At 39.3% G+C, this 120,000-nt stretch overlaps 4 protein-coding genes across 14 annotated transcripts in view; 2 read left to right on the forward strand and 2 right to left on the reverse strand.

Annotated features, from left to right (window-relative positions):
- The window catches only part of rassf3 (Ras association domain family member 3), a 78,685-nt gene extending 59,720 nt beyond the window's left edge, over positions 1-18,965 (forward strand). For 4 of the 5 annotated variants that reach the window (XM_078243179.1, XM_078243180.1, XM_078243181.1 and 1 more), the window contains 5 exons: positions 9,736-9,843; positions 12,863-13,036; positions 13,482-13,569; positions 15,041-15,156; positions 15,421-18,965. In XM_078243179.1, the coding sequence (XP_078099305.1) occupies positions 9,736-9,843; positions 12,863-13,036; positions 13,482-13,569; positions 15,041-15,156; positions 15,421-15,570 (636 nt within the window). In that variant the 3' untranslated portion in view covers positions 15,571-18,965. Of the gene's footprint in view, positions 1-1,545; positions 1,719-9,735; positions 9,844-12,862; positions 13,037-13,481; positions 13,570-15,040; positions 15,157-15,420 lie in introns of those variants that run through there. The other variant, XM_078243183.1, reaches the window with a different exon arrangement.
- Positions 18,966-28,467: 9,502 nt separating this feature from the next.
- gnsa (glucosamine (N-acetyl)-6-sulfatase a) lies at positions 28,468-43,905 on the reverse strand. Its single transcript, XM_078281688.1, has 14 exons — positions 43,574-43,905; positions 42,595-42,654; positions 41,858-42,064; positions 39,557-39,622; positions 36,814-36,912; positions 35,684-35,851; positions 35,472-35,554; positions 34,557-34,675; positions 33,650-33,753; positions 33,446-33,547; positions 32,493-32,603; positions 32,291-32,401; positions 31,014-31,174; positions 28,468-30,428 (listed from the first exon to the last, which is right to left on the reverse strand). The coding sequence occupies exons 1-14, from the start codon at positions 43,739-43,741 to the stop codon at positions 30,362-30,364; spliced, it is 1,626 nt and encodes a 541-aa protein (XP_078137814.1). The 5' UTR covers positions 43,742-43,905; the 3' UTR covers positions 28,468-30,361.
- A 947-nt stretch (positions 43,906-44,852) lies between these two features.
- Positions 44,853-72,704, forward strand: tbc1d30 (TBC1 domain family, member 30). 6 transcript variants are annotated; one of them, XM_078242752.1, is made up of 16 exons: positions 44,853-45,584; positions 48,418-48,582; positions 56,542-56,603; positions 56,896-56,961; positions 57,789-57,914; positions 59,642-59,827; positions 60,466-60,535; positions 61,325-61,423; positions 62,214-62,382; positions 63,194-63,299; positions 63,388-63,494; positions 65,101-65,240; positions 66,452-66,673; positions 67,245-67,331; positions 69,194-69,259; positions 70,694-72,704. In XM_078242752.1, the coding sequence occupies exons 1-16, from the start codon at positions 45,083-45,085 to the stop codon at positions 71,923-71,925; spliced, it is 3,405 nt and encodes a 1,134-aa protein (XP_078098878.1). In that variant the 5' UTR covers positions 44,853-45,082; the 3' UTR covers positions 71,926-72,704. The 6 variants fall into 6 exon arrangements, with proteins under 6 accessions (XP_078098878.1, XP_078098879.1, XP_078098880.1 ...); XM_078242753.1 differs by lacking the exon at positions 69,194-69,259; XM_078242755.1 differs by lacking the exons at positions 44,853-45,584; positions 48,418-48,582 and adding an exon at positions 52,777-53,142.
- A 4,770-nt stretch (positions 72,705-77,474) lies between these two features.
- Positions 77,475-103,023, reverse strand: prkcq (protein kinase C, theta). Of its 2 annotated transcripts, none has more exons than XM_078242473.1 (18): positions 102,936-103,023; positions 95,746-96,117; positions 91,267-91,466; positions 89,848-89,908; positions 88,281-88,461; positions 88,157-88,188; positions 87,973-88,058; positions 87,382-87,511; positions 83,221-83,330; positions 82,764-82,893; positions 82,497-82,663; positions 81,863-82,036; positions 81,681-81,772; positions 81,439-81,501; positions 81,192-81,330; positions 80,444-80,632; positions 79,569-79,697; positions 77,475-78,175 (listed from the first exon to the last, which is right to left on the reverse strand). In XM_078242473.1, exons 2-18 carry the CDS (start codon positions 95,861-95,863, stop codon positions 78,017-78,019), a joined length of 2,160 nt encoding a protein of 719 aa, XP_078098599.1. In that variant the 5' UTR covers positions 95,864-96,117; positions 102,936-103,023; the 3' UTR covers positions 77,475-78,016. The 2 variants fall into 2 exon arrangements, with proteins under 2 accessions (XP_078098599.1, XP_078098598.1); XM_078242472.1 differs by having other exon boundaries at positions 82,764-82,920.
- Positions 103,024-120,000: the final 16,977 nt, after the last annotated feature.

Raw genomic sequence — 120,000 nt, forward strand, 5'->3', positions numbered from 1 at the left:
AAGGTCTTGACAGAGGACCACCCAGCCCTCCGAACAGCCTCCTTGTGGTCTCCTCACAGACTCCTCCTAGAGAGTTGAACCAGAACTGTGTATCCTATCCTGTACTCTGCTGTCCATGCTGTACTTACTGAACCACTGTGGAAACAGACAGACAGAAGTACTGCAGGGGGATGTCTGTAGTCCACTTTGGTTCACATCATTGTGTCGAGCCCGGCTTCTTGTCTCTATGTGGTCCAGCTGGTTTGCAGATTTCACTTCTCTGTTTGCAAAGACAACAGCACCATTTTGACCTTCTCTTCTCTTCTGAAGAAACATCTGGCAGTTTTACTGTGCTTATGAGTACAATTTTGAGGTAGTTGCACTTTACTTGAGTACTTTCGTTTTCTGCTTCTTTACTACGACAATTCAGATGTAAATATTGTACTTTATACTCCACTACATTTATTGCAAATCTTTAGTTACTTTGCAGATTCAGATTGGTAATTGATTTTAGTGTTTTAACTGCAGTTTCATATCGAAAACACTTATAAAGATTATTTCTTTTTTGGGCATGTTAGGCCTTTATTTTATAGGACAGCTGAAGAAATGAAAGGGGAGAGAGAGGGGGAATGACATGCAGCAAAGGGCCGCAGGTCGGAATTGAACCTGGGCCGGCTGTTTCGTAGAGTAAACCTCTATATATGGGCGCCTGCTCTACCAACTGAGCTATCCGGGCGCCCATCGAAAACACTTATTCCAAGACGGTATATGCGAGACAGGGACAGCTTCAAACCAAAAACACAGGTATCTGTTTCAGCCTTGAGGCTCTGGAAGTCACCCAGGTGTAAACGAATAGTGGTTATAGAAAAAAAGATTGGGCATCGAGAACCGATTCCTACTTGGAATCGTTTCAAAAATTACGATTCCTGTGGAATGGTTTCTTTATTGGAATGGTTTGGAATCGTTTAGAGGATTTGGTTTCAAATCCGATCATCGCTTCCCAATTTAACATGCGCAAGTTTTGGTTTCCGAAGCGGCCAGGTGCTTGTGTTGCAGCCATGGAGCGCAGTAAGCAGCGCTCTAGTGTGGCTTTATTTTACACTGAAAAAGCAGTAAAACCGCAAACCACCACTGAATCAAAAATAAAACTTTCCCCCCTAAAACTTCACCCCTCAAAGAATCGGAATCGAGAATCGATAAGAACCGGAATCGAAAGGAAGAATCGCAATTGGAATCAGAATTGTTAAAATCCAAACGATGCCCAACCCTATGCATAACACAGATGGAGAGAGCTACAAAAGGCTCTAACAAGGCTGCATTGTATCTACTGTTTGAGGGTCCATTAACTCGGGAATGTCCACTTAAGTAGAAGAGAGTTTGTTTCTGTCCATTAGCTGACGATTGTCTTGTTATAGAGGAAAGGTGTGAGCACTTCCACTTGTACAGCACATTAACGTGGCGCTGTACGTGCTTGCATGTGTACCCATTAGTGCAGGAATGCTGGGAGGAAAGGTGTGGCCGATCTCGACTTCCCCCCGTGGACTCAGCAGGAAGTAACATAGAGAGGGAGGCTAAGGGTGAGGAGGGTAGAAAAATGGACATTAGATAGACAAACAGACCAAACATTGATTAAGTGTCACCAGAGATTTTATGAAAGGTGCTTATGTTTGAGGATTTTGCAGAAAGACTCTATTGGAACATTTTTGAAGGTTTTACTGAAGGAACACTTTATTTTACAGGTCCGTACATTTCAATCATTTCCAAGTTTTCTAGTATGTAGCTGGAGGAGACCGTGTTTAGTTAATAACTTACAATTTCATGCCAAACTAGAGAAACCTAGACAATGTTTGAATCAGTGCTCAGTGCTATCAGTTAACTTATTATATTTCACTATTTTCTGATATTTTAATGACCACACAGTGAATGATTGTCAGAATAACCGATACAGAAAGCAACTGATAAATAGAGTTATAAAAAAAGCAATCTCAGAAATGTATCTCTATTTTCTTTATAATTACTGCCAAAGTAGATTAAAGGAAACCTTGAAAAACTTTTTAGGGAAGTATCAGGAACTAATTATTAAATAAAGATGTTGTCAAAATAGTAAAAAGGTTGGTTGAATAATTGGAGGAACACGTCAGACTGGCAGCAGGACCAGTATGATATAACCAGTATAAACTCCCTTTGGTCATTTCAAACACGCATAGCTTAGAGGAAGTATGTAAACACAGGGACAGAAATAAAATGTCTTTCTTGTCCTTTTAAAATGTAGGTTAGATTTAGTTAGCACAGCCAAACCACTGTTTAGTCTGCTTATAACACGCACACAAACACTCCACTGCTTTAGACGCTATTTAGCTGAGCTAAGCGTGTTATTTCTGCACGCACACACACACACACACACACACACACACACACACACACACACACACACACACACACACACACACACACACACACACACACACACACTCACTCACTTACATGGTGATGTCATCTATTTACAGACAGTGGATGTAGACGAGTGTGACAGTGTTTAACAAAGGCAGCAGTGCTGCAGGTGTGTATGTGTGATCAAAGTTTGAAGAAGAGAAAAAAAAAAAAGAGCCATATCTGTCTCATACATACACATACACATGCAGACTAAACTTTAACCACCTGGGCTATTGTTAAACAGCAGTCAGGGAACAGGGAGACTCTGACATGGAGATAAAGATAAACCTTTATTGATCTGTTTCCCCTTAGCTCTTCTTTTTCTGCCTTGCCACTTTTTAATTTCTCTATCTCTTCTGCTTGTACCGGTGTTTCCTGGTAGCTCTGGTGCCAAAGTAGAGTCTGTTCTGCTTTTCAATGCTCTTCTCTTTGCAACAGGTGTAGTACGTAGACATGACATTTAATTATTCCCTAAATATTGAATCAAATGTTTTTCTCTAGTAGTCTATTCTAGAGCTGGGTGATGAAGAATACATCTGCTGTCATAACAGGAGTTTTTGGCTGATTTAAATAACCAAATTAAGTGTCTTATATATTTCTGTCTAATCAGCATTCACAGCTTCAGTGTTAGTCTTAAAACTTAAAGATCTGGATATAAAGCAGTGTTTTCCCTACCATTATAAGGCTTAGGCGCAGCACCCAAGCTTTTTTGGGCAGCACCTAAGCTGAATGGATGTAAAATCAATGGGAGCATCAAAACTAACTAAATGACTTTTCTCAGCTCTAATGATCTATTGGTCCCCAGTGGACTAAGTTTTGTCTTTAAGCTTTTTGAGTGTTATTTATGATCTCCTCCAGCTTTTCCAACATTTGAGACACGGATATGGTGATAATAATAGTCCAAAATGGAGTTAAATTGCATGTTTTTTTTAATTGGAAAAACGTCACGTTTTTCTTTAAGGAGGACCCCTAAACCCAATGCCAAATATGTGCACTGAAGTCTTCCACAAACCTAGGGAAAACACTGTTAAGTGAGATGATTATCTGTTTCTGGTGCAAATCATCTTCTTTATTCTTCTTTGTTATTGAAACACAGCTACCGTCTGTCTTTGTCTTCTCCCTCTGTCCTCCTTCCTCCCCTCCGTCCACTGTTGATCTTCCAGCTTCAGTGGGAGGATTCGCTGTGCTCTTAAATAAGACCATGACCTCATTGTGTTGTAGCTCTGCTGTGCTCTGCTTCTCTTGTTTGTTTGGATTTGGTCGCTAACACCCTCCCAGTTCCTCTTAACCCTCTCTATGCGGAACTGGACACACTTGGTATGCACACTCACGAGGGCTAGAATGATATTTATATTGGCCAATAACATCACCATGGGTCTGTATCAGAAGCTCTCATATAATGGAGCAAGTTAATTTTTTTTTGTTTAGTTTTTCTTTCTGTGGATGGTAAGATGGCAGATAATCTCATTACCTGTCACTTCCTGGTAATAGTAAGCTTTGACTCATTTGACCTGGCAGGTGCTTAAAGTGAAGACTGAATCTGAGGAATCTGATACCCTCAGATTCATGGCGTTGTGACGTTATTTGTGTCTTTGTGCATGCGGTGGAGCAGATTTGTTTAGGTCCACGGTCCCTGTGTGTCCACGGTCCCTCCTTTTTAATCCTGATGAGTTGGTGTCTGTTTCTTGACAGACACATGCACACAGACGGGTCACCGCCACTAAGGAGTTTGCTTTATGCACCAATATAGGGTTTAAATATGAGAGATTTTTTGAAAACGGATTCAATTTTCATTAGGGCTGGGCGATATGGAGAAAATCAAATATCACAATATTTTTAACCAAATACCTCTATCGATACCGCAGCGATATTGTAGTGTTGACTATTGGTGCTTTCACAAAATATTTACACAGTGAGATTTTTGATAAATAATCATCAGTAATGTGGATATAATGACTAAGTTGGTAAAGGTAAATGATAGAACAGTTACAACAGTCTGGTAAGTTCAGAAAATGACATCACTTTACTGTAATGCAGCCTTTAAAACCAGGAAAAGACAGCACTTTTGCAATATTACGATATAACAATATTCAAAATATAAGACGGTATCTAGTCTCATATCACGATATATCGATATAATATTGATATATTGCCCAGCTCTAATTTTCATTGAATGTGTCTGTAGTTGTTGTTTTGCACCAAATTTTAGTACCTCCATAATCTATTAAAGTATTTATTTCAACTTAATTGTAAATGAGAAGAGCCTCTATGAGACTACTATTAGGGCTGGGTAGCGTTAAAAAATGTTCGATACCAGTACCGATACCAATACCCTGACTTGGATAACATCCATTTGAACAAAAAAGGAATTCCAACAGTACACATTACAGCACAAATCTTTTTATTTATTTTGCACCTCCTACTAAGTGAGCCCTTTCTCTGTGTGTAACATAGTTTTTCCTGCCTGCCTCAATGACGTGTAAGGTTAAACAGCCAATCACAAACACTATTAGATCTTGGTAGAAGCATGCTTCATGCTTATTGGCTCTCTGACGCTGATGAGATTTACTCCTTGGGTATTGAAATTTGATATTGAATGAGGTGGAATTTTTTGATACTAGATACTAAAGCAATTTGGTCGGTGCCTAAAAAGTATTGAATTCGGTACCCAGCCAGTTATATTATTCTACAATAATTATTCATCACATCTCGGGCTGATTTAACTGTTGTTACATGTAGTGAAAAATTCCCCAGAGCCCAAATTGATGTCTTTAAATTAGGGATCGACGGATACTGTTTTTTCAAGGCCGATACCAACACAGATTATTAGTAGTTAATGAAACCGATAATCCGATATTTGGAACCAATATATGCATTTACAGTGAAAATGAAAATGTTCAAGTCAAAATTAAGATTTTGGAATGTTACAAACTCCAACACAAAGCTTTGTTTAGATGCTTTAAGCAATTATTTGATAAATTAGAAACTTTCAACATAATACCCAGTAACAGATAGTCAGTGTTGTGGGCGGGACATTAAAGGACATCTTGGAAAACAGTCATGAGCAATCTAATCACGAACGCTGTGTTTGAGCTATGTTACTGGTTACTGGTTGCACAGCATTCGTCGTTCGACTGCTCATGACTGTTTTCCAAGATGGCGCCGGCATGTAAACATGAACGCTACTGTCTTTTTAATAAACTGTCTGTACACTTACAAAGTTCTCAATGCTTCGGTTTACATGTAGGGACCCTCATTATGCTACCGTTGAAGTGTGGTGCTATTTTGAGCCCTGTTAGTGGTATAACATAGCAATTTACCATCTGCCCCGAAAGCTAGCCTTAGCAGCTAACCACCGGGTTTGCTGTAGCTCGTTTAAAGCTAGAGACGCATTTGATTAGCATGAAAACCTATCCCAGGGAATGTTCGACTTGGTACACATTTGTTATTAACCCCTAGGTTCATTTTGTGCTGGAATTGTCCTTTAAGTCAGACTCAGTGTTGAGTGAATCCGAAGCAGAGGGACAGACACAGAGCTGTAGCCGAGCCAAAGTAGCGCACTGGTTATCAGGCAAATAAAACGCTGATACAGATAATCTGCAAACTGCCAAAAACGACCCGATAATCGGTCTATCCCTACTTTAAAATGCTTGTTTTGTCCGAACGACCAACCAAAACCCAAAGACTTTCGGTTAACGTTCATATAAAAGCAAATGCTGACTTTTGAGAGGCTGAAACCAGCAAACATTTGGCATTTTTCCACAATAAATTACTTTTAAATTATTAAAAATGTGATTTTTCTGTTAATCAGCATTTACTTACTGAATTATTAGTTTGTTTGTGTACTAACTTAACAATGAGACACTAAAACAGTCCCAATTTCTACATAACAACGTATTTATGGATGCTGAATGCAGTCTAATGATCCTATTGGAATCTTCCAATAGTATAAAAACCGGAATAGAAAGAAGATACTTTTCTTGTAATCTACAATAAACATCCAGTTTCAACGCCACATATCAACAGTTCTGTAGTTTTACCTGTCTTCACCTGCCCTTCAGGCGTTGCATATTGCAAACTTGTTATCTTCTGCACACACGCTGAAGAATTTCCAAACAGCTGACATGTTGCAGGTTAATTCACGAGGTTCCCTACATGTGCGAGAATAGCGCCGACGTGCTTCACACCGCGAGCGGGTATGTGCGACACACGGCGGAAAAGTTGAGAGAAAGGAAAAAGAGACTGTGCTGTCGCGTCCGTGTGTGCGTGCGTCCTTGAAAACTGTAACACGTATAACTTATGTTGTCAGTTAATTGTAGCATTGACCGCCATGAAATCGGCATATGTCAGACTGACCTGCCGGTCGCCGGTCATGGCCAAGCACGTGAAAACCGGCCAATTCCGGTCACTGGCCGGTCTATCGGTGCATCTCTATTATGATCTTGATTTTAAGATTTGTAATTATTTATTTACTGTGTAAACAAAAGAAAAATGTGTGAATCTGTCATTATTGCACAATTCCTCCAAGTACCTAACTAAAAAACTAAAAATCCCTATCCTTACCAGAGTCAATATAGTGTTTAGTAACTCTAAAATAATGATTGATTACTCACTGACGTCCAGTGATCACCGGTTAATGAGACAGCGTTTGCAGCACCTTGCAGCAGTTCCACTGTGGCTGCTTTCTCCGTGTCATACAGGCTGTGTGTGGGGATGCTGTCCCCCTCGACGGCAACGAGACGGGTCAGAACATGCCAACCGTAGTACATCTTTAAGACCCGAGTCCTCTACGATGCTGACAGGTCTGCAGTTAATTGCCACCCGTTTCGCAAGAGCTGTAGTAATTTTTTGGGATTTGGTTTTATCCACAGGTTGGCAAGTAGCACTCTCCAAAATACTGCTTTGCCTGAGTGGGTAGCATGCTAGCGGGTAGCATCACGTTAACTGTACTACTATGCTTAGCTCCGTAGGTGGAAGCTCAAGCTTGACGTGCTTCGGTGATATTTTAATTCGGCTTTACACAACGTGCATATTGCTTTCGACTTGTCTACGAGCTTTCCTGGAGTTTTGGAAAATAAAAAGCTCCATACAGAGTTATTGCTGCTGTGTTTCTCCATCATGCCTGCAGCCTGCAGCAGCAGGATGTGTTACGAGGAAGTGGCAGCTTGATGATAAGTAACGGTGCTGAAAAGGGTCAAAATAGTAGCCTGTTAGGCACGACGCAAAGCCGAGTGAAGTGTAAAATAAATTAATAAATGCCGGCATGCAATTAAAAAAAAAAAAAAATTAACGCTCGGCCCTTAATCGCATTGCGATTAACGCGTTAATGCTGACAGCCCTAGTTGTGAGTAATTCCCTTTAGCTCGCAGACAGACTGGCATTACATTGTTAGTAACTCTGCAGCTGGACTGTGTGTGTGTGTGTGTGTGTGTGTGTGTGTGTGTGTGTGTGTGTGCGTGCGTGTGTGCGTGTGCGCACATGCTGCATTGGCACCTTGTCTTTCCAGCAGTGTGTGTTTGCCATATAAGGGGGTGTGTGCCTTCAAAGCCTCCCTGGATTGTTGTGTGTGTGTGTGTGTGTGTGTGGTTTTTAATAGACATAGAGGAGGTCTGTACTATGCCCATGTAAGCACACACTACACTGGAGATTTGAATTCAGTCTGAAGACTCTGCATTGGCACTCACATACTGTACACATACAGACAGAAGATGTAAAGCATCAGGACAGACTTTAGAGCTGTTGCATCCCGTTTTATACATGTAGATCATCACTTGTTTTAAGGCTTAAAATTAAATAACTTTAAGAGGATGTAGCTTTCTAGCTTCATGGCCTGTGTTTTGTTGACACACAACAAAATCTGGGTTAGTCGAAAGAAGAGCTCACTAGTAAACAGATGAAGACAAATGCTTTAGTCATCATACTGTATGTAAATGTGGCTGCAACTGATGTTTTTTTTGTTTTTTTTATCAGTTCATTATTTTATTTTTAAATTTACACGATATGTGAAAAAAGGCAAGTCTCCAGAGGCCAACATAATGTTTCCTTATTTTGTCGCAAAATGGTTTAATTAATAATGATAGAGAAAATGCGGGCATTGGGTCAACAGTGCCTGCTCTGGACAAGCCTCCGTGCCCGAACTCGAACTAGCTAAATGTAATTGATATTACACGCACACACAGTGCTGCCAACTTGGCGGCTTTCTTGCTTAGCGTCTTTTCAGACTCTTTTTGCGTCTTGCTGAGAGAAATAGAGGCTATAAGATCAGTGGACGGGCTCTTTACAACTGATTGTGTAACATTTTGGGCTTTGTCGTGTGACCTAAATTATAGTTTTACATAATATATAATAAATAAACAATCGTGTAAACGTGCTTGGAAGTGTTGATTTTTGGTTGTTAAAGCTCACATGCAGATGTTTGTCTCTCTGTGCTGTACATGTGTTTGTCTATTGTCTGTATCTAGAACTTTCTCTATCAGCTAACCTCTGTTTATGACCTTCCCCACCCTCTACAGTTATTCATGCATCAACGCAGTGTCGACTGCTGAGTCCTCACATACAGTAAAGCCTCTTGTGCAGCTGACTTGACAAACACATGTGTGCATAGCCTACATATCGCACACATCACAAGCTGTTTGAATCAGTTGTTCCCACTATTCAAGTCCACATGGCCTCCACTCAGTTGAACAAATCATTGTTTTAGCCTTTTCTTTCTTGCATTTGTGAGTTTCCTGCAGGAGATTTCCATGTTTTGTCTAAAGTTAGAAGTCAGTCACACAGCATGGGAACCATGCTGATTAGAAAAGTGTTTTTGTCATGTGCTGACCCTCCAGCAGTGAGGGCCTTTTTTACACTTTGAGTCCAAGTCTGAGATGATTTTTGGGGAAAAGGAGGCATTATACTGGTTGCTAATACAGTCTTGCCGCAATGCTTTGATAAAGGGTATATTTTCCAATAAGAAGCCACCAGAAAAAGTGAGAATTGTACAGTATGTTGTGCTTGATTCTCAGTGCATGTATTAAGTCATCTTCTCACTCCTTATTATCAGATAAGTAGGCTGGGTCACATGAAAGAACACCACAACACTCTATTTTTCCCTAAAGCCCGGTTAAACAACATAAAAATAAGCTATATATATATATATATATATATATATGAAAAAACTGATTGATTTGGGAAAGGAAGAACTCTACTTGTGCACTCGTCCATGTGTCCTGCTCCTATTGTCTAAACAGAGATTGTATTGTTTTAATGATCTTAGTTGACTTGTTACTTATCGTGTCATGTTTCATCCCTCTCTCTCTCTCTCTCCCTCTTATTTGTCAGGATGTGGAGAAGGAGAGAGAATTGCGGACGGAGTTCAGCAGGGAGGAAATCAGGCAGAAGATCGAGCAGTACAACATGCTGACCAAAGACCACCTTAAAATGACACTTGTGAGTCACACACACACACACACACACACACACACACACTGGCTGAGTCAGTGAGTTGTATGTATTTGGGTTGGAGCTTGCTTCTCCTTTAAAAACAGATGAACTGTTGTACAAGGCACTCTTTTACTGACACTGGATCCTGTAGATATTCTGTATGCAGCTGCCACTACCATTAGACTGCAATATGACATTTACCACAGTGCCGACGCAGCCGTTTCACTCACTCAATTCAGGATGTTTTCATTGCTCTGATATAACAACATGTATGTTGCTTTATAATATTTGTTTACGTTCGTCTTGTGTCGGACCCATGGAAGAATGGTCTTCACTACGGTGATGACTAATGGGGATCCGTAATAAACAAAAAACAACATTGTGACTTATATAAAAAAAGTTGCATGGTCATCAAGGATATTCAACGCACAATTATACCTGTGTTTTAATTTAAAAAGCCTTGCTATCCAGTGGTGGATGAAGTAATTGATCCTTTCCTTAAATAAAAGTAGAAATACTGCAGTCCAACTTAAAGTCCTGAATTCAAAATGTTACTTAAGTAAAAGTATTATCAGCAAAATGAACTTAAAGTATCCAAAGTAAAAGTACTCGTAATGCAGAATGGTGTTTTATAATTATAGAACATTATATTGTTCTGTTTTTATCACAGAGCCAATTTTAGATACTTAGTTTACTACTGAATATATTATTAGTACAGTACTGCATCATATCATAGATCATATGTTTTTTTATGTAAAAAGTAACTATAGGTATCAAATAAATGTAAGGGAGTCAAAGTATTAAGTATGTTAAAATTGAACTTAATTACAGTACTTGGTACGTAAATCTATTTAGTTACTGCCACCACTGCTGATATGTTATATTATCTATATTAGATATAGAGTCGCCAAAGAAAGGAGTTTATACACCAGAAACACACACATAACAATAGATGGAGCATAGATTCTGTCTTTGCAGCCAAAGTTACAGATTATGTACCAATTTAGCGTCAGCTACAGTAATGGGAAATAAACCAGCTCATACCATGACACCAGATGACAACAGGAGTTACTTTCTTTTTTTTTAAGATTATTTTTTTGGCCATTTTTAGGCCTTTTATTGACAGGACAGCTGAAGAAATGAAAGGGGAGAGAGAGGGGGGTATGACATGCAGCAAAGGGCCGCAGGACGGAGTCGAACCCGGGCCCGCTGCGTCGAGGAGTAAACGTCCTCTATATATGGGCGCCCACTCTACCAACTGAGCTATCCGGGCGCCCAGGAGTTACTTTTTAAACACTAAACTGGACCTGCTGGAATAAATTGTCCATGTTGCCTCCAAAAAAAAAAAACGAGATTGAAAGTTCATTCTTGACCCTGGAAACTGAAAATCTCACTACAAAGTCCATTAGTAACTGGAAACTTAATTGAGCCCTTAAAATGTTTAGAAAAATGTAAATTTGAATATCTGCAAGCCCATGCAATTGGGCAAACTTGATCTGCTGAGAATTGTGTGATATGATCGAAAAATCTACAGAACAGCTGCTTGTTAAATGATTTTTCAAGTCACAAACTTTTCATCTCAAGTCTTTGATGTAATCTTGTGTGTTCCTGAATAAATACGCCTAATGCCTTACTGTAATTAACTACCTATTCTTAAAAAAAAAAAAAAAAAACCTGTTAATATAAATTGCAGCTGTGATGTCCAAACCCTTAAAGTCCTGCTGGCTTTTAATCTCAACATTTAAAGGTGTGCTGCTGTTTCAACATCCGCGCTGCCGTCCGCCAGCTCCCCAGCATTCCTCAGCAGTCACATCAGGGTGATGTGATGTTATTCCTGCTATTGTTCTCCCCCACACTGTTTCCCTTGGCAAAGGTGTCTATAGTTGTATTCAAAACCATGACGCACCATAACCATGTTGAATCTAGTAAAAATGAAGTATTTGGGGCGAAGCAGAGGATTTGTATTGTGGGATATCTACCAGATAACAAAATTTAGATATTTTGAAAATGATAGTACACGATACAATAATCATATGGATTGCATGCATTTTGTATACAGGGAAAGTTGGGGGATTCGAATTGTTCCTGGGGAAGTCAGTAAAAACCAGAGAAATAAATTCACGACAAGAAGATATTTTGCAGCTTGTTTCAAACTTGAATTAGCTCAGGTGTGGGGGAAAATAGATGAATCGAGTCAGCAGGTAGTTGGGTTAAAAAAAGGAAGAGGAAAGAGCAGTGATAAGTCTGAAACCTGCTGCTCAACACCTGTTAGACCTGATAGTATCACTATGTAAAGTATGCAGACAGTCTTTTCCCACACCTTTCTTTCTTATTGTCTTTCCTTCTTTCTCATCACTTCATCTGTGATGCAGATGCTCTCCCTTTGTCACCCTGTCCAGTTTCAGCTTGTGTCTTTTGACTTCTATTCATTGTGATCTCGTTTGTCGGCTTAAGACCGTCACACGCTTACAGTACATACTTTTGCACGCACAGTCCTCCAGGCCCCATATGGAGTAATGAGATTAAGATGCTCTTCCTCTGGGACCATCTGTCCTGCAGGACACACTGGGTGAACTGGTCTCTTCTGGAAAGATCATATAGCACATAGCACTGTGTATGAATACACCATGATTTTGTGTTTTTAGTTCACTTCAGTTTGCCTGATTTGATTGTGATTGTTTTTACGTGCCACTCTGGTTTGAATGCATTTTACTTACATTTACTAACAACTACTTTTATAATCAGTTAATTAAGTCAGAAGTAATTTTTTTTTCAAGAAACTTTCACTGTTTACTGTTTTTTGTCAGGTTATGAAGATGAACATCATTACCTTTTCAACAAGTTTATAACCCAATTTTTTCACTATTTTCTGTCAGTGTATAGACAAAACGAGTAACCTACTGATCGAGAAATTAATATAATTTTTTTAAATAAACAAGTGTTTTTTATTATAGTAACATAACTTTCTCTCTCTCTCTCTCTCTCTCTCTCTCTCTCTCTCTCTCTCTCTCTCTCTCTCTCTCAGAATCCTACTGGTGTGTATACTGGTTTCATCAAGGTCCAGATGGATCTGAGGAGGCCGGTGACGGTGCGGGGAGGTCAGAGAGGAGCGGGAGGAGCACGGGGGGAGGAGGCCTTCTATCTGCCCAGAGGAGTCACCAACACCCTCCACATCAGCTCCAATAACACAGTCAGACAGGTGGCTAACACACGCACAGACGCGGACACGCACGCACGCACGCACGCACGCACATGCGTCAACACAACTTAATTAGGATCTGATGACATACGGGTTGAAGTCAGGGTTCAACAGATGCCGGCTGATGTTAGACTACTAGAGCCAGTCCCACAATGAGCTTTCCTTAGAAATCTCTGACTTTGGCAGAAAGTAGTGTGTTCATGTCAGACCTTATCGCTCAGATCAAGAAGTCGATTGAGGAAAAAAAGGAAATTCAAAATTGGTACAGCTTGTTCAACCAGATTCAGGTTTTAACTGTCAGCTAACTATGTTTGTTCTTCTTCCTCTTCGTGTGTGTGTGTGTGTGTGTGTGTGTGTGTGTGTGTGTGTGTGTGTGTGTGTGTGTGTGTGTGTGTGTGTGTGTGTGTGTGTGTGTGTGTGTGTGTGTGTGTGTGTGTGTGTGTAGGTGATCGTCGCCCTGCTGGGCAAGTTCACAGTCGCGGACAACCCGGCCAAATATGCCTTGTACAAACGCTATCGCAGGGAGGAGCAGGGTAAGACTGAAGCCTACTGTGTGTGTGTGTGTGTGAGAGATAGTCAAAGCGACAGGGCTGGAGTTTCATGCCACTCATGCCCCAAGCTCAGTATCAGATGCTTTGGCACTTACATGGTGTCGAGTCAGGCTTCAGTGTGTATTTCTGAATGCCTTGCCCTTATGTTGGGCTCTCCCCACTATCAACAGCTCACCAGGAAAACACACACACACACACACGCACGCATGCTCTATGAATTAACAGCTGTTGGAGGGTCGCTGGGTTTCAAATATTATCTTTAGTGTCTCCAAGAAAAGAAAAGAGTTTATGGGCCCTATACTTTAAAACAAGACCTTGTACACTTATTCAATGTGTGTGACTTGTTTTTATATCTTGTTTGAAGTCTGTGAAACATTTTGCCCCCAAACTTCTATAGAGTTTTTTTTTTTTTTTTCTGTTTACTGCTGTCATACTGTATAAGCTTCTGGTCTGGGTTTTTTACCTCATTACTGGAGACATACAGAAAGACTGCTAATAAATGACAGTGTCTAGACAGGCGTCTGACAACAAATGTACTGTATGTGTAGACTTTGTGTGTAAATGAGCTTATATATAAACTTCCCAGACAAAAGCTTTCATTTGAGTAATAAAAAACAAGTTGTTGGGTTCTGGTGCTGCTCTTTCATTAGAAGTGTTGGCTGAACTTTGCTGTAGAAATGGCCTTCAGTTTCAGGACAAAAGAAACTGACTGACTCCAGTTAAGGTCGGATATCTGCCTGAAGGGAAAAAGAAAATATACACTCTGTTTGTTCTAAGACCTGTTTGAGATAAGAGTTGCCTGGATCAGTGGCTTTGGTCTCTTAAAGGAATAGATGTTTAATTTATAAAAAATCCAAAATGTAAAAACTAGGGATTATGGGCTGGACTATTTCTTGGATCAGGTGTAGTGATTTCCTGGAGTTTACCATGTTATTTACTGAGCTTTAAAAGGTGCATAAAACAGAGCCAGGCTAGCTGTTTCGCTCTGTTTCCAGTGTTTATGCTAAGCTAAGCTACACTTGCTTTAACTTCATATTTAACAGTGTGGTATTGATCTTCTTATCTTAAAATGCGCTTACTTGTTTTCTTGCTGAGAGTTAGATGAGACGACTGACACCACTCTTATATCTGCTCTCATATCGCTATAAAACTTTTGTTCAATTATCAATATCGGGAGCGGCCCTAAAAGTCCAGTGTTGGTTTCTGTTTGCTGTTTACGCCGGTTCAACAACATGGTTCCCTCTCTGTTTTTGTAAATGACCGTTGTCGTAAAGTGCTGCACCCATCCTTTCATCCTCTGCCATGCCTGTTTATATGCACACACAGTGCAAAATGCAACTGCAGCAACCGCGGTGGTGCCTGCATGCATGTGGCTTAAAGGACCGCACATAATGTACTGCCTAAATTAATCTGTGTGTGTGTGTGTGTGTGTGTGTGTGTGTGTGTCCTGTAGTGTATGTGTGTAAGCTGGCGGATGGCGAGCAGCCGTTGTTTCTCCGTCTGGTGGCAGGACCCGAAGACAACACACTCAGCTTCGTACTGAGAGAACAGCAGACTGGAGAAGTCATGGTAACACTACACCTCTATCTGCTTCTTCAGTATCTCTCCGTCTTCTGAAATGCAATTTACAGCTAAATATGTACTCCTATTATTTCTCTTTCTTCTGTCTCCTCTTCAACCTCCTTTTCTTTTTCTCTTCCTCCCAACTTTTTCTTCCTTTGCTTCATCTACATATACAGTAACAACTAAACAGTCAAGTACCATCCATAAAAATATACTTCAGTCATCCAAAAGAAACAAACTAAATGCAGTTTTTCTGCTCCTCCTTTTCAGTGGGATGCATTCTCCATCCCCGAGTTGCGGAACTTCCTGCGGATCCTCGACAAGGAGGAGGATGAGCAGAAGGAGGCGGTGATTCGCCGCTACCAGGCCTACCGCCAGAGACTGCTGGAGGCGCAGAGGGAGGTCAGAGGGCCCTCTTAGAGGATGAACCTCCATGAAACAGGACTACTGCCCCCTAGAGGATGGAGGAGGTGGATTTCTTTTTTTTACCTCCTCAGAGGGGAGAAAAATAGTTTAAGTTTTGATGGAGAGAGGGATGTGAACGTAAAATGAGAAGAGAGGATCCAACGCCTGGAAGAAGTGATGATACAGACAGAAAGAGGGATGATATAAAGAAGACAAAAAATAAACTGACAGACGGCAAGCAAAGGATGAACGGACAAAATCCGGATGCTGGAGTTTGATCCAGCCCGGATTAAAGAATTCAAACTGCTGCCTGCTCACACCAAAGAGTCACTTAATTGTGCCATATTCATTCATCCTCTCTCCCTCTCTCCGTCCATCCCTCTCCTCTTCTTTTTTCTCTCACTCTGTCCTGCTGTCACATAATTTATCTGATTCCTCTACCTTTCCCCTCTTTATCCTTTTTAAACTTGTGAAAGACTCAAAGCCATATGTTGAGTCAGAGTTTTATTTAATTTTGTTTGTTTTAAAGGTCTGTACATATTATTATTTTTTTTTTATTTTTTTTTTTTATTTATATGGGTGAAGCTTTTTATTGTTTTGTTATCTTGAAACAAAAAAAGTCTTATTTTAGTTTTTTGTACAGAGGCGGAGCACCAATCTGGTTGTTGACACAGACACGGAGAATAGTTAATCCAGACTGCTACTACAAGTAAATACACGACGTGAGCATCAGCTGTGGCTACATGACAGGAATACCAGATCATTTAGAGAAGACCCTGGAGGTAATGAATCATCTTTGCGTTTTGCTTTAGAACCCTGAAAGTTGATAAATATTTCCGACGTGAGAAAGGAACAAGTAGTCTGAATACAGGTATGGAGTCTCAAGTGTGCCAAATTGTGTTTAATTATACTTTTTTTATTTTTTTTTATTGTTTTGCTTTATTTATTATTGCTTTTAATAGAACATAAAGCTGGCAAAATAAACAATAAAATAACAGAACAGACAAGGTCACCAGGGACAACACGACTTTTAAAATAGATTTAGCAAGTCCATTATAAATAAAGAATCAAATAGTTTTGAAGGAACCCTTCATTATAATTTTTCAGGATGCATATATGCCATCATCCATTACATATCTTCGAAGCAAATAAGCACCAAAATGTGACAATCATTGTCCTGCTTTTATCATCTTTTACGTATACAATATAGAAACTAAAATAAAGTGTATATATATTTACTTCCATTTTTCCATCCGGTTTTAAATATTCAATTAATAATTGCTATATTTTATTTTTATTTTTATTAATATTGGCACATTTCAGACTCCATAGTAGTTGGCCTGAAACTGAATGTTGTAGACAGAGGTACAGAGAAATAAAGAGGTTAGGTTTCAACAGACGGACACAAACTCTACTGACACATAATCGAAGAGGAGCGGTTTCTACGGAAAGACTAAAACGATAGTGTCAAATAGAAACTTGTGAGCGCAGGGAGAAATTTAGTTTTGGTTGATTGTTTGTTTTGGTGAGTGAAGATGAGTGAGGATGATGAAGATTAACTGGTTGGATTTGAAGCCTTTGGTTGCGTTTTCACACCACCAGCAGAGTTTGGATGGACCCCTGACCTTTGTACGGTCAGAGGAGTTAGAAGTGAGATTGACCGGTTTCTGGAAGTTGACCGAGTAGTTTAGAGGAAGTAGACGAGAAAACAATAGATGGAGGAAGGAAGGAAAAAATACAGAAGACATGAGAGAGCCTGCCATAAAAGCAGTGTGACCATAACCTTGGAGAGTGACCGGATTATCCTAGAACAAGTCACTGTGATTAACTGCTTGTTCGCTTTTTTGCATTAATGAAAGCTCCTGTAATCCACAGCTGAGAGAAAAGGAGGCCTGGAAGTGCTGATAGCTGCAGAAAACAGAGGAGGATAGAAAAACTGGCTGTATTGTGTCTCCTGTCTATCTGTCTGCAGGCATTCATTTAAAAACGCCTGTGTTTTTGTGCTCTTATCTGAAGTTTAAACGTGCAGCCTTGACTTCCTTGTCAACCTGCTGTTTCAGCTTTTTTTTCTGGTTGATAAAATATTAAAGAGGGAAACAAGGAAAGAAAGAAAGGATGGTAGTATTAAGGATATGAATGAAAGATATGCATCAGCAAGTGTAAAAGAAAGTATAAAAGTGTAGGCGTTTTTGTGCAGTAAGGGTTCATGAAAGTAAGTAAATAGCTGCCTTAAATATATATATGCTATGTTGTCTTAAATATATGCAGCGTATCATTTATGGCTTAGAGACCAAAGAGGCTTTTTTTTCTCAATGTAGTTTTGTAGAAAAATCTGTTTTTTGCTTTTTGAATCAGCAGTAATTCAGATATTTGAGGAAACAACAGTAGTAGAGATAAATCACAAAGACAATAATTTGGACAAACTACAGATCAGATTAAAATGTATCATTAGTCATTGTTTGAGCTGCAGGTACTGAATGAAGTACAATACCACCAACTAGTGGACAAATACTGCTACTATTCTCTCATTTCTGTGTCAAACTATCTTATAGATTTATTTTTTTGTTATAACCAAAGGTATTTTTGTGGTGTTGCCTGGAGCAAAAAATATTAGAGCCCTCTTCCTACTGAAGGGAAAACGCATATATAGTTTAGAGTTTTATTTAAAGGGTTTTAACCTTCGTTTATGCTACTATCAAACACTGGGTTCATGCTATGGAAGCAAATAAAAGAAGGTCCGAAAAATTTGAATCTTACAAGCAGCTGAATGCCTAATGTGGTTTTAATTCCCCTTTTTTACATTCCCAGCAAGTCATTTCAAGTTGTGCTATACTGTATAAACTTAATTTTAGGGTTCACAAATTCAGATGAAAATGTAAGTGTATAAAAAAAAAACTATTTAAAAAAAAAAAAAACAAAAACAACCAAAGTCATAAAATCAAGTCGCTTAAACTGGTCTATATCAGACATCAAAATTTAAACTAAAACATTTGGGCGACCAAGAATTAGCAAAACTTGAATTTAACAACTGGATATTTCAAACAACTCCCATAAATTAGCCGTTCAGTCGCTTATAAAGCTCAAACTATTTTGGCCTTTTTTTGCTTCCCTATAATATAATTAAAAATGATACGAAAGTCTGCATGAAAACAGTCTATTAATCTTAAAGCCGTGTTGTTGTTTGTGTGTCTGATAAACAACGTTAGCTGTTAAAACACATCAAAGACTGGTCGTATCAAAATATTTCGGGCACTTTAACTTTGAATTCAGGGAAGACGGGTTTTTTTGATTTTTCTTTTTTCTCCTGTTTAAACTACCGCCATGACATTCTGACTTAATCTTAACATCATATAAACTATAATCTATTTTGAAAGATCTTGTTAAGCTCCACTCATAATTGTTTTTTTTTTTGTTTTTTTTTAACAAATGGAAGTACAGTGTGACAGAAGTTAGGTATTTTAAGCTCTTTTGTTTTTTTTTGTCACAACGAGCTTCCGTATACTTTGAGTTTAGCTGTAGACTGTGAAACGTTTTGTTGAATCCCGCATGTGTTCCCGTGTGTCTCTTTGTATACATACATGCTTACTGTACACACTACTGGGCATGCTCCACATTAAAGCATGCGTTGTCGTAGATAAAACGGGGTCAGGCGGCATTTGGAAATACATTTTTGGAGTGACAATGATTGAAAACATAATGTTTTTCAAATGCTGTCAGATCTGCTCGGAATATAAATTAGGCTTTATTATGAAAAGCTTTTGGGCCAGTAGTGTTAATGAATGAAGAGTTGATATATGACACCTGGTATGTATTCAGATATCTTGTTTTAAGGCTCTTGAATCGTGACAAAATATTCAGATGGTTTATCGTATCGTTTCTCCTCCAATTGTCATGTTACACCACATAATGCTGATTGTTTAATTGCTGATGAGATGTGGTTAAAAGTTTTGGAAAAACATGTTTAGTAGTTTGTTTCCTAGAACTTCTTTTATACATTCAGTTTTGTCTCAAGCTTCAACAATTAGGCGAGATAAAGCAATTAGTCGATCATAAGACAGATATTCTGAAAACTATTTTGATCGTTTATCAAGCAAAAATACATGCCAAACATGCTTCTATTCCAGCTTCTCAAATGTGAGGACTCACTTCTTTCTTTTGTTGTACATGTTGATAAACTGAATATGGTTGAGTTTGAGACTGTCTGCACAAAACAACCAGTTTTTAATATGTTGTCGTTGGCTCTGGAGAGTAATTATCTGCATTTTCTGCGGTTTTCTTTCATTCACATTTCATAGGCATACATTTATGGGTTCCAGCCTCTCAAATGTGAGTATTTCCTGGTTTTCTTACACTTTTATGATAGTAAACTGTCAAGGTCTACTTACTTAATTTTTCCGGTGCTTTCAGTGCACTTGTGATATGATTTCTTTGACAGATTGGCTGAACTGTATAACAACAAAACAGCCTACCATATCTATAAAATATATTGCAGATAAAGATATAAAGATAACACTATTTATTTTTTTAGTCTATCAGTCTGGTTTTATGGAGTCCCAAGAGTGCCCCAAAACTTTTAATTAAAGATATTTAATAAGATTATCTTTTTAACAAAACCAGTTTTGTGCATCCCAAAATATTTAGATGTCAGTGAATATAAATTTGACATATCAGCATTAAGTGGTGTAAAAGGACAATTGGAATTATACTCGATACAAGAATATTTATTTACTTTTGTTGTGGTTTTATAAATTGCACATTTAGATGGCAGCTGTTCTGGAGCTTTTGATCATTTTACATGATCTTCATCAGCAAATGGAACTTTAGAAAATCTAGTTTCCAATTTTTTTTCTGAGCACTTGAACTGTAAGTTCTTTGCATCCAAAGCTGAGGTTCAAAGTTCATTCTTGTTCTTGGAAACTTAAGAAAACAAACTTATGTCGTGATCATTTGATATGATCGAAAGCTCCAGAACGGCCACTACTAAATGGGCCTTGTGGTGAGTTTTCTCAGCAGCTCCTAAATTATATATCTGACCTATCCGCTTAAAGTTCCGAGCAGTTTCTAGGCTCTCAAGAACTTCTGTTTTGTGCGATCTGTGTCTAGTTTGAACATCCAGAAACTGTAATGTCAAATGCCAAAGATCTGTGTATAGCTCTTCTGCCATTTATTGATATTGTTTCCAATTATGCTGTTTTTTTTTTGACTATATAGAGAACAGATCAGGTTTATCTCACATGATGAGGTCCTTGTAAGCATCCGAGCTCAGAAACACAAAGTTCACGGTTTGTTTTACACACAAAAAAAAAGGTCACGGGTTTTAATTTCAGACCTGAGCTGCATAATCCAAAATGATTGTCGTGTTTAGAATCGAAAGAAAGGATGAAAAGAAGATGGTTCATAATGATGACACATTCTTTTTTCAATTCACCAATCTGTCTACTCACGATTAAAGTCAATGGAAGCTATATTTTAGTGCAAGATTTAGTTGAAGTTTGGCCTTTGAGCTCAGGTCTGAAAGCTCTGACCGCCGCAGTGCCTTTCTTTAAAGTTTGAAAGAAAAACAAAGCCGTAGGAACAGAGGGTTTCATCACATCTTGCTTTTTGTTGCAGTTATCTCTGCAGGTGAAAGCAGTTAACTTGAGACAGGTTTATTTTTGTCGGTATCTTGTGGTTTCTCTTTAAATCGTTACCAAATGTGGCCTTTCTTTAACACAAGGCAGGCTGCAGCTATTAAAGGTGAAATTAAAACAAAAAAGACTTGTTTTCATGTGGTTTTTTTGTGTGCAGATTTTGCAACTTTTGTTTTCTTCCTATTTTGATTTATTCAGGTTTTTGTGATGTCGCTGCACCTCAGTCTTTTCCTCCTCCAACACTTTTTGTAGTTGAATTAATATACTGTAAACGGAATATTTTATTATATTTGAAAAGAGCTGGAAGATTAGTCTATTTATTTATTAGATATTTGATGACCTAACCTTTCGCTCTGGGAAACTGTGATCTATTTTCTGATATTATATAGACCAAAAACCAATCAGCAGATTAGAGTCTAAAGCTAGAGTCAACGCTGCCTTCAAAGTAAAAGCTCAGACTGACGCTTATGTTTATCCTTTCATGTTTGTGGAGGAGGTTTTGAGGGGGAAAAAAACATACAAATTTGAATTGTAGTCTCAAAAAAAAAAAAAAAAACAGACTTAGTACATTAATTGCAATTTGTTTTGGGAATATGCACCACTAAAGTACATTATCCACTAAGGTTAGTTCTGCATTATCACAAAATATTATGACCCTGTCTCCCCAGTTTAACATATAATTGTAACACCACGGTTTCCTGCAGGGCTTTATAGCTAACCTTTAAAAATTAAATACACTTTAATACAATGAAAAATAGCAGAGGTGCTCTCCCACACAGCAAATGCAATATGAAGCCATGGACCAGAAACACTTTTATTTTGAAGGTCCTCGCCGGATGTTTTGGTATATTCTCTGGTTGTTTTACTCTCTGCTTTCCCTCTCACGGTCATTCACTCAGTCAGTTCTTTTTATCCAGCAGGAGAAAGGAAAAACTCAAGATTAAGAATGTAAGTTTGACACTTAAAATAATTTGAAATGTACGAAGGTTCTTTCTGCGTCGCAAAACTGCGTTCAGAACTCTGTCTATATATATATATGTTGTTATAAACGCAGCGACGTGGTCATATAAATCAATTAAAAATTTGACCAAAACAGATTCCTGCTTCCTTGTCATCGATTTAGCTAGCTCGGGATTTGTCAATGTTGTTATGATGTAATATATGCAGGTTCTAAGGAAAGAAAGTACACATTTTGGAATAATGTTTGGCTGACAGCAAGGTGCCAGGTCGTATCTTTAAACTGGTGCAAAGTAGCCTTAACGTACTTAACTGTTCCTCACTCGTTCCCCACACACATTTTGGGACTAATCTTATTTCCTGTGAACAATGCTACATTTTGTCCACTCTGAGTGACTTTTCAAATGTCATGTTTGTACCTCTGGCTGCTTATTGTCCTCAGTTTATTTTCTGATAGAAGGAAACAAAGAACCAATCTCCAGAGGAATTCATATTTATTTACATGCACATTGTCCTGTATGTTAATGGGTTCACCTTTTGTGTCACCTAACATGCAGTGTTACATATTATAGAGCCTGTGTGAAAACATCTTAAACATGTCAAAGTTCACTTCACCATGTGTGACACAACACTGTTGACTTTTAACTGATTAACGGCAGGCTGTGAACTGCAAAGACATTTTGCATTTTTAAACACTCTTAACGTTTTTTCTATTTAAATTCAGGTAAAATGTGCATGAAATAAGTAGGCCTTATCTCATATATCTAAGTTTTCTTTATTTTGCAAAGTTGAGGTTTAAAGTGAATTGTTTCAGGTACCATGAGTTTATCATAAAGGCTATGTGTTTAGAGTTCAAAGAATGTTAAATACACTTATTTTATTTTTTGTATACTATAGCCTACATTCTTAAATATTTGGGAGTTTATTGGCTTATTTTTGGCCCTTAAAAAAGTATGACGTGTTCCTTAGAGAAGTTCAATCCATTTAAAACAGTAGCTAGCCTAGAAATCTAGACGCCCCCTAGCGGCAGCAAATGTAATTTGCAGCCAGGGTCAGTCTAGCAACTCTCTGTTGGCTTACGAGCTGGAAAAACCAAACTCTAGTCAGGCCAATCACATCGTGTATAGAGTAGGTGGGCGGGCTTATGGCTGCTGCTGCTGGGAACAGCGGTCTTCTGGAAGACTTGGAGTTAAGCTTTTCTTTGAGAAAAGAACAAAGAACGGCACTGAAGTCATTCTTAAAAATGGAAGATGTGTTCAGAGTTTTGCCGACCGGATACGGCAAAAGTTTAATCTGTCAACTAGCTTCGCTACCTTCTTCGTTGCTCTGCCTGGTTGTAGCGCTAAGACAACCGTTTATCCCGCCCCTCTCATTGAGCCCTGTCAATGGTGAGTTCCCAGACCCAACATCTTGATGTGGGTCAGGCTATCAGTCAACATGACTGCCGTCTGAATCTTTAGTATCTAAAAGAGTATGTATAATAAATAAGACAGTTTGTTATTTTGCATTTTCAGAAGCCTAATACTGAGTGAGGAGAAAGCATAAAGAATGCTGACATCACCGGCATGATGACATCATTCACGTGCATATTAAGTGGCCATGCTGGGGGGAGGAGCCGGTTTGTCTCCGGCAGCAGCTACGTTTCCAAAGATTAGTAGCAAACTAATAAACAGTCGGACTACAAACCGACAGCTCTCGTTTTAGCTTGTTGGTAAAACATGGCTATTAGCAGAGTAGCCTGCTGTAGGCTAGTTGTGTTAAACAGCGCGGTGGACGAGAGCAGCAGACGTTAGTTAGCTACCTGGTGTCGGGTTCGCTCCGTGGAATGGATGAGTAGACTGGATGTTTTCTACAGAGATGATGTAGCAGCATGTTCGCAGCTTAAAATGATCCCAAACTTTGTCGTTTTCTCTCGCCTGTCTCTTCTCTTAGACCCTCGCTATTTTCGTCTTCCTTCATTTGTAATCTGGGCCGTCAGTCTTGTGTCCACAGAAGCGTCAACCTGTTGTGCGCTAGTAATAATCCTCCGTGCGGAAACACAGTGAGCCGTACAACCTTAATTACATTGATTTAACAAAGCTTCGAGGTAAAGAATTTTGCTTGGAGGATTTTTTGTAATCGAATTATTCGAGTTATTCGAGGACTCGTTTGAGCCCTACCTATGACCTTTTTTATATTAGCACATAGCTAAACGAACCGTTCCTCCAGACTGAAGGGGCCTCCTCCGGCCCTCGAGGGGCCGCTCGCTGTCAACACCCGGCTGCAGAAGGGCCGCAGGCTGTTTACTGGGAAACTACACGGACCAGAATCCTTCACTGCAGATGAGCAGGGTGAGCATGCTGGATTTTATGTGTGTTATTTAAACTTTGTAGATACTCAATTTTCTATACCTTTTTTATAGCTCTACCAACTGAGCTATCCGGGCGCCCCGCTTCTGGATTTTACGTTTTTAGTAGGCGTTGAACGTTTCAAAGGTTTAAACCTGGATATTTGTGGTTTCAGGTTGGACTCTGTCGCCAATTTATGACCTGAGAGGTGAACTGAGCTACTGTGATCATCTAAAGACTCTTTCAAAAAAGTTAAAACTTCCTGTGGAAACAGAACAAACTTCCATCTGCTCAAAGTGATGTTATGCCGTTTGATGGTATAACAATGGATGTCCTTTTTTAGTGCCAAAGACAGAAATGGTGAGCTCAAACCACATTATATACCCAAAATACTGTGCAGTTAAATGATAGAAATTAAATAAATAAGTGTGATCAATGCACTGGATGTCTGCAGACGAGCACCAGAAGAAACACTGAATCCATCGACCTACTTTCCAACTGAAATAAAACTTGAATAGTCTATTATTCAAATGTTATCTAGTCTATTAATAGTTTGTTTGCAAGTGACATGGCAGCTTAAATTGATTTATCTCGGTCAGTTTGGACTAATCATTATCTAGCCTCGATCTTTAAAATCAACCAACTTTCTCTCTGAGGAATTTTAAATGAATGTTGAAATATAGAATTTAAACTGTAGGAATGTGTACTATTAATACCATAGACTTTAAAATAAATATTTTATATAAAAATGACATTTCAGTGAGACTCCTGAATTACAAATGGGTTGCAAACAGCTGGAATGATATGATTAGTCGTTCTGATTATTAATTAATCATTTAACACTTAATTGTGAGGATTTTCTGCTTTTCTATGATGAAATAATTGTAAACCCCTTCATCTGAAGACCTCTCTTTGGACTCTGACAGGTATTTTTAAACATAGTTCTAACATTTAATGGACTTACAGTGGTGCTCATAAGTGTATGAACCCATGCTAAAGTTGACTAAAAAGAGGAATAAAAAAATCATCTTTTGGAAAATGATTTTAATGCCTTAATTAAAAAAATTGGAAAAATCCACCTTTTAAGGACACCAATTTTCTTTGTTAATGAATAATGTATCGTAAATAAATAAATAAATGTTCTTCCTTAAAATACAGGGGGCATAAGTCAGTACACCCTTATGTTAAATTCCCATAGAGGCAGGCAGATGTTTATTTTTAAAGGCCAGTTATTTCATGGATCCAGGATACTATGCATCATGATAAAGTTCCCTTGGCCTTTGGAATTAAAATAGCCCCCCATCATCACATCCCCTTCACCATACCTAGAGACTGGCATGGTTTTATTTCAGTTAGGCTAATAGCTGGTTTGATTTGCATTGAGAGATGATTTTAAGGAATGTACCCCATGCCAATCTCTAGGTATGGTGAAGGCTATGTGATGATGTGGGGCTATTTTAATGTTTGGTGTCCTTAAAGGTTGGATTTTTCCTATTTTTTTAAATTAAGGCATTAAGATCAATTTCCAAAAGATGATTTTTTTTATTCCTCTTTTTAGTCAACTTCAGCATGGGTTCATAAACTTATGAGCACCACTGTATGAACGATTTATTGAGGCATTGATATCTAAAAAATAATCTGGAGTTGCAAAATGCTTTGTTTTTCTACAGTTTTTGTGTGCCACCGCTTACCTTTTGATTCAGGAGAGGGTTTGCTGATTCCTGATGCAGACAACGAGAGTTCACACGAAATGACCAAAACAGGTGACACATTAAGGTAAGGAAAGCGGATCACATCACTCCAGTTCTGAAGTCTCTACACTGGCTTCCTATGCCCCAAAGAATAGATTTAAAAATTCTTCTGCTGGTTTATAAATCACTAAATGGTTTGGGGCCAAATTACCTTTCGGATCTACTTGTGAACTATGAACAGCAGAGGCCTCTAAGATCATCAGGGACAGGTTTGCTTGTCATCCCCAGAATCAGAACAAAAAAGGGGGAAGCAGCGTTGAGTTTATATGCTCCACATATCTGGAACAAACTTCTGGTAAACTGTAGATGGGCACCTACGCTCAGCTTTTTTAAATCAAGGCTGAAGACCTTTCTTTTCGATACTGCCTTTGTTTAATTTTTATCACTGCACTATATTGTGAATTTTATTCCTGTATTTAATCTTTTTGATTTTGTATGAATCTTTTAATTTTGTATTCATTTTTAACTGTTTTAATGTTTTATGTAAAGCACTTTGAATTGCACCACTGCTGAAATGTGCTATATAAATACAATTGCCTTGCCTTACATGAAGAAGGCTATTATACAGGTTATCCAAACTTTAGAGAAAGTGTGTGTGATGTGACAAAAAGAAAATTAAGTCTCAAATATATTATGTCATGAATGAAATTCTAAAATAACTTTTTAAGGCTTTACATCTGTGAAATCAAGACATGTTAGGGCTTTTCAAAACAGGAAAACAAATGAAATACTGAAATTTATATATAGCTCTTTTCTAAAAACTGATTAAACTAAAATCTGTTTTTTTTGCTTGTTAGGACACATTGTAAGATCAGATTAGTCAAAGAACTTTTAGAAATTGAGCAGACGTTTTTGAGAATCTCTTTATTTGGACAAAAAAACACAAGCCAAAAATACATAAATCGTCAAAAAGTACTCTAAAAATAAAACTAAATGGTTTCAAAAGAAAAGAGCTCTGACAGATCGGAAAGTGCATCAGTGTATTGAAACGAGGAAATATAACGACACGTCGGTCTCAGTGTTCTCACATTAGTTCAGTCCAGAAGAAGGAATGGGAGTTATCTTCCTAAAGTATTATTCCATTTACAGCTACAGCAGCAGTGGAACACAATGCTAAATCATTGATTCACAATGAACAACCAGTTTGTCTGCTTTGCTTGTCAAAGAGAAGATAATTCACAAAATGAACGAACACACAAATACACAAATACACACACACACGAACACACACACAGATTCAGTCTTTTACAACATATGTCATGCAGATGTTATTAAATATTTTCCCTCAAAAGGCTCCTGATCAGGTCTTTGGTTGGATGTTAATCTCTACACACTTAATTTAAAAATTGCCACAAAATACTGGCAGCTTTGATCTAAAATATATCGACAGTTAGAAATCTGAGATTTTAGAGTTCAGTTTTTCAACAGCGACGGAAGGATTAAAGAAATTTAGATTTTTTGTCGTAATGTATTTTATGGCATAAAAAAACCCCAGATGTGATCCAAAAGAAACAATCGCTTCCCTTAAAGGAGGTCACATAAGGAGGTCACATTGAAAAATATATCAAATATGGATATATTATGATTTTATTTGGCCTTTAAATCTTATCACATCCAACTCAAATCCAAATGAGAATTAGGAAAAAAATAAATAAATAAAAAAAATAACTGAAACTGAAACACTGACAATGAAAAAAAGGACTTTTTTTATATTTTGGCAAGAAAATTAATCTCTATATCGAACCAAAGTTTTTCAAATTTCGCTCAGTGAAACGCTACAAAACAAGAAATTATAAGTGAAATATTTGATTTGATGAAGTTGTCAAATCTTCCTCCTCGACATAAAAATGCATGTTTCTGTTCATTTAAAGTGACGGTTAGTGACTTAAATAAACGCATAAGCAAGTTTGAAATGTTCAACGCGTGATGGAATAAAATCCAAACAGGGAATCAAGACAAAAAGTGGCGATTAATTTGAACTTTGTAAATGAAAAAAAAAAGGTGCTTTAACACTGCTCACAGCCGAGACAAATCAATGAAATATTTTACGTCTGATGCTGGAAACACCCTTGGAGACATTTAACATGTCAGTAATGAGCCGTTATATCAAGTTTGTAAATTTAACGTGGACGGAGGCTTTCACTGATGCCACTAACAGTTCGTCAAATTTAGACTATACAATTTTATACTATTCTTATAGTCACAAAAGTTACTTTTTACTCAACGTTTTCTGATACACTTGAATACTTTGCCAATGCTCACTAAAGATCTGACCAATCTTAAGTCTGTAATTCCTGTTTCTGTTTGTTAAATGTTCAGTCATGATTATTCTGTCCATCTGATTTATTGTGACAACCATAATCTTAAAGCCACCACGCACCATGTGTTGGCTGCTCCCAGTGTCTAATAACTCGGTAATTTTGTTCATGATATGTTGTTGACTGTGGAAGTGACAGCTGGGGGGAGGGGGGGGTGGAGAGATGTTGGCCTTGGTCTCTGTCAGCAGGCATTCATGTCTGACGTTTTCTGTTGGACTGCCTGTTTAGAAAGTTCCTGCAGGTGGCGCTCTTTACGACCCAGTTCTTTTATTTTACATTTTTTTATCCAGATCACATGACACATCTGTCCTGTGACTCTGAAGCCAATGTGCCAGATGAATTCAAGCGTGCGTGTCCTTCTCCGGCGGACTGTCACAGGTCAGAGTCACAGGTCACCCTTTTTTTATCGTTGTGTTTTGTTCATTATCACACTACAGATATATGCAGTTTACAGGCTGTGATCGCTCTGTGATCAATATTTATTTTATTACCCGCATCAAAAGCGTGACGTCACGTCCTTTGTCAGGTCATGTGACCGTACCTTTACTGATGGTTTCTGTCACACGGTTTGTTCAAGTGTTCATTTTTCTGATAAGTTTGTTTTTTATTAGTTATTTGATGCTATAAAAACGGGGTGAAACGACAGGATTGACAGCTGTGATAGACCGCGATTGGTCGGGCGGCTGTGTGATCTGTTTAATGTTTTATGTAAAGCACTTTGGATTGCACCACTGCTGAAATGTGCTATACAAATAAAATTGCCTTGCCTTGCCTTACATGAATATTATACAGGTGATACTGCGGCTTCACCGCCCGATCACTACTGCGCAGACTCTGGCTCCAAATGACGTCACCAGCGCAAGACGGCAGCGCCCGTATCCGGGATATTTTGGCTTCATTTCTGTACCGTGGTAGGCGGTGGAGACTTTTTATATGCAGTCTATGATTAGGCCATACACAGTCGAGGGATAATCAATGTCAAATGCATATGCTAATTTTGAGTTATTTAGTAAAAATGCCCAAAACAAAAAGATTCTCACAACTGAGAAACAGTTTTTCTACATTTACCACTGATGTTCTTTCACTGTTAAAAAATAAATGTGAACTTGTGATGGACAATAGAAGAAATAGTGAACTGCTTGATCAATAATGGAAATAATCTCTAAAAAGTTTCTTGTCAGCGTGTCACAATAAATGTTAATAACAAAACAAAAAAAAGGTTATACACGGAAATTGCTCAGATTAATCACTTTCTCTGAAATGAAATTTTCCACCTTCTGACAAATTCTTGAGGACCATCCGAACGCACCAGCAGGCAACCTGTACAGTATTCAGACGAGTAAAAATAAAAAAATGCTTGTGTGACCTGGTCACTGTTTTGGATCATTGATATGATTTTCTCAACAGAGAGTAAAAAAACAGACTTGGATTTATAAGAACTGGGTCAAATATTTGTTTGCAGAATTTTAAATTGATACGACTGACAGAGCAGTCACAATATTGCTTACAAGAAAACAGGAATTAATGGCTTGCGAGTGTAAATCCATCCCTGAATAATTTCCCTGCACACCTACTGACAAACTCACTAAACGGCAGCCCAATCTGGAACCTTAAAAAGGTGGGTTCTGCACCCAGAGAGGCCTCCGTCTCTATGGCAACCCCCCCCTCCCTCCTCCCCCATGATCCCTTCTCCATCCATCTACAAAGAGACTGGCTCAGGAGGCCTGAAAACAAGGCTACAATAGCAGGAAAGGCTGAATATATTAAAATACAATACAGCCCTTCTCTTCCTCCGTCTTCTCTCTCCGTCCTTCTTACTTCATCTACTGTCGGAGTCTGCTGAGCCGCCAGTTGTGGCTCGTAAACATCTGTCGTGGGTCAAATTTATACCTGCGAAAATACAGGACAGAGCTTGTGTTAGTTCGGCTGTTTTTAAGTACTGCGGAAGTCCAGTAAAGTGGATTTAACATGAATTTGTGCCATAGAACAAATAATATATTTACAAGAATAGTTTTTAAGATGTTTCCAGGAAAGAACTACAGTATGTAATTTCATACAAATGATTTGGATAATAGACAGTAATAAAGTACACTTCCAATTATTATTTTTTTTTTTAAATAAATAAAATTGATATATAATTTTTTTATTAGTGCATACATGTGAGGTGTGGAGAAATAAAGTTCCCAATAATAAATGAATAACTAATGTTTACATGGGTTTAAATGGAGCTTTTCTTTCAAGAACATTTCTTTTCCCCTATAATTAGTTCAAATCTTTCATGGAAATTTAATTATTACTCCGAAATTATGGACCTGTAAAATAAAAAATAAAATGTGTGTATCTCTGTAATTAGAATAAACACTAAATTCAGTTTTTAAATATTAAACAGGAACAATTCAGATTTAAAACGTCAGATTTGAATAAAAAATAAAATGTGGATTTTAAAAACACCTAACACAAGCACGCTGAACAGACCTTGGATCGTACACACCGGGTGTCCGACATGACTGTCCGGAGCAGGACTGCAGCATCATCAACCGGTGGTTCATCTTCTCCAGGACTTCCTGGTCGATGGTCTTTGCGATGTTGGTCAGCTGGTAGGGGTCTGCTGTCACATTGTAGACTTCTACAAACACCTACAGGGGGCGAACATCCACAAACAATGTCACTGTCAAAGTGTACGCCTCAAGAAACTACGGCACAGATGCATTCGACCACCAGATGGCGCCAAATTAAGGACTCTTCACATATACATCGTGGCTTGAAAGGGTAACTTATATATATATTTTTTTAACCTGGACTCTTTTTGTTCCTATGTTTTGTGTCTAGGTGACTGATGGGACGAACAATCTTTGACATTGGTTCAGTATTAAGCGAGATCGCTGCAGTCGGCAGCAGCAAAACAAGCTACAATGTAAGTTAATAGGGCAATTGTGCAGCTTGTATTTATGTCCACAAAAGTGCTTGTTTTGCCATTGACAGGCTCAGATTATTATTTTAAGTGTCTGACAACATAATGGAATTTTTTTAAACATAAAAACATCAGCAAAATTGCGTTCACTAAAGCCACCAGACTCCATGTAAATAAACAGTTATTTTAGCATTGTAAAATACACTTCATTCAATGTCGACAGAAAATAAATACAACTATGAAAAGCCGTTTTGGGTCATCTTTCCACTTTTCCAACCATTACATCTCTGGTTTTGGTTGAAATAAACAGATAGTTTACCGATTTACATGTGAAAATATGTTGGCTCTAAACATGCTAAAAGTATTGTTTTTTAAATGGAGTCTGGTGGGTTTAGCGCTAGTGATGTCAGAGCAGTTTCTGGGTAAACAAAAATGTCCTAAAGAGGTTTTAAAATGGCCTATATCTGTTGGGAACATTTCCATAATGTTGTCAGTCCTTAGAGTAATAATCTGAGCCTTTCAGTGGCACAAACAGCATTTTAGTGGACGAAATTGACAATGCACATTTGCCCCATAGGGTTACATTGCCTGTGGCTGCTGGTCACAGCATTCACACTTAATACTGGACCAATTTCAAAGATGGTTATTCCCATCACTCACTTACACACAAAAACATAGGAAAATAGGGTCCAGGATGAAACCCCCCCCCCGAAATTACCCTTTAAGTAACATAATTCCAGCACATTGAAACATACATTGTTTTGTATACTTCTTAATCTTTTTAAGGTCAAAACTAATAATAAGATGCTACAAAACGAACACTGCCAGAGGAAAAACAAACCTCATTATCGTCGAACTCGCAGTACTGCAGGTTGGCAGACGGGGCAACTGTGCGCACACACGCGTAGGTGTTGTTGTATGAGTCCTCACACACACAGTCTGGGAAACACTCCTGGAGAAAGAGGGCAGATGGAAGAATGGCATATAAGGTTTTTCTGCTGATTCTTGCCCTCCACAGATAATATTAAGGTTTCGTCTCGTACCGACACTCCTGGTCCCAGCAGAGGGCAGGCCGGGTCCGTCACGTTGCTTCCCTCTCCTTCATACTCCACCAGGATGTCAGTTCTCCAGCTGCTGCTGTTCATCTTCCCCTCCTAGAGATAGAGATAGAGATAGAGAGAGAATTTAAGCACTGCAACCTTACCATTTTTATTTTTAGTTCATCTTAAAAACACTTGTATTTGTGTATAGATTTATGGAGGACTAAAGCTGCCATTATAATAAATAAATGACTCAATACATTTTTTTAAATACATTTTATTTATCTTTCTATTTCTGTGCATATTTAGTTTAAAATTAACCTGCACATGCATTTGATAATTAAGGCTTTTATTTCTACATTTCTTTCTTTATTAATTTATTTGAGTCATTTATTTGTGTATTTATTATTTATAATGTCAGCTTTAATCTTTAGTTTTACAAATATTGGGGTGAAAACCAGTTTAAACAATCGGCTCCTTTTTTTAAAAAAACAAAAGGATTTTTGTAGTCCGGTTGTCAGATTTAACTGCCATTTTGTTCTCACTTCAAAATGCATATTTATTAATGTTTAATAACACTGAAATATAAAAAAGAAAAAGCGGAAATGTGGGCGGCGATTTAGACGAAATTTCAGTAAAAAACAAAAACAAAAAACGATGAGCCTTAAATATTGTAGAGTTAAGAAAATAACATTAATACAGCTATTAATAAACGAGGCGTTATATCAAATGACTTATGATCCATTTTTCAGCTCTTACTTATTCAGAAACTAATTTTGGTGAGGATACATTTGGAGAAAGGTACTGTACATATTAATATGAACCTTTTGTCCAAATAAATGAAGTGAAAGTGCCGGCTGGCAGTGTGATGCTACATCTCTCTTTCTTTATGATTGACAGTCGGTCTTGTATTAATCAGACGCTGAAAAAGAAAACCATCAGCTGAGTGATCTCACCATAACGGGCAGGAAGGACATGCCGTCCATCTGCGTCTTGTTGACGTTGTAGCCGGCGATGTCCAGGATGGTTGGACCGAGGTCGACGTTGGACACCAGCATCTGACAACAACACCAGTTTGTTTAGTCCAGTTCAACAGATACTGCAGGGAGACACTGAGCGGAGGAAACACAAATGGACATAACACAGGTGTGTGTTTGTACCTGGCTGGTCTGGTTGGGCTTGATGTTTGGTCCTCTGACCATGAGAGGAACTCTGATGTCAAACTCGTAGAGCTGCCTCTTATCCAGAGGAAGAGAGAACTGACCTGAAAGAGAAAGAAAACAAACAAAATAAACAAAATTAAAAATGTTCTGTTTTTGGTAAAAAATGACCGATAAGTAATGCTAAAAATGCCTGGATCCTTCCTTTCTTTCCAATTTTCTCCTAACTTTATTTAATTCAGATGTGTTAACGAGATTTCGATAAAAAGACAAACCGTCCTCTCCTCGACAGCAGCAGTGGCGGGAGGACTATTTTGAAACTAATGGTATTCCTACTTTTACTTAAGTTAAAGAGGTGCGATGCAGTTTTGGCCATTTCTTCGCTGTTTTCTTGCTTTTTGCTGGCAGGTTTCTCTATAGAGCTCCCCCTACAGCTTCAGAATAGATATTTGGCAGCTCCTATGTTTACTTGTGTCTGAGTCCTCGTTCAGTCAGTCTGCCGTTTCCTCTCTCTGTTCGCTTTCACAACGCTTTCTGCTTCTTTTATGCCGGCTCAGCCATGACGATAGCGTGAAAAACTCCATCGCTACCTTGTTCTTATAGCTAGCCGGTTCCTGGATGGGCGTATGTGAGCAGTGCCGTGATGCAATTCGTTACATCGCGAGACCTGATATCACGCGATACTTACTGACGCTGACTTCCTGACGCGGCTCGCCGGCCAAAAGTTGCAAGGGTGGTTTTTCCGCTCAAAGGGGCTAGGGGGAAGCAAGACGACCACCATTCAACTCGAAAAAATTCATATAACCATTCCAATGACTCCGAAGCTGTTCAGTTAAGGTAAATTAAGCTAAAAAAACTGCATAGTTCCCCTTTAAAAGGGTGGGTGTGTGTGTGTGTGTGTATATACCTGTGTGGTAGCCGTTGTCAGAGGTAAAGAAGATGTACGTATTGTCCAGTTCAACGCTGACCTCCAACCTCTTCACTATTTTCTCCACCAGGTCGTCCACTGACAGCAACGTTCGCCACCTACAGGCCAGAGTGAGCAACAAGAAACCTGCAGTGAAACCAAAACTCAGGAACAAATTTGGCCGCAAAATATATGGAAACATAGCAAAACTACTGAAATAATAAGAAGAATAAGAAGACAAGAGGAGGGGAGAAATGACAGGAACGGGGTGATAATAAAGCGTGATTTATGGCTCTGCGGAGGCTCCACGCAGCGCTCTCACCGTAGCCGACGTAAGTGGCCTGATGTTTATACTTGTGCGAGCCGGCGTGTGGGGGGTGGGTGATAGAGCGAGGGAGAAAGTGAGAGAGTGAAGGTGATTAGCTTCGGAGCGACTCTAGAGTCATAGTAGAGCTGGGCAATATTTCAATATTATATCGAGATCGTGATATGAGACTAGATATCGTCTTAGATTTTGAAGAATTTTAATATCGTTACATGGTAAGTTTAGTCTTTTCCTGGTTTCAAAGGTTGCATTACAGTAAAGTGGTGTCATTTTCTGAATTTACCAGACTGTTCTATTATATCACCCAGCCCTAAGTCATAGTGAGAGAAACAAAGTGTCTCCCCTGTGCTTTCTGACCAAGGTGGGAAATCTGTAGCAGGGAAAGTAACCCTCTCCTTGATTTCATGTTTATGGAGAAAGAGAACCAGGGAATGAGTCGGGGGGGAAATGCAACGCTACCAAGCCACTGCCGAGCTTTACGCTTCACGAGCTTTAGCTTAAGGAAGAGGATGAATGATGCAAAGACAAATACAGAGCAGCTGTGGAAGACAAAGAGAGAAAGAGGAAGTCACGAAGCAGCAAAGACTGACCGTTTCCTGAAAGCATCATCCAGAAACTGAACAGAAGAGTTGGACATGGGGGTTTTAGCCTGTCTGATCAACCAGTGTTTGTCCTAAAGAGAGATTGAAAGAAAACAAAAAGGGATGCAGGATGCATTAAATTGCAATATCTTTTAGCATCCTGACAAGACCACCTGTTCATAGGGGATAAATAAAAAAAAAAGTCCCAGGAGAAGCCGTACCTTGCCGTGGACGTTGAAGTTGGGGTCTCTGGGAGCCTTGGTGTCATTGAAGCTGTTCTGGTACTGAGGAGCCGCTGTCCAAGGGGAGTGGGGGGCCGGAATGGACACCATCATGAAGAACGGCTGGTAGTTGGATTTATACTGGAGGAAGTCCAGAGACCTGTTGGCCTGAGAGAGAGAGAGAGAGAGAGAGAGAGAGAGAGAGAGAGAGAGAGAGAGAGAGAGAGAGAGAGAGAGAGAGAGAGAGGGAGAGAGAGAGAGAGAAAAAAGCATACATTACTTCTAGTTACTTAAAAAGTAGTCTTGCATTGCCAGACCTATCTCCACAGCGCTGTGGAGTAAGGTCTGGCTACACCACACATACTGTATATTCTAGGATAGGAGAAAAAAATGCTCCGTTTGCATTTCTTTAAACCAATCACAATCGTCTTGGGCGGCACAAAGCTCCGGACGCAGCGACAGTCGCTCTGCAAATTAGTCTCGGGGAAGGAACTTATTTTGGTGGAACATTTGCACCTCGCAAAAGAAAACGCCACATCAAAAATATTAAATGAAGTTAACTGCATTTGCTCTTACCAGTGTGTTGCCGTGTGTCCACAGCAATCCCACTAATCGGTCCCAAAACATCCCAGTTGGATAGTAAATGACGTAAACATATTCTTTGTAAATCTTTGGAATCATTCCGGGAAAACGCAGGCCTGCTTTATTGCATGATCCAAATTTTCTTTAAGACTTGCTATTTTCAGAGTGTAGCTTGCTAGCTCGAAGTTTGTTATCTCCCGTAGCGAAGGGATTTTGAGAACAGCATCGCACAGAGAGCGGTAGTTGAGAGGCAAAGCCTGACATCCGGCGCCTGGAAACGTACTTCCGTTGATCCAGACTTATAACAAAGACAATATAACAAATTACTTAAAAAGTAATTTGTTATATTAAAAGTTCTTTTAAAAACCCAAAATGTTTTCTAGATAAGTCAATTTCATTTATATCCAAATAGGCTTTGTATTACCTTTATCTTTTAGTTATTGGTTAATATGACAAAGTCCCAATTTAACATTTTCAGCCAACACCTATTAAAAGGACATAATATAAAAGGTAAAGTGAGTGATTGTAACATTTCTCAGTTGTCTCACCAGGACGTCTGTCAGGTAGTCTTTGCTGTAGTCTGCTCCGTGTTCCTCAGGCTTTCCATTCACTGACAGAGTGTAGTTGTAGTATTTAGAGTTCTTCTCCTGGAAAACAAACTTTTATGAAATACTCCGTATTGCTTCCGTCTCATTTTGTAGTAGACATGTCTCCCCCTTCATTTGGACAGATCATAGATGCAGAATAAGAACAAATATAATGTCAAAAGGCTTTTAGGTGGTCAGCACTTATAGCCTTGCACCTCGCTGGGTGTAGCAACTTTGATTTGTACATTTTTGCAGGTTACATTACAACGTTAATTTCAAAATAATCACAGTCAAATTTACTGACACGTGATCCAAAACTCTCTAAATGTCATGATGCAATCAGACACTAGAGCTGAGAGGGAGCTGAAGTAGGAGTAGGCGGTAAACATTGGCGATTTTAGCGATTTAATATCCTGTGTGTCTGTAGCCGATGCCATGCACCTGTAACCCAGTCAAGGAAAGGGTTAACAGAAACGTAGTGTTGGCCAATCGGAGGAGGTTGTGCCAGACTCCCGCCTTTGGCTGAGTCTCTATCTGATCTGTCAGAGGGAGAGCAGAAGTGCGTTTGTGAAGTGTAACGTTGGTCGTCCCCAGAGAAGAAGTTGGTCATTTCATGGCGCAGATTAGAACCCAAATTGAAACGTAAACTAAAATTGCTGAATGTTAGAACAGTGTGTCAAATTGGTCGTTATTACTGTGACTTATAAAGTGTCAGGTTTAGTTCCATCATAGTATTAATAGTGTCAAAAAACGCTGACGTTGTTGATCAGTAGCTAGCTCAGAGATTATCGGCTAATGAAATTACTGATTTAGCAGGGTTTTTTTTTGCATGGCACTGTATCCGTGTCACTTTCTCATTAGGGGCTGAGCCCCCCTAAAGGTCTGATCCTAGAAACACCCCTGGCTGTAAGAAGGTGGATGTATTGCCTTACCAGCAATATAGAAGTGTCTGCAGAAAAACATGAAGTGCATGGCTCTCTCTGTGTTATGATAAGCTGTCAGGTCATGAGACCAGTTCTCCTTCCATCTGTGTTTGTTCAGTATCGGTGAAGATAAACTAGACTAGACTGCAGTCGTGTTACGGGCATGACCCCTGTTTTCATGACTTCTGTAAACCGGTTAGAGGGGTAAAGGCGATCTAATCTTGGCCTATTTATTAGTCTGGCTCCTTCTGCAGAGAGCTCCCAGTCACAGGACGACATGAACTGAACTCCGCGACACTGACGCACAAAAATAAACTTCCCACAGAGATGTTAGTGAGCTAAAACCTCCTCTTCAAACAATTGTGTACAAGTGGTGGGTTAAATCCTACTGACATTTTTGCTTTTCATATCCAGTAATAATATAATTTTCCTCCCAGACTTTTATTTTCTTAAGGCAAGACACAACTTATGGATACCACCATGAAACTTCCCCCAGTTGATAACTTACATTAAGACAATTATTTTTTGTATGACAAGTTTTCTCAAATTTCAACATATTTGTTTCATTTATTTGACGTATTGGAGACAGAGGTTTTTACTGAGGGAATTTAGTAAAATAAACACCTAAATGTGTATTTTGGTTGGTTTTCTTTCCACTAGTCTGAAAGAAGCCGTGTTAAGGTCGTGACACACCAACCAGACGGCCGAACCTCGGCAGAAAAGGCAGTTGGTCTGATCAGTCTCCCCGAGTTGGTCAAAAAAGTGCCTCGGAACACACCGAAGCGACGAGACGTAATACGTCTCCATAACAGCAGGCGGCGCTAATCTGTATTGTCGCCCAAAAATGAAAACCGGCAGCTGATTGGATGAACACGTCACGTGGGTCTGGTTTCTCTGGAAATTCAAAGCCAGACTATCATGGCGGCTCGTTCGGTATACGATCTCATATTTTACTAAAATAGTTCACCGAAACGTGTTTCTGAAAAACATTTTAAGCGAGAAATAGGCCATGCAGTTGCTGAATCTGTCTTCATTTCAGATCGACAAAGGTCAGTTTAAAAGATTTGTCAGATTTTGAGAAACTCTAGTCACGCTCAATCCCGCTGCTCGTTTCCGGGTGAGCACTCTACCAATCAGATTGGTCATTTGAGTCCAACTGCTGGCAGTGCCCACCTTCCGACTCAACATGTCAAATCGGCCAAAATGAAGGCTGACGGCCCCTCGGACGGACGACGGCACGGAACACACCAAACAGACTCGAGTCACTGACCTCGCCAGACTGTCCAACGGCCGATTATCGGCTTGGTGTGTCTCGGGCTTTATGGCAGCAAAAGGGCTCAAAATTGACCAGTGCATGACAAACCACTGTTTTTGCCTGTAGTGTCATAAAACCTCTTACACAACCTTTAGTTTATCATGGCAAACTAAAACTGTCCACTGGCGGCCAGGATGACGATTAGAAGAGGAAAGGTTAATGGTCTCCCACAGATAACTAGTGGAGTATGGATACATCCTAATAAGAGACCAAACCTAACAGTCTGACTCTGGAGGAGCAATATCTGGGAGTATTTTGTGCATTGTTGCTTTAGCTCCATGTAAACACCATAAAAAGCGAAAGAACTTCATATTATTGTGATGTTTGGAGCAATTTGAATCAGTAAGAGGTACAGTTTAATGGCCAAAAGGCTTAATTCTGTCCAAAACTGCACTAAAGCTGACAGACAGGAAGGAGCCTCAGAGGAAATTTGTGGCTGAAAGGTCAAAAATGGTTTCAGTCTTACCAGTCCGACCCAGTAGTTCCAGCCTGGAGGAACGTGCGCCACTCCACCAGCCTCTGGGTGTCCGTACTGAAATACACAGACAGTAAAATGTGTATTTGTTTAATGACATGTACACACGAAACTGTATAAGCTTTGTCAATTGGCACTACTAAAAAATGGTACAAACAATATATAACAAAATCAAAGTAAGAAAACTATAAACTGGATAAATTCAAAGTCAGTAAATGAGTTATTATAATTCATCCTGACGGGAGCATGAATGTCACGAATGTGAACCAGATGGTGACGCTACAGGAAACGTCAGAGGATCATCGAAGTCATTAGGGGTCATCGTCTGGGAGCTATTAATGTCTGTACAAAAGTGTGTGCCAGTCTGTCTCGAAATTGTTGAGATATTTTACTGGATAAGTGAAAACTTTGACCCGTTAGTGGCGCTCCATGTAAAGTCAGGGGATCACCAAAGTCGGTAGGATTCATCCTCTGAGACAGATTTCTTTACTTGAATTTGGTTTATCACGTCAGTCTTGTTATGTATAACATGTTGTATTATTGCATGTTATGCACCTTTTATTTCTTTAATCTGTATTGAGGCAGATCTGCCTCGACTGGAAAGCACTTTGGCTCAACCTCTGTTTTAAATGTGCTATATAAATTAACATGACTTGACAAATGAATGAGGCACCGCATTTCATAGCAATCCATCCGATAGTTGAGACATACTGACAGAAATTGCCCTCCCTTGAGCCATGCTCTGCTCACCACTAGTGTTCACGCTAAGGGACAAAGTGTGTTTAAGCAAAGTTGACATTGCTTAACTTTAAAGGGGTCACAAGTGAAAACGGTTAGGAAACACTTGAGATACAGGGAGGGAGAAGGGGAAGTGGGAAAACAGGGTTAAGCATCATTTGTTTGCTATTTAGGTGACGAGTATGTCCCGGTTCCCCATTTAACCATCTGTTTATCACAAGTGTAGATGCAACTTTGACAGATGGACTTTATCCCAACATGAAATCGCATGACAGAAGATCTTGTGACTGTGTTACACTGTTTACAATCACCTGAAAATCCCTGAAGTCAATTTCCAATTGGAGGTGTTACAGAAATACTGCACAGATCAGCTCTCTGTTCATGCATTTAAAAAAAAAAAAACCATTTAGTTTGATGACAAATTGACAATTAGTTGACAACTATTCAACAAGACCTGGCAAATGGATGATGGGTAATCACTGTTCCTTCACCGTTTCCCATATTTTTGGACTAAGCCCGCTGTACACACTGATAAACACAGGCAGATTAATGAATAACAGGAAGTCAATCTGCTTTGATGTGCAATTAGCAGATGTAAACATACCTAAACCAGTATGGGAAATGTCTTTACACTTCCTTCATTCTTTAGATAAATGCAGGTTTTTTCATCTTGAACAATTAAAAGTAGTTTATTTAAAACGTCAGAATTTGAACTGGAGTGAGAGTCCTTCCTAGACTGGGTAAACCCAGCCCGATCTGCCGGCGATTTGATTTCTCCCTGCAGCTCAGGCTGGAAACCTGTACGTTTATCTATCCTACTTCAGTTACAAATTTGTGGGAACCAATCACAAACTGGCTTATCCACCTATTGCTGGGTTTAACACGATGACGATAGAGAAGAGACGGCAAGCAGCTTTTTGTTTACATTCAACATGGCGGCCACCGAAGCGCAGCAACCCGTTGATGCCGCTGTCGCTGCTGTTTTAAAAGATTTCAAAGGCAAGTTTTCTCTGAAAACGGAACAGAAACTTTCCCTGGAACAATTCCTACAAAAGAAGGATGTGTTTGCCTTACTACTGATCAGCTTTGGTAAAAGCCTGATTTACCAGCTAGCCTCGCTGGTGGGCAGAAGAATGGAGCTCAGCTCAAATCCCGTTGTCACGGTCGTGTCACCGTTGGTTGAAGGATTATCCAATTGCGCGCAGAGTCATTTGAACTATGCCCGTTGATTACGCCTCTTGTGCAGTAGAAAATACAGAGCAGACTCCCCAGACTAATGTTCAATCTTAAAAGATTGAGCTTGGTCTGGTGATAGCCAGCCAGTCTCTCAGAGAGAGAGAGAGAGGTGGAGAAGAGAGGTGCAGAGGACTACTTTTCTCTCAGACCACTTGAATTACAATATGCTGATACCAAAAATAAAGTGTCTACCACAACTTTAAAACAATTCAGCATGCATAATAGAATGCCTTGATGCAATTCAAATTCATGTATTATCACGTGCACCCATTATGTTGTTACATCAAACACAAAAGTATGAAGTTCTGTGGTCTCTACCTGGTTAAGGTATTTCCCAGCGAAGAAGGTCTGGTAGCCGGCGTACGTCTTCAGGAGTGCGGGGAAAGTGTACGCTTCCTCGCTCTTCTGCCAGACTTTGCTGCTGCAGTTTCCCTCTAAGGTGTTGTTGATGACATGGTGGTTGTGGGGGTATTTCCCTGTCAGGATGCTGGCTCGACTCGGGCAGCACAGCGGGCTGGCGACAAACTGAGAGGGATGATGGTGGAAAATGGCTCTGTGCAAATATCTTCTTTTCCAGCCACTTAGGGTTAGTTTGAATTCACCAAAGTCACACAATAACAAAAAACAAAAGTAACCAATCGAGGCAGCGGTAGACCAGCAACTCCCGTGTTCTGCGAGGTAAAATTACTGTTTTTATCAAAGGAGTCTGGTGGATTTGAAGACAGCAAAGATAGTGGTGAAGATATTCTAAATATAGCGTACACTTAAACATATACATATATATATATATATATATATATATATATATATATATATATATTTTGTTTATATGTTTAGCTGCCCTTGCCACAGCAGTACATTGCTTAGCTTCCGTGTCGGTAGTCCTGCCTGCTTCTCCAAACTGGGGGGCGTGCCGACCGCCATCTACTGTAGCTGACACACTACTGACTATGGAGAAGTAGCTCATACAACCCCACTTCAAAAGATCCAAACTGTCCCTTTAATGATCCCCGATGAGACATAATAATGACAATAATGCTGTTGATTATACTTACTGCGTTTGTGAATGCTATTCCTGCATCACCAATTAGTTTTTTCGTCTTGGTGAGTGGACTCTGGAAGGAAAAGAGGTGTCATGTGATCAAATCAAGATGTAGTGATGAGGCTGCAGCTCTGTCTTACTGCCTTCATGACTAAGCTCGTTCTTTACGAAGAAAGCCAACTGCATCAGGAGCTAACATGGATTGTAATGCTCTGTCCTATATATATATATATATATATATATATATATATATATAGTTATATATAGTTATATAGTTATATGAATTATACCTACAGTATGTTATATTTGGCATCAATCAAAGGGCATACTATTTTACAAAAAAATATATTTTACATTTCTCATTAACATCCTTCACAGCTCCTTACAACAGATTGCACAACCAATACTTTTACTTTTGATACTTTAACTACATTAAGTATATTTTGCTGATAATATTTTTTACTTAAGTTTTGTTACGTTATGTAAAGTTTTGAATGCATGACTTACTTGTAGTGGGGGTATTTTCACCGTGTGGTTGCAATATTTTTACTTAAGTAAATGATCTAAAAACTTCTTTACCAATGTAAAAGACATGTCAACCAATTTTAGAGTGACAGCAGTTTCAATCTTTAGATAGTTGGATCACATATTATTATGCCACTAAATTGCCTGTTTTTTTGTAATGGGATACGGATACTGAGGGGTTTAAAGAGGAGGGAGGGTGTTTGCTAAAAACGGTGGGAGCAGATAAGTGATAAGACTGCTGACTCTGTGAAATGCCTAAATGATGTGTCCAACCAGGAGGAATGCGAGCAGTCAGCCTAGACTAAAACTGGACCAGACTGGACTAAAACTAAATGTCAAGTTTACATTAATGAAATCACATATTTCGTGCCCAAGTCATAACCACGAATAAGCTGCAAAAACAAAGTCACGACTACCTAATAAAAAAACTTAGCCTATTTATTAAAAATAAAAAAAAACGTGCTCACCAGACCCCCGATAGCGATGTCCAAGTCGTCGGTGAGGATCAAAACAATGTTCGGTCTCCGGGATGATTTAGCAAACACACCGCTGCTCAGGTTGCTCCACAGAGTGACGCAGATTAGCAGACAATTCAATAAGACCAGCGGAAAAGAGCGATTTGAACTCATTTTCATAAGTGAATAACAAACTACTGAAGCCGTCCGTCTCTTCCTTCAGCTCTGTGCTTTATACGAGCGTGAAATGTTGTTACTGAGTCCTCTCCGGAGAAAAAAAACAAGACAGACTCGCCCCTGTTTCTATTTGACACAACACTTCCTTGTGTCCCGGTCATGTGCTGCTGGGCTACGGAAGCCCGAGTCAGCTGATTTGAAGACCCCCCCCCCCAAAGCATGACTAATGTATAAATAACTGCTGTTTGTTTTATGTTTTCTTACTGCGTTGCTGAATATTATTATTCTGTTTTTCATTTAGAAAATATAAAAACCCTTCCACCACCAAAAGCCATAGAAATAGAGATTGGTTATTTACAGTAGTGGAAGACGTAATACCACAGTGTAAAAATGTAAAAACAAGTCCTGCTAAAATATACTTAATATTACTTACTTAAGTAAAAGTACAAAATGATCAGCATCACCAAAAGTAAAAGTACTCCTAATGCAGAATGGCCCATTTTAGAATAATATTATTATACTATTGAAATTATATTGATGCATTATAATGTGTTCATCACTTTAATGTTGCAGCTGGTAAATACACTGTTGGGTAGCTTAACCTATATTAATATATAATATTTATTGGTTGATGTAGCCTATATTTCTTTATTAAAAAATGAATGTGCAAAGTATTTAAAGCTGTCAAATAAATGCAGTGGTTGTGGTTTACTTGAGTAGTTCCATTTTCTGCTACTTTATAGGCTACTTGTACTTCCACTAGGCTACATTGATTTCATTACTTTAGTTGCTTTGAAGATTTCAGTTCAATAATACAAAATATAATCAACAATTGATGATGAAGTGTAAAATGTAAAATAAAATCTCCTGAGCCTAAGAGTGGAAGTTTCTTGTCATATTTATGTTATTTCCAGTTGTGTTAAATATTTTGAACGTTGTTGTAAACGTACAATGCAACCTCCTAGCGTAGTGCTAAAAACCATGAAGCGGATTGGTTGATATACTTTTGTCTCCTCCGTGATTGGTCAATCCACCAGCACCTGTCGCGCAACCTGAAGAAAGTTTTGCAGCCGTTGAGAAATTTAGCCAGAGTGGGCTGGCCTATTGTGCAGTCTGGGAAAGGGGGGGGTTAGGAACTCGAGTCCGGAACGTTCGATAGGAAACTATAAGCTGTCAAACGGGTCTACCTTTTCTGAGGTGAGGAATGGAGTGCTCCAGGAACTCTATCCTCCTCTAGACGCTCAAAGAAAACTTTGCAACTTCTTCTGCTATGTTGTCTGAAAAAAAAATAACAACTCACTCATAGAAAAAACAGCTACACGGAGTTAATTTATTAAAGAAAAAATGGCGTCGGAGGTGAAATTAATCGGGAACGAACTTTTGGAAGTTGACATATGCGACGGCGGCGTGTGTTCCGAGGACGAGAGCGGCGTTTTTGTCAACTCTGCCGCTCCCCTCCAGGATGATTTCTCCGGCTTTCAGCACTGGACGAGCCCTGCCGAGTCATCTAATGACACCTCATCACCTCCGGAACAGCAGGTCCCCACCAACGAGAACGGAGCTCCTCCCGTCACTCACTGGGGCAACACGGCCGGTGACAGTGACTCTGAGTCCCAGGGAGATGGACTCAAATCTCTGAGGTCTTCCATAGTGGACTGTTTGCTGGTGGAGCTTTATGAGACGTACAGTGGAGGCAGCAGGAGGAATGTGGACAGCTGGGACAGCTCCACAGAGGCATCCGGATCGGATGCTTTTCTGGGCCGCAGTAACTCCGGGTCCAGCTTCCTCCAGGAGCTCCAGGAGAAGCACACCAGGAGGCACCAGATGAACTACCTGGCCCAGAAAGGTGAGGGGTGTAGGCATGGGTGTTTGTGTTCCGGGGCGTTGACAGGTCCTGTTGCTCCTTTGGCATACTGACAGCATCTGGCTAAGTCAAGTCAGTTTTATGTTTACATGGGTTAATGCTTTAATGTTCAAAAAGCATTATTTTTCTCATACTGTCTGTTTGAATATACCTGGATTCACTAGGAGTGTGCAAAACAATCTATTCACATTTGAATCGCGACTCAAACTCTACCGATTCAAAATAGATTCATAGAATGTATGAATCTATTTTGAATCTAATCTAATCTATGAATAATAAATGATGCATTCATTTCATTTACCACTACATATCAGCTAGTTGTAAATCAGAGAAGTTTTTTTCTTTGCCTACAAGTCATCTTTGAGACGGACAGCAAACAGTAGGAGAGAAATGTAACATGAGACTCCAATGCACCATAGTTCATTTTGTTCATTCAATGAGATGAGTCTGTATTGAATGGTAAATACCTTTTTGTAAGTAGGCATGGGCCGGTATGAGAATCTGACAGTATGATAACCTTCAGCAAAAATTTCACGGTATTGCGGTATTACAATTACAGCTTTAAAATGTTTTATTTTTGAAATGTCTGGGTAAAAAAAAAAAAAAAAACTTTTCATTGAACACAATGTATTTTATTTTTTAAACACACTGCACACTGGCAGAGAGAGGGATTACTAAACTGCACTTTCTGTCCTTGAAGACTCATATAAAACAGCTCATACCTTAGGAGCGGTATGACAGAAAATGTTAGTGGTTTTAAGACTGTGACTTTTTCACCTTGAAACCGGTAACCGGTCCATGCCTATTTGTAAGTTATTGGTTTAGTAAGATATGTAGCTGGGAAGTCTACAAGTGTTCACTGTTATCAGATATCAGGAGAAGCCAAACTGGCTGAAGAACAGACACACTGTTTAGTTTCACATGACAGACAGGTATCCTCACAGTATATGCAGACCTTCACATACACAAACACTGAGACAGCTCATTTAGTACTCCTCAATGTCTTCTATACTGTGTTGCCTCGGATCCATGAAAGGCATGTGGCTGTTGAGTGCCACGCTGTCATTGTTTCCTCCGTTAAAGTGGAATCCTACAGTAAACACAGCCAGGCCTGTGAGCTCAGTGTTTGCCCACCAGACTTGTGAGGCTCGGTCAAGTTAAACAATGGCGAGGGCTGCCACTCAGGAAGAGGAAACACTCTGATAAAGCCTCAAAGAACAGCTAAAGCATGTGTGCATACGTCTTCTAATGTTCAGTCAGGGATTAAGCGCTCATTGTGAAGTTTAGGTCCCCTTTGGTAAACATGTAAATGTGGTGGATGGTCAGCAGTGTGGTATAATAAGTAAGGAAGCTTCATAGTGCTCTTCCTACGTGTCCTTGATTGAGACCTGCTGCTGCAGGTGATCATGACCTTTGACCTCCTAGTAGAGGAGTGGTAACATGAAAAGTCAACCTCCAAGCAAGGTGGAAATGAGGTTGAAAAGATTTTCCTTACTGATATTGATATAGACATGCAACTAGGACTATTTTTTATTATTGATTATGTCATTATTTTTGATGAAATGTTTAGTCTTTAAAGTATGAGAAATTATGATGGATGCCCATGCAATGTGATTGCTTTTTTTATCTATATAACAGTGATTTAAAGGTATTTAACCTGAAAAAGTCTCTGCTCACCTGGAAATGTGACAGATGGGTCGGAGGGAAGCGCAACTTGAATAAAACTCCTTCACACTGTCTTAATTATTGCTGGAATATTTATTAATTTACAACATTTTGGGTCTGTTCGATGTTCATTTTCCCAATTTAATTTAAAGATATAATAATGTAAAATGAAGCAATAAAAACGCACTTTTTCGAAGCGTTGATGAGCAAATACGTGGTATTTTCACTTGTTATAAAAGATTAACTAACTATAAAATCCATTGATTTCTGTGAGAGCAACAATATTGGGTCAAAATACAGAGTATAACTTTTGATGAAGTTGTTTTTTATTATTATATATTTCCCATTATTAGTTAGTGTTTGAGCTGAGCTGTAACCATAATTTGAACACAATTCACAACAGTAAGCCTATTTATTTTACAAGAAGTATGAAATAAACAGTGATGATCTTTGTCCCTCAGATCTGTGTCACCTTCAGTTTAAAATCTGATTTTCTTCAGCCTAAACCATTTTGTTTCTCCATAAATGGGAGGAGAGTGTGTGTGTGTTTCTGTGGGGCAGTGTTCTGGTTTTCATTCATCTTCGCCTGCAGCTGGGAAAACAGACAAATGGCTGTGATATTCTGATCTATGGTGGCGTGCAGAGACATAATATGCTATTTCAAACTATATTAAGTATCTTTATTTAGAATACATCATATTTTAGACAGACCTCAATAAATACATGTCTGTGCTGTGAGTCTGAAACAAAATAATATTTGATCAAGGAATCTAATTTCTGAGGAGATTTTTTTTCACAATACTTTTGCACTCTTCCTGGGCTAATATGGGAGTCACAAATATTGTTTTGAAGTGGACCTTCTTATAGAGATTAAAGTTGGCTCTCATTTACATATCACATGGCACATGTGTAATCAGTTGCATGTGTTTGTGTATTTTTTATTTCAATATTCACTGGAAAAAAATAATCCTGTGAGCCCAAAAATGTGTGATGCGTTTATGTGCTGGTGAGAAAGTCCGACATCCTTTTTTTCTTTTTTTTTTAGCTCATCCATGTGGAATTTCCGAGGTTGAAAAGAGCGTTTATATCAGTGTTACAACATGTTTTAGACACTCAGACACTTATATTTCTGTGTTTGTATCTTTTTTAGCCCCGGAGGAGCTGCAGTCAATCATCCAGGAGGTCAGATATCGTACAGGCCTGCAGTCGGCCAAGCTGCTTCGCCAGCTGAAGAGACGGGACCGACTTTGCCACAAACTGCAGAAGAACTACGACATTATCACAGCTTGTCTTCAAGCTGTCTCACAAAAACGACGTAAGAATATACAGTTCTTCTTGCTTTAAAGTTGTTACAGGACCCATGGTAACTTTCAGCAGGAGGTATTCTTAAGGCCCTGACACACCAACCCGATTATCGGCCGTCGGACAGTCTGGCGAGGTCGGTGACTCGAGTCTGTTTGGTGTGTTCCGTGCCGTCGTCAGTCGGAGTCGGCCTTCATTTGGGCCGATTTGACATGTTGAATCGGAAGGCGGGCAGTCGGACTCAATGGCCAATCTGATTGGTGGAGCGCTAACCCGGAAATGACGAGCGAGATGAGCGTGACGAACGCCTCTCAAAATCTGACAAAAATCTTTTAAACCAACCATTGTTGATCTAAAATGAAGACAGATTCAGCAACTGTATGGCCTATTTCTCGCTTAAAATGTTTTCAGAAACACGTTTCGGTGAACTATCTTCGTAAAATATGAGATACAATACAGATTAGCGTCGTCTGCTGTTATGGAGACGTATTACGTCTCACGCAGAACGTACACTCCAGTCGGCGTCACTTCGGTGTGTTCCGAGGCACTTTTTTGACCATCTCGGGGAGGCTGTCAGTCCGACTGCCTTTTCTGCCAACGGTCGGCCGTCGGGTTGGTGTGACAGAGCCTTTAGACACTCACGAGTGCTCTTGGAGGCCTGGAATTGTAGTCAAATTGATTGAAAGTGATTTATGAGCATCTAAAAGGCTTGAACTGCAGAGTCTATACTTGCATATCAGCCCATACTTTAATCAAGTAAGTTAACAACATATGAGGGCCTGAACATAGACATTTTATCAGTCAAAAATATATTTGTGGTCGTAGGTTTTCCTTTTTTTCTATAACTAGTTTTGGTTGTCTGAGAAAAAACAACAACAGCAACTACACTTTACAAGACCTATTCATATTGTTTGTGGAAGCAAAATAATCTCATAAACAAAAACTTAGTTTGGCCTAATCAAATGTTGTTCCCCTGAAATCCAATTTTGAAGTCCAGTGCTGTGTAATACCATGAGGTAATTTAAAAAAGAATTGGAGACTAGATTCCCTTTTACGTCTTGGATTTTTATGCTTTCATGTGTTTCTACAAATCTTTGATAAGATCTACTAGCCATAACAGGCTAAAAAAAAATAAAAAATTGGAAATGACTTTGAAAGTACAAAAGGCTGAATGCATTTGCAAGATAGAGTTACAGGTTTGCACACTATGTACAGTAAGACCCTGTCCTAGCTGTCATATCACGTGCAGTATGAAAATAACTCAAATTTACATAATCGCCTGTGACATACAGTAGACTCAAAGCACATGATGACTATGGGGGAATAATATGTTCATTTTCATATCTCCCGACGCTTCTACTCCAAAACAGCCTGTAAAATTATTTCAGTTTGATTGTTACACAAGAGATGTTGGAAACATGGTTTACAAAGGTAATATTTACAAGGAAGAGATTATGGATTAAGCCTCATTCTATGAATGATTTACACACGATTAAATATCCAGACTAGACTTATTGGGAATTTGGAAGAATAACAATAGCGCTAAGTCCAGGATGTCAACATATTTGAGAATGATTTCATTTTACTGAAAACATTTACAGTAACTTGTCATCAAACACTTTCTTAGGAGTTGAAGAGCCAACATCTCTTCCCAAAATGTCGCCTTATAATCAGCCTTTTATTCTCATAATGAAAGTACAGAAAGGATTCTCTCTACAGGTGCTTGGAGTTTTTCAGTTTTTGTGGTTGATTGTTCTTAAACTCATTCCAGATATGAAGAAAAAATGAAAAGGAGTTAAACATCATTGAAGGGATTTAGGTCTATTGTGGCTATTTTGCTTTGATTGTTAACTGTTATGTTTTGTTAACATGCAGAATGATGGCTCACAAGGAGGCAGAGTATATGATAATACATGGGTTTTTATTGTAATGAGGCATTTACATGTGAGTTTATAGCCAGGTTATGCCAATATTTCCAGGATAGCCAGTAGAGCCAACATGGCTGCAGAGGCTACACTGCCTGTCACTGTTATTTTTGCATGTTGTGACAGCCTCCACCTGGCAAATGACATAGAAAATGCCAAGCTATAAACTCCAATCATTGAGATTATGATTAGCCAAGCAGCTGCCTGTATCAACATTTTATTACTTTCTAGGGCTGAATGACGTCGCCATTTGTGTTGCAATTTGTGATGTAATTGTCCCTAATTGGCTAGAGATTTGTTGACAAGTTGACAAGCCATCTGTTAAAGGTGAAGTAGGTAAGACTTATAAAACTAACTTTCTGTCATATTTGCTGAAACTGACCCTATGTTCCAGTAGAACTCTATGAGAGTAGAACTCTGGCTCCACCTACAGCCTGTAGTGTGATTTACAAAAACTCACCGCTCCCTGTTCAGATGCACCAATCAGGGCCAGGGGGGGTGTCTAACTGCGTGTCATTCACTGCTCATGCACACGCATTCATTCTCCCTTGTGGGGGGAGGGGCTTAGGAGACCGTTTTGGGCTTTAGCAGAAAGGGGGAAGGGACTGAGAAGTTATCGATGTTCAAATTTTTTGGCTAAGTCCTGGATCTTCACAATCCTACAGCACCTTTAAATTCAGTCTGGAAAAGTACTTGACATTTGACAATGGCATGAATCAAAGTGATTTTTCAGAATATGTGTCAGAGCTTTGTGTGCAGGGAACATTAATACAAATTAGTTGCACTTATTTGATTCAAGTTACATCTTTATATAAAATATATTGCCTATTGGAGTTTTAACAGTTCAATAAAACACAGGTCAGTATTTTTTTCACTTCAAGTACTGTTTGTTGTTGAAAGGGGCATTAACTGATATCTATTATTGACCTCTATCGAAGGAGTTGCAAAGGGACTCTGCATTTTACAGTAGCCTAAAGATAGAATAAGTATTTCTATATTGTCCCGATGGAAAACAAATGATTTATTAGAGCAGTCATCCAATTGAAACATCTATGCACAAGATAATTTATTATGATGGTTATGGATTGTCATCATCAAGGCTGTTTGCAGATATTGATTCTAAACGTCATTCAGACATCCACTCTTCCATTCAGGAAGCACTTACTGCACCTGTATGACATCATAATGTCATGCATCATCGATTTAGTTTGCAAACATTATTTCTTTGCTCTCCCTTTTTGGTGAAGTGGTTACTAGGCAGAATCAGTGTTTCCTAAAGTTTTTGGTTTGTATAGTTTGCTGACTTGTGTCGGATAGCTTATAGATAAAGTATGGTGCTATGTTTTTGGGGTAACATTTCTTGTCTGCATCCCAGGCTGAGTTCTCCATAGGTGCATCACCTTGGCTGTGATTTTTCTGTAAATTATTCATATTCATGATTCATATTCTTTAACTAGTCCACGTCGCAGCTCTCTCTCTCTACTATTACTGTTTGGACGGGTTTTTTTCAACTTCACTATCATTTTGTTCAATTTTTGTAAACCCAATCATTTGTATGCCAGTGGATAAAACTCACCCAGTCAGTCATTTGGCTGTGAATCTACTTCATTTAAAAGAATAACCAAATTTTTCAGATTTTATGCAGCCAGACTGTAGAGCTTTTATTTTGAGTAGCTTCTTGTTTAAATAGAATAGAATATCTTTATTGTCATTGTAACAGATACAACGAAATTAAGTGCAGTCCTTGTCAAGTGCCAAACATCTATGAGGTAAAATATGCCTAAATAAATACATGAATAAAGAATGCTACTACTGCATACATATTAATGCTAAAAACACATAGGAGACACACCCATACAGGCATCCACGTTTTAAAATTTAAAAATATGATCCCTGAATCCATTTTAATCAGATTTTTCAGTTTTTCGATTAAGGAAACAAAAGCCCACCCCTGCTCTGTCTCCTTTTTTTCTCCACCATTACCTCATCCCTCTCTATCTCCTCCCCACGCGTTTCTCCATCCCACCGCATCCCTCCATCCTCGCCCCTCCTCCCCGTGACGCCAAACCGGAGGAGGATGCGGAGGTGTGCAGTATCAGCAGCACTACCGAGCACAAGCAGCACAAACCGATACTTCCCCTTGAACTGATGGGCTATTTTTGATATTTTCTAAATCATATTTTATTTAGATATTTGAGTCGCTTGAACGAGGCTTTCTGGACGTTGCTGTGCCACTGAATGAGGCGTGTAAGGTCCGGGGTTTCTTCGGGCATAAGTCAGAAACAAGCTACCGCCTGAAAATATTTAAAACACGGTGATCAGTTTAATCGATCGATTTTAAACGTCTTGGAGGAGGGCGTTTAGAGGGACAACTGCGTCTCTGGCTATCGGGATGAACTCTCCGTCGCCAAGGAAGACGTAAAAAGGAAGGATTAATAAACCGGGACAAACCGATGATTGAACGGGTTGGGCGGTTTGATTCCCGATGAGGCAGGGGCGACTCCCCGCCGCCGGCAGGAGGCCGAGGGCGGGCGCGAAGCTGCGGCAGCAGGGATCCGGAGGGGTCGGGAACATCATCAGCAACGTCCTGAAGAAACGGAACGGGATATCCAGGAGCGCGCCCCGGCTGCTCTGCACCTTAGAGCCAGGTGACACATCAATAGGTCTATGGGGAAAGGCACTGCGTTGTTCAATGGCTTTTAACAATAGGCTATCAGGAAACTGAAGTGTCACACCGGAAATAATGCCAAGATATATTATTCAGGTCAATATGTAAGCCCATGGTTTTTTATAGGGGCACAATTTTGCCCACTGTGCCCCTACAAGTTGTTTCCTTTATACTCTCATTTCCCTTGTATTTACTGCTTTAACAGACCTGCTCTTATTTTCAACAGGCTGCATATTTATTTAACTTATGTACCTAAAATTGGCAAGTCATTGTCATATTTGAGCAAATTATAATGCTTAACAGTTATTATATTACATTATCAAAATGATGGCTGCTATATGAAACCATAATGTTGTATACTAAATCCCCAGAAAGTGCAACCAATGATCCAAGTTTACCAAAAGACCCTAAAGGTGTCACATGAGCTCATTGTAAACAATCTGACTGAATAAGAGCTCCAGTGTGTTCCAAATCAAATCATGAGAGCATACAAGGCAGTGAGGCTTGGTTTTTATACATCTGATAATGCATCACACCGGCCGCATAACTGAGGAGATATCAGTTTTCATGCATTCATTTCCTTCTTCTTATTTGTGGATGGACACTGCTGATGCACCAGACATCCAAGATCCATACAAGATCTTTTTGGATACATGACAGCCACACATCTAGAATTCCTAAATAAAGAAAAGAACACTGGGAATGGAGGGCACGTTGCATATACCTAGTGTGTTGTGACAATGACAACACAGCAAAAAGTCCATCTATGTCCCAGATAGTTTTTATAGTTATGTGTGCATCATCTACGTAGTTACAGCCCAACAAAAGCTTTAATCTTGTGTATTCATGATAAAAAAATCACGTTAATGTGCACAGTATAGAGGTTATCCTTTGTTTTAGCCTTAGTTTATAACAGTGTTTTCGCTTGTTTCTGCTTTTCAATCGTCAAAGAATGAACATCTTGAATGAAGAGTTTTCAGTCCCCTCTCTTCTTTTTCTCCCTTTCTTCTTACCTTCTGTCCTTGTTTCCTTGTTTCCCTCTGCCCTTCCTCCCTCACATCCTTCTCCCCGTATCATTCTTTTTCCTCATCCCTTTTCCTTTTTGCCTTTTCTTTATACTCCTTCCTCCTCTTTCCCAGTAGTCTCTATACATCCTCTAGCTTGTGTAATTTCAATTAAGTTCACCTCTGGAGAGATTAATAATACATTTTATTTATATAGCGCTTTACATGGTACTCAAAGACACTTTACAGTAAAACCAGCACATATAGCACATTAAAAACAGATAAGCAATAAAACCAACACATAAAACAAGCATATTAAAAACAATAAAACCAGTAACTGGTACAGAAACTGGTACAGAAATGTAAGACTATTGTATGTGGAAAGCTAATCTGAAGAGTTGTGTTTTGATTAGTGTTTTGAATGTGTCCCGGTCAGTACAGTCACAGATGGGTAGGGAGTTCCAGAGGGAGGGGGCTGCAATGGTGAAAGCTCTGTCACCCCAGGTACGGTGCTTTAAACTATCACATATTATGCTGGACTGCAGCCTCCGGACGTCACTAATGGATCCAACCTTCGCTAAATACACGTTTTGTATCAGCTGCGTTGGTCTAATCTGTGACAGGGGAGTAGTAGGAGGGCTTTCCGTGTTAATCCTCTCCCAAAGCTCTGAGAGGAAACCGCAGAATAAAGCGACGTTCATGGCGCAGGGAATAAAGACAGAGGCGGACCAAGCAGGTTAAACACCCATTTGTTCTTTTCGCGAGGGACTTTTATTGTAGTGGACATTCAATTGTTCGTAGGCTACTTGTTGTGCGATCGGCTTCCGTTTGAGAGACAGACCAATCCTCCGGAGGCTCTTCATGGAGAAGGAGAGAGAGAGAAATGGCCGCTGTTGGCCCAGAGCCGAAACATGTCAGGACCTTCCGTCTTAACTTCAGATCAAAGTCTCATTTCCGTTTGGTCTTCGGGGGGGGGGGGGGTGTTAGCCTACTACCCTCAAAGTGTGTGTGTGTGTGTGTGTGTGTGTGTGTGTGTGTGTGTGTGTGTGTGTGCGTGCCATTGTGTGCGTGCGCGCGCGCAAAGAGATTTTCCAGTGAAGCGAGAGATTTAAACGCGGATTCAGCACCACGCGGAAATGGACAGCGACGACTCAGTGAAGCCTCTCACCAAACTCTGTTCAAAAATATAATGTTTTAATACGAAAACTATAGCCTTAAATCTATTGTTTTGTCTGATAACATCGTGGTTAAAATGTTGAACATACATTTCTCTAACACTCACAGAGCTTCCGGTGGTTGGTTTTTAAAAAAAAAAAATTTTTTATTTTGATTATGTGATAGACAGTTATGTCTGTTTACCGACATCTACTGTATATGTGTGAAAAAGGTGCTATCTGTGATTACAGAAGCTGATACTTTGGCAGCGGATGGTTTCCTTCTGAAACATGCAGACGCACAATTAAACACACAGACTGAGCTCAGACCAGTATGCCAGGCTGATATTTTAATTCCTTTTAAAAGTCACATCTGGTCTGGTCAGTGTCATCCCCGTCTGATATGATGGCTATAATGCCCTGTGTCTGTTCTGCAGGCTACAGAGGTGGAAGAAGTACTCAGATAATTAATTCATGTAAAATCAGCAATATTACAGTGTAAACATATTCTGTCGTGCATTCAAAGTCTTACTTAAGTAAAAGTACAAAGGTATTAATACAGAATGAATTTAATTTTGGTTTGAGACATAGGCCTAAATTAATGAACTTGGTGTCATACATTTCCTTCTGTTATATTTAAAGATTATTTTTTGGGCATTTTAGGCCTTTAATTGACAGGACAGCTGAAGACATGAAAGGGGAGAGAGAGGGGGGAATGACATGCAGCAAAGGGCCGCAAGTCGAAGTTGAACCCGGGCCCGCTGCGTCGAGGAGTAAACTTCTGTATATGGGCTGCTCTACCAACTGAGCTATCCGGGCGCCCTCCTTCTGTTATATTTAGTCTGCCTCATCATTCTGGTCAACCAAAAGCTGCTTGATGCCATTTGATGTACAGACTGTGTCTGATTATCTCCTTAATATTCCCCTCTTCCACATTGAGTGACAATATCACAATATATTATGCACCACTGAAGCTATGTTTAAAATCAGTGAAGTATTGACAGGGGCCAAGTGACACATATGAGGCTTACGTTGTGTGTTGTTTCTCTTAAAATGTTATGATTTCACAGTTGCATTATATTCTAGATAAGATAGGAGATGTCAAAGATGCTTAGTATACATAGTGAATACTATAGAATAACGTTAGGATCTTGTACAATGCTAGCTAACCCAGATCTGGCTCCAGACTAGTCTGACCCGGTGTCTCTTGTTTGTTTGTAGGAGTTGACACGAGGCTGAAGTTTACCATTGAACCATCGCTGGGAAAGAATGGATTCCAGCAGGTAAGAAACATATGCTACAACCCCTCAGTTCAGTTTAGGATTCAACATGCTCCAATTTGTCTCTTACTGTTTTGTTATTGCTTTAAGCTGTTGATCTAATGTTGTGTGTTTATATGTGTTTTAGTGTGAGAATTAATGTGGTAATTGTTAAGCACTGAAGATCTATTTTCCTCTTAACAACAGTAAATAATATAGTATTATACATTAATTATTAATATCACAGTGGCCTGAGTGGTAGTGCGCTGGTTAATAATACGGGTACATAAAACTGTGTGTATTTTCTTCCCCACAGTGGTACGACGCCCTTAAAGCGGTGGCTAGGCTCCCTACTGGGATACCAAAGGAATGGAGGAAGAGGGTATGTCACTTAAACTAAGTATAACATATGGCATTGTTGGCACAATCTTTTTCCCAGTGGTGGCAATGCAGTGATTTGCTGTACTCAGTGAGCTATACATGGAATAAAATGTAAGTAGTATTTTGAAATGGTAAAACTAGCAGCCCTATTGCAGCCTTGTAATTGTTGCATGTTCAGTAAATGTCTGCATAAACTCTGAGCAACAACCCTTGTTCTGTTTGGAGCAGAAATATCTCCCATATCAAAAGACATTTTGATTAACTAAGACCTTATGTATTTCTCTTTTTTGTTTGTGTCTGTTTTGAACCCAGAGGTTTTTTATTTTCATTAAAGAAAGTGATGAGTTATGCTATTACAAGAAAAGTGTTTCTTTATTATTGCCAACCTCCAAGCAGTGTTACAGTCTTGAGAAAGGCCACATTGTCTACAGGAACAATAAGCAGAGGCGCTTTGTCTACAATGCTCCATTCATCTCACATCATAATAACTTCATCTCTTGGGAGAAGAGAACAGGGAAATGGAAGTGATTACTTTCATCTTGTCAGGGGAGATGAACAATGAAATCTTGTCTTCTTTCCTGAACTTGCAAAACAAAATGAATCACTGTCAGCAAGGGGCCTTTTACACAAGTGTTGGAGGCAAAAGAAACCTGAGAATATTGTGGAAGGTAAACTAGTAAAGTTTCAATATTTCTTTATATGATTCAGTAGGGACAGTGAATGGAAACCTGTCCTGCTATATATATATATAAAGTGTAGTTCAACTGTTGATATTATTCTAGAAGTAATGTGGTTCATTGTGTATCTGCGGCTGTTTTCTTTCTGTAGGTTTGGCTAACGCTAGCAGACCAGTACCTCCACAGTATCTCCATTGACTGGGAGAAGACGCTTCGTTTCGCATTTAACGAGCGGAGCAACCCTGACGATGACTCCCTCGGCATCCAAATCGTCAAGGTAACCAGATTGTATTGTTGTGTTGGGGGGTTGGGGGTGAGATGAATGTGTATGTGTAGTTTGTGTGTATGCACGCACCTGGCTAGTGAGCATTTGAGTGTTAAAGTGTGTGCCTTGAGTTAGCAGCACAGTGTTGACGCGTCAGCCTGTTCCCATAGCATGCAGATTGAGATGTAGAGATTGTTCAGGGTCACCAAAACATATTCATTCTTTAGTACAATATTGGTACCGCAGCCTGTTTAGAATGATATTGGTCATTGGTGTGTATTGTACCCCGTTTTTTTGAAGATGTTTGTATTCAATCAAAAGTCATTTTCCATTTAGAAATACACATGAGAAAGACAAACAGGCACCGAAGCTTGTATCACTCCCGCAAAGCACACCGGTTTGAAACAGTGTTGGAGCTTGTATCGAATTGAAATAAGCACGTGACTGATGACGTCCGAAGCTTCGAACGTCACTGAAACTCCGGAAGGGTTTGCTGGATTCGTGTTGCGCTGCATGCTTACCAACAACCCGTTAGAATTCACTGGAACATCGCAGGGTTTACGAGTGTGGCTTGCAATTTATTCGATTAGCCTATTAATGGAAATTAGCCTTCTTACACCTGTCCGTAATTCTATGTAGCGGTAGAAGGTTGCTGCAGTTTATTGAATCCATATTTAGCCTAATTAAACATACTTACATTCAAATCCTGATCACAGTAGTAGTATTAGTAGTAGTATTATTATATTGTGTTATATTCAAACATAGGCTTTATATTTTTAATTCCGTCATGTCATGTTCATGTCATTTAATTCAAGTTCAGTCATGTCATGCCATATGCATGTGTCCATTCTGTCTCTCCTATGTTCATGTTGTAAGCTTCGTTTGGCTGTGAGTTCACAGCCGCTGTCATTTCTGCTGACCACCAGATGTCACTGTGTTGTCTTCGATGCTTTGACGCTTCGGATCATTTTGCGATACAATCAGGGAGAAGCTTCAGAGGCTTCACAAGGCTTTGTTCGCCCATCACTAGTCTGAACCTGTTGAACTATGCTAAACTATTTTGTTGACTATTACTGCCGCTGTTCATCGCATCCCCGACCGGCACCGTCAGACACCGCCTACCAAGAGCCTGGGTCTGTCCGAGGTTTCTTCCTGAGAGGGAGTTTTTCCTCGCCACTGTCGCTCTGAATGCTTGCTCTTGGGGGAATTACTGGAATTGTTGGGGCTTTGTAAATTATAGAGTGTGGTCCTACTCTATCTGTAAAGTGTCTTGAGATAACTCTTGTTATGAATTGATACTATAAATAAATTGAATTGAATTTTGTTGACAAGTGATCTTCAGGAAGTGCACAGTAATGACTACTTTCATCAATGATGGACACAATATATTTTCCGATCAATAGCCCTCCTTGATGTTCTACTACTGAGTGTATATGAGCATGTCTCTACTAATAAGAGGAAGAGAAATGTCCAGTAGAGGATGTTTACCAATGAATGTGCGTCAGAGAACGGGATGACTGCATCATGGAAACACTGCAGCTCTATTTCTCAGTGACTCAGAGATTCAACAGAGTAATGGCTGTTTCCATCAACAGGGCAAAGTTCGATCATCTTCTTCCCTGTGTTTGTCTTCTCGTTACCGTCTCTGTCCTAAATGCATAAAAGGATCATTCACTCATGCAGTTAAGGCGCGGACTTATAATGAAATAATCCATACTGTACATCCTTCTTATGTCCAGGACCTGCACAGGACGGGCTGCAGTTCGTACTGTGGCCAGGAGGGGGAGCAGGACCGGGTGGTGCTGAAGAGGGTGCTGCTGGCGTACGCCCGCTGGAATAAAAGTGTGGGCTACTGCCAAGGATTCAACGTACTGGCTGCACTCATACTGGAAGTTACAGAGGGCCATGAGAGCGATGCACTAAAGGTACACACACACACACACACACACACACAGTATTAACATGCGAAGACTGAGTGAAATGAATCAGTTGTCCCCCAATGGGGCAATTTGTTGTGCAGCAGATAATATAGTACAAATCACACACAATCAAACACACAATACAGAGATTGCCTACCTTGCAGGCATAGTTACAATAATAAACAGGAAACAATCAACAAATAGGAAGTCAATACGTTATGTATCTATGTTTCTTTATAGAATTAAGAAGTAGAATGACTGCAGTTACAAAAGAGTGTTTATATCTGTTGGTTCTAAATTTGGGGAGTTTAAAGCATGATCCAGAAGGCAACATCTGAAATTCAGCCTGTAAGGGATGAGAACTATCTGACAGGATAGATTCAACCCTTCTTAGCATCAGCTTCTGATAAAGTTCCCCCAGGCCTTTCTGCTTAGAACCCTGTGATGCAGCTGCTCACCTTAGACTGCTTTATGCTCAAAATGTAAGGTATGCTGTATGAAAAAGGGGGTGTCTTTATATCATTTTGATATAAAGCACTATAAGTCAATGGAATAAAACGGTTTCTTCCTAGTGGAGTTTCTGCGTTGCTTTCTGCCCCCTTTGAATAATGATTTACTGTGTGTTTCCGCTCCTCTATATTCAGGTGATGATCTATCTGATTGACAAAGTGCTGCCCGAGAGTTATTTCGCCAACAACCTGCGAGCTTTGTCAGGTAAACACAATGACACACATACACGCTGATTCATTTTAAAACTGAAGACAATCCTGAAAAAGATGAAACAAAACAGACCGCACATACTATAACAACTTCAGCCCAGAATGAAACTACAAGTTCCATCATTTTGTATAAACAAAGTACAGAATTTGTTGTCTATTTTCAGTAAAGAAATATGTCGTCTCTACGTTGCAAATACATTAGAGACAGATCATTGTATTAGAATCCCTCTGATCTAGAGCTGAAAAGATTACTCAACTGATAGAAAATGAATCTTCAACAATTCTGATGATCAATAATAATAAAAAAGTCATTTCTAATCAGGAATGCAACACAATTTGCTCATTCATGCTTCTTGTATGTGACTATTTGTTGGATTTCTAAATTTAATTGAATGCATTTGGGTTTTGGAGTGTTGGTTGGACAAAACAAGTAATTCAATGATGTCAACTTGGGCTCTGGGAAGTTGTGATGGACATTTTTCCCTATTTTCTGACATTTTGTAGACCAAAATATGAATCAAATAGTCAAGAAAATAAGCTGGAGATTAATCAATGGATAAAATAATTGTTTTAGGTTAGGATTTAGTAGTTGTGATCTGGAAGGTATTGGTATCCGATGATGAAAAAGCTCATTCATCAAAGCAAACCATCGGACATTTACAGCGTCAATTACAATGACATGAAGAAACATCTACAGTACTTACCGATTTGACACTGTCAGGTTATCGTCATGTTGAATCTTATACCAATGTAGTGTTTTAATGTGTAATCTGTCTCCTGTCAGTGGACATGGCAGTGTTCAGAGACCTGCTGCGTCTAAAGCTGCCTAGACTGTCCCAGCATCTCTCCCACCTTCAGAAAGCTGCCAACAGAGAGGCTGGAGGTACAAATCTGTGTGTCAGTGTTTACAGAAATGCTACTACCTGCTACCACAGTGGTGCTCATACGTTTATGAACCCATGCTAAAGTTGAATAAAAAGAGGAATAAAAAAATCATCTTTTGGAAATTGATCTTAATGCCTTAATTAAAAAATGTAAAATAGCCCCACATCATCACATAGCCTTCACCATACCTAGAGATTGGCATGGGGTACTTTCCTTAAAATCATCTCTCAATGCAAATCAAACCAGCTATTAGCCTAACTGAAATAAAACCATGCCAGTCTCTAGGTATGGTGAAGGGGATGTGATGATGTGGGGGGGGCTATTTTAATTCTAAAGGCCAAGGGAACTTTATCATGATGCATAGTATCCTGGATCCATGAAATAACTGGCCTTTAAAAATAAACATCTGCCTGCCTCTATGGGAATTTAACATAAGGGTGTACTGACTTATGCCCCCTGTATTTTAAGGAAGAACATTTATTTATTTACGATACAGTATTCATTAACAAAGAAAATTGGTGTCTTTAAAGGTTGGATTTTTCAAAAAAAATGTAATTAAGGCATTAAGCATGGGTTCATACACTTATGAGCACCACTGTAAATCAGTGCCAACAGCATGCAAAGCTATCTGATGCTGCTTTAACTGTGAAATGATGCTGGAGAAAACATCGTCTGTAAATCATTTACTTTTTATGCAAAGAGGCAACTGTTGTCTGTCTCTGTGAATAAGCGCGCATGTGTGTGTATAACTCCCCTACTATCCCAAATAACACACTGTTTTCTCTCAGGCAGCTACGAGCCTCCGTTGACCAACGTGTTCACTATGCAGTGGTTCCTCACCATGTTCGCCACCTGCCTGCCGGCGCCCACTGTGCTGAAGATCTGGGACTCGGTTTTCTTTGAGGGTTCAGAGGTGCTGTTTCGGGTCGCCCTCGCCATCTGGGAGAGACTGGGAGAGTGAGTGGACCATTACAAAAAAAAAAGGATTTGACTTGGCGGGGGGATTTGAGAAATAATTTTAACATTTGTGTGTCTAAATGTGCGGTTTTTTTGTGCTATTTATCAACATTAAATGTTTTTATTTTCATGCTCAAACATTAAAAAAATATATTCATTGTTAGCTATAGTGCGTAGTTTCTGTCGCCCCCCATGAGGAATTCTAAGTATTGACAACAACACTGTCGGCGCGTCCACATGATACAAGCCATCCGTGACCGCTCACTGCCCCCACCCCTCCTCCACGCAGTTGCCAGTAGCCAAGGAGGATACGGAGGATTAAAAAAACATGATAGACTCTTCAGAAGAGGTCATTATCTTCACTCTTCGGCGCGCGAAAGTCCCCGGACGACACAATCTTCTGAACATAGCCATACTGAGAAATACAGAGAGAGTTGTGTGGAGCTGATAGTCTTAATTAGCTTTGTAGCAACTCATTTGGCAACGGCTTCAATGTAACGGATGTTCATTAATATCAAAAAGTTACACACTAAAGCTTTAAATATTTGCCATTGAGTCTTGTTCTAGTCAGATTTTGAACCACGGAGCACTTAAAAATCCCACTGAAACCCAGAGTAATGCTAAACCTATAATGCTATCAAACTATAATTACATTTAATAGCAATTATTACTAAACTGAAAACACTACTCCTTTAACTGATAATAATACTAAAGCAGTACATGCTAGAATGTAGAACTCGAAATGCCGCCTTCTTTATCATCTTGAGCATTTAACAGCGTGTTCATCTTTCTTCCTGTCGTCTCTGTCCAGGAGGATCGAGTATTGTCACACAGCAGACGAGTTTTACAGCACCATGGGCTGTCTCACTCAGGAGATGCTGGAGAACAACCTCATCGATCCTCCTGAACTCATGCAGGTACAGGTTAAATAAAACCGCTCACACCTCTTTAACCTCTTGAGTGATGTTTTTAAATTGATGTATGCGTTGTTAACCTTTTTTTCAGGAGGTTTACTCCATGGCAGTTTTTCCTTTCCCTCAACTGGCTGAGCTGAGAGAGAAATACACATACAACATCAATCCGTTCCCTACGTCAGTCAAATCCAGTGCAAGGTTTGTTCTGCACTCAGAAAGTATAATAAATAAACACTGGTGCTTTTCATTGGATTTCAACAACAGCTTACTGCCCTTAAAGACTTTTAAAGACCCTTTTGACCACTAGTGGCACTTTGAAACAATGTTTATTTTATACTGTGTATCACAGGCGCCGATCCCCCCACTATACAGTGCGTGCATGTGCATTAGCTAATCGGAGATGAGACTAAAATGGACAGATTTGTTATTAAAAAAGCAAAACTTAATGATGCAAGTGCATCGACGACATCCACCACCAGTGCAGAGAGTTCCTAGCCTGACAAGCCAGACCCACATCAAGATGTTGGGTCTGGGAACTCACCATTGGCAGGGCTGAGAGGGGAGGGATAAACGGTTGTCTTTCAAATTCTCTCTGCACTCATAGCCAACCAGAGCAACGCTAGTTGATAGATTAAACTTTTGCCGTATCCGGTCGGCAAAACTCCGAACACATCTTCCTTTTTTAAGAATGACTTCAGTGCCGTTCTTTTCTCAAAGAAAAGCTTAACTCCAACTTCCAGAGTCGCGGCCAAAGCAGATTCGAAAGACCGCTGTTCCCAGCAGCAGCAGCAGCCATCTTCTTTGTTTTCAAGTAGCAGGGAATTCACACGGAACCGTCGCAACTCTGCCATCATTATGTTAAGCCAGTCCACTGACTCTATACACGATGTGATTGGCCTGACCAGAATTTGGTTTTTCCAGCTCGTAAGCCAACTAGACTGACCCTGGCTGCAAATTACATTTGCTGCCGCTAGGGTGTGTCTAAATTTCTAGGCTAGAGAGTTCCACCAGTGCCCTGTCAGAAGCATTGATTCTTTATTTCCCACGAAGCTGATCGCGGTTACGTGTCCGTTAAATTCTTCATCTCCAATCCTATCCGTATTTGTGAGAAGTGGCGCTGTCCCGAGTTGAAAGATAGCCTACTTTACAGCTTTATTATTGAGCTAATAGTCGTGTGTGTTCGTGTCGCTGTCCATTTCCTAAGGTTCTGAAATGCAAACATTTTTTGACTACTTTTTTTTTTTAAAGGGTGTGCGCGCGTGAGCACCCACGGAGGAAAACATAAATTGGTGCCTATGCTGTGTATCATGTTCTACTAGAAAGAGGCGGGTGACATGTTGCATGTTCCTGCTGAATGTAGGAGGTAATGCAAATGTATAGTGCATGCAAATCACTGCGGCGATGACAGTTAAGTTCAGGCACCAAAACGACTAGTTAAGTTTAGGAAAAAGATTGTGGTTTGGATTAAAACATTCCAGAGTAACGAACAAGCGTTTCCTGGGCTGGGCGAAAGTATTTTGTTTTCGCCACGAAGTGAACTTCGCTCTCCGGCTTGAAAGCGCCGCGTTTGATGTTGACACCACGTTGTGCTATTTCATTTTGAGATTATGTCATTGAATTTTGAAGTGCGTATTTGTGTTGGCTGAGTGGCAATATATCCATGGTATTGAAAGGGGGATTTAATTCTTGCATGTTTTGTTTTGTTCAACCCCCCTGTTTTTTCACAAATCTCACCCTGTGTATGTGCGAGATGGTGGTGATGGGAACATGTGGCAGTGATGATAATGTTAGTATCTTGTTGTAGTGGCGGTCTGGGCAGCTGGGAGAGCGATGACGATGCCGACATGGATGATGAAGACTCTGTGGTGACGGCGCTCGGTTGCCTTGGTCCCCTGGGGGGCTTACTGGCCCCCGAGCTGCAGAGGTACCAGAAACATCTCAAAGGTCAGTGCAGCCACATGGATTACTACACAGGATTTCAATGGCAGCCAGTGGAGAGTATACAGAGACAGCAGCCAAGTGGCTCAAGACAAAACGCTGCCCCAAATCCTCATGTTCTGCCCTCAATTTGACTCCAAGTACAAACTGTCTCTGATCTGTTTCCTCCAGACAAATCCCCACTTCTTCCTCCTTCAGCAGCTCTTATAAAGATGGAAAAAAGGCAAACAGCCTGAGGGAATTAGTTAAAAAAAAATTGGTTAAGATCTGACGCAGTAGTTGTCGCTCTCCGGAGAGGTTTAAAAAAGACTTCAGATAGAAATGAGTGTTCCATTTCAGATCCCCTTACAACCGAGTTGACCTGGTTCAAAATGGAAACATGGCTTATTCTTACGAGCTAAGTGTAGCAACTGAACATCAATAAATCATTATCACAGTCATTCTGAGACAACAGTATAATTACGGTAAACAACCTAAACCGCCAAGCTACACAAGCTACACACCAAGCTACACATACAGTGCGTCTTACACTGTGTGCTGCTGGGTCAGATTTGGTATTTGCAACACAAAAGGAGGAAGACAAAGTGATCGAAAAAAATAACTTCCAACACGCTGACCTTTTCCTGTAGAGCTGAAGACAAAAAACAAACAGAACTTCAGTTACGTGAATGTCAAACATATCTTGACAAAATGTCACATTGTACCTTCAATGTTTTGATTTTATCTTAAAGCGTACTGTTGATGATGCCATTAGAGGGAAAAAAAAACAGGAAGGACTGACTTAGTTTGCTGGCATGTTTTCATCAAAGACTTTAGACTGAATGCATTACTGTGGTCTGCAAAACTGTCAGTATGTAGTTTAAGAAGCATTTTGGTCTTTTAAATATAAAACAAAATTCCAAATTATTTTGCCATCTTCCTCAGATAGCATCAAGATGCTTTTTTATGTGGCACTTGATCTTGATTTAAAGGGATGAAAGCAAAGAAGTAAGAAAAGGAGCTTTTTTGTGATTTTGCTGGAATGTTTCCTTGACTCTAATCTTTGCATCTCTTCATTTCTTTCTGTCAATCGTAGAGTCTGAAAGCCAAAATCCCAGTCATGAAATAAATCCCACAAAGCAGAAATAAGTGTAGGCACATAAGCAAAGTGGGAAAAGAGTTTAATGTTGGGAGAACATGACATCAGCGTTTCCTCTTCTTCTTCTTTCTACCTCCAGACCAGCGAGGAGAGCAGGGAAACATCGCAGAGCTGAGCCCAGGAGCGGTGGGCGCTGGAGGGGGAGGAGGAGGAGGAGGAGGTGCCAGGGCGGAGCATCAAGCAGCAATCAACAGCATGATGATGGAGAGAATGAGCACCGACATCTACGCCCTGAAGAAGCAATATACACGCATCAAAAGGCGGCAGCAGGAGCAGGCTATGCAACTCTACATACGCACAGGTGGGGGGGGAAGAGTAAAAATGATCATAATCATAACAGTATATCAGTCAATTTCCGCTTTTTATTTTTCAGACCACAACTGCCTTTCCCGTTGATTGTTTTTGCATTAGTGACATTAGAAAACTGTCGCTTTAGGACAGTGGGGCCATTGATGGACTTAATTTCCATTTTTTATTATACATTTAATAATGCTTCACCACATGAAAAAATTAGACATCATTAACTACATTTGTTTTTTGTAGGCGGTGCAGTGATCCATTGTTCATAAATACAAACAAAATTCTTATTTCAGAACAAAATAAGCTATTTCATTTAGAGATAATGTCCTTTATTGTTTAAACCCTATTAACAGGCATGATTTAAAAAACAAAAATAATGAATAGCCCATACAGTAAATGTCCAAGTCTTTATTAAAGTACAAAAAAGCAAAGGTGGTGCTCCTTCTTTAATAACTGTGAGCATACGCTAAGAAACACAGACATGCAAAAACAAAGCACTTCCTGGGTAGAAGAACAGAAACACATGCACACAGCAGAAAGTTAGATGTTTGATGATGATGTGTGGCTTGTAGGACCGGGACCCAAAGTGGCCACAAGTGCAGGGGGACCTCAGGAGCATCCCAACAGACCCAGCGACAGTACCGACCACCACACTGACGGTACTGGTGTTGAACCAAAGGGTTGTCTCAAACTGGGTGTTCTGGGGCTGATTTGAGGGTCTCTAATGATTCATTCATCTTTGAATTAAAGTAATGAATGATTTCAAGAAGATGGTGCTGTACGCTGGTAAAAACTTTTTGTAGACCACATCATAAGTTATGTCTACCATGGGTTCCCAAGCAGATTTCCAATTTAAAGGAACGCGCCAACTTATTGGGACTTATTCAGCTTATTCACCGTAACCCCCAGAGTAAGATAAGTCCATACATACACTTCTCATCTCCGTGTGTGTCGTAACTCTGTCTGACGCCCCCACCGCTAGCCTAGCTTAGCACAGATCCTGGAGGTAACTGGCTCCATCTAGCCTACTGCTCCCAAAGTGACAAAATAACGCCAACATTTTCCTATTTACATGTTGTGATTTGTATAGTCACAGCGTGTACAAATAACAAGGTCACATGAGACACAGCCATCTTCTAACCGTATACATACTGGGAACTATATTCTCAGAAGGCAAAGCACTGCTACTCTGTTACTTGGGCGGAGTGATTTGCACCTGAGAAGCAGAGGAGCAGAGAGTTCGCCTGGAGTTCTGCGAGTAAATCAATCCGCCCAAGTAGCAGAAGTAGCAGCACTTCGCCTTTCTGAGAATATAGTTCCCAGTTTATATACGGTTAGAAGATGGCTGTGTCTCATGTGACCTTGTTATTTGTACACCCTGTGACTATACAAATCACAACATGTAAATAGGCGTTGGCGTTATTTTGTCACTTTGGGAGCAGTAGCATCCATCATCTGTGCTAAGCTAGGCTAGCGGTGGGTGCGTCAGACAGAGTTACGACACGCACGAAGATGAGAAGGGTACGTATGGACTTATCTAACTTTGGGGGATATGGTGAATAAGCTAAAGTCCCAATAAGTCTGCGTTTTCCTTAAATTTTTTCATTGGGTTAAGGATAAATTGTAAACTGTTGCAATAAAAAAAAAAAAAAGCTAATCTTCTATACAAGTGCATAGTCAACTTTGTACAGCTTAAAAAAATCACTTTTGAGATTTAAAGGTGTACAAATCCTCTCATGCTTATTTTAACCATTGAGAGTTTCCTCTTGATGCTCTCAAAATGCTGGAGGATGCATGTACATGTATGAGTCACTTTGTAAAACAGCAACGTGGCTGCAGTGTTCAGAACAATTCAAAATGTAGTATATTTAAAACGTAAGAATGTTTCGATGCATCTCTTTGACGGTTGTCAAATGAGAGGAGTACTGCAGACTCAGACTGGCATTTTGAGAGCATTTTTGAAACGGCTGCTGCACTCTCCTGCTTTTTTTTGATCAGTTGATTTAACCGCTAGCTGGGACAACTGGTGATGGTGTTGTTCACTAAACCAGTAAATATTTATTTGGAGACTCCTGTCACTGTACATAAGACAAGTCCACCAGATGCATAAATCAACTTTTGTATAACTTAAACATGTTTCAGTGCTGGAAAATTACAGTTGGGTTAATGTTGTTAGCTACTGTATACAGTCCACTAACATGTTTATCATGCTTCACTTAATAATGACCAATCACTGTGTGCTTTTAATGCGCTTATAATTCTGGGAAGCATCAGTTAATGTTTCATTTAACAAAACGCTGAGGATGTCTTCAGCAGTGACAGATGTCTCCAAATGTTAGTTTTTTTGGCTGTATGCTGGAGTTTTTTTTTTCTGGTTTGGGGCGAACTCCTATCACTAACATTTTATCAGCAGCCTCTACTTCCTTCTATTTGTTTCTCCTCCAATCTCATGCTACCATATCATTTGTGAAGATTGTATAACAGTATTGAATTGAGATTTGATTATTTTTTTCTCTTTCAGATTCAAACATCTGTGCACACACTCAAAAACACTCCCAACTATCTCGCCACACTAATCATCACTCATGTAAACGCACTTTGTAAAGCTCAGTAATCAGCTTTTTATAAAGACATGTTTACATTAACAAAGTTTACTGACATCGGGAAAAAGGGGCGAAAATACGGTATATTACTCTACATGTTATATAATATGAGAGAAGTCAATACAGTATAAACCTTGCTAGTGTAATTACTGTCTCATTCTGGGAGAGCCATGATGATAAATCCCAAAAAAAACTTTGCACGCCCTCTGGTGTCTGATGGAGGTGCTCTGAACAGCTGGCTGTAACAGAAATGGGAAATGTATGCGATGACTATCCTGCTGATACAGTTAATACATGAATTAATCAAAAGGAAAGCAATCTGAAAATGTTAAAGTATAAATACATTGTTCTAGGATCATTTATTAAGTAAAATAACAATTCTTTGCTGGTTACACCTTCTCAAATTTGATTATGTTGTTGTTATTGTTATTTTCACTTACATCACTATACATTTACCATATTTTTTAATGTTAAAACACATTACATTACTTTGGCAACTTAGGATAGATTTTAGATTTCATAGAATAGCCGATTTGTTATAAAAGATCATTCTTTAAACAATTATATCTGAACAATTTGGCATTTATAAATGTACTTTAATTACAGTATACAGTTAACCATAGTAATTACTCAGTTACTGTACTGCTGCGATGCTTGCTCTGATTTACACAGTTACAGTGAAGAAGTTAGATTAAATGGAATATACAGTAAGATATCTTAATTGCTATTTAATTGGCTAACAAAAACAATAGATTCTTCAGGTTAACTGAACTGGTTGAAAACACAATTCCCTTTCATAAGAAGCTTTATTGTCATTGCACCACTGTCTGACAGTTTTACAATGAAATTACGTTGGTACTCCCTCCTTTTTTCTTTTTTTTTTTTTTACATTTTTTCAAAAGGCAGTTGAATAAGAGCAATAAGTGAAAAAGTCCCAGCAGTAGATAATGGACTTTACAGATAACAGAGTAGGTATTGCACATTCCTGATTAGTTAGCAGCCTCAGTAATAAATAGATAAATAAATAAGTAACTTGGAGGTGTAAACACTGGTTTGATGAATTGTGATATGAGACTAGGAACCATTTAACAGTTTTACTGCATGGGAGAAGAAATGGTGTCTCAGTCTAGTAGTCCGGGCTTGTATGGTCCTGAATCTGAATCAGGGTGGGTTGGGTCACGGGTGATGTTAGAGGCCCTGCTTCGGCATTGGGCCTCAAAGATGTCGCTGACTGCTGGTAGTTGAGATCCGATGATCTTTGTCACTGTAACCTCAGTTAAAGACAAATCTATCTTACTGTAGGTTAAAGATCCAGTTTACCAATTCACTTACAGTCATAAAATGATTTTTAAAATTATGTTTTCTGCCTGGTTTAATGTGTTCTGTGTCTTTCCCCTCACCTTTTACCTCCCCTCCAGACAAGTGCCCCGCCACCCGTGTCCTGGCCTCCCAACTCAACCCTTCCAGCTCAGTAATCAATCACCTCCTTCTGGGTCGGAAACCACGCGGAGATCCCTGGTGCTCCAGACCCACATCCACGAGCACATCAACTCTACCAGGGTCCCGACCTGCTTCTCTGTCCCAGAGTCAGGGCTCCCCAGCCAGGCAGCGCTGTGGCTCGCTGCTCTCCAACAGTACTGGTTCTCCAGGGAGCTCTGGAGGAGACGCAGGGTCGCCCTGGCGTGCTCACGTCCGGGTACATCGAAGGAATATAGCCAGGGCCCGGGCACAGCTGGGCTTTGGAGATTCAGAGGAAAGGGAAGATGATGAGGAGAGGGAGGAAGGAGGAGGATCAGTGAGATTTGAGGGTGAAGAGGAGAGGAGGTTTGAGGAAAATGAGAGAGATGAGGAACAGAAAGAGGGGAGTGACTCCTCAGTGTGTGAAGATGCTCTACAGGTGGCAGGTGGGACAGAAGAAGCAGAAGTTGCAGAGGTGGTATTGCAACTGGACTCCCTGGATCTAGAGGATGAATCAAATCTGACCTCCCCCAACAACGCAAACCCAAATACACAACCCCCAATATCAGAGTCTAAACCTGCATCCCAAGTCCCCCTTCTCCCTCCTCCGCCATCCTCAAACAGACACAAAGAGTCTGATTCCTCAGGTTCAGAGATTAGCACCGCCTCTGATAGACACTTTCCCTCCATCGCTTTACCTCCACCTCACCACTCCTTCAACTCCTCACCTTCCACCCTGAGTCCATCCCCCTCTCCGGTCCCTACATTGGCTTCTCTCGGTCCGTCCTGCTCGTCCTCTCCTACACCACCCTCCACCCCAGTGCCAAGCTCCACATCCTGCCTCTCATCATCCCCTTCAGCTGACGGCTTCTCCTCTCTCACTCTGTCCGCATCGTCCACATTTTACAAAACTTCCTCCCCCTCCACTCCTTCACTTTCCTCTATCTCTTCCTCGTCCAGATCTCGTTTATCCTCCTCCCCGTCAACCCCAGCGCTCTCGTCCTTTGGTGCCTCCACTCCTAAACAGCAGGTCTTTTCCCCGTTCCCTAGCGTGAAGCAGCCCAGGAAATCGGCGGCAGCCAGAAATCTCGGTCTCTACGGTCCAACATCCAGAACACCCACAGTACACTTCCCTCAGCTTAGCCGCAACCTTAATCGTAGTAGTGCTGCCGGTACAACCGTGAGCCGATGAAGACCTTTGCACTTCTGAACTGATGCTAGAAACACACAGTCATTACATGATATGAAAAATCATTCTATAGCTACACCGTGTTGCCTCCTGCATATCAAGAAAATAACCCATATCTTATTTGAAGTAGATTGAAAGTTGTAGAAATGTAAAGTTCAGATGTGTGCAGAAATCACTTGATATTGATGTTGAAATTTGAAGATTGTGGTTCACCTAATAAAGGGGTCATCCTGAAATTCACAAGCCATTACAGACAAACATTTAAGAACTAGTTGACTATGAATTATGAAGGAAACTTGTTTTGTTTATTGTTTCAACCGCATTGGTACTGTACAGCTAAGGAACACAGGATTATAGGACTATCACAGTGTCTAGCCCGTAACAGTGGCCTATGAAGGTTTTTCTTGACCATAATGGATGCACAATAAAAAAAGATAAGACATAAGATGTAGACTGTGTTTTACGAACTTTCTAAAAAGGTACATTGCATTTGTGCTGGAGATATGTGTCCCTAAATATTGGTTTATGAACTGAACCTTGAGAAAAGAATACTCCCTCCACTAAAACATGAAGAGACTCTGACCTGAACAAATGCTCACTTCTGGACTCATGGACCATATGTGGCAACATGATGAAGTACGTTTTTTCCTATGATATTACACAATAGCCATCCAGTTGTTTCTATGCCAAGTATTTAAAAAAGTAACCCAAGAAACAAGAGATACCTAAGAATTCCTGTAAATGAAGAATAATAAAAAGGTAGTGTGTGCCCCTAAAACCAATCTTAAAAGGTTTGATGTCCTGAAGCACTTTTCTTCTTTACTCTCTGTAACTTGGCTGTTGAACATGAGGCATGTAATATCTCTGTCAATAATGAAGTAAGTATGAATGGGAATGCTACTCTTGAGACCAGCTTGGCCAAGTTTTGTTTGATCGTTGTGGTGTGAATAAATATAAAGGCAGAATAATTACTATATTACATTTTATTAGTAGCTGTGTTTAAAATAATAATAATCTGCAAAGGAGACCTTAATGTTGAATCCAAGTATTTACAGTATAGTCCAACCACACTGAAAGCAGTCTTACTTGAAAACTTGGCACAAAGCTGTTGCTTCTCAGTGGGCTTTGAATGTCGTCCAGTGTGGACAGTCAAGTCATGGTCTGGATAAACAACATCAACCTCTCACAACATCCACATCCTTCTCCCATTGTTTTTACATTTGAGAGTTTTGCATTGATTTAATTTGACTCAACATAAATCAACCTCAGGCATCATACTCAGTTTTTCTAAAAAACAAACATACAAGCCCAACTTTGACAGACTGCGTATGCTTTTGACAACATTTATTGCTGTTTTTAACATTTCCAGATCGCACACAGACACTACCTAGTTGGGCTTCATTTGGCTGCACAAAGAAGACTTTTTTTTAACCTGTTTTCCAAATTGCTTAATTCGTGTTTCATCCAAACAAAGTTGACATATTGTTGCTTGCATTAATTCTGGAAAAAATATAAATTAAAAAATTAAATGTTTAAATATTACATTCATTTAAAACCAAAGTTAGTCTATAGTAGGTATATTTTTTTATTTAAATTTCCATGCATCATTTAATAAACTTTTTTATTGTTTACTGCATCACGAGGGGGAAGAAAAATAAGTGCGCACCGAGGCGACATGTCACTTCCGTTTGCCATCTTTGTTTACATTAATTAACAGCCGCATCTTGTGAAGCGAGTTAAATGGATGGACGTAATATAAGAATGGTTAAACGTCTTTACTTGTTCAAAGGGCGGACTATGTTTCAAGAGTGCAGGAATGTCTTTAAAACGGCGGTAAGTGTTGTCAGTTGACCTGCCGGTTTTTTCCTTTCAAACTTAACTTAATTGTGTTCAAGTTATCAATCTAGCAATTCAATTATATGAGAGGCATAAACTGGGGCTGTGCTTGTGTCGGTTTCTGAATTTATAAAAAAAAAAAAGATGTCTCATGATGTGGCAAGTGAAATGTGTTAGTGAGAAGCTACAGAGAAGTAAACTGTTAACTTCTCTGTAGCTTCTCACTAACCCTGATTCAGGTTAAGTTAGCAGTGGCTACAGAAAGATACACATTCTCATGTTGTCACTTTTAAACCAATGCAGTTGCCTGAATGTTAATTGGGAATTAGTTTTGCTAACAAATTCACAGAGAGACATACTACGTACTTACTACTCAACACAGTAGGCAACATGCTGGCTTTGGAATTCCCCCTGTTGTTCTCCATAGTGATAATGTATGTCAAAGTGATTCAGTAATCCTCTAGGGCAGTGGTTCTCAAAGTGGGGTCTAGGAATCCCTAGTCTCGCATTGCCAGACCTACCTCGGAGGAGGGTCTGGTTAGTCCACACAGCATTCCGATGGGAGAAAAACTTGCTTTGGTGTATTGGCATTTCTTTAAACGAATCACAATCGTCATTGGCGGTGCTAAGCTCCGCACGGAGCCCCTGCAAAATAGCCTCTGAAGAAACTTGTTTTTGGCTGAATGTGTACATTCAAAATTTGTTTTTAGTCGTGCGAGAGAAAACTCAGATTGACAGATAGTCTAGCTAGCTGTCTGGATTTACTCCTGCAGAGATCGGAGGAGCAGTTAACCATAGTCCTCATAAATGCACCGGAGTTTAAAATTACAACACAAAGAAAGCGGAAGGAAACGGAAATTTTTTTTCTACCAAAAGATTTTCGTGCTGGTTAGGGGAGTACAATATTGAAAGAAGTTTGAGAAACACTGACTATGGGACCCCAATTTGTGTCAGTTTCGGGGTCCTTGACGTGAAAAGGTTTAAAGGCCCGACACACAGAGCCGACGGCCAAACGCCGGCAGAAAAGGCAGTTGGTCTGATCAGTCTCCCCAAATTGGTCAAAAAGTGCCTCGAACACACCAAAGCGACGAGGCGTAATACGTCCCCATAACAGCAGGCAGGGCTAATCTGTATTGTCGCCCAAAAATGAAAAACCGGCAGCTGATTGGACAAACGCGTCACGTGGGTCTTGTTTCTCCCGAATCTAAAGCCAGACTGTCATGGCGGCTTGTTCAGAATAATCGATCTCATATTTTACTAAAATAGTTCACCGAAACGTGTTTCTGAAAACATTTTAAGCGAGAAATAGGCCATGCAGTTGCTGAATCTGTCTTCATTTGATCGACAAAGGTCAGTTTAAAAGATTTTCGTCAGATTTTGAGAGACTCTAGTCACGCTCATTCCGCTCCCCCGTTTCCGGGTTGGCACTTTACCAATCAGATTGGTCATTTGAGTCCAACTGCCGGCAGTGCCCGCCCCGCCAATTCAACATGTCAGATCGACAAAATGAAGGCTGACGGCCCTCAGACGGACGACGGCATGGAACACACCAAACAGACTCGAAGTCACTGACCAGACTGTCCAACGGCCGATAACACTGATCTAGGGGACACATGGATGGTTTAGGTTATTATTTTTTTTCACATGTATTATCCCCTTCCACAAACCATCAGCATCTCTGCAGTTGTGCATGTTATTATTTTTTATATATTTTACAACCTCATTAAAATGTTGCCACCATGTTATCCTCAGTAGCCAAATGTCTATTCAAGAATGATATTCTGTGTGGCTCTTTCTCATTTTTTTATTGGGAAAATGTCCTGAAAGAGCATTTGCTGTGGTTAAATATTGGCTGAGTCTTGGTTGTTGGAAAACTTAATTTTTGTTATTTCAGCACAATGTGTCATCTTATTCCTTATCCAGTTACTCACTAAACCACAGGAACACTGTAATTTAATGACACCAACATGGTAACTGTTGTTCACCGAATTTAGTTTCACATAAAATAGCCGTATTTGACTGATTGTGTGACTGAAGTCATGTTAAAGGGAAATGATACCACTTACACCAAATTATCCTTGATTACTAGAGATTTGATGTCATCTGAGGGCACTAGTGCTCTCCAAATAAAGCAATACTTGGAAGAAAAAGTGGCTCAAGTTGCCTGGTTTTCTGTTTAAATTCTCTGTAGTGCAGTATTATTAAATATGTGTAGTATTACTGATTATGAGGTGCGGCTGTAACCCACGTCCTCCAAGCTTTGTGGTTTGTCTGTTAGATGGGTAGGCAGATTGTGGTGGCATTGGCTCTGTAGAAGCCCTGTTGCATTTAACATTTCCTTTAGAAGGCACTTCTTTGAGTTTTCTGAATTTTACATTGGAAAATATATTTTAAAGGGCAATGTAAAGTGGAAAAACTGAGCTTTCTGTCTCCACCTCCGCTCTCTCAGTATATTTGATGAGGGATGCTACACATGACGTATAGTTAGAAACAAAACAGACACCAGTCTAAAAAAACAGACATTTTATTGTACAGGATTCACAATGAAGAGAACAATAAAAACTACAGTATGCAGCTGATCCAAATTATAGTATCTATAAAACTCCTGAGGTACATAAAGAAAACGTAAACAAAAACCTGCTACACATCACCATCATAACGGATCTACATCCAACTGACCGTACCAGTATATAGACAGAATTACATGTATTTACACGATCAAGGGTTGTTTAATTATATTTTAACATCTGTACCCAACATGGAGGTAAAAGACTAATTAAGCTATGGAATAGGGCAGGAAATAAAACACTGACAGGACAATAGCTCTAATTTGGTGTAACCAAATTTCTTAGTTTGCTTTGCTTATATTGAAGTATTATGAGACACCATACGTTCATTACAACACATTGTCTATTAATGAACACACCCTGATAAGCACAAAGGCAAGTTAAGCAGTCCCTCCAGGATTTCGCGATGTCGCGAATTCCACCAATCACCCTGACTTTGGTGCGACTCGCAATTTTGACCAATCACCGCAACTTTTACGCAAATTTGACCAATGAGTTTCCCGCGACTTCAACCAATCCCAGCAGTCACACGTGCCAGACTTTACGTCAGTATAATGTGACTCTGAGTGCCACTGACCAAGCGGGAGTGAGAGAGAGCTGGTTTCCGATATGAAGACGAGACTCGAACATCTCACATTTACCAACATAACGTACAGCGAAAGACCGTGCAAAACATTTTAGACCGCCCTGCCAACCTGTATACATTTTAACACCAATGCACGCTGTAACGTTTTTTCACTCTAAAGTCAGCGGCTGCGACGCTGACTTTAGCACACACACACACACACATGTGCACACACACACACACACACGGTAGATGCAGAAAAAAACACAGATGAGAAGACACGATGACCTAAATTGAGGACAGCTACGCTCGTTATTGTAAGTGCTATGCTAAGTTAATGTCCAATAAGTAACGTTACTTTATTAAACTGAATGTGTGTCCCAGGCCAGGTTAGGAAATTAACTAACAATGTAAAGATCAACAAGCCACTGACACATATGTTCAAATTTGATTCATTCAATAAATTATAATTTTTTGTCTTAAATCCACCAGCCATTTTCATATTATACCAACATTTGCAGCATCCTGAGCCTTTTTGGTAAGCTTACTAGGAAAACTCAGCCCAGAGTAATTTTATTAAGTTTCCAAGAACTATACAAAAAAAATTTTTTTTTGCAACTTTCACTGTCTCTCGCAACTTCATTGCAACAAACATACAAAAGATATCGCAACTTTTATCGCAATTTTTTACAAAAGCTCCCGCGAAATAAGGCATTTTGGGCCGCAACAATCTCAAAAAAAGGCCGCGAAATCCTGGAGGGACTGGTTAAGGGAGTTTTTAATACTTTAATTCTATAGGTGATTATATGCCACTACTTAAGACGTCAGGCATTGTAACGGACTGTTCATTTTTATGTCTTGGTATATGTTCTTTGTCTTTGTCCTAGTTTTTGTTGTTTGTTTTTTAAAAGATTTTTGTGGGTATCTTTATATTTAAAATTTAGAGACAGAAAAGACATGCAACAAAGATCCCATCACAGTTGTGATGTATGTGTCTTACACCCAGGACACCCCTTTAGTGGTTATCATCAAAAGTCTAAAGTCTCTGCAGTTTGTTTTAGTTACAGTAAGTGCTGTTTGTGTCTGAGCGGCTTGCTTGTAAGGTAGTAGGTTGTTGGTCCTGTTGTCAGCGTGCTGTGTTGCGAGCCATCCCCGGGTTGACAAAGGAGAAGTTTCTGAACATCGTCTGGTCAACGCTGTTGATGAGCGTCCGGTCGGCACACGACAGCCGGGGCTTCTCGTTGATAAACTCTTTGTCAAAGTTACTGCAGTCACTGGGCGACGTCTGCGAGGGTGGAAGAGAAAATGTGTCAATACACACAACGATACGCACGATACACTACTGATTCAACAGTCTCACAACGTCTTGTGAAAGATTATTTTCCTCCACAATGAATAGAAGTATGTGGTCATACCATGAATTGAACTAAACATGTTCATCACAAGTAAAACAACTTTGGTGAACATGAGTCATTCAGTTACGCAGGACTACTACTAGCAAGTATGTTCCGTATTGATTAACCTGCCAATTATTGTCTCAATCAATAGTTTTGGTCTTTAAAAAAAAGTGTCCATCATGATTACCCAGAAATCCAAGGTGACAACATGGCATCATGATTTTGCGTAAACATACACGCCACTTTCCTAAAGCTAAATGGTGTGTTATCTGTACGCATTTTGAGCTATCCACGTGTATGTCTACGCTGTATACAGCGGATGTAAACCTACACAACCTGTGGCATCGCCACGTGGCGTGTTATCACGAGAACGTGCCGTGCTATCGCGAGAACAACTTCACGCGTGTAAAAAAAAAAAGGGAAATAACATTGGGAAAGGCTTTAGTAACACTCAAAAACGACAAAAACACGACGGTGACTAACGTCACACGCTTAGGAAAACAATAAACGGATGGGTTTAGGAAAAGAACATTGGGGAAGGCTTTATTTATATTAAAAAAAAAAAAAAAAAACTGTTGACAAACGCCACACGCAGGACGCGACCCCGGCTCTCCTGGGTGAAAGTCCTGTGTTTTACCCACATCCGCCACCCCAACCAACCTCCGTCCTTTCATACTACTCACTACGGTGATAATTCACATGTAATGTAGGTCAATGGAGGCCAAACGGCGTTGATAAACACGCTAAAAAAACAATTATGCGCCTTGATAACACGCAAAAACTGCATACGAATTGGCGTGTCATACATACGCCACTTAGTGAGATCAGTCTGAAGGTGATGTTTTCAAATGTCTTGTTTTGTCCGACCAACTGTCCAAAACTCAAAGAGATTCATTTTATAATCACATAAGTCAAAGAGAAGCTGAAATAGGATCTTTTTTTTTTTTTTTTTTTTGCATTTTTGCTCAAAAAGGACTCAAATTGATTATTCAAATAGTTTCTGTTAGTCAGTTAGTTGACTAATCCTTTCAGCTCTTCTAACATTAGAATCAAACTTTGCATGGTAGTTGAACAACATAGAAAGGAGTGCTTTCATAATGTCAAATTCAAATTGCCACAACATTCATTCAAATTGCAAGTGTGCACTTAATAGATTTTTTTACACTGGGATGTATTCGATAAAGTAGATAAATATCTGCAGCTAACATACACCGTAGAAGAAAATCTGGCCTTTTCAATTTGAATGAAAGCGTGAGCCCCTTAAACTGTGAATGTACTTACTAATGTTGGCCTGAAGGGCGGTGCCATCTTCCGTTGTTCCAGGGAGTTCCAGTCAGTGCTGCTGAAGAAACCGTGCTGTCTGATGTTTCCCTTCACTCCCAGGCGCTCCTCGGGCTCCCTCACAAACAGCTGCAGCACAAACACAACTGAGGTTACACCCTTTACAAATAATGCAGGCAGTCAAAGTAGAGTTAAAAAGTAAACAATCTTTTGGTGCTTCTTCTAAATGTTGTATTATTATTTGGCCCACATCGTTGGAGCTAAACACGTATTGGTGTGCGTTTCTCATTTCCCAGAAATCAACTGTCAAACGGTGTTGCTGGGTCTGACATGATGAAGTTCAAGTATTGTGTAGTCGGTAATTTTAATTTTTCCGTGATAGCTTTAAAGAGTTACAGTTTGTAGTCGTTAAAACTTGAAGGTCAACCTGTACTTTGGAGCCATGGGATTCCTTCTGAGATTTTCTCTCTTTCCCTCTCATTTTTTTTGTTTGTTTATTTAACAGGGACAGTGCATATTGATGAACATTGCTGTAAATGTGCCAAAGTTTGCCAAGAGGCTTTTTTTTCCCCAATGAAATGAGGGATGTTAAATAAACAAATTATTGATCAAATGATCTGTGTGGTTAATGTCAATGTAAGCCTCACATTTTCTTGATCAATGTAAATAAGTTATTGAAATCTGCTGCAAAAGTTTGTCTAGAAAAGAACAGCACCTAACTAACCAGTTCTTATTTAGTTTAAACCACAGCAACTGAATTTTCACAGAATGTCAGTCACAGAATTTCTGCTTCTAGAGTTTAATTACTTTAGTACCCTCAATACAACCATTAAAACACACTCATACACACACCCAACACACACACAGTGTCAAACCTTGATCAGAATGTCCTTGGCGTCTTTGGTGAGCCAGCGGGGATAAACGGGGTTGTCAGTTCGTATGGATTGAAACAGCTCCTCTTCATCGCGGCCGTGGAACGGAGACTGACCAATCAGCATCTCGTACAGCAGCACTCCAAACGACCACCAGTCCACTGAGCTGTTGTACTTCTGACCCAGCAGGATCTGATACACAATTACAACCCACCTACTGTTAAAACAAATTTAGAAATAGCTTTTCTAAATTTGCCTTTCGATAACAACATGCAGTCTGATACCCATTGCTGTTTATCCTGATGAAGTTATATTAAAAGAATCTGTTCCAAGTTGGATAAAACGGGAAAAAAAAGATCACAATTTCAGGGAGTTTCACTGTTGGTTTGGACCAAAGAGAAATATACTTCTATTTCATTGATTGGCCAGTTAGGTTTGATTAGACATACAGGGAATGTGCCTTAGTGTTACTGTTTTGGTGCAAAATGGTAAAAAAAACAGTAAGACAACTGCACATTAATATGAAATAGAATTTTACAAGTAAAATCTTGGTTTACACAACCTCTAAAACTTCTAACTGAAATTCCAGCTGTAGATTGGGATTAATACTTATTATTTCTAGATTAGAAATAAAATATTGTGTATAGGGAATGGTGATGGAGTGATTTTGGACACAGCCTTTGTCACAACTTATGCTATCTATGGTTGAGATAAGTTAACACTAAAGGTACAACATGGTGCGTGTGCTCACCTCTGGAGCGATGTAGTCAGGTGTCCCACAGAAGGTGGAGGTGCGTGACTCGTCCTGCATGTTCTCCTTACACATGCCAAAGTCTGCTATCTTGATATGACCCTCAGAGTCCAGCAGCACATTATCCAGCTTCAGATCCCTACAGAGGAACAGGAGCATGTAAGCACCAACAGTTCTTAGTTTTGGCCTCTTGTGTTTTGTTCATCATCAGTTTCAGTTCTGTTGCTGGCTTATGCTGAGATTCTACCTGTAAATGATTCCTTTAGAGTGCAGGAACTGGAGCCCACAGATGATCTCAGCTGCATAGAAGCTGCAGGGAGACAGAAAAAAACACAGTGTGTTACTTTTGTCTTTCCTACCAACTGACTCCAACCAAGAAGTACAAGGAAAGTAAAGCATCCAACCCAGACAGTGCAAAGTTACAGTTGTGCATCTTAATAGACAGGTGTTGAGCATCTTAGATGTTGGGCCTTTTGACAGGATACATACGTGGCTCTGTGCAAGTCAAACTTGTGGCAGTTCTGGATGTGGAACATGAGATCCCCTCCATTCAGACACTCCATCACGAAGAACAGGTTCTCCTGGACATAAGAAATGCAGAGAGGTCAGCGCTGGAGTTGTAGCTGAGGATGGCTGGAACGAATATTCAAGTGTACATGGATTGTTGTTACCTTGGTCTGGAAGGTGCAGTAAAGGTGCGTGAGGAAAGGATTTTCCCAGGCAAGAGAGAGGACCCTCCTCTCCACCATGGTGCACTCGACATCATCGTCCATCAGCACCACATCCTTTTTTAGAGCCTTCACCGCGTAAAAGTGCCCGCTTTTTTTCAGCTCGGCTAAAAACACCTGGAAACGCAGCAAGGACATTAAAAACTGCTGCGGCTGGACAGTTATTTTCTTTGCCACCAACTTCTAATGCTCCCATTTGTCATGCTGATGCATGATGCAAGAAGCCAGTGGTTTTCTGTGGAAACTGGCAGCAGAAAGAAGTGTTGACCACAAGAGTCATATTGTGATGTATGAAAACTCTGTTGACGAGAATGACTAGAATATCACTGATGACTAATCTGGAAAAAGTCTTTGCCTAAATGTGTTGTCTGTTATTTATAATAACTACAAGCTCATAACATCACATAGCTCTAAAAACCTACATAAAGAATGTTGAAATAATCTGCATGTATTTTCGTTTTTTGCAGGAACACTTTTGCTACATCCAATTTTCCCTTTGCTCTTTACTTATGTGAATAACTAACATATTTGGACATTTTTTGTGCTTTTCTTCTTTGAATCAGATAATCTCCTGTACCTTGCCAAAGCTGCCTTTCCCGAGCATCTTGTGCAGGATGAAGTCATCGACGGTGAATTTGGGTTGGTGCTCCTTCCTGGGAACAGCGTACAGAGGCTCTTCTGTCAGCGCCGCAGTGATTGACCTGCCGACGTCATTCGGTCCATCCCATGACACACCCTGAATGTCTTCAGGTCAGGAAGCAGGAGTGGGAAACGAGTGCATGATAATGAAAAACTATTAAGAAGAAATGGCTTGATGAGAGTGGAGATTTGAGAGGTTGTGTACCTTTGTTTGCAGGTGTAGCTGTGGCTGGTACACCCGTTACTAACCCAGACGGAGCTCGGACCACGCCCGGCTGGCCAACACCTACTGGACCTTCTCGACCAATGATCTCACTTTCTCGGGTGCTTCTGGCCTGACAAAAGGTAGGACCAGCATCGGCCTGAATTTCATTTTGTTGACAATTTAAAAGTCAAACACTTCAATGGAAAAACCTCTAAAAAACACATTCATACCATTTTGAGACATAATCAGCACAGGGAAACAGAAGACCTTAACAGCACACCTTAAAACCCTCAAACTTGTAATGCATGAACCAGTGCATACCATACTTCAGTGAATATTAATAAAAAACATTTTAGGTGTCTTGGCAGGTTTACTGAGGTGGGAGTTGATGGAAAAAAACTCCTCAAAATGTACACATTGAAACATTTTGAAAGAACAGAGTATTGGTTTGTCTGACCTGCTGTTTACTCTCGATCATGGCCAGAGCTTCAGCCATCAGTTTTTGGTTGACCCCACAGAGGTTGGCTACTTTCTTCTGGCATTTATGATGGACGTTCATGCTACATTCTGCACAGAAAACACTGCATTACCACCATGTTATAAACATGCATGACATGCTTTTGAGAACAGTTTTGTATCCATCTCCACATATTTCACACGTGTAATGCAACAATGCTTTGAAAAGGGGACGTTAAAGCTATAGTGCGTAGTTTCTGTCGCCCCCATGAGGAATTCTTTTTTTTTTTTTAACTTACTTTTTTATTTCAAACATACATACACACAACACATACATTAGGAACGCACATTAGGAGATATTCATACAGTTTCAGTTCTAACATATAATCATGCCCTCACCTCCTATCTTCAAATATTCCGTCCCTCTTAAAAGGAGGGGACATAATCAACATGTAATAATGAGTATATACCTTTACTGTCAACTGTACTGTAATAGGTGTAAAAATACAACTTAAGTGGAAGGAAGAAAAAAAAAGGAGGTGACTAAAGTGACATTATCTGTATTATTGGTAACCATCTTTGATCAAACCTGTCTGACTTGAGCTGCAATCTCGCTGTGATTTTCTCCATTATGAACACCCCTTTTACCCTTTCTCGCCATTCCGTTATACTGGGAGGCTGGGGCTTCAACCAAGAAGCTGTAATTGTTTTCTTTGCTATTAAAAGCAGAATTCTCAGTAAGGAAATCAAGCTCCTCTCTGCAACATTATCTGGGACTATACCCAGTATGTACAATGCTGGATCTAAATTAAAATCAATACCCGAAACATGTTTTATTTCCTTTTGGATATTCTTCCAAAAATCTAAAATCATTGGGCAATCCCAAAATATATGTGTAAAGTCCCCCATCAATCCGCAACCCCTCCAACATCTCTCTGAAGTATTACTGTACTTTGAGGTAATAGTTGGAGTGTTAAAATACCTCATTTTGATCTTCCAATCAAACTCCACCCATGTTGGGCTGCTAGTTACCGTGTGTCCTGCTTTGAATGTTTCTTCCCAGTGTTCATCTGTTATTATATTTGCTTCCAATTCCCATTTTCCCTTGACATCCAAATTGTTGTTGTTAGATTCCTGTTGTAGTATCTTATACAATTTTGATATAACCCCTTTCTTTGTCTCTCCCTCTGTATATGCCATTAGTAATTCTTCTAGTCTCGATGGGGCTCTACAGATATTCTCCCACTCCTTATGTGTAGTAAGGTAATGTCTTTAGTTGTAAAAACTTATAAAAATCATGGGCTGGTAAATTAAATTCTTGTGCTAACTGTTGGAATGACTTTAAGGCTTGCCCCCTAAACACTTGTGCAATATATTTTAACCCCTGGTGTGCCCATCTATTATATCCTGCATCCATCGTAGATGGCAAAAAATCAGGGTTTATCGAAATTCGGGTGGCTCTACAAATGGAGTTCGATAGTTTTAATTTCTTACGTATCATTGACCATACTGTCATTGTCCCCCTGATCCAGACATTGCCCACCTTCAGCCTCTTTAGTGTTACGTCACTCAAAAATGGAAGCGACTCTATCGGTACATTTTTGCAAGAATTTTGTTCCATTCCCACCCACAATGCATCTGCATCTTTTGTAATCCACATAATTATAGCCCTTGAGTTGAGCAGCCCAGTAGTAATTTAATTTAAACTGGGTAAATTCAATCCTCCCTTCTCTTTTGGACAAAGAAGTCTCTTATATTTAATTCTAGCCCTCTTCTTTTCCCAAATAAATTTGGATATAATCTTGTCTAACATTTTAAAGGTAGAATTAGAGACGCTAATAGGCAATGACTGGAACAAAAACAACAATCTCGGTAATACGTTCATTCTTACAGTTTCTGTCTTCCCTATCAAAGTCAAAGGTAAAATCTCCCACCTAGCCAAATCTTTTTTAATTTCTGTTATCAATTTCCCATAATTCGCATCAAATAGCTGTGACGTGGTAGAAGTAATGATGATACCCAGATATCTGAACCCTGTATTAGTCCATTTGAACTTTTGGACATTGACCTGAGAGCATCATAGCTACTGATTTAGCCTCATTGGTCAGATATCCTGATATCTCCCCATATTCGTTCAGGTTATCTACCAGGGCTATCCACGAGGTGGAAGGTTCACTTATATATGTTAATATATCATCTGAGAATAATGATATTTTGTGTTCTACCCCTCCTCCATCCCTCATTCCCTTTATATCTTCATTCTGTCTTATTGACTCAGCCAGTGGTTCAATACTTGCAGCAAATAATAAAGGACTCAGACAGTCTCCTTGTCTGAGCAACACCCATTGACTCTAATCCGTGATTTGGGGTTTCTATATACCATTTTGACCCATTCTATAAAGGTTGCATGAAACCCGAAATTTGCTAATGTTTGGTAAAGAAAGCTCCATTTTACCCGGTCAAATGCTTTTTGTGCATCCAAGCTAAGTAACATGACAGGCTGGGCTTTGTTTTTCCCCATGAGGAATTCTATGACAACAAAACTGTCGGCGCGTCCACATGATACAAGCCTTACGTGACTGTGCAGTTGCTGGTAGCCAAGGAGGACACGGAGGATTAAAAAAACATGGACTCTTTAAAAGAGGTAATTCTCTTAGAGAAATACAGAGAGAGTTGTGTGGAGCTGAGAGTCTTTTTTTAATTTTTTTTTTTTTGGGGACTTTTCCTATTATAGAGTAAAAGTGGATGGACAGGAAAGGTGGGAGAGAGATGGGGGATGACACGCAGCAAAGGGCCGCAGGTCGGATTTGAACCCAGGCCGCTGCAAAGGCCTCAGCCTACATGGGGCGCACGCTCTCACTGGGTGAGCTAGAGGTCGCCCCGAGCTGAGAGTCTTAATTAGCTTTGTAGTAACTCATTTGGCAATGGCTTGAATGTAATGGACGTTCATTAATATCAAAAAGGTGTGTGTGAGAGATAGATATAAGGTTAGATAAAGAATGTTCTCTTAGTTTACAGTTTCTTTTACGTTTTCTCTCTTGTGGTACCCTTTTTTTTAACATACCGAGTAGTACATACTAGAGCTGTAATCAGGCCTTAAAAGTTCGGCCCGACAAGGCCCAAGCCCGACAAGTACATTTTGATTGACAGCTTTTTAAAAGCCCAAACCCGTTTACAGCCCGACATTATTCAAATGTGCGTCTTGTGTGTGTCTTTTGCCAAGAATGAGTCATTTCTCATGGTCAAAAGTTTTCCACACCTCAGACTTTGCTTTCTTTGCCGATGCAACCAAAATCTAATTGCCAGAGGCTCAGGCCAGCCTCCGTTTCACCTCCTCAGCATCCATTTTCGCGCTAATCGTAACGCATCACCAGACCGCTCATTTACTGTGCAACCCGGAGCGCCCATGTAAAATGATAGAAATTAAGACAGAACCCGTCGGGTCCCGTAGGGTTCGGGCAAAGATCTTCAGCTCTAGTACATACCGGCCAAATCACATTCGCCCAAATACGATACATAAAACAATATACTGTACCCATACCCCAACGCATGGTTCCTTTAAAATACATGCATAAAAAGATGTAATGAGGATGGAAAAGAGGACATGCTGCACCGATTGTAAAGCCATGTGAGTTAAATTTATGATTTGGGGTAATATGAATACAATCGACTTGACTTTGCACCATCTTTGCACTTCAGTTCAAAAGTGTACAAAATCGTATTATAGTATGCATAGTTTGCCTTACAACTATGACACATGTACATTTTACATTGTTATACACTGAAACATTTCACAGGCCAACTACAGTAGACACTGGGCCAGTATACCCTTACCATTAATCATACTTTATTCATAAACTTTTTATCTATTTGTTTTTTCTAATTCTTATTCTTACTCTAATCTTTTCGGCACAGCCACCTGCAGCTACCTTAAATGATTAGTGTGTAAGCTCAACCATGCTGTCATAGAACACAGCAACATACAGAAACAACATTTGTGAACTTGTGCTTCATGGAAAGTTTCTTTTAGGCTCGCTGCGTTGAAGTTGCGTTAACTTAAATCAAGACAGTGTGTACGAGGTGAAACGCTACCCTACAAGTCCAGTTTTTAACCTAACAAGATGCATAAAACCACAGAAATCATAAAACTCCCGCCTCTCACCCTCACATTTGAGCCCCTGCTTGGCGAGCCCCCACAGCAGAGTACCGCAGTGTTCACAGAAAGTGGGACTTTTGTAGTTGTAGACCTTAAACCTGTGGGGCATGTCGATCTTGAAGCGCTCCTTGTGGATCTGCAGCACACATAACATCATACAGCTTATTATGGAGGCCCTAGTACATGTTAAGCCTTGCAAACAGGCCTGCCAGACCTTGGGACAGAAGTAAACAAGGCCAAAAGCAGTAGTAGAAACACATCCTGTATTCAAACAGTGGGTCGCAGATCTGTCTTTTATAATGCATTACAACGTGAGGTTTTGCTTTCTCTTTTGGTTTCACTCAGGCATGCGGCTGAGGAGGAAGTGAGATGGGCAAGATAAAAGCAGCAAATGAGACGAGACAAGTCTAGTGTATTGATACCTCTGCATGAGGTGACTACTTGATTAGTAAGCAGTATAACCACAAGTTTACAAATCTTTTACACATACTGTATCAGCAGATTTAACAGTGACTGCTCAGAAGTAATGACACGCTTTCGTAAAGCATTTACGCAGCACAGCGAGTGACTGGAAATCAGTGTGAGGCAGATACTCACCATTGTTTCTTTGCTGTTAATGGCCGAACCCGTGCATTTAGCGATTACTTTGTCTATGCATTTTTTGTGAATGGCTGCGTTGCACTCTAAAAGAAACAAATATAACCAAGTTAGACACATGGCAGAGATGTAAAGCAGGCATCATTTAAACTTCCAGAAGGTCAGTGGAAAATCTGACACTCACGTCTGCACTGGTAACCCTGCTTGTTAAGACCCCTGTGGCGGATAAGAATGGATTAAAATGACTAATATGATAATGCAGCAAAATGGTAATTTGGTGGTCTGTGATATCCCAGTTTGTTGTGTACCAGACAAACTCTTTGCAGACGGAGCAGAAGGTCGGTTGAGGGAAGAACGTGGCGCTGAACTCGTGACATTTGACAACGTGAACTTTAGCCTGTTTGATGGCCCCTCGCCGCTGATGGAGGGCGAACAGACCCTCCCTCTCTGGTTCGGACTCTGGGTCTCCCTCAGTCTGACCTGCAGCGTCTGAAACACATCATACAACCTTTTTATTTAAAGAACAAAACATGAAAAAGACACACTGTTGTCTTAATGTCAGGAGGATGTCACACTTAAGAGTTCGCACCTTTTGTAGATCAAGAAGTGTTTCTACATCAGAGTTTCATTTTGTCTCTATCTCTGTTGCAACGCCACTTTGCGATCTAATTGTTGCAGTTTAACATAAAGACTTTCTCAAGTGCATCATGAGTACTTTTGTACTAAGCACCTTCCCCAAAATGTTGTACTATTCCTTTTTTAAAAAAAGAGAGTAATAATTAATAATATCTGTTTTGAAAAGAGTCTGTGTACTGCTGAATCAGTCGGTTAGACCACAGGAAGGCAATTTGTTTGTATTTAGTTCCACAGATCAAATTGTCACAGTGCACCAGACGCTATGCCACCTGTTTCCAACTTCTATATATAGAAACATGAGATGGCTTCTTCCTTTTGGTTCTCAGTGACTTCTCAGGCCTTGGCATGGTGTTAATGTCAGGAAAGCACCAGTGAAAGGGATCTAACACAAAACACACACAAAACACACACACACACACACACACACACACACACACACACACACACACACACACACACACACACACACACACACACACATCCACAAGGACCAGCAGTGGGCAGAGACCCAAAGGTCTTATTTTTAGCTTGAGAAAATGTAAATAGGCTGGGAGGATTTTGCCTCATTAAAACACACAAGAGTGCAAGTGATGCAAAGTTTTGAAGGACAATTTGGATTGATGGTCAGTATTTTATGATCACATTCACTATATGTATACAGTATTGGTTGTTTTCATACCTAAAAATCTAAAATATTTGCTCAAAAATCACCGAACTGGCACAGTTCACAAAGTAAAAAGTACTGTTTAAATGTTTTGCTATTCTCTACCATGACATAGTATAATAGTGATTCAACATACTAACTGTATATTTTTACATAAAGAAACCATTAAATTGGCAGTTTAAAATACCTGACTTTTGTCAAAGAATATTGTATGGTGCACAGGAAATGATTCACTTCCTTGTTTCTGGTGGCAGCAATAATTAGTTTTGAATAAATTAAAAGAAAATGTATGCAAATGATTTCTGTGACCACAACAGTGCTAAGCATTTAAGATGAAGAAAATGTTTCCTTTTTGAGTAGACTTTACAACCTTACGTAACTTCCGATCATAAAGATAACTATCTCTAATTTTCACTTTCAGTTTTACAGATTTTGTTTTGGGCAATCAATATTGGTCTCAGTTTCAGTTAAGGACTTTTTTTCCCCGTTTGATGGTAAAAGCCTATGTGTTTCAGTATTTTGTAGTTGTTGATGGAGGAGGAGTAGGTGGAGTTACATAGGTTTGTTCCACTCACCGCTCTTCTCCAGATAGTATTTGGCCTCCATCAGCAGGCGGCCCTGTGGCTTCAGCTCCAGCTGAGACAAAAAAACAGAAAGAAGAGAAATAATTTACAAAAGAAATTTGTGATAAACACTGAGAATGAAAAGGGAAGGATGTGGATTCAAAATATACCCAAAATATATTTGATTTGATCGTTTGATTCTTAATTTGGTATAAGAGGCAGTTGGCATGAAGCCTCTGGTGTCACCCAAAGCAAAGTCTTTCCAGGAAACAAAATTATCTGGTGCACAAGAAGAGAACTGTGTCTAATTTCTGACCCAGGTAAAAATAACTTGAGGAAGAACTAGGTAATTGGCATGAGCACTGGTGGCCTCCATAACGTGGATATAATCTAGATGTAACTCAGGCTAAAGTGGGATGAAAAATATGACAAGATGTAAAACTGAACATCTGTATGGGGGTCCGGGGCCCTCCTTCTCCAAATATGTATTTTTGCTCTTATAATGGTGTACAATAGAGAGATGACAAGAAATGAGGGCAGAGATGGAGGGGAGGGGGGGGGATCATGGAACAATGGTACCAATACACCCCACAATTCTTTACTATTTTAACATGTAAATAAAGCATTCTGCTGTACTATGGGATGGAAACAGAGGGAGATGCATAGGAAGCATTTCATTTTAATTAAAGCTATTGTGGGTAACCTTTTACAAGAGGTCAAAGAAACATTATTGCTCTAGAATTAATAATAATATAATAATTAACAATTCCTGCTAATATTTTTCATTCAAAATAACAAATTTCACTCTGAAGGCAATGTGTTTGATAATAATTGATAATTACTTTCATGACTTGTTTTGTTGTGTCTAAATGTTAACGGATTATTGATTTTTGATATATCAGATGTGGATTTCTGGTTTTGGCATCTCATAACACAACAAGCTTTGTTTTCTCTTGATCACGATAACATTATTTTATTGTGATTAGATCAAAACACACACGATTCTGGAATACAGTGGCGTGAAGATTCTGTATTACAAGGCTGTCTGACCTTCTGAAAATGTACAGAAAGGAAAAAATCCAAGACAATAAAATGCCATCGAAGATACAGTACAGACGTTTTTCACTGCGGATTTTGACAGGTCTTCGCAGGAGAAGCACGGGTGTAGATAATCAGTGACGTTATTAATCAAACCTGTTATTTTCCTGCTATTACAAACTAAAATATCTCCAGGAAAAAAAGCTTGTTGGTTTAATTTTTTTAATGACTAAAAGGAGGATTACCACTTTAAACATTTGCTCTTTTGACCCGAAAGTGAGTCAGCCCATCTGGATTTTTTCGCCGAAGTAGCCAAACGGCTGGTCCGAGAGTACAATCTCTCTCTCTCACACACACACACACACACACACACACACCCCCGACTGCACTAACCCAGATCTCCAGCTTGCCGTTCTCCTTCTTGCATCGCGTTGCCAGTGAGTCCAGAGCCACCGTGGCCTCCGACTTCAGCTCTGCCGTGCGGTCCTTCACCATCACGTGCATGATGCGACCACGGTGGACGTGGGCGTCAAACGTGGTGCTCCATGGCGGGTACATGGTGGGCTTCTTCTGCTTGTGCACTTGGCCCTTTTCTGGAATAACAAAAAGCAATAAAGAGAAGAGACACTTCTTAATTGGCAGGCTCTTTACTCTGACCCTTTCTTAGCAACAGACAGGAAATAAGATAAAAAACAAAAGCTACACTGTGATTTTTCACTTTGACTTTTACTTCAATACCTTGAAATCCTGTGTGTCAGCAAATTCTATATCTTATTGTTACTGGCATGGTAGATGCTGTGACAAGATGCAGTTCAAACATTTTCTTGACAGACACAGAATGAGTCTGTATGTTCTATATTTCTAAATGCTATTACGAGGAAGTGGGCGAAGGAAGTGCCAATGACAAAGGACCAATGGCTGATAATCATTGAAGAAATCTTCCCAATGGAAAAAACTGACACATATCTTGAGACTACAAGAAGCACAACTGGAAGAAAAATCAACATAATGCAAGACTCAAAAAGATGACAACAGGACTTTAAATGATGAAAAATATGTTTATTTATTTAAGAATTTTTTTAGGGCTGTTCTTTTTTGGGGGGGGCTTTCCCCCCTTTTTATTTGATAGTAACAGTGAATAGACAGGAAACGGGTGAGAGAAAGAGAGCGAAATACACGCAGCTGCAAAGGACTCCGCCTACATGTGAGCTAGAGGCCACCCCATTTTTAAGGGTTTTTCTTTATTAGATAGTACAGACAGAACAAGGGAGAGAGAGGGGATGACACGCAGCAAAGGGCTTCGAACCGGGTCTGCTGCAAAGGACTCCGCCTAAATAGGGCGCACACTCTACTGGGTGAGCTAGAGGTCGCCCCCAGTTACTGACATTGTTTAATGCTGCAAATCTTTTGCCAATAAAGACTTAAGTGGAAAAACATCATCCTGCTGCCAGAATTACTTAAGAACTATAGATAACTTAATGTGTATTAATCCACCACTGAAAATAGTCCCCGAAAAACACACTTTTTACTCCTGTTTTAAGGTCAAATCCACACGTACACAGGTATTTTTTTTTTTTTTTTAAACGTAACCTTTCACCTACACGCTAACTGTTTTAGGTCACTGAAAACTGACCTTTTGGAAAAACTGCCAGTGTGAACATTTTCAGAAACTTTTCAGTGTTGTCGTGGGGAAACGTTTTTGCTTTTGGCTTGTAAAGTCACAGTTTGCGCCATTATCTCCTTTTGTGAAACGTGGCCCAAAAAGTGCTGGTTCTAACCGCTAACAGGACTTTGTACATGTTGACACATACATGTACAGTTACTCTTCCACTATGTTGAGGAACCGAGGCGTCCGAATGAGCTACTGAGCGATCAATGCAACATTGCAGCCAGGTAGCCTTCCTGTAAAAGCTTTTTTTCAGGCTTCTGATTGGCCAACATTTTCTTCTCTTTGCTTGACTGGCCAACATAGCTTTAGGGTTAGGGTTATATTGCTGCCTGTTGGTTTGGCATGCTCTTGATAGCGCTTAAATGTATTTTTGTGTTTTCATTTGGACAGTTTTTTTTAAACAGTGTTTGTGTGGACGGGAACGGTTTTGGAAAACGAAGAAGGGAAAAGCCCCATTTACAAAACTACCCGTGTATGTGTGGACTTGACAGTCTTCTAAAAAGCTGCTGATTTAGGAAACTATTAAGCATTCTTAAAGATGAAAATATGAATTAATTAAAGTTTTACAAGATTTATGTCTTCAGAATTAACAGATTGGCTTCGGGCTGAGAGTCACAGGGTAAGAAAGCATTGAAACACCTTTTCTGGGATTTGTTGACAATAACAAAAGTATAGACTATCACCAGCCTTATCCTTTAAGGATTTAATATCCATTTAACATGGAAGACGGAGAGAAGATTTCCTGTTAGTGAGGAAAACCGACACCAGGAATTAATCTGTGAAAAAAGGATGAATGTATAGTGTGTCACTCTCAGGGGATTAGATGCTATTTTACAGTCCCAACTATCATTTTTAACAGTGAAATCTGTGACTTCTTTACATCAAAATATGGTAATCTTAGTGCAAGTGTCGTTAGATGTTATAACTTTACAGTCCTATTCTCCTCTGTTGCCATGGGTAGCACATTCATTTGCATTGCAGGATGTTTGATATACCGTCTGAACATTTCACCACCTGGCCAGAAGACCTTTATGATTATTGCCTCTCAGCGTTGAGAGATTTCCAATCGCACATGGATCGGAAAAATAAAAACACTCCTGGCCTTTTTATAATTGACATCTGCTGATGTTTCTCCACAATAACATCCCATATATCCACTTACATAACAGCCACATGCCATGCTGCTGCCTCAACGCTAAAGCCCGCTAAGCTTTTTACTCTCAAAGTGATCTGCGGCCTACAGCAGCTACAGAGGTACATTTAGCATAAAAAGGCATCCCTTAATAACAACTTAAGCTGAGGCTTATTGTAGTGAAACACTACTACTATGTTTGATACCTACAGTACATTTATAAATGGCATTTTATACTTCTATTCTTTTATAGACTAAACATTAACTTGATTAATAAAAGCTTACTTTATATTAATCAAAAATGAGAAAGTAAAATATGTATAGCCCTAACAACTGTAACTTCATTGTATGACAGCATAGAAGAAAGCAGGCATGTGGAGAGAAGTGAACTCGGCTTCCTACGAGATGAGCTGGTGCTTTTGGCCAATCATTAAGCTTACTTTATATTTGAAAACAGAAGGAGGGCCTTTTAATGCTGCAGTTCTGTATACCATTTGGGTTAGCTGAGTCAAAAAAAGACTGTTCGTGCCTAAACACTCAACTTCGTAGAGGACTTTAAAAGATGTTCATTGAAGCTTTCCATCACTTTTATGTGAAGATGAAATCAGCTGCAGTGAGCCAGAGTGCCTGATGGGAGCTTTTTTTTTTTTGGCTAGCCTGGGAGTTTCTCATAATCAGCTCTTCATTTCACAAACTCATTAAACATGTCCTCCAAAAACAGTGAATCGAGCGGTGGAATGTAACTAAGTTCATTTACTTAAGTACTGCACTTAAATTTAACTTTGAAGTATTTGTACTTTTTATTTTACTCCATTTTATGCAACTTCATACTTGTACTTTGCTACATTTTGAAAGGCAAATATTGTACTTTTTATTCCACCTAAAGTTATTTAAGAGCTATAGTTTGCAGATTTAGATAATATGTACAAAATATAAATCAAAATAAATTAGTATTTATTAAAGGTTAAGCTACTCAACAATAGTTATTCAATAAAAGTAATTCAAATTACCCCCACCTTTACCAGCTACAACAGTATAGTGATATACACATTAATGCATCACTAACTATATTTTAGTAAGACCCTGTTAAAAATGCATCTTAAAATGAGGGTGTGGTCTCCTGTAGGTGTTTTCTTGCTCAAGTCAGTGCCAGGCATGAAAAACGATTTTTATCTGAGGTGAAGTAAAACTAAAAGACATTGTCCCTCCAGTGAGTCAGTATAGTGTAAATGCACATAGCCTCTCTCTGCAGCTTCGTATAGGACCAGCCTTGTGGTTTTACAGGGGAAAAGAAACATCAGAGGCCTCCTCTTTCCTCTCAGTGACACACTGTTTTTAGCTCTATCCTGCACTCATATTCACCAGCAGTTAAAGATAGCCGAATGCAGAACCATGATATCTGCTTTGTGTCTGTTATCACACTGGGAAGTTTCCCAAAATTGTGACATTGAACGAGAATCAACTACAATGAAGATCTTAGAAATGAAGGCTATGTATGGTCCTGCCCGCATTTACAGTGCTACCTTAATCTATTATTGAATTCTTAAACACGTCTATCGTTGTCTAACTATATACAACTATATAGAGCCTGCCATACTATACCTCAGCTCTTCTAGTGTTACAGTATACAGTATATATACTTAGCCTTAGTCGTCCTATAAGCTACTACTACTACTATCTGATTCAAAAAATAAAGATAATCTCTGAGATTCCTGTTATATTTAACTTTTGACTACATTTTGCACTGTAATCTGTAGTCTAAAAATAAAGATACTACTTCTGCATTTCTATATTTATTCCAACCACTTTACTGAACATAAAATGCATCACTTCCAGAGTTGCAGAGGAATTAATCATTGGCATAAGCAAAAACTAAATATAGTCCAAATATTCTCTGGTTTCCAGCTTCTCAAATGTGAGCATTTTCTGTTTCTCTTTTTGTTTTTTAGTTTTATACCATTGTAAACTGAATATTGTGGGCATCTTGGGCTCTGGCTAACAATTTTCACTTTTTTTCTAACATTTTATAGACCAAATCACAAGAACCACTGATCTAACTACAGTCACTAACCTGTGTCGATGGCCTCCTTCATGTAAACCGCGCAGTACGGGTCCAGCACCTCTTCATGGTAAGCCAGACCGGGATCCATCTCAAAGCTGGAGAACCCAATCCGTAGGAACGGAGACATGGCTGCAGGTTTATACTCTCTGACCTCCGCGCAAATATCCAAACAATATCCAGGAAACCTTCGCGACAATGCCTTCTTAGCAAAGCAGCTTCAAGAGATAAGATTTCTCAGATTTTGGGAGGCAGCTTCGGTGTCGCCGTCAACCACCTTCCCTCCACCGCAGCACACGTCGACTGCCCCTTTTCCTTCAGAGAAAAGATAAGTCTGGCAGAGGGGGAGGCTTGCTGTTTTCCACCCTTGACGCTTTAAACGACCTGTGAGAGGAAGAGACAGAGACAGAGACAAAGAAAGCAAGAAAGAGAGAGAGAGAGATATTTGATCACCCTCACCCGTGACACCGTAACCACAAGAGCTGGCTGTGAGCAAGTTTCCCTGCAAAACTGTCTGCTCCATCTGGCTGTCAAAGCAGGGTTTTAAACTAAATCAGCAACTAAACATCTCCTCACATGGAGACCCAAAACAAATCTAATCAACAATGTCTGTTAAAAACCAGCCCTTTTAACCTGAATGCAGCTAAAATAAAACCACCCATACCTTCAGGACCTGTAAACAGCAGCTGTCACACTCGGCAGAACCTTTGAGCATCTTTATAAAATAAAAATAATAATCATCTAAAAAAAAAAAATCTCTGTGTGTGATCAACCACATAATTAACTACAGTAACCACTTGTGTTGCCTCTACTGCAGCTGTTTTGATGGCAAAGTGTTCGACTTGGTGACGGTCAATGTGTTATTTGAGGCCTGCCAGAGAGGTGTGTGTGTGTGTGTGTTGGAGAGGAGGCTAGGAGGTGACTATTAATAGAGCTGAAATACTAAACGCAGATCAGGAATATGCGACCGCATGCGCCCGAGTCCCCAATTCTTGTCGTGATCGTCATCGTCAGAAGCAGCAAGTCACCTTCTTCTTGTAAATCTCACTGAACCTGAGTCAGTGGTGTCATGTGAATGAATAGAAGATATAAAGTACAGTAGGTGGATTTTGTGCCAACAATAAATATCTTAACATGGAGTATTTCAAATATGCTGGTTTTCCTGGGTAGTTGAAAGCTGCACTGATCAATATTTTTATATTGACAATGGATCAAATGACTGTGTGTACTATAAGAACGGTTGCTCATGAAGACGAACCCACAGAGAAGTTTCTCAAACTGGAAATATATATTTAGGAGATTAACGGGCTGGGCTGGGGTAAAAAATCTGCCCTGGACTTTTGAGACCGAGACCAGCCCACCAAAATCGGCGGGACACCAACCATCCCTGCACTCCACTTCAACACATGTATGTACTGTATATACCAGCAGGGTTCAACATTGGTAGAATGGTAGAGTTGCTTGACTCACCAGCCAAAAAAAAAGTAAAATTTTAACATTCACTTGCCATTTGGATGGTGGATAAAAAGTTAATTTTGAACCCTACATAGTAGCCCCTAATACTCTCACTTAGCTGAGTGGTAAGTAAGAGAGTATGATAATGTTCTCACTGATACTAAAAGGCTGGCTGGCTCCTCATGGCAAGATGGCTAAAGGTTGAGGGTGGAGTATAGCTATCATCAATATGTCATGTATAGTAAACAAGGGAAAAGTCTGTAAGTTAAGATGAAGCTGCATTTTGACAAAGTATGCAGCTTATGTTAGTGGAATGTGGATAAATCAGAAAGTTAAAGTACTATGTTTGCAAGTGCCTTAGCTTGCTAAAACATAACTAACATTTGCTTACTAACAGCTAACTTTTCCTCTCTGGTAGACAAAGGGTGCTAAAATAATCGTTTGACATACTTAAATCTCGTGTTTTTTAGCTAGCTACTGGCACTTTGTGGTGTTGTTTTCGCCGCAGGTGGGGGCGGGACTTAAATGCACTCTGTCTCTATGATAGGATGGAAGTGGGCCATAGTGGGATGTGACTGGCCAGTGTTCATATGAAAGACTCACAAGTGGGCCAATGATGTGATCTCTTTTCGTTTTATGGGCCCATTTAAAAAAAGAAAAGAAGTTTTCGACCGGAGTGCAGCATAAGCCCATTCAGCCCATACAAATAGACCGGCCCACCGGGAAATCTCCCAGTACTGCCGATGGCCAATCCATCGGGAGGCCAATCCATGCCTGGTAGATTACCATTATCTCATTGTGTATATAAGTACAGTATATATATATATATATATATATATATATATATATATATATATATATATATACACACACACACACACACACACTAGGGCTGTCAATCGATTAAAAAATGTAATCTAATTAATTACATACTCTGTGATTAATTAATCGAAATTAATCGCATACATAATTAACGGTGCCTGAACCGATACTTTTTAAGAAAGTAAGAAAAGAAAAAAAAAGGGTACTAAACAACAGTCGGTGACATTAAAGAACGGCTTGTTCATTGCTAAGGCCATATGGTCAAAATGAAATGATTTAATAATAATGTATAACAATAACAATAACTTATTTCACTAGTAAATTGCTGTTGAACGACAAAAACAACAACCAGATAGGAAAAGGACATTTACAATAACTTCAAATGCACCACGAGGCTGTAGTTTACCAGTTTCATTGAACGCACCGTCTGTGTTGTTTCTCCAACGGCAGCTGCAGATTGTTACATCCCGGTGTTGAATCCTCTAGAGTGAAAAATGCTACAAATGTCAGCATTTTAACCGTGTTTAATCCAGCTACTAGCTAGCGGTAGGCTAACGTTAGCTGCTGTAGAGTATAGTGTTAACTAGCGTCACGTTCAGCGGGGTTTGTGTTTCCTGTAACGTCTGTTTCAGAGCAGCAGAGAGAAGCGCAGACATATCAGTGGCACCAGATTTTCATCTGTATGCAAACGTCAATATGGAATGGATTAATCTGCGTTCATTTTTTTAATGCGTTACTTTTTTCTCAGATTAATTAATCGAAATTAACGCGTTATTTTGACATCCCTAATATATATACCTATTTATATAACTGTGCTGATTGTTCGGTCGGTTTAAGTTGTGGTCTGATTGGATAATTATATTATATATTATATAATTATAATAATTATATAATTTTGGATAAGCATGACATGACATTACTTTTCTGGTAATCGATTAGTCGACTAATATTTGCAGCTTTAATTGACTAAATGTTTTAGCTTTAGTAATTTAGAAATATTATAAGCCTTGTACCAGCAGACAGAAATATGATGGCACAATAGGATAGACTACTGACAATGAAAAAATATTTATCCAAAACGTTTGTTAGTCTTTTTGTTTGTTTTATTTAAGCCTTTGCCAGAGCAGCTGTATCACATTTTGTGAGAACAGCTGTGAGAATCGCTTTCCTATCTGTAGTGTGTTGCACCAAATTTAAAAAAATCAAGCAGTTTAAGTGTGCATGGGCGCATGGTGAAGTATAGTTAATTTTGTCTTTTTTTCATGAAGTAATGTCCTACATATTTGTAACCACGTCGTTAAGAGTAACCGCATACGGTATGAAACTGAGACACAGCTGTAGACTTGTTTCAATAAACTGTTCAGAGACTTTGAACAATTAAAACAATTATAATGTGAAGCTGATCACATCAACTAATGACTCAACTTAATTAGTACAAGGTACGAATACCTAGTACTTTTCTAGTACTGTTCTTAATTTTGGACTAGCCTTTTTGAATTATATCTTGTTTTTTTCCCATTAAATCTAACTTATACAAATGTCTTTATCTGCACATATAGTCACAGACTGATATTGATCCTGATATTGAGATTTTCTCACCACACACACTCAAACATTTGAAATGTGTAGAGCTGCAGCCTCCTGTACAGTTTGAATCTGTTGTATAGTGCTGCGTTCATTGCACAGGAGAAGTACATCTTCCGGTGCCTATGGTGCCACGATGTAACCACACTTCCTGTCTTGCGGGCGGTTTTTATTTTTCATTTTGAAGCTTCACAGGTGGGGCTGTTGCAAACACCAAATTGAAAAACAACACCAAACACTTCTCTAAATGTTGAGAAGGTGGGCAGAGAACAGCAAAAAGCTAAAAGTATGTTTAGGTTGATGCATTGTGAGGAACTAAATAGAAACCAGTAGCTAACAAAATGTGTACTTTATGTAAAAGAGTTAGTACATTGATTAGCATCATCCTTCCTGATTATCCTAATATATTTAAGATTTGATTTAAAGTTCCAGTACGTATTTTTGACACTTTTGAGAATTCACATACGTAATGGAAGAGTTTCCTGTGTGTTTTCCTTAAAGAGCTATTTTACCGCTGTGTTTACAATGTTACTGATGCAACAAACCATTATCAGCGTCACAAAACATTAATAACTTGGATTTAGTTAGTTTTATAGGTCATGTGTACTGTTGCTCCCTGTATTAAACAAAACGGTAATTTTACTTCCCAGAACACAGAGTTGCTGGTCTACCGCTGCCTTGATCGGTTAGCTTGTGTCATTGTGTGACTGTGTTTTAAAGGGTTAGTTCAGATTCAACAAAGTCACACAATAACACAAACAAACTAATCGATCAAGGCAGCGGTAGACCAGCAACTACCGTGTAACTACCGTGTTCTGCGAGATAAAATTACTGTTTTTGTCAAAGGAGTCTGGTGGCTGTGAAGAGAGCGGAGATAACGGCTTCAGTTCCCGGTCTTCAAGGTAAAGTGGTAAAAATATTCTAAATATAGCGTACACTTAAACTGATATAAATTGTTTTGGGTATCTAAAATCCGTGTAGCTGCTGCCCCCGTCCACAGCAGTACGTTGCTTAGCTTCCGTGTCTCGGCACTCCTGCCTGCTTCTCCAAACTGGGGGGCGTGCCAACCGCCATCTACTGTAGCTGACACACAGACTATGGAGAAGTAGCTCATACAACCCCACTTCAAAAGAACTATCCCTTTTAAGCGCTTGATTTATACTTGTTTTGGCCGTTAATGTTTCATGCACATATAGCACAGATTTGAAGCAGAGGGCCAATGTGATTGTCTGATGTGAAGTTTACATCATTTGATGTAATAAACAATATAAAGTAAAGTTATATAGCTGAGGAAAAGACACCAAAATACTGTAGAGCTTTTGAGCTGATGTGATGTAAAGCATGGAGCCTGTGGTGACGTCCTAATGGGATTACACCATATATGTATGCCCTCTTTCTTCCTCATGAAGTAACTGTCCTCTTAATATAAGAGGATTTAGGCAGTACTAACACAGAGGTCATTGTTAAAACAAGCTGCTGATCTTTATTTTGTAAAACAGCAGCTCAAACGCAGTAAATCGGCTGCTGATGCCGTCTATTGTGCTTTTCTGTACATAAGGACATAAAGATAAAGATTTTTGAAATAGTACAATAGTATAATTGTAGTTTTAATGTTTTATTGTAGTGTGCCTGCTTTGTTGTTTAATATTGAAGCCTAAGAACAGAACAGGAGCTGTCAAATCTCTGTGGTCTCTTGTGGCTGATGTTTATCCTTTTCAGTAAAGCCATCAGAGAGAATAAACAGCCTTTTATTATACTGTGTTTTTTCAGAGCACACTTTTTTATGTGTGCAGGCATCACGTTGCCATCTGAGGTGGTGGATTCACTTTACTGCAACCACCCATGGATGTTCAAATGCCACCCCCACCTATCCCCAAGCTCACAGATGGAGATACAGGGAATGTCAACTACCAGTGAGACCTTTCACAAAGCTTTCATGAGTGAGGGCAAAGTCAAACGAGCCTCCCACCTGAGACTCTCTGTACCCCCCACATCAAAGCGTGTGTGTGTGTGTGTGTGTGTGTGTGTCAAGGGGGGGACTTGGGGGGAGAGCGGCTGTGTGCTTGTTGTTATTGACAGGAGGTCCTTGTGTCGTACAGAAGCCTTTGACTATAGCTACCACTTTGACAATAGCCCAGACACTCCAAGTGTCCCTGAAGTGGTCACTCATTCAAATTTTAGAACTAGTACACACAAAGGATGTGACCCAGTCAACAGCCTTCATTAATGAATTATCTTGCTAGTTAACACTGCATCAAAAAGGTATTTCTTACAGTGAAAAGAGGCCATTGAATGAAAAATGAAGTTCTGTAACTGCAGTCTTTTCCCTCAAAACATGCACCTAAAAGTAAATACATTTTCTGAAGTACTTGTATATTACCTTAACCTTCTAATTCACAACTATTGAGAGGGAAATATTGAAATTTTTACTACACTACATTTATATTACAGCTATAGTTACTAGTCACTTTGCAGACACATAAAACATATGATCAGTTTACAAGATATAGTCGTTTAATCGACTAAACTACCAACATTTGTTCCCTCTCAAACAGCTACAACATTAAATGCTGCTCACATGCTAGGTTTATTTGCAAGGCTGGAATGTTACTAATTACATCTACTTAAGTAGTACTTGCATGTCATTATGGTGTACTTTACTACAGTATTTACATTTTACGACACTTCACTTAATGTACAGTATTTTTTACAAGTTATTTTGCACACAGATATCTAACCATGTTAAATGTATAAGAATTAGTTAAAATGATGTCCCTCTCAACCAGCTACAACATTACATTCCTGCTAACATGCTAGGTTTATTTGCAAGACCGGAATGTAACTAAGCTTTTGAATGCTGGACTTTTACATGTGGGTATTTGCATTGTGGTACTTTTACTTAAATATATCTGAATATGTTATCTCTCACAGAGACTGTAGAATAGTAAAGAATAAAAAAAAGAGAATATAACAATGCACAACTTTAGAACACTATTAATACCAATGATGACCTTTCATTATGAATGCAGCGTCATTTCCTGATCAAATCAGTGATTTTCAAGCCATTATGACTTCTATTTTTCTAAATTTAGCCAAACGGACTAATAACAACCATACACTCAAAGTTTCAAAGTGAAAGAAAGCACTGACATAGCGACCACTTAGCCTATTAAGGCTAAATGTCAAAGAACCTTGCAGCTGCGTTGTTTTTAAATTCTTAATAGTGTGAAATATATGAAATGCATGCTATAGCCTATTGTACGACACCCAAACTCAGCAGGTCATTAATTCGGCGCATAGCAAGAAACTTTGTGAAAACACTGAAAAGCAGTCGTACTAACCTGTAAAAGAGAAATGAAGTGTAGTGTTCGCAGACAGACGCTCTCCATCCGACCACTTCTGACAGACCGGAGGGAGCAGGGACGGCACATTTACCTTGATATCATGAGGCGTTCATTGCTATCGGAATATTGTCAATTCTTGGAACCTTTTGGTGTGGTTTTCTGCAGTTGCGGTGTTTTATTTATTTAGCAGTTACAATTTCCGAGGAGAGTTTAAACGCAACATTGACCTATCCGCCCACATACAAAGTGAAACTTATGAAACAACTAAACAAAGAAGTAGGACTTATAAGACACATTCAGTGAGCTTAGATGAGGCAAAATCATAACTGGTTACAGTTTTCTATTTAATTTTTTTTTCGGTTGTTTTTTACTTATACAACTCAAATACACATAGACAATAATACATAAACAATAATAAGTCATTCATTTTGAAGTAGTGATAAATCAAAGCAAGTTTATGCTGACCAAAATGCGTAACTTTAAGCCAATACATTTATATTAATGAATTATATTGTTTTATATTATTTATTTATTATTGTACAGTTCTCTTTAGATTTATACACTGAAAATAAAAAAAATAAAAAATGAATGTATATTTTATATATATATATACCCAAAAATCAGCATACACTGAGTAGCTGAGTAAGTAGCACTCATTTTATTAGCACTATTTTACATTTAGAAGTGCTTTTCTTTTTCCAATAAGTTGACTGTAGACAACCTCTGTAGGTTTTTCCACTTAATATCAAGAAAATGACATTTAATGTAATGCTTGAATGAAGTTGATTTGAATTAAAAACCAGTGTGGTTGAAATAATGTCAACCACACTGGCATTTTTTTAAATACAAAAAAAATAAGATTTAAGAATGACATGACTTACTAACATGTAGATTTTCTGCAGTAAAAAGTAAGATTACCAAATACTTTTAGATCAACACATAATAGATGACATATGTATCCCCACCAGGAGGTGCCAGTGTTCATGTAATGGCCTTTGTGTTGGCTTAAATACGTTGGATGCATGTGGGAAAAGCAATGCCAGTGATTCCTGGGGAAAAGTACTAATGATTGAAATTCAATGTTCCAGATTAAAATATAGTTCAGAATAAAAGTAATACATTTCATTTATGTTTATAATATGACTTGTAACCAACATGTGACCATCATCTCGAGCATGATTGTAGGCCCCTCTATCCATTAATTCATCCATCCATCCTGTTCGGAGGCAGAAAGAGCAGTCCGCCTGAGATTAGATACTCTTTAAGTGCAGATAACACAGCAGATGCCTGCCTGCCAACCACATTCACCCATACTCTTTTAAATTTGTGTCTGGACATCACATCCATCATGTTTGTCATCCACTAAGTAACAGAGCTTGATTTACATTTTCTATTTTAAATTTACAGCAAGACACAAAGGCGTGTCTCTATGTGTGTCTCTGTGTGCGAGTGTGTGTTTGTGTGTTTGTGTGTTTGTGTGTGTGTGTGTGTGTGTGTGTGTGTGTGTGTGTGTGTGCGCCTGTTAACACTTCCTCTTCCTATAACTGCTCAGTGTTAAGCACACACACAGAAAGAAACAGTAATGATTACTAGTTACAGTTAAAACACAGAGAAGAATTATGATGCTACTCGATATAAGCAGTCAGGAAAAGCCCAGACAGCTATGTCAGTCCTGTTAGTGTCAGAGACGGGGACTCGTGTTTGAGACTCGAACTCGAGTCGCACACACAGTGACTTCAGACCTGACTTGAGACTCGTCCTCAAAAGACTTCAGACTCGACGCCGACTCGAGATGCAGGACTCGTGAACAATCTTTATTTTTAGGAAACGTCTGATGAACTGAATTTTATGCCCCTCCCTGTGTAACCTATAACCTATACCTACGTAATACATAACGTGTCTGCTGGGTGCTGCCACACGTGAGAAAGGACAACAGACATGTTGACCTCACCGGCAGCTGCTGTGCCATTCATCAAAAGCTTTGGCTTTAAACACTTCAGACAACAAGGCTCAAACAAAAGAAGCGCTGAATGCAAAATATGTGCTATCAAGATAAAGGATTCTGGCTCAACCACATCTAATTTTATCAGGCACCTGAAAACGTACCCTGATAGGTTAGCAAACATGTTTAGCTCAGCATTGGCCATCTAACGTTAGCTTGCTTCATGCTTTAGCTACGACCTACGGGAGGTTAACTCTGACTTGAGACTTGACTTGGACTCTAGTTCAGAGACTTGAGACTTGACTTGGACTCTAGCTCAGAGACTTGAGAGAGACTTGAGACTTGACTTGGACTCTAGCTCAGAGACTTGAGAGAGACTTGAGACTTGACTTGGACTCTAGCTCAGAGACTTGTGAGCATCTCTGGTTATTGTGTGTGTGTGTAACATTGTTTTAACTCTTTACATGCTTATACTGCTGAACTGGTTTTCTACTGTCCTGTACCAACATTAACTGTCTTTTACTAATGTCCCCAACTGCTCTTGAATGTCCTATACTTTACTATAATGCCCTGTACTGTCCCCTCCTGTCCTGTCCTCTACTTTGCTGTACAAATGGGTAAACAGCAGTGTTTCATGGGAGTTATATTTCCCTGTGCGGAACAGAACAGAGAGTTCCTTTAACAGCCAAATATTATTCTTGGCTTGTAGCCCGTCTTGTACTACACTACTACATACAAACCTCAAATATGAGCTGAAAGAAAACTTCTTTTGGGATTTAAATAAATTTGAATAAATCTTAAATATTGGGTTTTTTTGTTAGCCATATGCAGGATTATAGGAATAACCATCTGAATAATGTTGGCAGTGAGTTTATTGCCGCTGCTGTACAATATGAAGGCTGATATGTTGAAGAAAAATCTATGTGCTGGCAACATTTCATTTCCCTAAAACTGAAAATTGCTAAATAGTTCATGCATATCTTCTTCTTTCTTGTCATTTGACATCAAGACATTCTGTTAACAGTAATGTTTTCCCAGCCTTTAAATCCTTCCAACTTAGACCAGGAAAATCTGCAGGTGTTTGTTTTGCTTGCAAAGATCAGCGCCCCTTTTTTCCTCTCTTCTGCAACGTGAAGCAATCCATCAGATTTCCTGCCAAAAACAGCCTGCTACGTGCAGTGCAGAGGTAGCTCAAGGCTGACAGTCTCATTCATTTACAAGTAACTGTTCAACCTTTTAAACCTTTATTCAATTTATTCACTTTAAAGAAAGCGTTTGCATTCAGTCTGCTACCAGTTAATCATACAGAACACCAATTGCCATCCAACAGATTTGATGTAAAAAAATATCCAAAATACATTACTTACTAAGTACATTCACAATTATACACATACCCCCCCCCCCTCCACACACACACACACACACACACACACACACACACACACACACACACACACACACACACACACACACACACACACACAGCTTAAAGGTGCTGTAGGATTATGAAGATCCAGGACTTAGCCAAAAAATTTGAACATCAACAACTTCTCAGTCCCTCCACCCCTTTCTACTAAAGCCCAAAACGGTCTCCTAAGCCCCTCCCCCCACAATGGAGAATGAATGCATGTGCATGAGCAGTGAATGACACGCAGTTAGACACCCCCCCTGGCCCTGATTGGTGCATCTGAACAGGGAGCGGTGGATTTTTGTAAATCCCACTACAGGCTGTAGGTGGAGCCAGAGGAGCTGGATTTTTTTTTAATGACCTGCTTCATGTAGTTCTACTGGAACATAGGGTCAGTTTCAGCAAATATGACAGAAAGTTAGTTTTATAAGTCTTACCTACTGCACCTTTTTAAGAGCTTCCTCCACAAAGAGACACTCCCAATTTAATTAAGCTTCTTTTTAAACATGTCTTATGTCATATTTATGTTTAAATAAAACATTTTAAATTTTTTAGTATCTTTTTATATTTGTATTGTAATTTTCTTATTCTATATTTATCCTCTTGACTGTTTCAATACTTGGCCTTTATGATTATGTCCTTAATATGTGTAATGTATGCACCAAACACCAACGCAAAAAATGAAAACCTACTTAGTAATAAACCTTATTCTGATTCTGAGTATCTTTGCAAGAGGACGGATCTCTGCTAGAATTTAAATTCAGGTTCTGTGTTTTTGAACAAAGCTCGTCTGTGCAGCAGAGTTTTTAAAGCAGGACCCCCTCAATCGGTCAATTCAGTCTGAATAATAAAATCTAAAACTCTGTCTTTGCAGGCAGCAATGATATGTCTGTGGCCGCAGGTCTGAGGTGATACCATTTCTTCTGTAGGTGGTTTTTCAAACCTATGGAACTCTTTTTGTGAGCAGAACAGCAAGAGTCCTTTTGGTGGGTTTCCCCATGCATTGCACTAAATTAATCCTCCCGCTGAATATGAGCAGCAGCAAATCCAGAAAAAGGCTTTTACAAAAATCTAATCGGTTACAATTTCTGTGGAGAATATGAATTTGGATCAGAGCAGTCTAAAAAAAAATAATCATATTCTCACACACTGATTTAGACTGATGATGAGAGTCTGCATATTGTCTATTAATAAAACCCATATTTTAATAACTGCCATTTTCAATGAGATCCTTTTTTTTCTTCTTCTTTTTTTAAAGAAAGATAATCAGTTTGAGTGTTTGAGTTAAGAGAAGGATTAATGACGGACAGACCGAGAAAGACACAGACAAGGGTGGAGGCTATGTAATTGTAAAACGTTATTCTTTTGTACGGAGCATCAATATGGGACTGAGGGACGGAGCCTGTACTCTTTTTACACACGTTGCCATGGAAACCAGCCCAGCAGCCAACCAGCTGCTGCAACAACACACACACACACACACACACACACACACACACACACACACACACATTCCTCCTCCACCCAGCCATCTTTTACACGCACGACCCCCTGTCTTCTCTGTACATTCACATTGCATACCAGCACATGGATTATTATAAGCCGACAACTGAGTGTTTTTACAGTAAAAAAAAAGATGATACCAAGAACACACACCTTCTAAGTACAACACACACACACACACACACACACACACACACACACCTATGCATACACTTGCTGTGCATAGAGCTGATGCATAACTAAACTGTGACATGGTTGTGCAGCAGTTGATGATACAGAATCGGGACACAACAGGAAATGAGTCAGCTTTTCAAGAGCGAAATGATAACCGCAACATTTACTGAATTGAAATGACCTGCCTGGAGCAGGACACGGTTTTTTCTTTAATTTCAAATTTGTCAGGTGAAGAACAGGCAAGTTTATGAGCACAAAGATATATGTGTACATTGAGTGCATATACTGTAAGCAATGCACACAAATAGAGCATGATAATTGCCTTGCGTTAAACATATGTGCAGTCTTCCCTGTGTGGAATACAATACAATATATCTCAAGAGAACAACTGGTGGTATGAAGAGGAATGAGGAACCGAAAAAAAAACAAAAAAACAATTTGAGTGAGAAAAGAGAGGGAGAGAAATAATAAAGATGGAGATGCATAAATAACTTTTTCATTACAGGCAACCTAAACCTCTCTGCATGTAGAGGTTGAAGCAGTTAGATCCTTTACTCAAGTAAAATAAAATACCACTATGTAAAAATACTTGTAAAAGTCCTGCATTCAAAAGTGTTATAAGCAAGTGTCCAAAAGTCAAAAGTTCAATGCTCAATTTACTTGTTACTTTCTGCCATGTTACTTGTCTGTATGATATCTTTTAACAAACAAATATTATGTACTTCTCTACAGATGTCCTGTATCTCGTTTGGTTTCAATGGGACTTTAACAAAATAAAGAAAAAGAGTTCCTACAGTTAAAACTCTGTAGGAACATAAAGTAAAAAATATCCTTATATATATCTTTTATTTTTATATATATATATATTTTAGTAAAACTAATATTTTCAGTAGATACAATATGTTTATACAAAAGAATAAAACATACTTGAATTTTATACTTTTAAGCTGAAAAATACTCCCAACTGTATTTAGATCATCACATTCGTAGTTACTTAGTTAAGGCGTATGTAGTACGTCTGTTTTTATTTTTTGACTTTCATGCTTTACAGTGTCAATTCACTGTACACTCATAATGTATATAGTGTTCTAGTAATGCTGAAACGATTTGTCGTTTGTCAGAAAATGAATCGTCAGCTCTTTTAATAATTTGTGTCATCTATTGGGAACAACGGCAGACATTTTGTAGTTCCAGCTTTGTGAGGATTTGCAGCTTTTTTTCTGTTTCATGTTTTGAATCGTTGGGTCATTTGAGTAAGTCCCCTCAGGCTCTGGGAACTTGTAATGGGCCCTTCCCATTATTTTCAGACATTTTAAAGACTAACATGGTGAATTGATAAATAAAAAAACAACATATAACTGACAGATTAATTGTGAATGGAAAAGAATCATTAATTGCAGCCCAATATTCTAATTGTTTAGATTACCTACCTATACTTGCATTTGCATTTATTTTTGCTGCTGTGACACCTCAAAATCTCAAGTAAAAACCCGTTGTTAATTACATTCAGCTTTTTATTTATAGTGGAGAGTTCAATCCCAAAGAAAATCTAGTGCAAAGAAGAAAAGTTTCTGCAGTTTTGTTCAGAAAGAAATGTACATCATATCAGAAGTTTATGATGCTGACAGTCCGACATTTGATATAAAATAAAAGGCCAGGATCAGCCAGATAGGTCGGCCCAGTCTTAGTTTCTTCATTAGTTCTGCGAGGGTTTGAATTTCCCTGATGCAGTAAGGAGGAGGAGGAGAGCTGCGTTTCATCGACCTTCCAGAGATGGACCCCCCGACCATCAACACAGGCCCGGTCTCACATTACTGACAGCACATTACAGCCCTGCCCTTAGGGGCAGGGCTGTAATGTCAGAACATGCACACGCACGCACACACACACACACACACACACACACACACACACACACACACACACACACACACACACACACACACACACACACACACACACACACACACACACACACAGTGTTAAACCCCCTTCATGGTGCAGTTAACTATGACAGGACAACATGAGATTACCATTTGTGATAATCCACTCATGTTCTTTACAAAGCGGTGAGGTGACTGATTGGTCACACTGTGACTTTGTGTTGGTTTGGTGATTGTTGAGGTCCAGAGGTGTATTTACTCAGAACAATTTGAGATACTTTACTCAAGTGTGGAGGGGAATTACTGCACCAATACGTTTTACTCCATTAGAGTTATCTGACTGCTGTAGTTACTGCTTACTTTGCTTTTAAAGATTGTATTTAGCTGGTTAAACTCATATGATATGTCTGTTGTCGGGTGAAAATCTAGATCTCCTTTCAGAAGCTCTGAGCTTGATGACACAACGCATTTCAAGCATTCTCTAAAGAGTTTTAGAGGATTTTCCCAACCTGTAGAGGAATACCAACCAATCTGAAAGCATGAAAATCCCCAAACCCGTATAAAAGATTGAAGTGAAGAACCTAAAAAAAATTTCGTGATGTAACTGTGATTATGACGGGATTTTCTTGATATCATTAGGTCATTTCTCTGATTCTACAATTTCCTTATTGATTCATTAACCTGTACCAGGTGCTGAGGTGCATGTTAACACATAAATTATGAATTTCTCACATTCTTATGTTATACTAATACTCCTTCTTTTCTTTTACTTAAGTACATTTTCAATTGTAATGTTTTTTTTTTTCTTCCATTTTGGCGTTATTTATTTTACAGTTTGAAAAAAGGAGGTTGGATTCCGATGAGGGCGACGTCAATATCTGGTATCTATTTGGTCTTTGATTAAAAATCTGGTATAGTCAGTGTCACCCGCCTCTGATATGATGGATATGAGGCAGTTTGATTGATTACATGCTGTATGTTTCGTAACGATCAATATTACACTGGAAGGAAAAAGAAAAAACGTGACCTGGAGTCAATTCCTTTAGAAATGTCAATGGGATTTCACCCAAAGTGTTCAGATACTATTACAGCATCAGGGCTGGCTTAAACATTACTGGGGCTCTAGATAAGATTTTGCATTCCTACATGTTAACAACCCAATAATCTATCCACCTTTGTAAAACCACAGATACAACTACAAATACAGGCAATGTTGCTTTTTTCCATATTGTTTTAGAGAGAGCAAAATCTGCAGCACATCTACAACGATATCCTGTAAATGTCAGTGTTGATTAGGTCCGTGATAGAATTTTGCATCTATGTCCTGATCATTTTCATGCACTTATTGCCTGTTACGAGCTGTCGATCCACAGTGGATTAAGATAATCGTTTCCCCGGCAACTTCCTCTCCTCAGACTTGAATGTGGATGAAGTTGTAGGCGTGCTTCCGCAGTAAAGGGATGAGTCCCCTGGAAGACAACAAGCCAGCCCAGGTTATTATATTATATATATATATATATATATATATCTATATATATCTATATCCATATATATATATATATATATATATATATATATATAAAAACATATTTCAGGGTTTCTGTAGCGTTCAGTGTCATATGTTCTAAGTCAAGTAAAGGACCTGCATTCAAACTCTTAGTAAAAGTACAAAAATATCAGCTTTAAAATAAACTTAAAGTGCCAAAAGTAAAAGTAGTCATTATGCATTTTTATATATATTTATATTTTTTTTTTTATTAGATTATAATTATTAATGCATCAATGTGTTCATGACTATAATGTTGCAGCTGGTAAAGGTGGAGCAGGTTTTAATTACAAAATGCTGCTGGGTAGTTTAACCTATAAAAATACATCATAATATATTAGTTGATTTATATTTTGTATTAACAATCTTGATCTGCAAAGTAATAAGTAGGCTACCTAGCTGTCAGATGTAAATGTAGGGGAGCAAAAAGTAAAATATTTACATCCAAAATGGTAATACATACAAGTACAAGTACCTCAAAACAGCACTTGCGAATAGCTGCAAACCGCAAAAACCACATTCCTTTTTATTAGCTACCCCACCTGCATCTTTGACACCTTTTTCACCACTGATGAGTTTGCACCCCTAAAAGGTGTAAAATCAACCTTGAAATTGCAAAATGGGAGAAAAAAAAATTAGCATTTCCTGTGTCAAATCATTTATTGTGAATTTTCCATGTAGGCAGACTGCTCAGCCAACTCCTAATTATACATTTCTTTTTCTTTCTTTTTAAATTCCCTCCCCCGCCGCCCACCCGCAGCACTCAAACACACTTCTTTCTTCCCACACCAGTCCTGTTGTGTCCCAGTCCTCTGCTGTCTCTGTTCAAAGCAGCCATTTATTTCTAGTTTTATCATTTCACCAATTCCCCCAATGATAACATCAATGAATGCATTACCTTTTGAAAGAGGGAGCAAAAAGATATGAATTTATACCCTCCCTCTGCTACCCACCCTCTCTCTCTCTCTCTCTCTCTCTCTCTCTCTCTCTCTCTCTCTCCACCTATCAGATGTATGCCTTGCTTGGTCGAGCCAGGCATATGGAAATGGGGCCGTAGCAGATGGGAGCGAGTCCCACAGGCAGTCCAGATGACTAATGAATAATGAACAATAGAGAGGAAAGTGCTCTGTTGTATAAACAGAGGTGTGATGTTCAAGATAGGCCATCGTTCAGCCACCACTAAACATTAATCAATAGTGAATCGTGTCCCTCTGTCTGAATCGCGTGAGCGCAGCATCAATTTGCCTCCACTCAGACGTCTATTAGCTTATCAAAAGCTCAGGGAGCGCATAATTTATGAGACATTCCTTGCTGGATTCAGATTGCGATCTGTTGATGCGGGGGATACATGCATCTCTCAGTGCAATTCATTAGAAATAAAGACAGATTATTCCCAGAGGGCAGGAATGTGGAAAAGAAAGTGTGTTTCAAAATGCTGCTGTGGGTGATGCACATTGAATTTCTGGGGCCAACTTGTTTGTGTGTTTTCTATATTCCTGTGGATACAGGCCAAATGTAGAGGATCTCGTGGAGAGATTTCCATACAGCTACTGAATTATGCAGCTTGTTCACAGTCTACTGTGAAACAGCAGTAAATGTGAGGTTTTACAGTCTGTCCCTCGGTAGAAAAACGGCGAGGGATTCCTATTTAAGCTGCCATTTTGAACTCTGATTTTTAACACATATTCATGTTACAAATTTGTAGAGATACTGGTTTGAGGCCTATGTCAAAAGTTAAGACACACAATAATTGACCCTCACCTTCCACTGGAAAGTTAGAACGCAGCTCAAAATACCAAAGTAGTACCCAAAATAGAACGTGATATCTACCTAGGGCTTAGTTAAATGATCAATGTCATAGTCGTTTTACTTATTTAACTTAATGGCGATAAAATAAGGTTAAAATGATGCCCTACACTTGTTTTCTAATCAGTTTCCTTAGATTTTACCTCTGAGTAGCTTTAAGTTTGAAAAAATCATATTCTATATATACTGAACAAAATTATAAACGCAACACTTTTGTTTTTGCTGCCATTTTTCATGAGCTGAACTCAAAGATCTAAGACTTTTTCTATGTACACAAAAGGCCTATTTCTCTCAAATATCGTTCACAAATCTGTCTAAATCTGTGTTAGTGAGCACTTCTTCTTTGCCGAGATAATCCATCCACCTCACAGTTGTGGCATATCAAGATGCTGATTAGACAGCATGATTATTGCACAGGTGTGCCTTAGGCTGGCCACAATAAAAGGCCATTGATTTATGTAGAATTTAGGATTAAGCTCTGTACGCTTGAACAATGTCTGGCTAAACATAATGAGCTTGTACTGATAGAGGAAGAGGATTAAAGAGGCAAAGTGATGATTACACCTGAGAAAAAACCCTGTAAGATGCAGTTGAAAGCCCCAAAAATCTAGACATTGACCCTTTAACATATACTGTTCCCAAACGTAAAACATGTGCTCAAACTCCTTTCGAATATTTTGCAAGTTTTAAGCTAATTTCTGCAAAATAAAACATACATGTATACAGTTATGCATATTTAATTAAGTAATCGAACACTTTAACTCCCCCTACATTACAGCTTTTCAATTTTTTTTATTTTTGGGTATTTCTGGTAGAGTGGAGGCCTTTAACAGTACATGTACTACTACTACTACTTTGTCTTTTATCAAGTTGTATTAAAAAAAGAATGTATCAGCCTCTATCGCATTTTCTCTTGTTTTTTTATATGACAACGTTCACACCAAGTATACGTGAAACATTTTTGTGAGTGCAAAATTTGTGCTTTTCTTGTCAAATTAAAGGTGTTCACACTCGTGTTTTTAATGCACAAATTAGAAAAGTATATAAAAGCAGGTGGAGGGAAAGTGCCTACTCACTAGCAGCTTGAATTTCTTTTTTAAGTCGTCCTCAGGCATGTCTTAACTGACCTGCTGCCAATAGGCGGCCACCAAACAAGCAAATAAAACATGTTTTCTAATGTAAGTTTTTACCTTTATAATTTATGTATTCATTCAAATAATATCCTATTTGCACCCTTATTTTATATTTGTACTCTCTACAAGAAGCAATCAGTTCTGTTTCCATGACTTAATTCTGCAGCACATATTTGTGACTTTTCAGGTTTTGATGGAAATATCAAACATGTTTTAAATATTCTTGATAGAAATAAAATGCCACTTCTTGATCTGAAACCTCAACTTGATCTGATTAGTTATAACTTTCAAATGATAGATACAATATAACATCATCAGCTCGGTTAGTTACTTTGTGTTATTGTGGGACTTTGATGTTTTTATAGGGTTAGCAACTAAGAAAACTCACAGAACAAACTAACTGATCGATGCAGCAGTAGAGCACCAACTCCCGTGTTCTGCAAGGTAAAATTACAGTTCCCCGTCGTAAAGGGCTGTCTGACAGCAAGGTAAAGTGGTTAAAATATTCTAAATATAGCGTACACTTAAAGTGATATAGATTTTTTTAAGTTAAGTTTCCAAAATGCGTGTAGCTGCTGCCTCCGTCCACAGCAGTACATTGCTTAGATTGCGTGTCGGTATGTCTGGTTCTCCAAACTGGGGCCGACCGCCATCTGCTGTAGCTAATACACTGACTTTGGATAAGTACCTCATTCAACCCCACTTAAATTTTTTCCGAACTATCCCTTTAAGACATGAGCGACTCTTTCTCAGCTAGAGAAACTTGTCTCTTTGCCTGCTCACACTTCTAACCCACAGCCGACTGCAACACGTTCACACCTTCACATCAAGTCGTACTGTAGACCAACAAGGCAGGCTGAGAGAAACTGGCTGCAACAATAGAACATTGCACAACACCACATCAGAAAACAATTTGTGAGAGGCTGTGAGCGCCGAAACACTGATGAAATCTAACTGTTTTTAGAGAGGCTGGGTTTCTGCTTCAAGGGTTTTCGTGAACAGTCTGAAGTAGTTTAGTGGTGAGCTGAAAGATCGAGCCTCATCTTCATCACATCTGATTGTTCTCTCTCTCTCTCTCTCTCTCTCTCTCTCTCTCTCTCTCTCGCTCTCTCTCTCTTTCTCTTGCCTTTAAACAGTGTGTGTGTTACCATGACCTAGATTTCAAGCCTGCAGTGCAATGCAAGTGAGTGTGTGTGTGTGTGTGTGTGTGTGTCTGTGTCTGTAAGAGACAGAGAGCTCAGTCAATGGTTAACCATACACCTCGCCTTCCCCCACATCCACTCATACCTACACACACCTCACACGCACAAACCGACTGAAATTACCTTCCATCCAGCTGTGTCTTGTCTCACACACTCAGTGTTTGGAGTGTACAAGTGTTTTGTCTGCTGGTTGATACCAATATCATTGTGAAGTATGAAATGTGTTTGTTTTGACCTTGTTTTCGTGATTTACAAATAATTTCTTTTCCTCTTCTGTCAGTCATGAATCATGATTGACACGATCTTTAACTTCCTGATTGGATTGATGAGTTTATCTGTGGATTGATACGATCATGTTTGGATTGCATAGTTTCAGGCTGAAATTGTGGACAGTTGGTCTTCCTCTTCTTGGTGAATTAGTTGCCAGCGTGTGTATTGTTTTACTTTGCATTGCACACCCGGTATTTCTTGTTTTCTTTTGTCTGGAGATAGAGTCATTTTATGGATGAGTCAAATTACATTTTGATGGTGTTATTGTCTCTAGTATTTTCCAGCATTTTGTGGCTTTTTATTAGAGGTTTGACAGCAAAGACGATGACTTCAATTGAGGGAGAGATGTGGAATGGCATGCAACAAAGGTCTGCAGCTGAATTTGAATTAGGGACATTGCAATTTATGCTTACTGTAGTACTCCAATCGTCTACGCCACCAGGGCGTCCCATTGTTGCAGCTTATGGCTCTAGTACAAGTAAGATGTCTGTGGTATATGTCCCAAATTCTGCATTTTTATTTACTGCTGACAGTAGCCAAGTTTCCATTCAGATTTAGCGCAAATTTTAACCAAAGTCCGAGAAAATCTGCAAAAGCCAATTGATGAATGTTTCCATCCACTACTGTTATGCAAATAAAAGGAGTTGATTCTACAGTCTGATGCTATTAAACCATTGCAGTGGAAGAGAACGCAACAAGGTGACTCAACTAAAATAGCGCCAGTCAATGCTCAAACAATGGAAAACCGTTCGGAAAATGTGATGGAAATATGGTTTAATGTTCATTTAAAGGTGCTGTAGGTAGGATTGTGAAGATCCAGGCTTTAGCCAAAAAATTTTAACATCGACAACTTCTCAGTCTTACCTACTGCATCTTTAATGTATTGAATCCATTTCAGCCCAGTGTAAAAGCTTTTTGCGATATTTCGACAGATAGAAATGCACTTGTAGTGCTGGAATTCATTGGTTTAAGTCGCTAGTGGGTTGAAACTTGTGCTGCTACTCATGGTAGAAAAGGTCAAACTTCCAGCACGACTTAAAACATAAAGAACAGCTTAATTGTGGGACTAATGTGTCTCAGTTTATGCTTTTAATCTGGGTCATCTACTGCACGTTTATCAGCCACATATCAAAGGATGGAAAGTAAGTCTTTGTTTGACTCACAAACCGGAGTATTTATATCCATTTTAACACATGTTCCAGTTAGTTTTACCACTGAGACACATGGTCATGATGTGTAAAGCTTAAGTATTTTTGATATGGTTACCCACAGTTTAATATACCATGCAAACGTATTCAGAACTGAGTCTACACTGTTTTGTGTCCTGATACTGGAAACCTGTATGATTTTCTGTGGCTAGATTTGAACCATTTTTTAACACATTTTGGTGACTTTAATGTTGAGTTTGAGCAGAACATAACAAGAGTTATCTCGAGACACTTTACAGATAGAGTAGGTCTAGACCACACTCTATAATTTACAAAGCCCCAACAATTCTAGTAATTCCCCCAAGAGCAAGCATTTAGTGCGACAGTGGCGAGTTAATAGTCTGATCTGGCATTTCTGAGGGCCTTCCTATAGGTCTTGCCAATCTAAACGAGATTCTTCCAGTTTGGTGAAACGCCATTTACTTTCAAGTTTTCGTGAGATTTGTTTTAATTTGCGAGTTTGGGAGTTATACCAAGGTGCTAGTTTCCTTTGCTTCATCATCTTCTTTTTGAGAGGAACAACAGAGTCTAAAGTCGTCCGTAGGCAGGCCGTAACACCGTCTACAAATGTATCAATTTGGGAGGGACTAAAATTAACATAAAGGTCCTCTGTTATATTAAGGCATGACATTGAGTTAAGTGTTGAATATAATGTGATATTTATATGCTAGACGCTTCATCTATTGACTCTTCATCTTCAATCTACTAATAATAAAGGAAATTTATACAAATGTGAGTGTAGATATGGCACAACGTTTTTTTTGTTTGCTGCTGTGGCATATTATATCGTATAGTGGCATATCACTCAGCTTGACTCTGATTTCAGCCTATGTCCGTATTGATTATTGCATAAAGGACAGTGACATAAAATCCTGAGTACTTGGTAATGTTGTAGTGTATTTTTTAGGATGGAAAGTTTACCACAACACAAACGGAGCACTAAAGCTGTCATGATCACGTGTCTGGCATGTGACCAACATGTTTCACTATTAGTGTATGAGTGTATAAGTTTTTAAAATATAAATATGTTGAGCCTGACAGTTCACTCCTGACAAAACAGCAGCCAACAAAACAAGCTCAACTCAAGGTTCACATGCTCGCCCACTCGGCAGTCTTGTAAGCCCTTTTCAGACGTGGAATACTTCATCAAGCTGTTGAAGTGACGGCTTCTGGTTATTCGGACATGAGTGGCTTTTACGCTAATGTTCCTTACAGCTTGATTGAGACATAGAGGACCATATTTATCACCTGGTGTGAGAGAGGCGCCCCTTTATTCTCATGCTATATGTTGGATATTTATTTATTCATCCATCCACGAACTTGTCATAAATTACAGTAAATAAAGAATCTAAGAAGACATTATTACTGTGGGTGTACATGTTTTTTTAACCTCTTTTGCCGAGATGGTACTGCAAGGAAAAAAATATAGAATTGAAAGCATAAAGCAAAAATATAGAAAGAAAGCAAGTACTGTAAGCAAACGTTTAAGATGAAACTGTCCTGTAAAACCAACAACGTTTTGGGCTTTGGGCAATGGGAATTCAATCCTGGCCTTAGGGTCAGCTTGCTTGCTTTGGAGCTATGGAGCTTTTTTCACATGGTCTTCAACACACGTGTGATGCAGTCGAGGGCTCCAAAGTAGGCGAACAAGCATTCCCCCGAGGCCAGGATTGAACTGCCAAGCCCAAAGCCTTTGTTGGTTTTACAGGACGGTTTCAACTGAAGAGTTTGCTTACTTGCCTTTCTTGTCGGGGAGCTTTTTGTCCATATGACATGGCAATTTTAGTTTTGTCAGCTATCGATAAATGATTGACTTTTGGAGCTTTCCATTTTATAGAAAAACTAAAATAAAACACAATTGGGTACATGCATATTAGCAGCTGTACATTCAGATAAAAATAAAACCATATGTTGACAATAAAAAGACCAAAACTTAATGCCACTCAGCTTAGCATAAAACATTAATGTACATTAATCAAAAACTGTAGACTTACGCCCACATATTCCAGAAAAGGCTCCTATGTTTTATTATAAATAACAGACAAATCATAAAAATCTAATAAAATAAGTTGTACAAGTATGTTTTGGTGAATCAACCAAACTCAGAAATAATAATTTTTTAATAAAACAACAGCACGAATCTCACTTTCAGATTCTACAAACTGATTTATCACATTTTCTGTATCGTTCTCCTTTCCAACCACCAGACCTCCCTCCCCCTCACTCGTCCTCCGATGCACTCCTCCTCTCCTTCTTGAACCCCCCGCCTCCCACCTTTTTAATCTCAGACTCACCCACAGCAGAGTCCTTAAAGCTTTTCACTGAGCCGCCCCAGGATAATGACCCAATGGCAGCTCTGCTATGTAGCGCGATGCTGAACTGAAGCAGTGAAAGAAACTGTGAATGCCGTTTTACTGATTTTAAAGCCGACTGTGAGACATTATTGATTGGTAAAAAAAAAAAAAAGTAGTTTGAAGGCATAAAATCACTATTTAAAGAGACTTGTATTAAGAGGAGCAGTGAACAGGATTTAAACAGTGGAATCAATTGTACTTTTTGGTACAACCACTCAGTATTTCATATTCAGTCTGATTTCCTACATTACCCAGAGTGACTCTGACAGCCCACAGACCGAGAGAGAGGGGGCACAGGCTTGTTCCGTTCAGCTGTGGGTTCAGTATGTAGGAGGAGGGAGCAAGATAAATATTTTTCCAGTCAAAACAACAACAGTGTCATACAGTGCATACCACAACAGGACCTCTGTCCCATATACAAATGGGGGGGTCTGGACCAAATTTTGCACTCGTCTCATGACTTTCCAGCATTTCTTACTTATCTGCCGAAATATACACTGAAAGTGAAATGTGCCCACCGCATAATTCAATTTCATTTCAATTCAATTTTATGTAGAGTGTCAAGTCATAACAGAAGTTATCTCAGGACACTTTACAGATAGAGTAGGTCTAGACCACTCTCTATAATTTACA

This window comes from Sander vitreus, chromosome 23 (assembly GCF_031162955.1).
Source record: "Sander vitreus isolate 19-12246 chromosome 23, sanVit1, whole genome shotgun sequence".
In the NCBI taxonomy this organism is placed as follows: Eukaryota; Metazoa; Chordata; class Actinopteri; order Perciformes; family Percidae; genus Sander; species Sander vitreus.

Coding starts and splice junctions, on each gene's coding strand:
- gnsa (XM_078281688.1), bottom strand. CDS start 43,741: ATGAAAATGAGTTCAAATCGCTCTTTTCCGCTGGTCTTATTGAATTGT. Junction 35,852..36,813: donor ACTACCTGACAGACGTCCTG/GTGAGACAACTG, acceptor TCTCTCTCTCAG/GCCAACAGGTCTCTGGACTT. Junction 35,555..35,683: donor ACTTCAACGTCCACGGCAAG/GTACGGCTTCTC, acceptor ATCTCTCTTTAG/GACAAACACTGGTTGATCAG.
- tbc1d30 (XM_078242752.1), top strand. CDS start 45,083: ATGGCGTCGGAGGTGAAATTAATCGGGAACGAACTTTTGGAAGTTGAC. Junction 57,915..59,641: donor TCGGCATCCAAATCGTCAAG/GTAACCAGATTG, acceptor TCTTATGTCCAG/GACCTGCACAGGACGGGCTG. Junction 63,300..63,387: donor ATCCTCCTGAACTCATGCAG/GTACAGGTTAAA, acceptor CCTTTTTTTCAG/GAGGTTTACTCCATGGCAGT.
- prkcq (XM_078242472.1), bottom strand. CDS start 95,863: ATGTCTCCGTTCCTACGGATTGGGTTCTCCAGCTTTGAGATGGATCCC. Junction 82,037..82,496: donor GGAAAGGCAGCTTTGGCAAG/GTACAGGAGATT, acceptor CTGCGTTTCCAG/GTGTTTTTAGCCGAGCTGAA. Junction 78,176..79,568: donor CGCCCTTCAGGCCAACATTA/GTAAGTACATTC, acceptor CCACCCTCGCAG/ACGTCGCCCAGTGACTGCAG.